General features: G+C 39.4%; 3 protein-coding genes across 10 annotated transcripts; all 3 read left to right on the top strand.

Moving 5' to 3' along the window:
• Window positions 1–11461: 11461 nt before the first annotated feature.
• On the top strand, window positions 11462–60270 carry STYK1 (serine/threonine/tyrosine kinase 1). 5 transcript variants are annotated; one of them, XM_081250268.1, is made up of 10 exons: window positions 11462–11559; window positions 42896–43050; window positions 43462–43596; window positions 46567–46833; window positions 47555–47736; window positions 49501–49584; window positions 54269–54477; window positions 56245–56285; window positions 56948–57044; window positions 59236–60270. In XM_081250268.1, exons 2-10 carry the CDS (start codon window positions 42987–42989, stop codon window positions 59438–59440), a joined length of 1284 nt encoding a protein of 427 aa, XP_081106394.1. In that variant the 5' UTR covers window positions 11462–11559; window positions 42896–42986; the 3' UTR covers window positions 59441–60270. The 5 variants fall into 5 exon arrangements, with proteins under 5 accessions (XP_081106394.1, XP_081106391.1, XP_081106393.1 ...); XM_081250265.1 differs by lacking the exon at window positions 11462–11559 and adding an exon at window positions 22023–22057; XM_081250267.1 differs by lacking the exon at window positions 11462–11559 and adding an exon at window positions 41341–41429.
• Window positions 60271–67375: 7105 nt separating this feature from the next.
• On the top strand, window positions 67376–75304 carry LOC308625628 (protein mago nashi homolog 2). 2 transcript variants are annotated; one of them, XM_081250068.1, is made up of 5 exons: window positions 67376–67550; window positions 69709–69767; window positions 70446–70556; window positions 72864–72946; window positions 74731–75304. In XM_081250068.1, the coding sequence occupies exons 1-5, from the start codon at window positions 67457–67459 to the stop codon at window positions 74828–74830; spliced, it is 447 nt and encodes a 148-aa protein (XP_081106194.1). In that variant the 5' UTR covers window positions 67376–67456; the 3' UTR covers window positions 74831–75304. The 2 variants fall into 2 exon arrangements, with proteins under 2 accessions (XP_081106194.1, XP_081106195.1); XM_081250069.1 differs by lacking the exon at window positions 67376–67550 and adding an exon at window positions 67918–68162.
• Window positions 75305–83945: 8641 nt separating this feature from the next.
• LOC308625293 (killer cell lectin-like receptor 2) lies at window positions 83946–112998 on the top strand. 3 transcript variants are annotated; one of them, XR_014017077.1, is made up of 10 exons: window positions 83946–84077; window positions 85841–85955; window positions 87863–87952; window positions 89396–89638; window positions 92159–92301; window positions 94185–94291; window positions 96945–97090; window positions 106830–106922; window positions 110986–111078; window positions 112751–112998. XR_014017077.1 is itself a non-coding variant. In XM_081249306.1 (8 exons), exons 1-7 carry the CDS (start codon window positions 84063–84065, stop codon window positions 97072–97074), a joined length of 843 nt encoding a protein of 280 aa, XP_081105432.1. In that variant the 5' UTR covers window positions 83946–84062; the 3' UTR covers window positions 97075–97090; window positions 97175–98746. The 3 variants fall into 3 exon arrangements, 1 of the variants encoding a protein (XP_081105432.1); XR_014017076.1 differs by lacking the exon at window positions 96945–97090; XM_081249306.1 differs by lacking the exons at window positions 106830–106922; window positions 110986–111078; window positions 112751–112998 and adding an exon at window positions 97175–98746.
• Window positions 112999–113624: the final 626 nt, after the last annotated feature.

The following is a 113624-nucleotide window of genomic DNA, read 5'->3' as shown; positions in this document are numbered from 1 at the left end:
GTTCTAATATCCTTGAACTTCTAACCACAGGGGTTTTCAGCACCAACTGCTGTGTCGTGCTTATATATGTGTGTCTTTCAGAAAAGAGGAAGGGGGCCTCTTTGCAACCGCACTACAAATTTCTTCCCCCAGGGAGTAGATGGTGCCCCTAGGTTGAGAGACACTACAGTATATGTCAATTCTGTTGAGTTAGTTCTCAGATCCAGTGCACCTTTCAAATTATTTATTCCCTAAATCAAGTACATACTTGAACCTAGGTTTGCGCAAAGCACTGTTCGAGTGGCACAAACCCACAAAAGACCCGAGTCCCGCTGAGTTTGCGTTTTAATGAGTGAATATAGAGAATCAACAAATATGTAAACAAATGTGAAATTTAATATCAGATGGCAATATATGTTATAAAGAAAAGTAAAACATGGTAAGGGGCAGAGATTGGCATAATTGTGGGAGGTATGTTTATTTTAAAGGGAGGTGTCTTTCCTATAAGGTAAGAGGATACATAAATGGAGTCCTGTGGTGAGAGATGGATAACCATTTGACTGTCTGGAGAGAAGAACATACCAGGCAGAGGGAGAAGATGCAGAGACTAAGCAGGGAGTGTACGTGGCTTGTTTGAGAAATCACAAGCTGGAGAAAGTGGATTGCTCAAGAACCTCGTATTGCTTTGCAAGTTAAAAAAAATCAAAATTGGTAATATGCACAAGGCAAAAATGTTCAAAGGTATAAAAAATTATTTGATGAAATAAGTCTCCCAGCTCAGTCCTGGTTCCCTCGAGGCAACCGGTTAGCATGTTTTAAAAACATATCTCTTTCAGATATGTTTTGTGCGTGAGTCTGTGTGCATGTGTGTGTCTGACCAACTAATGTGAATTCGGGGAGATGGGGTCTTAACTGTCTCTAATGAGACTTATACATCTGTTGTTACAATTCTGTAGGTAACTTTACTGCCCAGCTGTTTGCTCTCTTTTCTAACTTTCCCCGTTTCCCTGCTCATTTTAAAGCAATTTTATTATTATGGAGTATTTCCAACATACTTTTTTAAATGTTTTTTTTAAAAAATGTACCATATACATTTGGGCCCTGAGATTTTTTTCCACCTAATATCTTTCCTCTTGTTCCATCATCAGTGTATGTAGAGTCCTCTTATCCTTTGTACTGGCTCCATAACTTTGCATTGCATAGTTCTCCATACCTTTGTCAGTCTTCTATTATTGGGTATTGAAGGTTTTTCAACATGCAATTATAAACACTTTGTCATTCCAACACCCTTACCTCTAAATACCACCATCCATCAGGGTTACAGCTATTCTATTTCTAGAGGAAAAAATGTAGCAATGAGTGCAAAGAGTTGGGGAAAAAAAGTCTTAACTTTGGTAATGTATATAATTACAACCCTAAAACACACTGGTTGGAGCTACAGGAGAAAATACAAATTGGATGTGATATGAGGCTGGGCCTGAAGTAAGTTCTTTTACAGCACAAAATCAGGGACTTGAATTACTTTACCAAGAGACACACAGTCCCTGGGTGGGAGCACAGCTATAGAGATTAACTAGAGCCTGTCATACCGTGATTACACATTAGCTGTGATCGCTATTCATTTGAAGCTCTGGAGTTTTGCGTATTGGCAACAGCACCTATTGGGAAAGTAGCCCTATGCAACTCAGAATGATAGAGTGCCTGCCTGCTGTGTACCAGGGGATGCTGGGTGTTTTCAATTGCTATCAGCATTATCAGGATTCCTGCGTTTATTGCAGAGGCAATTTTCGGAAGTACTTTTGCCCTTAGTGGATTGAAGAAATGTGTTTATAAAGGCTAATACTTCGAGATTTTGAAGTAATAAAGTTCTTTGAATCTTAGAACCGACACATTAAATCCAAGAGCTCGTACTTGGTTTCAGCTGAAAAGAGGAAAAAAATCTTTCGACTTTTAGAGGAATAATTGTATATATTATAGCATGAATGTCTGATTTAATAGGAAAAGTCTAGAAAGGAAGCAGGTGCTGATAGAAGTCTCTGAAAATTAGGTGATCTTGTCAGTGGCAGTGGTAAAGACTTCATCAGCTTTGTGACTTTCTCAGGGTGAAAACATTTCATCTTAACTGATAAGCTAGTTCCAGAGCCACCCAGATTCTCAGAATGGGGATGGGAAGCTGTAATGGAATTGAAACCACACTGATAATGTAATATTTTCCCCAGCCCCTGTAGTTTGGGCAGTATTCCGTTAAGAAGGGTATAGAGTGGAACCGTGTGAGAAATGAGAAATTGCTACTTTGTTACTGCCATAGTATCATCCTTTCATGCACTGATCTTCTCACTGTTTAATTCATGGAGGATTTCACCTGCGGAGTTCTGAGTGACTCCTATACCTGCTACATTGACATGGCACCACTGGGAACAGAATTTACCGAGCAATAAAAACATGGGGAATTGGGTGTGTGTGTGTGTATTTTATTTAAGAAATTCCTAAACTATTTACCAGAATTGTTGTTAGGGGCTGAATTGTGTTCCAAATTCTTACCTTGAAGCCCTAACTCCCATTGCCTCAGAATATAACCATATCTGGAGATAGGTTAATGAGGCCATTAGGGTGGGGCTCAATTCTATAGGATTGGTGCCCTTATAAGACGAGGAAGAGACACCAGGGGCTCGCATGTGCTGAAGGATGACCATGTGAAGGGGCAGGCAATAGGGCAGCTATCTGCAAGCTGAGATGCCTCAGGAGAAACCAAACCAGCCAGCACCTTGATCTTGGACTTCCAGCTCCAGGACTCTTGAGAAAATAAATTGTTTAAACCATCCAGTCTGTGGTGTGTTTTCGTGGCAGCCCTAGCAATCTAATACAGTGGCTGTATCATTTTACATTCATAGCAGCCATGTATGAGAGTTCTTATCTGCATTTGGTATTGTCACTTTTTAAAATTTAGCTCTTCTGTGAATAATGTGTGTGGTGATATTTATTGTGATTTTAATTTGCATTTCCCTAGTGGCTAATAATGTTGAATATATTTTCATGTGCTCATCTATTGTGTGTATATTCTCTGGTGAAACGTCTATTCATGTCTTTTACAATTTTTTTTTTTTTTTTTTTTTTAAGCTGGCTATGAGTGGCTGAGTCCTTTGGCTCAGCCAATCTTTTCAGCCTCAGGATCTAGAAGGGACCATTGGAGGAACAGACCCTGGTCCCTGCTTCTTTGTCCTGGTGGCTGGGCTGAACAGGGCCCTTGCTCTTGAAGTCCGGGACTGGGCATTGACCTTGTGGGAGCACCCTGAATTTGAAGTGCTGGGAAGATTTTTAAGGGCCAGGGATGGATCTTTTCTAAATGTTATTACTTGTAAATAGAGTCTATTTTTCTCCCTTGGTGGGAAAATTTATTAAAAAAAGACAACAGTTCTTTATGTTTTATAATTTAGATATGAGTCCTTTGTCAAATATGTGGTTTGTAAATATTTTTCTTCCAGTTAGTGGCTTGTCTTTTCACCCTCTTAACGGTGTCTTTTGTTAGAGCAAAAGTTTTTGATTTCGATAAAGTCCAATTTATTGATTTGTTTCCTCTGTGAATTGTGCTTTTGGTGTCATGTCGAAGAACTTTTCACCTAGCCTAGGTCTTGAAGGTTTTCTTCTATGTTTTCCTCTGAGATAATTTTTGTATAGGGTGTGAGATATAGGTTGAGGTTCATTTTTTTGCCTACGAATATCCGATCATCCCAGCACCATTTCTTGAAAAGACTATCCTTCCTTGGCTGCGCTGCTTATGCCTCTGCCAAAATCCAGTTGGCCCTGCTCATGTGGGTTTATTTATGGGGTCTCTATTCTGTTCCATTGGTCTAGCTTGTCTGCCCCTCTGCCAACAACACGTTGTCTTGATTACTGTAAATCTTAAAATATAGAAATACAATAGATTTTTATATGTTGACCATGTATTCTATAAATTCACTGAATTCATTTATCAGTTCTAGGAATTTTTTTTTTTTGGTAAATTGGGATTTTTCTGTAGTTAGAAAACAGGATTTTTATCATATTATCTGAATATAGGGACAGTTTTATCCTTTTTTTTCCAGTCTGTGTGCCTTTTATTTCCTCTCCTTGCCTCATTTTGCTGGTTGGCTAGGACTTCTGTTTTTATTTCATTGATTTCTGCCCATTATTATTTCCTTTGGGTTTATTTTGCTCTTCAGTTTCTGGTTTTTTTAAGATGGGAGCTTAGTTTATTGACTTGAGACTTTTCTCCTATTCTAAGGTAAGCATTTTAATGCTATAAATGTCCCTCTCAGCACTGCTTTACCTGTGCCCCACAAATTTCAAATGTTGTATTTACATTTTCATACAGTTTAATGTATTTTAAAATTTCTCTTGAGACTTTCTCATTCACCCATTTAGAAGTGTGGTGCTTAATTTCCAAGTGTTTAGTGATTTTTCTGTTATCTTTCTGATGTTAATTTCTAATTTTATTCCCTTTTTGTCAGAGAACGTGCTGAATAATTTTACTTCCTTAAAATTTGTTGAGTATTATTTTGGTTTTATGGCTCATGATATGGTCTATCATATAGCATGTTCTATGAGCTCTTATAAATATTTCTGCTCTTGTTGGGTGGACTGTTCTATAAATGTCAACAAGATTCTGTTGATTGATGTTGTTGTCAAGTTTTCCTATATTCTTGCACCAACAGACCATCTATCCATCTAGACCCACTGGTTTCTCCTCCATCAACATGTAGTGCTGAGTTTTGGGGGAGACAAAGGAAATCTTCAAAGCTATATACTGACTGAGTTTATCAAAAGATGTGGTTTCAAATAGGGAGATTGGGATTGACATATATACACTAATATGTATAAAATAGATAACTAATAAGAACCTGTTGTATAAAAAAATAAATAAAATAAAATTCAGAAATTAAAAAAAAAAGATGTGGTTTCAGCCAGACTGAGTGAAGAAGGGGCAAGATCTTAGCACCTTCCCCACTTTGAAACTTGTCTTGTGAACTCATGTAGACCTAAGCTAAACCTATCTTAACTCCTTCAAAAATTTAAGAAACTGGTTTAGGCAAATTAAATATGATAAAAATTGTATGGAAAAAAAGTAAAGAAATATGGTATTATTAGCTTAGGGACTTTTTAATCTTTAAGGTTTCTTGCATACATGAAAAATACATTAAGTGCCAATGTTCTCAGCATTGTTTTAAACCTTCACGGCAATCCTGGCTAGTAGCTTTTGTTGCTATTTAGGAAATGAGAAAGTTGTGGATCCAGGTCACACAGATTCACTAGGAGGCTCAAACCCACGGAAATGGAGGAGACAGAAAGAGTCTGGGAATCAGAAGATCTGGGTTTAGATTCAAAGTTCTCAGCATCTTTAAGCTCAAGCCACTCACTCAGCAGCAGGGTTTTCATGTCTGGCTGAAATGAAAAGCGTTGTGTGGATCAGTGGTTTTCAACTGGGGGTCAGGGTGAAGTAATTGCAGAGTTTTCCCCGGCTCTCCCTCAACTTTAGTATGCCATTATCCTTTTGTAAGTGCCTCTGTCAAGATCACTTCTAGGGATGGCACCAAAGAACTATATTTCACTGGCTGATATCCGTAATCTGTGTCTGCACATAATTGTAGGGGAAATGATAGCAGAGGCAACAGCCAATGTAGAGTGTTCCAAGCGTGTGGCAACAAACAGGAACAGGCAACGGAGATGCTGAATGAGGATTGGACAATTTGCTCACTTAGTGTCAGTTTAGAAGTGTGTTTAGGAACTTCCCTGGTGGTGCAGTGGTTAAAACTCTGCCTGCCAATGCAGGGGACACGGGTTCGAGCCTTGGTCTGGGAAGATCCCACATGCCCCGGAACAGCTAAGCCCGTGCACCACAACTACTGAGCCCGCGTGCCACAACTACTGAAGCCCACGCACATAGAGTCCGTGCTCCGCAACAAGAGAAGACACCACAGTGAGAAGCCCGCGCACCACAACGAAGGGTAGCCCCCGATTGCCACAACTAGAGGGAGCCCGTGCGCAGCAACGAAGACCCAACACAGCCAAAAATAAATAAATAACTTCATTTAAAAAAAAAAGGAAAAAAAGAAGTGTGTTTAAACTGTGATATGAGACCATTTTTGACAAGTATACTTTGAGATAACTCTAAAGTTGATGAAGTTAAAATGTACTAGTGACGGTTAAGAACTACTGAAGTCATTTTCTTGACGGACTCTGAACTTTTCTTTTTTCCTCCACTTTTCCTTTGCTTAGTCCTTCCGCTCCTCTTCCTTCTTTTAAGACATTCATTTTAAGGTTCAGTTACTGCTGGTGTCACATCCTTTACAAATATGACCGTAGTTGGGAGATTGCAGATGAACCACGGGAAGAGTTTTCCAATGCTTTCAATCTGGATTCCCTTTCCAGTCTTATTCATCACAATGTCCCAGTTTGTGTGCTTATAACTTAGAGTGGTCAGAGGTTTGTTTGTTTGTTTCCCTGCCACAACCCTCAGGGATAAATTTCCTGATGTTAATAAAGAAATAAGAAAAGACTCAGTTGTACAGTTTTTCTCATGATACTATGCTAGTGGTTTCAAATGAAGTTTTTTAACTTTCAGATACTATAGGTACCATTGAGAATAGTTGTCTCTGTTCTTTTAGTCATTCAGTCTAATTTAAAAAATGGATTTAAGTCAATTTTTAAAAATGAGTATGCAAGTCACTTTACAGTACATCTGAAACTAACACATTGTAAATCAACTGAACTTCAATTAAAACTAAATAAATAAAAATGAGTGTGCATCCCAATGCATGCATTTTTTAATACAAAAACTCTGTGTATGTATTTGTATGTACTTAGAGTACCTGTTATAAAGCATAAAAAAAATTAAAAATGAAAGACAAGATAGCATGCAGAAAATGTTTATTAATGTAACAAACTTCTTACTATGATATTTTAATTATAACTAGTAAAGTGATTTAAATTGTTTTATTATTTGTAAAAGTATTGGCTTAATATTTTGTGATATGTGATTTGAAAATATGTTTTATATGTTCACTTCGACCTGATAGTCGATGTCAGTGGCTGTAGGTAATAGCTGAAAAAAATGTATGGGTCCAAATGGAAGAAAAGCATTTTGCTTCTATCATGATATATTTCAATTCCATCTACCAACTATTTAAATGTTCTGTTGGAATTTGCATAGAAAATTTTCATCTATCTGGTATCAAAACAGTTATGTAAACTAGTTAGAAATTGTTACATAATAATTGCTTTCAAAGTGGGAACTATTCATTTATATAATTTTTAGAGGTTAGAAATTTTAAAAAGTTTTAGAAATATGTAAATATGAGAGAATTCAGAGGTGAAAAATATATCATTTCAGCAACAAAAAAATACAAGATGATGAATAATAACATCTCCCAAAACCCATTTTCAAACCCCATAGCAAGGGTTCTTTTCAAAAAAGTTCAATTTTTACACATTGTGAAAATATCACTTTTACCTTGAAGGTGTTCATCTTTTCTACGACTATCTGCTAGCATACTCCTGTCAGTCACTGAACACAGAAAAAATAGCAAATCTAGGAGACCTGCCTTCATATAAAAGAAAAGTGGATAATATTTTAAATGTGACAATTCTCTTAAGTATACAGATGCATCTATATAGGACAATTTAAATTATTACTTCTCATTTCAAGGTATTGCCAGGATTATACTGTTTAATAGTTTTGATTTTACAAAATAAACCACATCGATATCATTATAGATTGCATTATGTTAAACATGTATAAACAAATGTAAGTTATCACCCCCTTTTTTCATGTAATTGCAATTCTTTTCTCAGGATACCTCATCCTCCATACGTGTCACGTGACCCTCTGACATGCAGATTCAGTGAGTATTCCATTGTCACTCTTTTATATAAAAATACAGTGAATTTTAGTGAGAAAGCTTACTTTCATATGCTTCAAGTTAAAAACATAAGCAAATCTTCGTATTTTCCTCACAGTTTACATATATCTCACTAATGTATCCTATGTACTGAGCACTATATAGATTATCTTTTACCTTTACTGCAAGACTTTTTATTTCCCTTTTATTTATGTGGAGAACAGTGGCTCTGAAAAAGTGGTATGCCTGCATTTCTCAGGGTAATTAATTCTAACTGCTGTAACAAACCATCGTAAAATTCAGTGGCTTACTATAATACATTTTTTCTTATGGACGCTTTTGGTTCAGTGGTTCCCATGGGCACTTTTCCTCCCAGTGGCTTCTTAGGAATAAAATCTCTTTCCATGCTATGGGTCTGTTGTTGTCTTTAATACATGGTTTCAGCTTGTCCTGCTGTTATCCAGCCAGTAGATGGGGAAATGAGAAGATGTCTCCTGGGCTATGGTCCTCACTGCTCTGAAGAGGTAGGGGGAAATGTCGGTATATATAAGATTAGTGAAGGGGGCACGTGCAGTCAAGCTCACATTTTGGCAAAGGGTTACTGCTAGTCACAAGGAACAGATGCCTCCGTGAGTGATTTTAGTGCTTTTCCATATATCAGAAGATGCAAGAAATTGGGTTCATAAACTCTCCTCCTGAAAATATCTAACTATCTGAATGCCTGTTCTGCCAGTTTTTCCCAGAACACAGAGTGCCTCATTCCTGATCTCCACCCTGAGCCCCTTTTAAGGTGTGTTGAAGGTCAGGGATTGCTGTGGCTAGTGACTTCATCCTTGTAGAATCAGATGGCGAGTGACAATTTTTAGTTGGCAATATCTACTGTTCTTTCAATTCCTGAGATGCCCCATTTAGGTTGGGGACATTGCTGCAGCGAGTCTATTGCTGACTCTGTTCACAGCTTGCATCATTGTTCTGTTTCCATGTGCCATGCAAACCTTCTTTGTAAGCTTCGGGGCCTGTGAAGCTGTGTATGGTCCCCTGCTGCCCTCCTATGGTGAAGTTGGATTGTTTTCAGAGAAAGTTGGAAGAATCCATTTGCCTGGCTTTTGTGTTAACTTCCTTTGAAACAGTTCCAAAGCAATGCTACCCAAAGTCTATCATAGTTTTTTGGCTTTGTTTTGTTTTTCTGTTTTGTGAAATAACTCTCCCAGTTGTACTTACGGTTGCCTTTCCTGAGGCTCAGTTACGTCATGAGGTCTAGGCCAAAGGACTTTAAGAGACAGACACAATGCTGAACATCATTCTATTCTTGTCATTGGGCAAAGCCTTCTTGCTCTGACTCTTTCCTTATAATTAACAATTTTCTAGGGCTTTCTCCATGCCTCACGTAAACAGATTTCAGGAGGGTCCGCCCAGTCTTCAAGCTGGAATTCCTCCTCACATTTGTAGAATCCAACAGAATACACTAAATACCACAGGAACGAGTGTTGTTGTAGGAATTTAGAGGATCTGGTAGAGGCGTGTATGGACTAAACTGCAGAATGAAGAGGTCCCCAGTATATATTTCAGAGTGACCTCTTGCTGTTCAGTACTTAATGTTGGCAGAGCGGAAAATGGACATTCAATAAATGCTGATTGAATGAATGGCGAAGCAGAAATAGCCATCTGGCAGGGAAGGATGGACTGAAGCATTGCTGAAAATGAGTAAGAGGGACAGAGGTAATAATTGAAATTATAAGGGAATGAACACTTGGAGAGAAAAGAGAAATAAGGGATATCTAGACACCTTATTCATGCATATATGTGTGGGACCAGTGATACCTAAATGCCTCCTGTTTATATCTTCTGTTTAAGATTCTCTATCTAGCATGTATGTAGGTGTTTCTGTGTGCAGTTATTTCCAGAGTTTTCTCTATCTCAGAAATTTTAAAAATTCATCATTTATTTGAATTGTTTATTAAAATTGGAGAATAAACTTTTGAATCCCCCTTTGTTCTATCTGTATATATTTTTTAAAATTTCTAGGCCCTAGAGGTTATTACTTCTATGACTGTAGTGGGTCCTTTACAAAAACTAGATTTTTAAACACAATTCTGTTCATCAGAATGGGTATCTAGCAGTATGTTGAATGCTGCAGGAATTACAAAAATGAGTAAGCCATGGTCTCTGCCTTCAAGGAGATCAGGGTTCTTGGGGAAGTAGAGTAGGAGATTACATAATATAAAGCTCAGATCAGTTCATGTGTCTTTTATTCATCAATTATGACATGAAGGACATGAAGGATGGGAAGAAAATTTGACTGATGAGACTTCATCCATTCTTTTTTAAAAATTGAGGTAAAATTCCCATAACAGAATTAACCATCAACCATTCTTAAATGTACAATTCAGTGGCATTCAGTACAGTTCATCCTATTTTAAAAGAGATCTGAAGGAAATAAAACTGTCAATAGCAAAGACTAGAGAACTGAAGTACCTCAGTCTCTAAATGTGTCACATCACATTGCACCCAAATTCTTTCTGTTCTAATGATGCCCAATTTCTGCTTAGTTTGTTAACCATGCTGAGCAAACTGGTCATCTATTCAATCTATGACCTATATTTCTTGAATAGAGCGTGTATTAGGTGTTAGTATCTAATTTGGAATTCTCCCAGCTGTGTATTTTCTTCAGTGTCTCTTATGATTGTAAAATGCATGTGGGGGGACTTCCCTGGTGGCGCAAAGGTTAAGAATCCGCCTGCCAATGCAGGGAACACGGGTTCGAGACCTGGAAAGATCCCACATGCCGCAGAGCAGCTAAGCCCATGGACCACAACTACTGAGCCCGCATTCCACAAATAATACTGGAGCCCGTGTGCCTAGAGCCTGTGCTCCGCAACAAGAGAGGCCACCACAATGAGAAGCCCGCGCACGGAAACGAAGAACAGCCCCTGCTCGCTGCAACTAGAGAAAGCCCAGGCGCAGCAACAAAGACCCAACGCAGCCATAAATAAATAGATAGATAGATAGATAAATAAATTTTTTAAAAAGTTAACATAAATTCCATATGGGCCAGTAACCTAACTAGTTGTTCATCACTATATCCCTAGAGGAGAACCGAGCGCACAGATTATGTAAAAAGCATTTGTGAATGATTGATTACCTACTCCTGGGATTTTTATTTTCACTTGTCCCATATCTATTGCCTCATGTCATAGCAGTGGTCAGTATAATCTGGTGCAACCAGTAAAGACTTGGGGTTGCGATTGTCCCTGGAGCTAACGCCAAATCCTGACCATTCTGAGAACCAATGAAGGCAGCTGTTATTGGGTCTCACAGGAGGTGGCGCTGTTGCGCTTTATCATGACTATAATTTCACCTGGACAGGCGTCTCCTTTATACCGGTCTAGCAATCGCTAGTGAAGGAAATGAATAAGTTGATCAGCAACAAGTCCAGCTTTTACAGTTTCGGCAGAGGTTTCCTGCTGGTTCATGTGTGGTGAGTCCCGGAAACCTCAGTGCCCGCAGAGTTTCCTTTGTGGGGAACCCGCCCAAACTCCATCCTTTGCTGGCAGCCACGCCCCACAGTGGGAAGGAGGGACTGAAAAGCATTTCCTTGAGGACGGCACAGCTTGCCCTACCCAAAACAGTCTTTTTTTGTTTTGTTTTGTTTTTCCTGGCTGGGCCCGTTTCATCTGAAATACAGAGTGACCGGAGGAAGGACACGGTAGTAAAAAGGGTTTGGGGGTACTAAGGGTGGGAGGGGGATGGCAGTGATGCAGCTATGGGTGGACTTTGATGTTTGGGAAGAAAAAAAGGGAGGCGGCCGAAAGTGGGATGGTTGCGAGTGGACGTTTCTATTTTATGTAAACAGCGATCACCAGGTGAATGAATCTGTGTTTCTTTGGAACAAGCATCTCGTGGGTTTTGGCTTCTGTCTTTTTTTAAGGAGAGGCTAAACTTGCCTCAGCAATTTTGGCAAGGACAGAGGCAGCCAGAAAGCGCAGTGATGAGGCGTCTCTGTGTACTACTGGAGAGGAAGCCATCAGGAGAGGGGAGATATATAGAAACAAGCATGTACAGGAATTACAGTACTTGTCACAGGACAATACAGTCGTTCAGACGTGCCGCCTTGGGCTCCCTGCTGTCAGCTTCAGTTCCTCATCTCTTATGCATAATTAAGAACGTAATTACCTCACGGGGTTGTTGTGATATTTAAATGAGATGAGATAATATCTGTAATCACGCTTAAATATCGTGCAGTCTGATAATGCTGTTCTTCGTTTACCGAATTTCAGTTTCCTTCTTAATTTGTCTTCTTTTTCTTTTTTATTGAAGTACAGTTGATTTACAATATTATTAGTTTCAGGTGTACAGCATAGTGATTCAGTATTTTTATAAATTTTACTGTTAAAAGTTATTACAAAATAATGGCTATAATACTCTGGTTTCTCTTCATATCGAATAAATCTTTCAAAAAAAAATAATGGCTATTATTCCCTATGCAGTGCAATATATCCTTGTTGCTTATGTATTTTATACAAAGTAGTTTGTATCTCTTAATCCCATACCCTTATCTCGCTCCTTCCCCCTTCTCTCTCCCCACTGGTAACTACCACTTTGTTTTCTATATCTGTGGGTCTGTTCTGTTTTGCTATATACATTCATTTGTTTTATTTTTTATATTCCACAAGCAAGTGTGAATACAGTATTTGTCTTTCTCTGTCTGACTTATTTTACTATGCATGCTGTTCTCTAGGTGCATCCATGTTGCTGCAAATGGCAGAATTTCATTCTTTTTTATGGCTGAGTAATATTCCAATATATATACATATATCATGTATATGTGTCTTTTTTATCCATTTGTCTGTTGATGGCCACTTGGGTTGCTTCCATATTTTGGCTATTATAAATAATGCTGTTTTGAACAGTGGTGTGCATGTATCTTTTCAAATAAGTGTTTTCATGTTTCCAGATATACACCCAGGAGTGGATTTTCTGGGTCATATGGTAATCCTATGTTTAATTTTTTGAGGAACATCCATACTGTTTTCCATAGCAACTGCACCAATTTACATTTTCACCATTAGTGTATGAGAGTTCCCTTATCTCTACATCCCTTCCAACATTTGTTATTTAAAGCTATTCTCACAGGTGTGAGATGATATCTCATTGTGGTTTTGATTTGCATTTCCTTGCTGATTAGTGATGTTGAGCATCTTTTCATTTGCCTGTTAGCCATCTGTATGTCTTCTTTGGAAAAATGTCTATTCAGGTCTTCTGACCATTTTTTTGATTGGGTTTTTTGTGTTTTTTTTAATATTGAATTGGATGAGCTGTTTGTGTATTTCGTATATTAAGCCCTTGTTGGTTGTGTCATTTGCAAGCACTTTCTCCCATTCCATAGGCTGTCTTTTTGTTTTGTTGGTGGTTTCCTTTGCTGTGCAAAAGCATTTAAGTTTAATTAGGTCCCATTTGGTTACTTTTGCTTTTATTTCTTTTGCCTTAGGAGACAGATCCAAGAAAATATTGCTATGATTTATGTCAAAGAGTGTTCTGCCTATGTTCTTTTTTAGGAATTTTGTGGTTTTAGGTCTTACATTTAGATCCTTTAACCATTTTGAGTTTATTCTTGTATATGGTGTAAAGAAATGTTCTAATCTCATTGTTTTATGTAGCTGTCCAGTTTTCCCAGCACCACTTGTTGAAGAGACTGTCTTTTCTCTGTTGCATATTCTCGCTTCCTTTGTTGTAGATTAATTGCCCATAAGTGCGTGGGTTTATTTCTGCTTTCTATTCTGTTCTATTGATCTATGTGTATGTTTTTTGTGCCAGTACTGTGCTATTTTGATTACTGTAGCTTTGTAGTCTAGTCTGAAGTCAGGGAGAGTGCTTCCTCTAGCTGTGCTCTTCTTTCTCAAGATTGTTTTGGTTATTTGGAGTCTTTTGTGTTTCCATACAACTTTCTTAAGTATTTGTTCTAGTTCTGTGAAAAATACCATTGATATTTTAATAGAGATTGCATTGAATCTGTAGGTTGCCTTGGGTAGCATGGTAATTTTAACAATATTAATTCTTCCAATCCAGGAACAGGATATATCTTTCCATCTGTTTGTGTCATCTTCAATTTCTTTCATCAGTGTCTTATAGTTTTCAGAGTACAGTTCTTCTGCCTCCTTAGGTAGGTTTAATCCTAGGTATTTTATTGTTTTTGAAGTGTTTATAAATGAGTTTTGATCCCCTTCCCTCTGTCTTCTCCTTCGATAACCCCTTTAATGCAAATATTGGTGCACTTAATGTTATCCCAGAGATCTCTTAGATTGATTTCATTTATTAAAATTTGTTTTTCTTTTTGCTGTTATGGTTGGGTGATTTCCATTATTCTATCTTCCAGATCACGTATGTGTTCTTCTGTATCACTTAGTCTGCTATTCATTCTTTCTAGTGTGTTTTTTATTTGTTATTGAGTTCGTCATTTTTGATTGAGTTTTTAAAAATATATTCTAGTTCTTTGTTAAAATTCCCACGGTGTTCATCTATTCTTTTCCTTAATTTAGTTAACATCCTTATTACTAATGCTTTGAATTCTTTACCTGGTAATTGTTTATTTCTGTTTGTTATTTATTTTTTTCAGGGTTTTTTTTTTTTTTTGGCTTAACTTTCTCTGACTGTATTGACTTTGTGAACAGTTACCTCTTGCAGTCTTGAAGGGGTGTTCTTGTGTAGGAGCATGCCTATACAGACTATGTGTGCCCAGTGCCTTTGGTGGGAGAGCTGGATTTACTGTGTATGCAATCATGTCTTTCCTCAGGGTGTGCTGGCAGCTATCATCTTTGTAGGAGGTGGGGATGGACATGGAGGGGCTGGAGCTGGAGCTGGTGTGAGGCAGGACTTCCCCTCTTCTCAGTGGCCATCACTACCCTATTGGGGGTGGGGTATGACCCCAAGTTGCTGGAGCAGAAGCCCTGAGTGTTGGGCCAAGCTGGCTCTGTTTCCTTTAAGTGTGTGTTTTCCCCTCCCTCTGTTCTGGGACCCTTGTCTGAATTGTCTCTGATGTGCTGCATGTGCAGATGCCTGCAATTGTTTCCCTTGCTCTGCTCAGAAGTAGCCTTGGGTCCAAGTCCCTTTTGCCCCTCACAGCTGATCACTGCCCCACCCAGGTCACCTCTGCATTGCACAGCTGAGCTTTCTTCCTGGCCGTGCCCACCCCAGATCCAGTGTCACACTAAGACCCAGAGTAAGTGGGGTTGGAAAGTTCCCTCTGCTTGGGCTGGGGCACATGCCGAGGCTGTCTCGGGAAACCTGGCAGCCACTGGAGTAGTCCTCACTCCATTCTCTCCACTTTGCCTCAGGGGCAAGCCAGCACATGTGCGCTCCTCATGAGTGAGTCCAGGCTCCCCACAGCTCTCCTGTTAGCCCCAGTGGTCTTCCCACAAGGCAAGGGAGCTCATCTCCCCTGTGTAGGACCCCAGAACTGGGTTGCCCAATATGTGGCTTGAACTGCTCACTCCCCAACATGGGTCTTCACCTGTGTAATCTTCCTTTTCCCCTGAGTCCCCTTCCAGGGGCACAGGTCCTAACCTGATCACTTCTCTTCCCTTCTTATCCAGTTATGTGTGGATCTTGCTTATAGCCTTGGTTGTACAGGAGTCTTTCTGCCAGTCGCTAGTTAGTTTTCAGCGAGAATTGTTCCATATGTAAGTGTATTTTTGATGTGTTTGTCGGGGGGAGGTGAGCTCCACCTCCTCCTATGACACCATCTTGATTGATCCCATCTCTGTCTTCTTTTTTCTTAATTTGTTTTTCCTTTCTATCAGTCCCTCAACCTCATTCCCATGTTGTCTCCTATCTTTCCCTGTTATTTCTGTGATTGTGGACTCCTTCTGATATGAATCCTCTCCCCATTTGAGTTGCTCTACGTTTCAGACCAAGCTTTCTTCCCACTACTTACTTGCAGCCATCGGTAGTTATGGTGATAAAGGCATTAAGCTACTGTAATGTGTAACACACCCACACTGAAAAGCACCCGGAAGAAGCCCTGTTACCAAGTGCTAGGGGTACAGCCAGGAAGAAAATAGCCAAAGTCCCCAAATTCTTGTTCTCGTGAAGGCTTTCATGCTTTCTCTTCTAACTCCCCACCAGGCTACTGCTCTGTGTCTGCTTCTCAGCTGTGCTAATAAAAGGATGTAAAGAAAACTGAGTATGCCCTCAAGGAAATTACTGTCTGGTTAGAAAGAAACAGATAATCATAGGCAAACTGATTAAGTACTGAATAAGTAGGTTGGGTATTCAATGCTCTATATTAGCATATCATTTCTTGGATACAGTTTCTAACTGGGGAAAGTACAAGTAGAAGGGAATAAATGTACAGAAAGAAAAAGGAGATATTATAGAGATAGTGTAAAGTGCAAAGAGTCCTGTCCTGAGTCCAAGGATCTGAAATCTGTTTTAAGCTCTGGTACTCTTTTTGTGAGCAAAGAACAAGGTACTTACCTCAGTGTGCTTAGTTGTTTTATTATTATTATTATTTTTCTATTTTAGAAAATAAAGGGTTGAGGTAGACTGGCAAATCTTGGGAATTCTTCCAGATTAAAAAACTGAGTCTTTTATTGTGGAATTTCTCATAATTTTTCTGAGTTTCCTAATCAGAATGATCATGAGGAGGTAGGTTAGAATTTAGCTGAGGAGACAGTCAACTCTGGATAAGGAAAGGAAAATGGGGGTGAAGTGAGAGGGTTCCTATCCATGCCTTGGCTTCAACCTCATTTCCTAAAGTTAGTCTTACCCCCCTCAGCTCAGGTGGCCTTCTCCACAACTTTCCCCTGCCTACAACGCTAGCTGAATTGGGCGGTGTAGACTCCAGCTATATAACACCACGAGGCCCCTTCCTAAGCGAGAGATTTCAGGGAACAGCAGGATTTTCTGATCTTTATAATTTTTTCCTTCTACTAACTTTGGATTTTTGTTTGTTCTTTCTTTTCTAGTTCCATTAGTTGCAAGGTTAGGATGTTTATTTGAGATTTTTCTTGTTTCCTGAGGTAGGCTTATATTGCTATAAACTTCCCTCATAGAACTATGTTTTCTGTTTCCCATTGATTTTGGACATTGTGTTTCTGTTTTAATTTATTCTCAGGTATTTTTTGATTTCCTCTTTGATTTCCTCAGTGACCCATTTGTTGTTTAATAGCATGTTTTGTAGCCTCCATGTGTTGTGGCTTGTGCAGTTTTTTTTCTTGTAGTTGACTCTAGTCCCATACTGTTGTAGTTGGAAAAGATGCTTGATATGGTTCAATCTTCAAAAATTTATTGAGACTTGTTTTTTATCCTGCCATGTGATCTATCCTGGAGAATGTTCCACATGCACTTGAAAAGAATGTATATTCTGCTGCTTTTGAATGGAATGTTCTGTATATATAAAGTCTATCTGATCCAATCTATCATTTAAGCCAGTGTTTCCTTATTGATTTTCTGTCTGGATGATCTATCCATTGACGTAAGCAAGGTGTTAAATTTCCCCTACTATTATTGTGTTATTGTCAACTTCTCCCTTTATGTTTGTTAATATTTGCTTTGTGCATTTAGGTGCTCCTATGTTAGGTGCATCTATATATACAACTGTTGTATATTCTTGTTGGATTGATCTCTTGATCAATCTTTGTCTCTTGTTACAGTCTTTTGTTTTAAAGTCTATTTTGTCTGATATAAGTATTGCTACCCCAGCTTTCTTTTGGTTTTAATTTTCATGGAATTCCTTTTTCCATCCCCTTGCTTTCAGTCTGTACGTGCCTCTAGATCTGAAGTGAGTCTCTTGTAGACAGCATATATATTGGTCTTGTTTTTTTTTAGTCCATTCAGCCACTCGTTGTCTTTTGATTGGAGCATTTAGTCCATTTACATTTAAAGTAATTATCGATAGGTATGTACTTTTTGCCATTTTGTTAATTGTTTTTGGATTGTTTTTGTTCTTTTTTGTTCCTTCTTCATTTGCTCTCTTCCCTTGCGATTTGATGACTATCTTTAGTGCTGTATTTGGATTTCTTTCTTTTGTGTATGTGTGTGTATCTATTTTAGATTTTTGATTTGTGGTTACCATGAAGTTTAAATACAGCAACCTAAATATTTACATGATTATTTAAGTTGACGATCTCAAGTTCAAATGTATTCTAACAACCCTGCAGTTAACACCCTCCCCCCACACACACTGCATGTTATTTACACCATATTTTACATCTTTTTGTTTTGTATATTCCTTAACTACTTTTGTGGATATAGATGCTTTTACTAATTTCATCTTTTAAGCTTTCTACTAGGTTTGTAAGTGGTTGATCTACTATCTTTACTGTATATTTGCCTTTACCAATGAGAATTTTCCTTTCATAATTTTTATATTTCTAGTTGTGTTTTTTTCTTTTCTGCTTAGAGAAGTCCCTTAAACATTTCTTGAAAAGCTGGTTTAGTGGTGCTGAACTCTTTTAGATTTTGTTTGTCTGTAAACCTCTTTATCTCCTTTTCAGATCTGAACGATAATCTTGTCAGGAAGAGTATTCTTGGTTGTAGGTTATTTTCTTTCATCACTTTAAATATATGTTGCCACTCCCATCTGGCCTGCAAAGTTTCTGCTGAAAAGTTAGCTGATAGTCTAATTGGAGTTCCCTTGTACATAGTAGTTGCTTTTCCTTTGCTGCTTTTAAGATTATCTCTTTAAGTATTGCCATTTTCATTACAGTGTATCATGGTGTGAAACTCTATGGGTTCATCTTGTTTAGGATGCTCTGTGATTCCTGGACCTGGATGTCTTTTTTTTTCCATATTACAGAAGTTTTCAGCTTTTTTTCTTCAAATAACTTATCTGCCCCTTACCTTCTTTTCTCTTTCTGGGACCCATAAAATGTGAATGTTAGTACACTTGAAGTTGTCCAGAAGGCCTCTTAAATTATCCTCATTTTGAAGAATTATTTTTTCCTTTTTCTGTTCGGTTTGGGTGATTTCCACTACTCCGTCTTCTAGTTTGCTGATCCATTCCCTGTATAATCTAATCTCCTGTTACTCTTTCTAGTGTATATTTTTTATTTTAGTTATTGTATTTTTCAGTTCTTTTTGGATCTTCTTTTAATTTTCTGTTTGTTAAACTTCTCACTGTTCATCCATTCTTCTCCTTAGTTCATTGAGCATCTTTATGATTATTACCCTAAACTCTTTTTTTTTTTTTTTTTTTTTTTTTTTTTTTGCGGTACGCGGGCCTCTCACTGTTGTGGCCTCTCCCGTTGCGGAGCACAGGCTCTGGACGCACAGGCTCAGCGGCCATGGCTCACGGGCCCAGCCGCTCCACGGCATGTGGGATCTTCCCGGACTGGAGCACAAACCCTCATCCCCTGCATTGGCAGGCGGACTCTCAACCACTGCGCCACCAGGGAAGCCCGACCCTAAACTCTTTATTGGGTAGATTGCTTATCTCCACTTAGCTTAATTCTTCTTCTGGGGTTTTACCTTGTTCCTTTATTTGGAGTGTATTCCTCTGTCACCTCATTTTCCCTAACTCTCTCTCTCTCTCTCTCTCTCTCTCTCTCTCTCTCTCTCTACATATATATATACATATATATATATATATACATATATATATATATATATATATAGGTTGGTTATACATCCCGATCTTGGAGAAGTGGCTTATATAGGAGACATCCTATAGGGCCCATCATCACACTCTCCTCTGGCCACCAGAGCCATATGCTCTAAGGGTACCCCCTATGTGGGCTGCATGGATCCTTCTGTTGTGGTGAGCTGACTACTGTAGGTGTGCTGGTAGGCGGGGCTTGCCCCCAGCCAGTGGCTCTCAGGCCCTGCCTCATGTGAAGGATGCTGGCCCACTGGAGGGTGGAACTGGGTCCTTGGGTGACTGCTTGTGGGGTTTGAGCTGGGGGTGTTCCCAGGGCTGGTTCCCCCCATGTGGCTGGTTTCTCGGCCTGTGGGGTCCTAGGACTGGTGCCTAATGGCTGGTGGGCAGGTAAGCCCCTGGTGCTAATAGGCTAGAGGGACGATTCCAAAACGATGCTTGCCAGTGTTACCGAAAGCTCGGCCTCTCTGTACACGGGTGCCGAATCAAATCCTGGAGACAGAGTGTTGGGTGAAGTAGAAAAGGATAGCTTTATTATTCAATACTCTGCCAGGCAAAGGGAGACACACTGGGCTTCTGCCTCGAAAAACTGTGTCTCAACCCCAGAGGATTTGATGAAGGGTTTTACAGCAGTGGTTCAAAGGTGGGGTCTCTGACAAGATTAACGTGTGAGCAGGGCTTGCTCTCCCTTAATCTCATCTCAGGTGGTGATCTCTTAATCTTGATGAGCTTCTCTGGTCCTTTTAATCTTTCCTCAGGTGGTTTCTTGGCTGCTTCTCCCTAGATTAGCAACTGTTCAAATCCGCCCTTTGGAACTCAGGGAAGGTCATGGAGTCTGGAGTCTTGCTTATAAGAAGTGGTGGACAAAAGGAGGCCTCCGTGCCTGCCCCACTAGGTTTCACCAGCACCAGTGTTCTTGTAGTAGAATGAGTTCCCAAAATGGCTTCTGTCAGCATCTATGTCCCCAGAGGGAACCCCAGTTGCTTCCTGCCTCTCTGGGAGGCTCTCCAAGATCAGCACATGAGCTTAACCCAGGCTCCTTTAAAATTACTACCTCTTCACTGGGGCTTGGAGCTTGTGAGATTTTCTGTGAGCCCTTTAAGAGTGAGTCTGTTTTTCCAAGGCAGCTCTCCCTATGCAACTCGCCCTATGCAAGCCCTACTGACCTGCAAAGCCAGGCATTCTAGGGGCTCAACTTCCTGGTGCAGGAACTCCAGGCTTGGGAGCCCAATGTGGGACTCAGAACCTCACCCATTGGTGAGAACCTCTGCAGCTGTTATTAACCTCCAGTCTGTGGGTCACCCAGCTGCAGGTGTGGGGCTTGACTAGACCATTCTCCTCATTCTCCTCACCTCCTACTCATCTCATTGTGGTTCCTTCTTTGTATCTTTAATTGTGAAAACTCCTCTCTGCTAGTCTTCAGGTCATTCTCATCTATAGTTGCTCTGTAAATAGTTGTAATTTTGGTGTGCTGGTGGGCAGAGGTGAGCTCAGGGTCTTTTACTCCACCCTCTTGGCCACTCCACCTCAATAAAACCAATTCTTGACAATTGCATGATCAGAGCAACTTGAAGATAGTGGTTGAAGTTTTTGGACCTATACTTTTGTACTTTCATGGACTAAATTACTGGCAGGAATGATAAATGAAAGGGGAACCCGCTTCAGTTTTTTTCTTGTGCAGCTGTTAACATCTTATACCTTCAGTCATAGTAAACTGCCCCATCTTTGTATAGTTAACAGTGGTTCTTAAAGTTGTCAGGTGACAAAATACATAGAAATATGGTGCTGTTTCTAGAACATTGAGCTAAATTAAAATTATTATATATATATAATTCTAGGCTATGTTAGAATTCTACTAAGAATAAATTGTAGCAGATGCTAAAGTTTAAGAAAAAAATGTGTTTCGAAGTGTACGTTGTAGCCATAGAAAAATCTCAATAATACATATATAATACTCATATGTTAAGCCAGTTAGTTTCCTGGAGAAGAGTTCAAAATTATTAGTTTTCATCTGATCATCGTTTTGAATGATTTAACCAAATGTACTGTTTTGTTGGATAAACGTGGGGTGTTGGGTTGAACAACTCTGGGAGACACCATTTATGTTACATTCATATTATGCTATCACCTGAATGAGGAAAAATATTTGCCAAAGATGATAATTTGGAGCTTAGAGAAGATGATCTTAAGTGTTTTTTTTTTCTGACAATAATCAGTTTTCAAGACCAATTGTAGACCCAGCCACCCCTAGTTTGTGCCGTTAGGATCAACTTCTCCAAAGTCCCTTTTAAGTCAGATGGGGTTAGCTTAGCGCAGACAAGGAAATCGCCTGCTGACCCTTGCCAACATGCTGTACGATGCCCCTCCAGCTGAGACCCAAAGTCAGTGCTGCCTCTGGCTAGTTAGAGGCTACAGCAGCAGGAAAGGATTTGTTTATCTGAGTAGAAGTGACAAGCTTGGCTTGTGGTTCAAGGAAGGGGGAGGGGAGCTGAGGGAATGCTGAAAATCTGTCTTGACTGCCTTGTTTTCTACCGGACTTATAAGCAGGTTCCACAAATCCAACGAGTCTGGTCTAAAGCTGCCCTGCCTCCTACCTCCGTGGTCTTTCCCGGTAGGTCCCAATGCCTCACCCCTTGAGTGTTCCTTGGGGCTGATATCTTAGTATGAATCAAAATGAGTTTTGGGGGAGGGGTAAATAAGCAGAATATTCACAAGAATATTCTTAAAGCCCTGCAGTGCCAGCAAGGAAAATACAACTGGAATGTAAAGTCTCTAAAACCTTGGAAACGTATGGGGTAGATTTCCAGAGGTTAATCCAGATGCATATACAACCCAAAGGCCTGGCAGGCAGAAGAAACTATGAAACTATAGACACGTTATGAATTCTAAGAACTAGGGTCTTCCTTCTTATCCTCGTCTGTACAAAACTTAAAGAAGAGATCAAATGTCCAGTCAGCCTTTTGAAGGGTGGAAAATTACAGTAAAAGAGCACCAGATGGACATTCAAGGCACACAAAGCTAGTCTTAGCTTAAGTTCTAATTAGCTGTTGGAAGACACCTAAATCCTGTGCCTCCGTTTCCTCATCAGCTACTTATGGAGGTTAGGGCTTTTTTGGTTGCTTTCAAAGGGCTCTTCTGGTTGTACATGTTTAGAATGCATTTGTGGAGCTCATGTTGCATCTCACAGTGTACCTGTAAAGCAGAATAAGAAATGGAAGGCAGGGTTGCTATTTTTATAGTTTCTTTAGCAGGGAAGCTGTGTCTGTAGTGGCACAGGAGATACAGTGGTGGTTTATGGTGTGGGAGTAGAATGGCTTTTTGACACTGAAAGTTGAACCTGCTGCATTTGCGTCCCTTCTTGAAGCCCAAATAGCTCCCTTAACACCAAGTGACCTTGATTTCATGCCCTGTCTTTCTTGTCCTCACCCATGTTCCACTCTTAAGATGGTCTAATAATGGATTCATGATCAGAAGGTCCCACATCTGATTAGATCTCTGATTTATTTTCTGACCCTAGGCGAGTCACCTTTTCACTTAGATCTTAGTTTCCACATGCAGGATGAAGTCCTTAAAACAGCCGTGGGTTATTCTGAATGGCTTGCTATCATAAAAATGAAGATAACTTAAGGGACTTCCCTGGCAGTCCAGTGGTTAAAACTCCACACTTCCACAGCAGGGGGCAATGGATTCAATCCCTGGTCAGGGAACTAAGATCCTACATGCTGCATGGCCAAAAATAAATAAATAAATAACTTTGAAGAACACTCCAAGTTTTTAGGATTGGAAAAAAAAGACATGTAGATGAACCAAACGCTATTTTGCCATTATCTGTAAAGCACCTCCCCTTCATCACCACCACCTTTATCTTTCTAGGTCTGCTTTTCTTGGGCTGATATTAAAATTGATTATTTTTAATTCACTGAGTTAATGCACTGGGAACTAGAGGCAAACTGACTTACAGATAAAAGTATGAGCTTAGGTTATCTACAAACAGATGGGCAATAAACACTTGATAGTACCAGCAAGCCCACAAATTGTGGGCTTATAGAGAGCTAGATAGTGTGTGAGATCAGTCGCTCAGCAAAAGTTCACTGAACCTTGGGATAAAACTCTGTGCTAGATGGAAATCCCCATATCTTCGTACCTGAGTTTAACAGCTGTATTGGAGGCCGCACCTCTGTGGCTCCTATTTCAACCTTAATCAAACAAATGTTGGGTGCCCAGGGAACGGATTTCTTTGTAGGTTAGGTTTATAGAAACATTTATGTTGCTAACAATTTAGAGATGTGACTCTTTTGTTACAGTCTCTAGTCCTGCCAATTCATGGCAACCTAAGAAACTGAGACCAACTCAGGAGGTCAAAGAAAAGAAACTGGTTTCTGACACTGAGAGCTACAGAATGTGGTGCCCTATAGTCTGTGGACTTACCCAGATATGAGAAAGATCAGCAGTGGGCTTCTATTATCTTATATAAGGCATGTCTGGTCAGCTTCTAGGAGACATGTACTGTGCAGCCTGTTTTAGAACTGATTTTCTCAGACACAGAACATTCTGTGGTATCACCAAACCATACACAAATTCTGATTTAACCTTTAGAGGCCATGGACCTGCAAATGCTAACAATAGATGAGACTTGTATACTGAAAACTACAAAATATCATTGAAAGAAATGAAAGAACTGAATCAGTAGAAAGACATCCTGTAGGAAGTAGGAAGACTTAATATTAAGACAGCAGTCCTCCCAAGTTGATGGACACGGTCAATGCCGTCTCTGCCAAAATTCCAGATTTTTTTTTCAGAAATGGTCAAGCTGATTCTAAAATTCATGTAAGAGGGAACACAAGGGACTTAGAGTATCCAAAACAATCTTCAAAAAGAGAACAAAGTTGTAGGACTCAGACTTAATAATTTTAATTTTGTTTTTTTTTTTTTTGGCCACATTACACGGCTTGTGGGATCTTAGTTCCTCGACCAGGGATTGAATTGAACCCAGGTCCTCAGAAGTGAAAGCGCTGAGTCCTAACCACTGGACTGCCGGGGAATTTCCCCAGACTTATTAATTTTAAAACGTACTACACAGCTGCAGTAATTAAGACATGCGTTATTGGCATAAGGAGAAATATGGGCTTCAGACTCTGGGACCCCTGTTTTCAGGCCTCCAGCCTCAGATTGAATTATAGCCCCAGATTTCCTGGTTCTCCAGCTTGCAGATGGCAGATTGTGGGACTTCTTGGCCTCCATAGCCTTGTGAGCCAATTCCTATAATAAATCTCCTCTTATGTACGTCTTTCTCTATATATCCTGCTGGTTCTGTTTCTCAGAGAACCCTCACTAATACAATGGATGAAACTTGAAAACTTGCTAAGTGAAAGAAGCCAGACACAGAAGGTCACAAACTGTATGATTCAATTTTTACGAAATATCCCAAATAGGCGCACCTTTAAAGATAGAAAATAGATTAGTGATTGCCCAGGGACTTGGAGCAGGGAGGTGGGCATTGGGGAGTGACTGCTACCAGTACAGGGTTTTTTTTTTGTTGGGGGGGGGATTAAAATAGTCTAGCAGTGTGGTTGCACAACCTTCTGAAAATGCTAAAGAGCACTGAATGGTATACTTTAAAAGGATGAATTTTATGGTATGCGAATTATATCTCAATTAAAAAAAAAACCGGAAGCAATATTAAAGGTAATTTTTAAAAATATAAACTCATTTATTTATTTATTTTTGGCTGCATTGGGTCTTCGTTGCTGCATGCAGGCTTTCTCTACTTGCGGCGAGCGGGGGCTACTCTTCGTTGTGGAGCGCGGGCTTCTCATCGCGGTGGCTTCTCTTGTTGCGAAGCATGGGCTCTAGGCGCACGAGCTTCAGTAGTTGTAGCATGCGGGCTCGGTAGTTGCGGCTCGAGGGCTCTACAGCACAGGCTCAGTAGTTGTGGCACAGGCTTAGTTGCTCCGCGGCATGTGGGATCTTCCCGGACCAGGGCTTGAACCCGTGTCCCCTGCATTGGCAGGCGGATTCTTAGCCGATGCGCCACCAGGGAAATCCCTAAAGGTAATTTTAATTTTCAAAAGAAAAAAGTTTTTGAGAATCTGCTATGGAAGCAGTATATAGTATAATGTAAAAACACAGATGCTAAAGCCACACAACCTGGGTTGAAGTTCGAAATCCCTGCTTACTAGCTGTGTGATCTAGAGCAAGTTACTTAACCTCTCTGTGACACAGTTTCTTTATCTATATGTAAAGTGCTTAGAACAGTACCAAATACATGGTGAGCACTGTATAAGTGTTTGTCATTTTAACTATATGCCATAAAATGTACTAAGCAGTAGCGGGAAGCAAAAACCAGTATCGAGGAAGCTGTGCTGAGCATAAATATCAGTTAAGGGTGGAGTCCAAAGCAGATTGCTTCACTTGGTTTATTGTTTGAACTCTGCTCCATGCTCTCTCGTGAAAAGAGCCTGGGTTTAGTGGAAAAGGAAGGAAAGATAATGTGGGTCCAAGGATACAACACCTGAATTTAATCTTGCTACCTGGGTCCTGGTAAAAGGTCCAAAATATGTTAGGAGAGATATATAGAGAAAAAACAGAGCAAGGGATGGTGAACAGTACTTAATATATTTTTGTTGTTCAGTTGAATGTGTTAGGCAGCAATTCTGAGGGTTTTCCTCTGGAATTTAGACACTAACCTCATGATCTTTGTTCCCTTGTCCTGTCTTTGTTGGGATCTTTTTTGCTCTTTCATTTCAAAATGTAAGATCAAGCAAACCTTTAAAGTTCATGTCCCTGCCACATTTTTATTCCCAGGACAAATCAAGAACCCAGGAGGGTGGCAGGCATTTCAGGCAATATTTGCATCCCTTTGCTTTAAACTGCTTTCTGCATCTTTGTAGGGGTGCATTTACAGTTACTGATTTTTCTGTAGATCTCAATCTGTTGACAGACACCAAATAAAGATTCTAGAAGAAGGACTGGACTGCATACCCATTTTGAGGGAATGATATAAGGTATTAAATTCCCTACTTAGAAGGATAGAGAAAAACCCTGTTGTCTACCTTTCTCTGGTTTTACACTTCTGAATTCTCTTCTACTATGTAAATATATTTTATGCATAGTTGGTTTCATCATAGTTCTGCTTTCTTGAATATTCTCCATTGGATATCAATAAATCATTATAATGCCTTGTATTTTTACTATTTACATATTATTTCTTGGTCCTTCACATACAACCCTTTGACAAAGAGATGTTAATTGACTTGTTTAAGGTCACACGCAAGAACTTGCTGACCCAGAATTATTACTTAGATCTCATGACTCCTTTGCCTGTATTAGGAGAGGTTTCTTCCCTTTTACTGTACGTTTCTCCTAGAACTTTCTATTGAGAAATAATCTGGGTGAGGAAAATATGGTGAATTCCAGGGCAGAAGGCAGCCGAAGCCTGAAGATTAATGCCAGGGCCTCATTATACTGGCATCCACGCTGGTACAGATATAGCATTATTTAAAATTCATTTGATATCAGATTTTTCTCCTAGGTGAATCTCATATCACCTTTTTTGAGGTGCATTAAACTTTGTCTCCCTAAAGATTATTAGTAGTGATATATGAGAAAAAGTATGACTAATAAATGATAGGGCAATGGACAGAGTTGGCTTGAAGTTCTCTGGAATACCTTAACAAAGCTTAACAGATCCCCAAGTTATTACTGTAGGAAAGCTTTACGTGTGGGAAGCAAGGGTACTTCAGAAGAGATGGCAGTGGGCGTGGTGTGTGTGTGTGTGTGTGTGTGTGTGTGTGTGTGTGTGTTGGGTGTGGGGGGGTGGAACATGATTCTGAAATCCTTTTATTCTAAAACTGTAAATGTCCTCTCATATGTTTTATGTCGTTTGTCAGAATGTCTCTGGTTAGGTAGTGCAAGGATGACAATACATTATGTTATAGATTAGGAATTAAAACCCAGGGGAATGATAATATTTGGCCAAAGAGAGAGAAAGAGAGAGTACTAAAACATAGTTGCCAATTTAGAGCCTTATCTATTCAGGGTGATCAGCTTGGTGCTTTGTGATGACCTAGAGTGGTTGGATAGGGAAGGTGGGAGGGAAGTTCAAGAGGGAAGGGATATGGGGATACATGTACACACATAGCTGATTCACTTTGTTGTACAGCAGAAGCTAATACAACATTGTAAAGCAATTATACTCCAATAAAGATGAAAAAATAAAAAGAACCATATGTATATTTTAAAATAAATATATATTTTTCATTTTTGGCTGCGTTGGGTCTTCGTTGCTGCACACGAGCTTTCTCTAGTTGTGGTGCGTGGGCTACTCATTGTGGTGGCTTCTCTTGTTGTGGAGCACGGGCTCTAGGCGTGCGGGCTTCAGTAGTTGTGGCTCGTGGGCTCTAGAGCGCAGGCTCAGTAGTTGTGGCGCATGGCCCTAGTTGCTCCGCGGCATGTGGGATCTTCCCGGACCAGGGCTCGAACCTGTGTGCCCTGCACTGGCAGGGAGATTCTTAACTACTGTGCCACCAGGGAAGTCCCAGAACCTTATCTATTAAATTAGAGTCTGGTGAATTTCCTCTGTATTAAGTAAGAAAGGAAGGTAATGCGGGTTTAAGGCAGAGTTCCCAGACTTGGTTGCATACTGGAATTAACCTTCACAGCTTTAGCAGATCCCACTACTTTGTTCCCATTCCCAGAGACTCTGATTCTGACTTAATTGATGCATCTTGGGCGTTGAAACTTTTAAAAAGCTCCTTCAGCCACACTGGTTTAACTCTGGGAGGGGGTTAGAGTCCGGGAAAGGAAATCTACAATCAGTTTTATCTACTTTTATTGTAAATATATGATGTTTTAAATTTAAAAACTATGAAGCAATTTATAAAAAAGAACACGAAAGTAGAAAATTTAAGATTAAAAAAAATCAGGTACTTCACAGAAGGAAGGTGAGAAAATTGTAGTAGAAGCTTGATAATATTTACTATAAGAATACATTAAATTTAGATTTCAGGAAATAATTTTCTTATTCCTGTGATACACAGACATATGAGTATTCTAATTGTGTTATTATGTCATGATACTGGTATGAAATCTTATCCAAAAGGAGAGGTCATTTGAAGATATCATAATTTGAATAATAATAATAATAGTTATTATTATAGGAATATTTTTATTTCTATAATTATTATAGGAATAATTAATAATAGCTACTGTTTGCTATGTGCTAGGTATTGTTCTAAGGATCCTTTAATTCTTACAGCGACTCTTGGAGTTAGATAATACTGTAAACCCAGTTTAACAGATGAAAAAAAATGAAGCTTAAGAGAAATTAAGTAATTTGCTCAAGAGTACACAGCTAATTAGTAGCAGAAATGGGTATATTGGGTTTCAGAAATGCATTGGGCTATACTTTTGAGACTTGTAATAAAAACTGAAAGGTAGCTGAAGCCTGGGAGTATGCCTTTTTGGCCTTTGTTGTGGAAGATATAAAAGACCTCAAGGAAGGAAGCATCTAAAAATAAAAACAAAGCATCTTCCTCATGCATATAAGTTCAGAGCAGGAAAGAAAGGGACAAAGGCAGATGGCTGAGATGGGGCCAGCTGTTGGGCTGCACTGGGGCTATATTAAGACAACAGGCCAGCTATAGAAGAATCGCTCACTTCTATTTAAGAAGATACATGCCTACACATCCTACTCACCCACACCCACATTCGCCATATTCGTGTGCGCACATGCAGTGGTTCTGCATTTTTTTGCTCACTGAATTTATTTTCCAACTATTCTCCTTTAACATTTAGCAAGTCTTTTGGCACTTTCATTATGTTGTGCCTATGTTAAGAAGAAAGGGACTTTATGCACATTTATGCCAGTGCTTTGAAGGAAAGCCACACTCTCTTGAGATCATCATGGTGGGCCAGTAGTAATCAGAGTTAGAGACCGTCAAGTAGAGTATATTATTCAGGAACGGTACATTGGACCCCTTGGTCTGAAAAGTAATTATGCTACACACATGAATTTTTGTTAGAAGAGGAACTTATAACTACTACCATTGAAGAACACTTTTACAATCTTATTAATTCTCACTAGAATCCTCGGAGCTAAGTGGTCATGTGATCTCAGTTGTAAAAATTAGAAAACCAAAGCTTTACAAGATTGAGATAAATCCATTCTGCATCTCCATCTCTGGTGCCTGTGTTCTTTCTACTATACCACAGTTTGATGAAGATGATATATTAACTTTGTTCCCGAAAGTTCCAACTTGGCTGTTTCCCAGATAGGAAAGATAATGCCTCCAGCAAGCAATAAGAAAGGACTTGATAAACTTCAGAGCCTCACCTTGACTTTAGGCTAAGAGAGCCCTCTTTGAAGCCATAAATCTTGACTTAGTGATTCTACCTTATCTTTAATTCTGATCATTAGTTAAGAAGAAGATTTTAGAGAAGAGTTTTTCTTCTGTCTTTTCTGTCGCCCTCAGCCAGTTTTCTTTTGATGTCTCTCTTTCAAATTTTTCTGCCTTCCAGACTTTCTTCCTTTTCATTTTTTTATTATAAAATAATGAAGGTTTAATTCAGACTATCTGAAAAATAAAAAATGGAGGAAAAAAATCAATCTTACTGTCACCATTGTCACTGTAACATTCTGATATATTTCTCTTTTGGGTTCCCCTGTATGGGTGTTTCCCTCTAACCAGTACTGGTGTGGTCTTCGCTTATATATTTATATTTTAAAAATCTGCTTTTATCATTTAATGTGCTACCATTAAAATTCCCCATTTATTAAAAATTTTCATGAACATAAAGTTAATGTATTTATAGTTTTCCACTCTATAGCTATATAAAAATTTAACATCCCTCTTTGTATTAGTTAGCATTCTCCAGAGAAATAGAATCAGCAAGAAGTATGTGTGTGTGTGTGTGTGTGTGTGTGTGTGTGTGTGTGTGTATTTATCTAGCTATCAGTCATCAATCTATCTACCTATCCAATCTATCAAGATATATGAAATCCACGGATACTTGGCAAGTTCAAAATCTTCAGGGTAGGTGAAGACCCAGGGAAGAGTTGCCGTTTCAATCCAAAGGTAGTCTGCTGGCAGAATTCCCTCTTGTTCTGGGCAGGTCAGTCTTTTTCTATTAAGACTTTCAGCTGATTTGATGAAGCCCACCCACATTATGGATGGTAATCTATTTTACTCAAAGTTCACTGAGTTAAATGTTAATCTCATTTTAAAAATTCCTTCACAGAAACATTTAGAATAATGTTTGACCAAATATCTTGGTAGCATGGCCTAGCCAAGTTGACACAAAAAATAACCATTACACTCTTTTTGATGACAATTTGTGTATATTTTTATCTTTTTTATTGTAGAAAATTTCAAATCTATACAAAAACAGAAAAAAGTATGTAGGATGGGAAGATGGCTACCGATGTATTAATCACCCAAATTCAACCCTTTTCAACACATGGTCAATCTTGTTTTTTTTACATCTCCACCCACTCTCCTTCAAGTCCTGGGATTATTTTGAAGTAAATGTATATTTTTGCTTTCAAGAGAAATAGATGACAGTACAGTAAAAATGTTTGTCTGTGTTCAGAAACATCTTCCATTTAAAAAAGATCTTCTGGGACTTCCCTGGTGGTGCAGTGGTTAAGAATCAGCCTCCCAATGCAGGAGACATGGGTTCGAACCCTCGTCCAGAAAGATCCCACATGCTGCAGAGCAACAAAGTCCGTGTGCCACAACTACCGAGCCCATGCTCTAGAGCCCACGTGCCTAGAGCCCGTGCTCTGCAACAAGAGAAGCCACCACAATGAGAAGCCCGCACACGGCAACGAAGAGTAGCCCCCGCTCGCCCAACTAGAGAAAGTCCACGTGCAGCAATGGAGACCCCAAAATAAATAAATAAATATTTAAAAATAAAAAAGATCTTCTTATAATTGACTCCTAGGAGAGAAATTATTGGGTCAAAATTATAAATGTCATTAAGGCTCTTCATTTACATATTGCCAAATTTGTTTCTGTAAATGTTGAAATTTTGATAACCTGTCAAAAAAAAAGAGTGACTTTTTTTTTTTAAACCCTCTTGCACTGTTGGTGGGAATGTAAATTGGTGCAGCCACTACGGAGAACAGTATGGAGGTTCCTTAAAACACTAAAAAAGAGTGAGCTTTTTAATAAGTCTCCTCAGTGCATCAAAGTTCTTTCTTTCATTTTTTCCTCAAGTGGATAAGCAAAAAAAAATTGCATCTTGTTTTTATTTTAATGTGTATTATTTAATTACTAGTTAAATTGAATATCTTTAATCTTACTCCCTCGTGGTTCCATATTTGTTAAACATTTTGGTTTGATGAATTTGTTTTCTTCAGTTTTTCATTTTCCATGGCCACTTATTTATTGGCATCTTAATGATTTTCTTATTTATTGCTATAAAATTTCTATGCTTTTATTTGTTCATTGGTTGATCTCTTTTTTTTTTCTGTTGGAAAGAATCTTTTCTTTAAAATTTAGCAAGTCCTTGCCAATCCAATATAACTTATACTGTTATTTTTTATGTTTCTTAAAACCTACAGTCATTTTTCCAACTAAAATTTATTTTTACATAGGGATGAAGCAAGGATCTAAAGTATTTTTGCCAAATGAGTAACTCATAATATGCATATTATGCATAATTCATATAATGCGTAATTTATCTCAGTACTTCTCAATACCAGGTATAGTTTAGTATCTCCTGGGAAACATGGAGATACTCTTCCTTTTTTCAATGCTGATAGGTGAAAGCATAATCTACTGGATTCATAATCATCATAATCTCTTCCAGGGTTGGGGGGTGGTGAGCTCCAGCACTAGTACTAGTATTTTTTTAGAAGCTCACTAAAAATTCTAATGTACAGCCCAAGTTTGAGAATCTGCTTGTTTTTTTCATGCTGACTTCTTTATATTAAATTTCTAAATATACGTTTTATTTATAGGATATTTACGTGTTCTATTAATCTTTCTCTCTATTTTTCAGTGTCATTGTGTGTGAGTGTGTCTGGGTAGGGGTGTGTGTGTGTATGTGTGTGTTAGGCTTTGTCATATATTCAGGCTTAGAACATGCCTCTCGGGCTCAAAGTTTGATTTGTTTTGTTTTGTTTTTAGAATAAAATATTACCTCATGCTGGGATGTTGCTAGTTCCCTTCCTCATCTTGCTGGAGCCCTAAGTTTCCAAACAAACCACCTATAAGAGCTCTCCCTGAACTCCTTATCTTAGCCTTCTCATTCATAGCTAAACATCTTAGAAGAGATGTTTAAACATCTTTTTAAACACATTTTCTCCACATCCTCACTTTCTATTTATTCCCTGAACCACACCACTCTCTGGCTCTGCTGCTGCCCTGACACTACTCTTTCTATGGCCAAGAGTGATCTCCATGTTGCCTGTATCCATTGGTGACTTTTTTCTCTTAATTTTCATCAGCTTTACGACCAATCGCCTGAGCAAGAGATGTGAGATAAACTAACTAGGTTGCAGAGGTAGACGGTAGGTAAAGATGAACAGTTCAGTTATAGAGTCAAATGCAGGCAAAAATAAGCAACTTGGGTTTTTGGTGGCGTGAACAGAACACAGGGGCAAGAGGTCCCGGGGTGTGTGGGTAGACATGAAATAGAGCAGTGATGGGGTGATGGCCATGATTCAGGCTCTAGACCGGCAGGGGTGTTTATCTGGGGGGAGATGTCTTCCCATTTGTAGCAGAACCTCAGTAACCAGGGTATAGAGCAAAGTTCTAATCTCATGAGGGAGGATTGATTTAGGCAGAGAGGACAGTAAGACCCTATCCACCCATGAGGATGGATTCAGGATGGGACCCCAGATTTGAGAGTGCTTGGATCCAAAGCACGGGTAACCAGACATGCCTTGTGAAAATGGATCGAGGTTTTGTCCTCTCAAACTGGGGAGGATGGTGAGAGGAAGGGGAGAAAGGAACTGACACTACTGATCACTATTGATCTCCTTACTGCCTCTGTCAAGATGGGTTTAGGACCTGGGTGAAGACTGAGCCAGCAGATAGGTGGTATCAATGGAACCAGCTAGAAGGAGTTGAGGAATTTAGAGACAGAGGTTAATTAGTTAACTAATTAATTATATCACTATTTATTATAGCATTCTATCTGTTTTTGTACCTTTGTTCACAGCATTGTGCTCTTTGATCCACCATGTTTAAATCTCCCTTCCTCAACATGATTATTTTTTCTTTTTTTTTAGATTTATTTATTTATTTTATTTATTTAGTTTTGGTGGTGTTGGGTCTTTGTTGCTACACACTGGCTTTCTCTGGTTGCGGTGAGCGGGGGCTACTCTTCCATCCGGTGCGTGGGCTTTCTCTGGTTGTGGTGCGTGGGCTTCCCACTGCGGTGGCTTCTCTTGTTGTGGAACACGGGCTCTAGGCGTGCAGGCTTCAGTAGTTGTGGCTTGCAGGCTCCAGAGCGCAGGCTCAGTAGTTGTGGCACACAGGCTTAGTTGCTCCATGGCATGTGGGATCTTCCCAGACCAGGGCTCAAACCTGTGTCCCCTGCACTGGCAGGCGGATTCGTAACCACTGTGCCACCAGGGAAGTCCAACATGATTGTTAAATTCAGACACCTCCTAGCAGGTGTAATACTTAGGCTGTCAAATCACACCTTGTTGGTGTATGCAGATTTTTTAAAAAATATTTATTTATTTATTTGGTTGCAGTGGGTCTTAGTTGTGGCAGGTGGGCTCCTTAGTTGTGGCTCACAGGCTACTTAGTTGTGGCATGGGAACTCTTAGTTGAGGCATACATGTAGGATCTAGTTCCCTGAGCAGGGATCGAACCTGGGCGCCCTGAACTGGGAGCTTGGAGCCTTATCCACTTCACCACCAGGGAAGTCCCTGTATGCAGATTTTTAAAACCCACATTAATTTGTGATTACTTTAACTCACGCTTCAAACACAGGACTACATATACTTAGATCCACAAATATTATAAATATTTTGATAATGGTTTTTTTGTTTTGTTTTTTTATTTGTAGTTATATATGCTTACCTGATTGGTACAGCTGTGTGACTACCTCCCAACCTGGAAAACAGGTGAAGAAGGGAGAGACTAATATACTGTATATGGATTGCCTGTAATGGACCTGGCACGACACCAGGTATTTTACGTAAATTATCCCATATACTTTTCAACAGCCTTGGAAGGTAGATATTATTGTCTCCACTTTACAGGTGGAAAAACAGAGGCTCAGAAAGTTAGGATAACTTATACACAGTCATGGTGAATAGTAGAACTGAGATTCAAATAGAAGCCCTACTCCAGAGCTCCTTCTCTTATTATTACCCCCAAAGAAATTACAGGCAGGGGAGGGATAGGAATGAAAACTTGTGAGGTTCTGGGGCTGCCATGATGTGGGTAGGAAGATGCAGGTCCAAGGGAGCCTTCAGAACTTGAGAGAGGCGAGGGGGAATTACTGTTGTGGGGACTTCTTGGCTGGCCTGCCCCTTTTCTGGTGTCATTCATTTCCTGCAGCTCTCTGTAGTTCTTTACTACCCTCAGGAGAGAAGCAGGTGTCTTGGTCCCGAAATTAGGAAGAGAAGGAATGACAAGGTCAAGTGATATGCTCAGTGAATCACCTACGAACCCAGAACTAGAACTTCAAACCTCTGCTCTGTAATCCTAGCACCAGGTCAGCGCTGATGCTACTTCCCAGGACTCCAGACCGCTCAGCTCGGAAGCACGCTGGCCCACTCCTGGGGCGGGGAGTCTACTGTTTGCTCCTGACGGTATATAGACGGTGCAGAATGAGGTGGTGATGTGTTCCCACCGGTGCTTTTTTCATCTTTGCTATTGTTTACCTGGAATTACCTTCTGTGTATAGAGCCCTTACAAGGGCACACCCTGTTTGACAAAGCACTGAGGTGAACAGCAGCTGAGCTGATTTCCTGATTGTGGAGTCTCCTGTCTATTTGTCTCTCTGCCTGCCTGCATCTGGGACTCATTTATCAGAGAACGAGAAAGTGTGTGTGTGTGTGTGTGTGTGTGTGTTTCCCGCAATCTTTTGGAGACTGTCTTCCTTCTTTCTTTCTTTTTTTTTTTTAACTGTGAACTGTTTGTCATATTAGCATCTCCTGATTGGCAAGCTTATAAACATATTCCACAACCTCTACAAATACACATTTTCTCATTGCATAACTTCTTTCAATGTGGTATAAGGTGTTTGTCCAGTGAACAGAAACATCTTCAGTTTTTCTCTAATAAGAAGATAAAGTAGTGAAATGTAGACGTGTTCAGCAATTAATCAGACTGTCTTCTTTCCGCCCTCCTCTCTGCAGAGGGCTGTGTGTTAGAAAAGGCTGGAGGCGTGGCACGACAACAAAATACATCTCCTCGCTTATAGGGGAAATGGTCAAAAGATTTTTAAAGTACCAGAAGCTCCCCCTTAGAAGGAAAAGCCAAGCGGGGTGAACCACAAAGATGGGGACTGATCCTGGAAATGCAGTGTGACTGACTACAGTAAAAACAAAAGTATTTGAAACAAGCCCCAAGCAGCACATACAGGCATCTTTGCTGTGTCCATCAGGTAGGAGAGAATAAATGGATCAGAGGCAACTCTGTTTTCAGAGCAGGTGTTGGTTGTATGTTTTTGGCCTTTCCATTTTTTTTTTTTGTAATAACCCACAGTGCCCAGCATGTCACTGATATTCAATGAATGAATAAGGGAGTGGACCGCGCCTTGCAGGGAGTTAATGTTGGGAGGCAGCAAAGGAGCTAAAAAGCCATTGACCTTTCCTTCCTATCCATAATCTTTATTATGGGCTTGGGAAATTACTGTTGGTTAGGAATCCCAGGAAGAGAAAATAGCCAGCAAGAGAGAATATAATTATATATATATATATATATATATATATATATATATATATATATATATATATATATAATTTCCGGGCTTTAGGGGTTTGCACGAGGTGGATGGAGGGTTATGGAATCGGGAATGTGATAAGTAAAATGATCATTATAATAAAAATAAAATGTCTCGAATTTGTATAACACCTCAAAGGACATAAAATGTGTTCATGTCTGTAATGATATTTAACATCTGATGCTGTTTGTGATGTGAGCACTGCACCTCATGCCTAGGAATCCTGGGGCTGCCTATCTTGCATTCCATGTCCTCCCCTTCGGAACAAGCTTTTCAGGAGAAGCCAAGATACAATTTAGGCTTCCTCATCTCTACTGTATATCACGTATATTTCAGGAATTCTCAAAGAGGTAAACATTCCTGACAGGTAAAAATAAGCAAGAAGAGCTGATGACGCTGTGTCTTGTTGTCAAAAGATTTTGTTTAAACATGGTCAGGACTCCCAGGCAGCATGGCAGGGCCTCTTTTTTTATGGTTCAAAGTGCATTTCAAGCCTTAGGTCTCTAGGAAGGTGGAAGAGGGTGGAGATCAGCACAGTCACAATCCTTCCATATCTGAGAAGAACGGGAGGACGAGGGGTTCTCTCTGGCTACCTCCTCTCCTCTCCGCCTTATCTGCACCAGGAGATATCACTGGGCATAAGGTGAGTTATCTGTGCAAGTCTGATTCTCTGGGTTTAGAGAGCAAGCCCTTTCATCTACTTGTCCTCTCACGAGTGTGCTGCAGGAGAAAGGTAGAGCCTGAGGCGCTCTGAGACCCGGCAGACCAACTCTAATGATCAGGCCAGTGCTGTGTCCCCTGGGGGTTCTGGCCCCTTCCTGATCCTCAGGCTTTCAGTGGAAGATAGCTAGTCCTGGGAACCAGGCCCTTTTCCCCAAAATGGAAGATAGAAATAGGCTTAGGCTCAGATCCAGGAAAATGAACAGGCAAAGAAAATGATCCTGGATTCCATCATCTGGTGAGTACTGGAAACCATTTCTGATTCGACACTTATATTCAGAATGCATTTTGAAGACAGACATGCAGATGTGCCCCTAGGTGACCTTGGAGAACACACAGACAGATACTACTCACCTGTTCTTTCCAATTTATGGTATATTTGTTGGTGAAATTTAGTTTCAGCACTGTGGTTTCCATGATTGTTTTGGATTCTGACATAATTCCTTCTTGACACTATGTGTCTTGTCCATTTGAATGGCAAGGACATACATGTAATGAAGTAGTTTATTTATTTATTTATTTATTTATTTGGCTGCATTGGATTTTCATTGCTGCGCGCCGGCTTTCCCTAGTTGCGGCGAGCAGAGGCTACACTTCATTGCGGTGCACGGGCTTCTCATTGCGTTGGCTTCTCTTGTTGAATGGGCTCTAGGCATGCGGGCTTCCGTAGTTGTGGCTCACAGGCTTAGTAGTTGTGGCTCATGAGCTTAGTTGCTCCGCGGCGTGTGGGATCTTCCTGGACCAGGGCTTGAACCCATGTCCCCTGCATTGGCAGGCGGATTCTTAACCACTGCGTCTCCAGGGAAGTCCCAATGAAGTAGTTTAAAGAACATTGGGTTTGTAGTTAAAAGACTGAGGTATGGGAAATTACCTGGTGCTCCAGTGGTTAGGACTCTGCACTTTCACTGCTGAGGGTGCGGGTTCAATCCCTGGTTGGGAAATTAAGATCCCGCAAACTGCACGGCCAAAAGAAAGAAAAAAGACTGGGGTATGAAACCTTTCTCTGACATTTATTTACTTGCCTTTTGTTTTTTTTTAAACCCTAATTCAGAACTTAATCTCTCTGAGCCTCAGTTTCCTCCTGTGTGTGAAAGTGGCTAGCCTAGCATGATACATGCACACTGCAGTTCATCAATATATGTTTATTGGATCTGAAAACAGGAAGGACAGCTCGGTTTTCAGAATGTTGGAGATAAGTAATTCTGGAATCCTCTAGATCTGAGCAGTTCTTTTCTATCTTGCTTCCAACTTAACGTTGTCACTCCATTAAGTGAGTTTTTTGGCTAGACAGCTCAGGGGTAAGGATGATGGGGGAAGAGAAGGGAAGGCTGAGTGACAGAGCCAGAAGGCAGACGGTCTCCGTCTCGGGGTGACATCTCCATATATTTTATATTCCTCACTTTGGGTCTTTGTGTCCTCTGCCCCATAGCCCACAGCTACTAATAACCCCCTTGACCCAGTACAGTGCCCAGCTAGGCAACGGGGCACTTGTCTGTATGAAGAGAACATGGCTGGCAGATCCACTTGTGCAGAGATGCAGGTGGTAAGATTGAGGGTGAGGCAGGCATAACAGATTTAATCACACCTTATGGGAACGGGACCATGTGTCATACAGTCTTTTGAGGAAGTTCTCACAACACATAGGCAGACAGAGTACAGGAGAATGCATCTAAATTTTTTTTTTTTTTTTTTTTTGGCCTCACCCTGGGGCATGCAGGATCTTAGTTCCCCGACCAGGGATGGAACACCTGCCCCCTGCAGTGGAAGCTTGGAGTCTTAACCACTGGACCACCAGGGAAGTCCCTGCATCTAATTTTTAAAGTTCTATTTGTAGATGAATTTTGGTAAGAAGAGTTTCTTCTGGACACTCACGAGTAAATCGCTGTTTATGTCCGGGACATTATTATGCTAACTGAACAGAAATGTCACTCATCAGAGTTGTGTTATTATTGCAAACAGAACTGTCTTTCTTTGTGTATAATAAAACAGATGCAAAGATGCAGTGTGCATTGTACTTACATTGTAAATATGTGTAAGAATTTGGAGAGCTAATATGAATACTTAGTTCAATTCCAGTTGTGATCAATCACTTCTATGGTCTCTAGACTGCAGTCTTGAAAAAATTTGGGGTGGATTTCGCTTCCGATTTTATTCTCATTCTCTCCCTATTTGTATCTCCTTCATAGTGCTCTGTGTCCCTCTAGATTCTCGATTTGGGGGGCGGGGGAACTAAATCTTTTAATATGCTAACAGAAAGTCAGGAGCAAATGAAAAGAGAAAAAATAAGGAAGGATAACCACAAATGAGGCAATAATATTGTTTTAATTACAGCCCTGCCTGAGAGATTTGGCACCATACATATGTGTAAACTTTAGGCAAGCTATGTACATATTTTCCACTGTCAAATATAGTTATCAGAATTAACAGTTTCACAACCTCACTTGGACCCTTGATTCCAATGCCCTGCGCATAATAATACATGGCACTAAAGAGAGAACTTGAAATCTGCCAACTCTTTATTCGCTGTCTGAATTAGCTTTGTATAAAAATGAAATTAAATGTTTTGTTTAGAAAATAAGTGAGACACATAGAAAATTAGACCTGCTTAACGACCATAGGGGAGGTAGACTTTTCCCACATAACCCACGGACCACACTTGTTCAGACAGGTGCTGTGAACATTTACTTGAGCCCTGGAGCAGGGGTCTCGGGTGGGAGCGGAGCCTTTAAAAATAGTTTGAGAAACAATGCCATGAAAGGATAAGGCATATAGGGTTGTGTTTTACATACTTAAGGACGTTACACTCCAATTAAGAGACGAAGCAGTAGCAAACATATTTTTTTCTTTTAACCCAGTGAGATATAGTTGAAGGGAACAGAGTACTGGTCATATTGTACAGAAATGCTGGTCAGGTACATTCTTCTAATAATCAGATGGGTTAGAATCAAACGCATAAGAACGGCCACCCCAGAAGGTTTTTTCATCTAGCCATGGCTTTTCTTAGCTTGACACAGAGTGGGCAGGCCAAGTCATGTGGTAATTGAATGTTAGTATTCAACTAATTGCAGAGAGAAAAATGATGTGGAGAGAAATACTGTTCTTACAAGTGATTATAAGAATTCTGTGACCTAAGTGCTTTGGAGGGCTTTGTGTGGTAAGTTTCCTGTGTAGGCGTTCATGGATATAGGCGTATACCTGGCGTGTATTCCTTAAAAATTCTACATTCATTTGGTATATTATAGATGCCTCTAGCCAAAGTGTAATCTTCGGAAAGGCCTTATTATACAAACATCTGGAAAGCAATTTATTGAGTGGGCCTCGCCACGTTATAGGTTTATTTTCTTGCTTCAGCATCCAGTTTCGTCGGGCCGCTACATGTTGTTAAGCTCAGTCTCTATAAACTGTCTAAGCACAATTACAACTGATGGTGAGAACCTTGCTCAGGAAATGCAATAGAAGGTCACGTTGTATCCCAAGGTGGGGGCTCTTTAGTAAGTGTGATACCCAGGTGAAAGGGGATAGGCATGGACTTGGGTCCTTGGCCACAGGTATGTTTGGCCATGTGCTGTCATTGTGGGTGGCCACCTGAGCAGCTCTACGTTGGGGACATGTGCACAGGGCTTTACATTTCGTGCTCAAGTATGCGTCAGCATGTGTGTAGTTTGGTTTCTGGGCAGAGCTCACAAGTTGGAGCTGGCTGCTGCCCGACCCTTTTTTCCTCTTGTACTGTGGTAAGGGAGATTATACTCCCAGAACCAACTCGCCAGAGATCCAAACTCGTTTAACTGGCTGCTCCCTGAACGAAAATAATTACATCTGATAATGCACCGAAAAGGAAGTAAGAGGAAAGGAAAATAAGAATCAGAATGACATTTGCAAATTATGTTTGAATTCTCCTGGCTGAGCTAATGTTTTATTTTTAGGACCTTCTTCGCTCTGCCCTCTCAAGGCTCTCTGTTTCTTGCCCTTTTACAAGTGTTTGCCCTTTCATGCAGTCTTGTGGAATTGTGGGAACCTTCACCTTGCCTTTAGGCTTACAAACTCGATGAGATGGACTTTGCTATCTTACCATTCATTGGCTTCATAGATCCCTCCCTATGCGCAAGCCCACAGATAAGAATTTCCCTTTCTCTCTGTGATGTTCCTTCTCCTGGCTACTCCTCTGTTTACTTAGGTTTCTGTCAACCAGCCACACACCTGTCTCTCTTCTGAGCTGTAAGGGGATTGTTTAACTCTCATCCCCTCAGACAAACTCATGCAACTCCAGGAATAGTGAAAAGAAGACTCAGCTGGCTGGGAGGTTTCTTTACATATGTGTTTCCGGCACTGAGATACTCTGCCTTGATAAGGTATTAGAGGTTATTAGTATTAATAATAAAACACAACATGTAATGTAACAGACGGGACCATAATATGGCTAATGTCACATGTGTACAATATAGTATAATATCGTATAAGCTACAGTTATGATTTTCTAAAATTTACCTTGTTATTAAATCACTACAGAACTGGATCACATATTCAGAGTTACCTAGGCAGTGAAAAATCACCATATTTGTTTCAGATCAATCAGAATGAAAGAAGCTGGCTTTGCTGGCCATGGAATCAAGTTAACCAAGGGCAAAATAAAGTTTTTATACACATGGAAGAGTGGTGACCACCAGTTCTCTTCAGAAAGAAAGAATTGGGTTTTTGGAAATATATGCTGATTATATAGAATTCTATAGAAATATATGCTGATGATATAGAATATAATCATGTAAAGAATCTCTGGCCAGGTAAGCAAGAAACTCGCAACTATAGTCTACTTGGAGGAGAATTGGGAACTGGACAGATGGAGAAGGATGGGGTGGGGAAACGATTTTCATGGTATACAATTTTATATTTTTATTTTTGGATCATATGAACATATTTCCTTTTTGTTAAAAAAAAGAGAGGAAGAGAAGACAGCTTAGTACTGACACTTGCTTTCATCCAAATATTGGTAAGAATGAGTGTCTGTGTCTATCTGTATATGATGGGCAGGGAAAGCTCTGAGAGTTGCAGAATTAAATAGTTTTATTGATAACTGCTATCTGCTCACTGGGAGTGAGAATGCGGTAGAGGGATGTTTCAGAGAAGGAAAGCAAATGCATAACTCATCTCTCTTGAAATCTGCCAACTATGGATTCATTGTCTGAATTAGTTTTGTATAAAAATGAAATTGTGTTTTGCTTAAAAATTAGGGGATACACAGAAAAAGAAAATTAGACCTTCTTAACGACTGTAAGAGAGATAGATCTTGGGCTTCCCTGGTGGCACAGTGGTTGAGAGTCTGCCTGCTGATGCAGGGGACACGGGTTCGTGCCCCGGTCCGGGAGGATCCCACATGCCGCGGAGCGGCTGGGCCCATGAACCATGGCTGCTGAGCCTGCACATCCGGAGCCTGTGCTCCGCAGTGGGAGAGGCCACAGCAGTGAGAGGCTCACATACCGCAAAAAAAAAAAAAAAAAGAGAGAGATAGATCTTTCCCACATAGCTCATGGACCACAGTTGTGCACCATTCGTGAACTTGACCAGTGGAACAGCAGTCTAGGGTGGGAGGGGAGCCTTTAAAATAATTTGAGAAACAATGGCATGAAAGGATAACACCAGATCAGGGCTGGATTAGCTGTATAAGAAAAATGGCAGGAAAAAAAAGTTCTCCCAGTTTGAATGTCAGATAGTTGGATAGAGATGAATTGGTGGCTTGGAGCATTCCAGGTACCTGTGTACTTAATAACTCGTTATTTGGAGAGGTGTTTTAAAATTCTCTGTGTGCTCCATTTTATTTTAGTTTTTCAGAACAACTCAATCCTTGGGGATTATTCTCTAGTGCTCTTTGCATCCTCTGGGGGTCAAGCGCTGAACTGGACTGCAGTGTGGCAATGGGAGATGAGAGGCGCATGACGCGGATGCTGTTGGAATGCAGTCTCAGTGACAAGTTGTGTAGTAAGTACAGATGATATAGAGATCTGCCCTCTGAGTTTAGGATGATGGAGATTAAGATCTGAATAGATTCTGGAAGGAAGATCATTTGATTTCTAATAGAAATGAAGACAATGGTGAGAACTGAATTGGCACTAGTGGCTTTGGGCGGAGGGGGGAGAGTGGCAATCATAGATCCAGATGTGCTGCATCCTCCATCTCAGTGGGAAAAATGAGAGACGAGGCGCATAGCATACTTCATGGGCTAAGAGACAGGGACATTGGGATTTCAGAGTAGGGAGTTGATCCCAATTGTGGTAGAGGGATCAGAAGGAAGAGATGATCGTGTGGGGTGAGCTGAAGACTGATGGGTAGGGGAAGTCAGGTTAGGCTGCTTCTTCAATCTCTTCTCTACTTGCTTGATTTCCGACCTAGTTGTCCGGGAGCAGCAGTATGAAATCATCATCATCCCAACCCTTCTGGTTGGGATCTTCCTCATTCTCCTTGGGGTCATCCTGTGGCTTTTCATCAGAGAACAAAGAGAGCAACAGCAGCCTCCTGGACTACGAGGTAAAGTTCAAACCGGGGCTGGGCAGTGGCTTGGGGAAGATGGAGATTATAGAAAATAAGGCACAAGCCTCAATGAGCCCAAGTCTAGAGGACCCTGCAATGAGATAGTGGGTATGGGTCCCCTCCTGTGTAGTTGAGAGGGGGGTGAGCTCTTCTCAAGGACATGTAATATATGCTTGTTAGCTGAAAGAAGAGTAGGCAAGAGAGGCCTCCTGTAACCTGTTTCTGTCTTCTTCGTCCTATTGCACTATCAAATCTTTGGCCATGTGAGTGTCTAAGGACTGGGGAGCAAGGCTTGGATAAAGCCCAAGGCTTTGTAACCAGCTTTGAAGGATGACATTTTACTCTAAAATGCATTACAGCCCTACCCTGTGCTTCTGGAATTTACAATGTGAAGAGGTAGCCTTCATAATAGTCTTTGAAGCATTAGGTAGGAGGTGATAATGTGCTATTCTGGAGTACCACTGAGCATATAATGGAAGAGAATCAGCTCATACAGGAAACTCAGAGAAAAAAGAAGGAAAAAAAGATCCTGACAGTAAATGAAGCTCTACAGTGGCTGATCCCTAATCCTTCTCTAAATTGTATCCCAATTCTCTTATAACTCACTCTTACAAAAAACTTCTCAAGGGCTTCCCTGGTGGCGCAGTGGTTGAGAGTCCGCCTGCCGATGCGGGGGACACGGGTTCATGCCTCGGTCCGGGAAGATCCCACATGCCGCGGAGCGGCTGGGCCCGTGAGCCATGGCTGCTGAGCCTGCGCGTCCGGAGCCTGTGCTCTGCAACGGGAGAGGCCACAACAGTGAGAGGCCCGCGTACAGAAAAACAAACAAACAAAACCCCCAAAAAACACGTCTCAAAGAACTTCTCTAAACTCACTCTCACTACTTCTACTTGTCACATTCTCTTCTGAACATACTAAAACAAGGTTTTCCACCCCCCCAATCCACCAGAAGAACTCTTTCCAAGATCACCAGTGTCAGCTCTGTTGGGTCTTCATCCTACTTGACCTGTCAAAAGCATTTGACACTATTTTGCCCTTCCTCCTTCTTGAAACACTTTTTTCTTTCCTTTTAAATCTACAGTCACTTCGTAAATGATCTCATTTTCAGTCTTATGGATTCAATTACTTTCTCGATTCTGACTATAGTCCCCTTGAACTCAGATTTTTATACTAAACCACCTACTTTGCAGTTTGGACCTAGTACACACCTAATACGTAATGTGTGTAAAACGAAGGTCCTGAAATTCCCTCACAATTTCCTCTCCCAACAGCCTTCCCTATCTTAGTAAATGGCAAGCCCAGCTCCCTATATGTTCAGTCTAAAATCTTGAAGATGTCCTTGACCCCTCTTTCTGTCACACTCCATCTCTAATCCATTAGCAAATCCTGTTAACTATGTCTTCAAAATAGACTCAAGCCACCCTCACCTCCCATAGATAATTGTAATACACTCTTAAATGGTTTCCCAGCTTCTGCCTGTATCCTTTTATGCTCTATTGTCCCAGAGCAGCAGAATGATTCTTTTAAGGCATAAGTCAGTCCTGTCAATTCTCTGCACGAAACCCCCAGTTGCTTCTCAACTTAGAATGAAAAAAGACAAAATTCTTTTTTAAAAAAATTAATTAATTAATTAATTTTTGGGGCTGTGTTGGGTCTTTGTTGCTGCACGCGGGCTGTCTCTAGTTGCGGTGAGCTGGGGCTACTCTTCGTTGTGGTGTGCAGGCTTCTCACTGCAGTGGCTTCTCTTGTTGCAGAGCACGGGCTCTAGGTACGCGGGCTTCAGTAGTTGTGGCTCGTGGGCTCTAGAGCGCAGGCTCAGTAGTTGTGGCGCACGGGGTTAGTTGCTCCGCGGCATGTGGGATCTTCTTGGACCAGGGCTCGAACCTGTGTGCCCTGCATGGGCAGGCGGATTCTTAACCACTCCACCACCAGAGAAGTACAAGACAAATTTCTTTTAATGGCCTTACATGATCTGGGCCCTCTCTGGCCTCATCTCCTGTAACCCTCCAGTTGTCCCCTTGGTTCCAGGGGCACTGATTTCATTACTCTTCCTCAAATATGTCAAGAATGCTCCTTCCTCAACCTCTGCACTTCTTCCTGATACCAGTATGGTTTGCTCTCAAATTGCTTCTATTTCTCAAAAGTCATCTTCTCAGAAAGACCTTTCCTGACCTTCAAACATAAAATTGCATAACTGATGCTTCTTATTCCCCTCTTTTCCTCCATAACACTCCTTACCTAGTATATTATTATCTGCTTCCTCTCTCCTACCACTAGATGGTAATCTTCATGAGAATCTGGACTTTGACTATTCCTATCCCCTAGAACAGTGCCTGGCACGGAGGAGGTGATATTTGTTGAATAAATGGATGAATTAATGAATGAATAAAGATTTAATAAAAAGAATGAATCTCTCTTCTCTAATGGAGAAACGCTGGTTTAGAAAGGGGGAAAGTACCAAAAGAATTTTTTGATTGAGACTCTTGGAAATATGGAATAATTTAATTGTGGGGACCACTTGAGGGAGGAATAACTTTAACTTAAAGCTGAGTAGTTATCCATACCTACCCTCCACCTTGGGAAGCCATTTGATTGACTTTAATGATAGTCTCCACTGGCAGTTACCACCACATTTAGGTGTCTGTTGTTTGAATACCTATTCAGTAACTTCCTTAATTGTCTTCATACTATACTCATACTGAACTGTAATCCTGAGGAAGACTGAGATGAAATGTCATTACCCATTTTCAGAGGTCCATCTTCAGTTGTCTTAGAAGTAATGGGATTATTACATAAATTCTACAAGGTTTGTATTGATGCTGGTTCATAGAGAAGCATCAGAAGGTATCCTCACATTGGCCAGAGAGAAAATTGCTGAAGGGACTCCTTGCTGGTTTGTTCCAGGTTCTGCTTTCTTGGAGTCCCTAGGCTAGGAAAAAGCTTGTTGGTGCCACCTCTTTGTTTTAGGTGTTGCCCACGTGCCTCCATCTAGGGGCCTAAGCTGGGAATCAGCAAGACCTGAAGGAAGTGTGTTTGTACCACTTAAGGAGACATCGGTGGAAAGCCTTCTACGAACTTCCACACATGCCCTGGCTAAGCTGCAGTTGCCCCGGGAGCACCTCTCTGAAGTTCTGGAGCAAATCCACAATGGTAGTTTTGGGACCATCTACCGAACCAAGATATATACTGGGGACCCTGGTGAGCCCAAGAGTGTTGTCCTCAAGGCTTTAAAAGGTAAAAGGAGAAGTGTTGGACTTCCTTTCCTCTTTTAACTATTTTTTACTGTGAGCCCTCAACAGTGAATGCTAACAGGCTTTGCAGACATTAAGATGTTAATCAACAGATAGTTGTGGTCACAATTGGGCACAGAATAAGAAGGGAATAGAAAGTAAAAACTCACAACAGAAAGGTTCTTCTTTGGGTCTTTCCCTAGCTCCCTAGCTTTGGGTCTTTGCCTATCAAGGCTGTTAAAACTGATTTTTCCATATTAGATATTACTTGGATGAGGATTTTGTGGTTGTTTCTTCACTGTTTTGATATCTTTTCCAGTTACTGCATTTTTCTTCTTTTTGCTGATACTCATGATATGGACCAGTAATGATGGATACATAAAACAGAACAAGGATAGGATTAGCAAGAATATTAATCCAAAGGTCTAGAAGTGGTAATATTTTAATGTGTGATAATATTTTAATGTGAACAGAACACTTGTCTATTAGGCAGAGGAAAGCCCATCCAGTTCTAAAGACCTACGGTTCTATGTTACCTTTGACAAAAGATCAGTGACATTGAAGATCATCTTCTAATTGATTCTCTGTCTTTTTACTTTTTGTCTGCACTCACTCCCCTTTGGAGCCTTGAAATTTATCATCTGAGGTTGCTTCCTGACTTGAACCCCCATTTTATTGGTGATACTCTGACTGCTCACTCCCCATGGTTCTTCTGTCCTCCACAGAACCAGCTGGGCTCCAAGAGGTGCAGGAGTTCTTAGGGCAAATCCAGTTCTATCAGTACCTGGGGAAGCACAAGAACCTGGTACAGCTGGAAGGCTGCTGCACAGAAGGGCTGCCGCTCTATATGGTGTTGGAGGATGTGGCCCAGGGGGACCTGCTCAGCTTTCTCTGGACCTGTCGCCGGGTAAGTGGTAGGGTAGAGGTGTTGGGAAGGAAAAGCTTGACCTGGCTTATTAGCTGTTCACTTGTCAATTAGCCTGATAAATGACAAATTAGAGAGACATTATAATAGCGTAACAGAGAGTGATTATCACCAACCAATAGAATTTTTAGTGATGATGGAATATCTGCTCTGTCCAATATGGTAGCCACTAATCACATGTGGCTACAGAACCCTTGAAATGAGGCTGATATGATTAAGAAACTGAATTTTCAAATTTATTTAATTTTAAATAATATACGTTCAAGTAGGCATATGTGGGTAATGGCTACCATATTGGTCAGTGCAGATTTAGAGAGTGGACTTTGGGCTCCATCTCCTACAAGCTATGTGACTTTGGGCAAATCACCTCTCTGAGTCTGAGTTTTCGGAATCTGTAAAGTGGGAGTAATAATAAATACTTATTAAAATTCAAGGAAATTATGTCTGTAAAAACAGTGATTGGAACATATTAAGCACTCAAAATGGTAGCTGTTTTAATGATAATTGCATAACAACCTAACTACTGTTAGTAATAATTTTGTTGTTAGTGTCAAGTATATTTTCCATTCTGTATCATCACCCTAGTGTGCTGAGGCTGAGTTAAGGAGAAATTCAGCCTGAAAGTTTGTATATCTCCAATTCGTATTAAAAAAATTTTAAATGTTCAGAAATTTCCAGGCTAAAGTGCAAGTCCTATTCCTTACAATTTCACCACTTCTCTATCTACTCCTCTTTTTGAAGTGCTCCATGTTTTCCTAGTTAGCTCGTCACTTGCTGATGAACAAAGTTCAATATTAATCAAGCCTGCTAGGTAGGCTGATCATTGTATTACTAAATGTGTATGAAAAAGAGACCTTGTTGACTTCTTCCATCCAGTGATGCAAATAGGACAATGTGCACATCATGAGATTTTAAACTTTTTAAGAGGTTATCCATCAGTCACTTGGTCTGTGCCCTAACCTCACTTGTTTCTTTTTATTTTTCAGACTGCGTGCCTCTCTATTTCAGATTGTTTTCACATGCTTTTCTCATTACACCAGACTTCTCCCTTTCCCTTCTTTGTAGGGTCAGTGGCCACTCACTCTTCGGATCTTGTCAAGAGCTTTCCTTGCTTCTCCAACTGAATGAGCTCTCTTTCCTCACAATCATATGACCTCTTTTACATTTCTTTCATGGCACTTATAGATATGTAACCATGTATTTATGTATGATTATTTTATTTTGATTCACATGTGTTTGCCACAGTATAAGCTCCGGAAGGCAGTAGACATATTTATTTTGCTCACTTTTGTATTCTGAGTTCCTAAAATGAATCTGGCACATAGTAGGCATTCAGTCAAGATGTGTTGAGTTAATGTGCTTAATTAATCTCTCTCTCTCTCTCTCTCTCTCTCTCTCTCTCTCACACACACACACACACACACACACATTCTGCCCTAGGAAAATTGCTGCTTTATCCAATGGATAGTCTTATATATACTTGTCTTTCTTACCTGCTATTCTGTTCTTCCTTCATTCTGCTATGCATCTACATTCTTTACTGTTTTCCTGGTCCAATAAATCATGGTACTTCTCTGCATATCTGAGAATCTCTCATATCATCTGTCCTTGAATCTTAGAGTCCTTATATTTTTGTGTATTTTCCTTAGCTTTGATAACTGCATTTAAGAATATCTCTGCCCCTATTTTTTCTTTCAGATCTGTTCATGTCATTTTGATATACTGCTCTTTTCTCTATCTATTTAGGATGTGATGACCATGGATGGCCTTCCGTATGACCTCACAGAAAAACAAATATATCACATAGGGAAGCAGGTCCTTTTGGCTGTGGTAAGGCTTGGAGAAATGACAACAGATGGCAGTGATTTTTCTTGTTAGCTTGGTATTTAATGTCATGTTTCTCAGTTATGCTCTCAAATGGGGTATATATTATAAAGGAAAGAAGATGGAAGTCAGGGGATGGAAACTCAAGCACCAATAAATTGTTTTCAATTCTTTCATGAAATTATTTAGATAATATAATTCAGGATTGGTAATTCTAGGAAGAAAGTAGTCAGTTTAAAGTGGTGTTTTAAAATATTTATTTATTTGGTTGCATCGGGTCTTAGTTGTGGCAGGCGGGCTCCTTAGTTGTAGCTCACTGGCTTCTTAGTTGCATTACGTGGGCTTCTTTTTTTTTTTTAAGAAGATGTTGGGGGCAGGAGTTTATTAATTAATTTATTTATTTTTGCTGTGTTGTGTCTTCGTTTCTGTGTGAGGACTTTCTCTAGTCGTGGCAAGCGGGGGCCACTCTTCATCGCGGTGCATGGGCCTCTCACTATCGCAGACTCTCTTGTTGCGGAGCACAGGCTCCAGACGCACAGGCTCAGCAGTTGTGGCTCATGGGCCTAGTTGCTCTGCGGCATGTGGGATCCTCCCAGACCAGGGCTCGAACCTGTGTCCCCTGCATTAGCAGGCAGATTCTCAACCACTGCACCACCAGGGAAGCCCTGGGCTTCTTCATTGCAGCAGGTGAGCTCCTTAGTTGCAGCTCGCCAGCACCTTAGTTGTGGCATGCGAGCTCTTAGTTGTGGCATGCATGTGGGATCTAGTTCCTGGACTAGGGATCAAACCCAGGCCCCCTGCATTGGGAGCACAGAGTCTCAACCACTGTGCCACCAGGGAAGTCCCAATTTAGGGTTTTTAGAAGGAACAGGGGGGTTTCCCTGGTGGCGCAGTGGTTGAGAATCCACTTGCCAATGCAGGGGACACAGGTTCGAGCCCTGGGAAGATCCCACATGCCACGGAGCAACTAAGCCCGTGTGCCACAATTACCGAGCCTGTGCTCCAGAGCCCATGAGCCACATCTACTGAGCCTGCATGCCACAACTACTGAAGCCCGTGCGCCTCGAGCCTGTGCTCCCCAACACGAGATGCCACCGCGATGAGAGGCCTGTGCATCACAATGAAGAGTAGCCCCTGCTTGCAGCAACTAGAGAAAGCCCAGGTGCAACAATGAAGACCCAACGCAAGCAAAAATAAATAAATAAATAATTTTTTTTTTTTTAAAAAAAGAAGGAACAGGAAGGGTTTTAAAAGGTTTCTCAGTCTTAAGTGTAAAAAGCCAGGGCTAAGAGCTGTATGTCCACATACTTCCAGATATATACTAATGTTAACAGATGTAAAAGGGGAAAGGGGAAGCAAGTTGGGAGAAGAAATGGGAATAGAAACTGAATGGGTGAAAGGCTACAGAACCAGAAGGAAGCTTATAATTTATACCTGTAAAACAAGAAATACTAGTTCAGAACATGTTAGGTTGTAGATTTGCTTCGATACTGAATGTGATAGGAGTTACAGATACTTTAAAAAGAACAAGGAACAAGTGGAAGAGGAGGAATAAGAAGGGGCAAAGGTGAGAGCATTTCTTTATTTTAAACTAACCTAAATAAACAGGGAAGAGAAAGAACTCAAGGTTTAAGAAAAAAAAAGTTACCTTTACCAGAATTACTCAGGAAATTTAGGTGACTATTCCTATGAAATTATTTAGATAATTGTGTTTAAAATTAGTTACGGAAAATCGGGGCTCTGTGAAGCTACTATTTTAGTATTTGATATATCTTGCCACCTTGAGGTATGAAATATACAAGGGATATAAATGGAATCAGAGAAAGCTTAGGAAAAAAGAGGTGATGAAGTGAGAAAAAGTTAGTTGAAGTTCTCATGGAGCGAGGGAGAGAGCACATCATACAAATAAATGTTAACTGTGGTGTTTGGATGGCCTAGTTGGTATATTTCCTTGATAAAGTTAGGGTATCCTGATACCCTAACCACTGGTGGAGCAGTGGTTGAGAGTCCGCCTGCCGATGCAGGGGACACGGGTCCGTGCCCCGGTCCAGGAGGATCCCACATGCCATGGAGCAGCTGGGCCCGTGAGCCATGGCCGCTGAGCCTGCGCGTCCGGAGCCTGTGCTCCGCAACGGGAGAGGCCACGGCAGTGAGAGGCCCGCGTACCGGAAAAAAAAAAAAAAGTTGGGGTATCAGGACAAATGAAATATTTAAAAAAACAGAAATAGACTCACAGCATTGAAAACAAACTTATGATTACCAGAGGGGAAAGGGGAGAGGAGGGATAAGTGAGGAGTTTGGGATTAACAGATACACACTACTATATATAAAACAGATAAACAACAAGGACCTACTGTATACCACAGGGAACTATATTCAATATCTTGTAATAACCTATAATGGAAAAGAATCTGAAAAAGAATATATATATGTATATATGTATAAATATATAATATATATATACATATATATCTGAATCACTTTGCTGTACATCTGAAACTAACACAACACTGTAAATCAACTATACTTCAATAAAAAGTTAGGGTATCAGGACAGAGCTTACCTTGTATTCTGAACCATAATTGCAGGGGTGCCCCATAGAGATGCAGTGATCACACTGCAGCATTCCTCAGAGCCCAAGATTACCAGTTATAAGGCAACATCATACTATTTTTTCTAACTTTTAACAACCTCAAGATCAGTATATTCTTCAGTTCTTCTCATCAGAGTATAATATCTTTGTTCTGAGACCTCACCTGAGACAAAAAACCAAAAAACCAAAAAACAAAAAAATCCCTGCTTGTCACTGTTTGCTTCACCATCAATGACTGGAAATTACCACCTTCACCTTTTATTTTTTCACACCATTCTTGTTTAGTAATCATAGACCTCAGTCTCTAGCGCTTCAGTCATGTATAGGTTTTCAGCATCTCTGTATGCCTTGAACACCTTGATGTTGGGGGAAATGATTTCAACACATTGGTGTCATTCGGGTGCAGTGGTTCTCAAATGTCTTCTTGGCTGTGCTATAATCATTTTGATACTTCTTAAAAATATAGATTATCAGGTCCCTCTTCCTAGATTTTGGTTAAGTAAATCCGGAGAGAAAACCTTATGAATTTATAAATCTCTCGAGCAATTCTGATTTGCAGCCTGGCCTGAAAAGTATTAGTAGAATCTGTAGTACTTCCTATGAATTAGAATACTGGGTTCTGGTCACTACCACTTAGTACCAGTGTGACCTTATATAATCATTTAGATTTATCTGAAAGTTACTTCCCTAACTCACCTCATCTAGTTATTTTAGGGACAAAATGAGATGATGTAAAACTGTATATAAATTTATTATTATGACACTAAATTTTGCTATGTATATATTACCCTGTTTGGAAGACTGCTGCTAGAAACTTGAAACCTACTCTCCTTCCCCTTGTCTAGCTGGGTCCTATCTGAGAGGAAAACAGGCCAGGGTCAGGGTCAGAGTAGGAGATTATAATTTCCAAACCCAGTACAAATGTTATTTGGATTATCTGCTCAGTTTGCTAAGCTTTATTTGTTTGTTTTAAAGCAAAGCTAGTGTATTTACTAATAAATGTGTCTTCAAAAATATAAGGGTAGGGCTTCCCTGGTGGCGCAGTGGTTGAGAGTCCGCCTGCCAATGCAGGGGACACGGGTTCGTGCCCCGGTCCTGGAAGATCCCACATGCCGCGGAGCGGCTGGGCCCGTGAGCCATGGCTGCTGAGCCTGCATGTCCAGAGCCTGTGCTCCGTGACGGGAGAGGCCACAACAGTAAGAGGCCCACGTACAGAAAAAAAAAAAAAAAAAAAAAAAAAAATATATATATATATATATATATATAAGGGTATATCAGTGTATCCAAAATGTGTAAATCATTTGTCAAACCCCAGAGAATGTACAATGTGAAAAGTGAACCCTGAAGTAAACTCTGGACTTCAGTTGAAAATAGTGTATCAGTATCAGTTCATCAGTTGTAACAAATGTATCACACTGATGCTAGTTGTTAATAGTAGAGGAAACTATGAAGTGGGAGGGAAGGGATGTCAGAGTGCTCTGGATTTTCCACTCAATTTTGCTGTCAACCTAAGACAACTCTTAAAAAAATAAAGTCTTTTAATTTTTTTAAAAAAGGAATGAAGTATAGGTATCAGTTTGCTAATCTTAAACACAATGCAAACATGTCTGATTCATTATAAATACTTGGAAGCCGGACTTCCCTGGTGGCGCAGTGGTTAGGAATCTGTCTGCCAATGCAGGTGACACAGGTTCCATCCCTGGTCCAGGAAGATCCCACATGCTGTGGAGGAACTAAGCCCACGTGCCACAACTACTGAGCCCACGTGCCACAACTACTGAAGCCTGCATGCCTAGATCCCGTGCTCTGCAACAAGAGAAGCCACAACAATAAGCCCCTGCTCGCTGCAACTAGAGAAAGTCCGCGTGTAGCAACTAGAGAAAGTCCGCGTGTAGCAACAGAGATCCAACACAGCCAAAAATAAATAAATAAAAATTAATTAAAAAATTAATAAATACTTGGAAGCGATATGTCATTATTAATGAGGCTTGTTCAGAGTAGAAAATATACTTGTCTTTTCAAGGATTTGTTTCTCTTTATCTGTGAGCTAAGCCATGACCTCAGAAAGCTGATCCGTCTTTGATCTCACGTTGACAGGAATTTCTCCAGGATAAGCATCTGTTCCATGGGGATGTGGCAGCCAGGAATATCCTGATCCAGTGTGATCTCACTGCTAAACTCTGCGGACTGGGCCTGGCTTATGAAGTCCACTCCCGAGGGGCCATCTCGTCTACTCGCATCGTACCTCTCAAGTGGCTCGCCCCAGAACGGCTTCTGCTGAGACCAGCTGGCATCAAAGGAGACATGTATGGTTTGTTCCTGCCCTGTGGATTTCTCCCTTTCTTGACCCAGGTGTCCTCCAGCTCATGAACATGACTGGGTCTATTGTCAATTATGTCTCCACATGAAATCTCTACTGAGAAGTCAGACTCTCAAGCAAAAATGTGTGTTATGTGGCAGAGCTCATACTTGGCATCTGCCTGCAATCCTTTTTAGTGCCTTTTGAAGTATTCCCTCCGTGTGAGATTAGAAACCTTAATTAGGAGAGAAAAAAAATGAATAGATTATTCATGCTAGTATCTGAGGACTTAATCTGATGGAGTTTTATCTGTTTATCTAGTTTTATCTGAAAAAGGTAGGTCCGCTTAATCAAAAGTTTAGTTAAACTAGGACTTATTAAAATAAATACATATGTGTGTGTATACTCAATTTATTTTAGCTTAAAACATATAAATAGATATTTAATTATCAATCTTTTGGAGGAGGGCCAAGGGGATAGACCTGCTATGCTAAATGAAGTTACGTGTTGTGTTTCTTGTATAAATAGCATCCATAATGAATTATTTTTGAGTTTCAGTTTGGGATGACTCTAAATAGAGTGAGAAACTTGAAAACAATTGTGACGCAATTTGACTACAGGCATTTATTGTTAATTTTTCCCCAGTTTTCTACAGTTGTCTCACCACAATTTGACAACACTTTCTTTTTAGCAGCTTGGTTTTATAGAATATTTTCAAAGCATTCAATCTAGTTTTCAGGGAGCTAATGCTTTTGGCATGTATATTTAATCAGCTTACATAATATTTAATTGATTACATAATTACAGTTACATGTAGGATTGGCATAAACAGGATTGTAAAGAACTGCGATTGACCTTTGGTAGCCATACAACTCAACTGCTCGGAGGAGCACATAAACGCAATATAGAACATCTTACTAGCCATGAATGTTATGAGTTGTGGGGGAAATTTAGAACATCAGTTGATGTGGTGAGTCAATTAAGAGACTGCTTTTTTATTTTATTTATTTATTTTTTGGCTGTGCTGCACGGCATGTGGGAGCTTAGTTCCCCGACCAGGGATCGAACCCATGCCCCCCTGCAGTGGAAGTGCAGAGTCTTAACCACTGGGCCTCCAGGGAAGTCCCCAGAAGACTACTTTTTTATTTCATTGCTGTTTCGCTGACATCTCCTTTTGAATAGAGGTCTGGGAATAATAAGCTTAACTGGGAAATATTGCTCATTTAATGATGATATTATAGAATAGTGAAATATACATCTCTTGAATCATATTGTTTAGGCAAATGCCTACTCCAGTTATGTATAAAACTTGTTCATATTTTTCCTAGGTTTGGGCAATTAGATCTACTGAGGAAATAGTAGATAAATGATAAAACTTGCTTGGCCTTGAGCTAAGAATAAAGGCTAGAATTTCAGCAGGGAGAAATGGGAAGGATGAAAAAGACGCAGAGGGGAATTTCTGTATGTTTGGGTGAATATGTTTGCATGTTTGCACAAACACTCACAATTTAGCAAATAATGGTAAATATCTATTAATGTGTAATATAGAAACAAGGAGACCTAAATTCAGTACTCAAGTAGATTAGATTCTAAGGGAATTGGACAGAAGTGCTTTCTAATGGCACTACCTCATTGCTTACTGTATCAGTCACCCTTGATTCCCTTTCACTGCCTTTGTAATGGGGTTCTTACTGAAGGCCTCTGGTACTTAAGTGAGCGGTCTTTACGAAAGGCAGAAATAGAAATTAAATCCATGGCCTTGTTTCTTTTACAGCTGGTCTTTTGGGATACTGCTCTACGAGATGGTGACTCTAGGTAAGGAGGATCCCCAAAGCAGTGTGCACCTCTACAAAAATATATAAGGGTGTTTATTTGGGTGGTGGACACTTGCTATGAGAAGGGGTTTCGGTACAATCTCTGAAGGTTGAACTGAGTTGACATAGAACCCTGATTTTTGAGATAGTCTTGTAATGTCTTGATTCCCTCCCTCTCTCTCTCCTTCCCTCTTCTGTTTTTAACTTTCTTTTGCTTTCTTTCTCTTTCTTTCCCTCAAGACTTTACCAATTCCATGGGATGTTTTAAAATCCAAGGATGATTCCAAGGATGATCTTGCATAAACATAAAAATATTGTCTTTAGATTTATTAATCCACTTGATGGAGAAACTAGAGCACCTTCTCATGTTTGGGAAGTAGAGGGCAGATCTTATCTCTCACTTTGCTTTATTTTGTAACTTTCCTAAAGACTCAACGTTCTGCTAAGTTATCAGTACCCACCCCCATCTCTTTTTTTCCAAAATTCTCTAAGCTATATCCTTACTTGATCACCAGGGAGCAATTATATTATATCTATTATTTTTCCTATTGCTATGCTTTTGCAGGTAATTAGCCCAGGTGGATGGAGAGTAGTGTTAGTTATACTTTATATTCTGAGGACCCTTAAGTTCTCTTACTACTCTCATTCTTTCCATACCAACAGGGGCACCTCCATATCCTGAAATCCCCCCTACCAGCATCCTACAGCATCTCCAAAGAAGGAAAATCATGAAGAGACCCAGTAGCTGCACACACACCATGTAAATGGTTTTTAAAATCTTTTTTTGCTCTTCATCAGTCATGCCCCTTTCAGAGTGGCTCAGATGACCCTCAGCTGTCCTTTATGTGCTAATGTACAACACTAAACCAAACCTCTGCAGTAAAACACATCTGCTCACATATACGATGTACATGTATATGTATATCATATGTATGTGTGTATACATACACACACACAAAATATTGAGGCAACCACTGAGTACTATATTAGAAATTTAAGTTCGCTAATGTTGTTAAAGCTTAGTTCTTCTGGAAGCTTTTAAAATAGACCAAATCCAATGCAAATACAGTAGTGTTTTATCTATTTAAATGTCAGTCTCAGTTAGAGACTACTAGCTTCAGTTCTAACATAGTTGTCATAAAATCCATTGCACTACAGTTACTCACTGGTTCCTATTTAATATTTAACTTAAAAACGTATTGATTATCTGTTTTCCCAGTTCTACGCATGTTGGAAGCCAACCAAAGTGGGGGTGAGAAGAAATGAGGCAGGAGAAGGAGGATATCAAATTGTCAGCAGAAAGGGACAGTTGGTGAACTAACGTAGAGGCAGAAAATGGAAAAATTAAAAATTACACTCAGAATTTTATAACCAATAAAGTACAAAAAAGGTTGTTATAGAACATAAGGAAAGGTAAATTATTTTTAAGAAGACAGGAGTTAATATATTAGTATACATTTCTATTAAAGTTGTTGCTATTTTGTAAATTTTTCAGCACTGAAAGGGTAAATTTCCAGCACCTGGGTTTCCCAACATGAAACAGTTACAGCATCAAGCATGTTAAAAATGTTAAATATCATAACTGTTGATATATATTTTTATGTGTATATACACACACATACACACAGTATAGTGATACTGGCTGGGTATACTAGAATGAAGTTGTTGACAAATATTTCTGATAGGCTTTATGTGTATAAAAGGCTGTCCTTGATACTGGGGAGAGACATTTAACTGATAAAGTACCTGGTCTTGAAGAAGGATATCAGAAACAACATGAAAATCAACATCAAGTTTGAGGCGATAAGTAGAATGGTTAAAAGCTCAGATTCATCTCATAGAGTCAAAAAGACACACGTTCAGTCCTAGTCCTACTACTTTACTGTGCGTTGTTTACTTATCTTAAAATAGGTATAATGATAATCCTACCTCAAAATTATTTTGAGGCTACAATGAAATAATGCATGTTAAGTTTCCCTACCATGCCTTTTGTAATAAATAAGTTCGTGGTAAAACGTTAGCAGTATTATTGAAGTAGCATCTTATACAAAGTCTCATTGTACAACATTAGAGAGTGTGGGAAACACAGTGCATGCTGAGGTTTATAAGGAAAGGAATTGAGACTTAAACTTGTAGGAAAGGATAACCATGGTGAGGATATTCAAGGAATTAGGCAGAGCATGAGCAAAGACAGAGTTGGGTGTTACTAACCACATCTAGGGTATAGCAAGACACTGACTTGCCAGGAGGAGAGGGCTTCAGTTAGGCAAGAACTATGTGCTAAGAAGCTGGGGGGTGGGATGTTGACTTTATATGGTGAGCAGTGGTAAATCACTGTAGGTTCCTGGGCAGGAATGAGACCTGATGAAGAGTGTTTGAAAACAGGCCATGTTGTAAATTCTCTAGACACTGGATTGAAGCAAAGACAGATTAAAGGTGGTAAGTACTTCTATCTCGATTAAGGCAATTTCCTGGAGAAGCTAAGTAATAAAGGGGGGAAATGACCTGGATTAAAGGAAGGAACCATCTAATTACATTATCTGAAATTAGTATGAATCGTATTATTCCATACCTTCTTATTTTCCTTGCTGTAATGTAGCTCATACTGGTAGATAAGTTATAGCAATGGTTTGGAATGATGCAAATGAATAACATGTAAGATGAAAACACTTCAGAGTTTTTGGTAATCTAATGGGAAAAAAAACTGTTCTGTCATACTGATTGTAGTTTAGGAAATATTTAGTCATTCCTTTGATAAAAAGGGTCCTGTCGAGAAGATGATATTAAGAGACTTAGCATTAGGAAGATGAGAAGGAACAGTATTCTCTGGGAAGCATATGGGACACAGCAGTGAGAAGTAGGTTAAAGACTCATAGGTTTCCTTTGTTAAGGTTTGTTAGGAGAGGAGACAGTTTCTCTTGTTTCTCTTGTTTCTCTTGTTTTCCTTTCAGGTACGGTCTCATGAAGTCCTGCTGGCGTTGGAGTGAGGACAGCCGCCCCTCACTTAGAGAGCTACACTCACGCCTAGAAACTGCTGCTCGAACTGCAAATGACAAGGCTGTGTTGCAAGTACCAGAATTGGTGGTGCCTGAATTGTACGCAGCTGTGGCAGGCGTCAGCGTGGAGAGTCTCTCCTATAGCTATAGCATCCTTTGAAGATCCTGGGGCAACACGCATTTTTGGGAGATCATATACTCTTGGAACCAATTCCTCCAAGAACAGAGAAAAGACTTTCTAGTGGGACATAAAGGGAGGAATGGGACATGGATCCTGCATCTTCCCCTACACATTTCCCTAGAAACCTGAAGTGATGCTAGATGAGGCTGCACACAGCATATACCCTCAAGACTGAGAAGTACAGTTTCATTTCTGTTATCCCAGTCCTGAAGATGCAGGGTAGATGGGATGGACCGTGTCAGATGCAAGGGAGGTTTTACAAGTCTGCGGTGTTTGTCGCAGCATGGCACAGATAAGCTGGTCCCTCCCAACACAGGCTGGTTTCCTTTGAAACATGCTTTTATCTAGACTATTATAAGGTCCAGAAAATTGGAATCAAATGAGGGAAGAGAAAGCTGATAAAGAAGTTGATGAGAAGAAAATTGAAGATTCTACTTGCTCAGGAGTACAGATGAGGACCAAGGTCATCCTTCAGAGAGAAGGGGGAGGAAGGACATACAGGACTTCATTCCTGGTCCGTTCATGCAGGGCTGAAGGAGAACCATTAAGGAAGCCTTCTGAGCTCCCCCTAAGGTGTATATAGGAGAAATATGGTCCCCTTTGATCTAAGTCTGAGGTAGGTGAACCATGTTGGTACTATTTGAACTAGAAGCTGGAGGGGTCATTTCATGATTAAGAACATTCAACATGTACTTTTCAACAGTCTGGCTTCCTGGCCCCTATGCGACTAGGGAGACTGAGCCCAGAGGGTCAATTGGGTCGATGATGAATACACTGTGTATTTAATAAATGGGAAATATGGAAATCAAGCAAGAGTGCTTAGTAGGCAAGGACATCTTTAACAAGGGCTAGAAAAGGATGTAACCTGAGATGGAAGGAGGATAGGTTCCCATTTTCAATCATCCAATGATCTACTGTGAAACTTACTTCATTAAATTCATATTTATTGAGTGAAAGTAGGCTTTTCAGGTTATACAGTTGCCAAAATCTCTCCAATAGGGAGGATAACAGTAGATAAATGAAAGCGAATGTCAACAGCAAAATTCAAGAGGCAATCTACGTTGTCAGAAAAGGGATTCCTCATGCGTGAAAAGGGGATACTGCCTACCTCACAGGGTTGTCATGAGGATTGAATGAGAGTATATATTTGTACCGTATCTGGCACATACTATGTGCTCAATAAATGTTAATTTCCTTACTCTCATCCTTACTAGCCTAGAATCTTTCATATCTTTTTCACTTAACACCTACGGTGGCCAAGAAGAGGACCTCGGTCTGTCAGTCACACTGCAAGGGAGGACATGCTTAAAGATGATGGTATGGTACAAATACCACTTGACTAAAAAGAGGAAGTCATAATTTTTGTGTGAGCGCCTGGATGATGACAGTCACCTCCTACTAGTTCAAAATACTGGAAATATCATGATAATGACAGTTCAGTTGAACATGTGGTCTGTGATTTTAAACAATACCTTGGATACTCTAGAAGGGACATCCAAGGCTGCTATAGGAAAATGACTGGCAGTTGAAAAACTTGCAGAAGTTAGAATCCTGATGGAGTCATGATGAGTCGCCCAACTGAATAATGATTCTTGCACCTCTAGGAATACCACAATGACTAGACAGAATTTAAATGCGTGGAAGGCAGCAATAGAGAGAAGGGAGGAAGAATGGCTCAGCACAAAATGATGAAGTCCTATGGAATCTCATTGTTCTCAGCTGTTCATTTAAGTCAAATTTACAAAATATTTATTTATTTATTCAACTATTTTCAAAGAATAGAGTGTTAAGGCCAACTGTGCCAGACACTGTGCTAGGTGTTGGATAAAAAGAAACGGAGAGCTTTGGCTTACAGTCTAGAAAGCAAGAGACACTATATACACATTTATGTGGGTCTTTGTTAATTACAATTGTGATACGTGCTGTGAAGAAAAAGTATAGGGTAGTAGAGGGAGTATAAAATGGGGACCTCCCTGAAAAGATGGCATTTAGACTGAGACCTTAGGGATGGGTGAGTAAGCCTGACAGTGAGAAGAGACTTCCAGTTGAAGGATTATGTATGTGAAAACTCTGAGGCAAGAAAAAATTCAGTTTGAGGAACTTCAAGGAGGCTAGTGGAGGGAGGTATAGTGAAGCGGGAGGAGAGTGGTGCATGATGAAATGGAGCATTGCTCTTTCACGCTGTATTTATTTTTTTTGCAAGGGAAATAATGAATTCACCTTTACCAATGATATTCAAAGTAGCACTCGACACTCATCCATCAGGGGTAAATTAGTAATAATAAAAATCAACTCTACCAACAGTCTGGGAATAGATCAGATGATCCAAGAGGGAATACTTCTCAAAATCCCCACCATGTACAAAAATAGACTCAATGGAAAAGAGTAGCTTTTAAAATACGTAAGAGGAAAAATATTAATTCTACAAATAGTTATTCATTGTATACCACATACAAAGCTCAAAGTTAGCTTCTATGGAAGAAATAAAGACAAATCCTGAATGACTCAAGCCCTCAAGTTACTTATTTGGTAGTAAATTGGTGCCCCTCATTTTTTTTTTTTTTTCTGCCGTACACGGGCCTCTCACTGTTGTGGCCTCTCCCGTTGCGGAGCACAGGCTCCGGACACGCAGGCTCAGCGGCCATGGCTCACGGGCCCAGCCGCTCCGCGGCACGTGGGATCTTCCCGGACCGGGGCACGAACCCGTGTCCCCTACATCGGCAGGCGGACTCCCAACCACTGCGCCACCAGGGAAGCCCCCCTCATTTTTTTATTACATATCTTTATTAGGAAAAATATTTTGAGCACTCAACCCTAATAAAATTATATAATTTATATATAGATGTAAAATATACACAGTATAAAATAAATGCAATATAAATTAAAATTGGTAAAGATTATTTTTTAATTTTATTGGAATATAGTTGCTTGAAATAAATCTTATTTTAAAAATATTTTGCTAATTGTCTCACATTGTATGTTAATCTTTGTTTTGGTAGGAGGCAAAGAAGCAGACAATTGCCATTTTAAACTTTGTTTTTCTGGATATAGGTCTGGAACATTGGATACAGTAATTGTTTATTCAGAGGAAACTGGGTCTTTCCCTCACTTGGCCAGGCTTTTTCCAAGGGAGAATTATATTTCTGGCATCTTTGACTTATCAGCCATACCAGGTATTCCCAAGCTAATGAATGGAAAAAAGAATGAAAATATTTACCATTTAATCAAGTTGAATCTGGGTTAGGGTTTGTTTTATTGTTTTGATTCCCTCCTCTCCCAGTCTTGCTTTTCCAATTTATGCTTTATGGTTTAAAAAAATTGCAAAATAGCTAGGAACTGAGCAAATGCCCACCTGGAAACCATGTCTCATTGAAACTTGACAATGTAATTCAACTTAGAATAGTCTGAACCAGTAGTTCTCAAATCATGTTCATGCACAACACTAGTTTTAGGTATTTTCTATTAAAATTGAATAATAATATTTTTCATCATGCTAAAGAAAAAGTTAGTGAATAGAATCTTCTAAATCTTAACCTTGCTGTAACAACTGTTGTTAAATTTTTGCTCTACCATGACTCATTTAAACAAATAAATGTGTATCAAATACAGTAGAAGACTGGGAGAATCACCTATTATGTTTAATTTAGCAGACTGGTTTTACGTATATTGGAAATAAGAATTAGTGGTTATGCTATGTGTTAGAAGCATATAATATTGTCATATGCTCGATAACTTATTAGTTTGAATAATGGAATTGAATATATCATGTCGTAATAATCTAGCAGTAGCTTCAAGTGCTCACCATATATGAACATATTTGAGAAACAATGTTGTGGAAGTTTTGGTGTTTCTGCATGATGGTGGTTTTCTCATTAAAAAAAGTAACTCCACTGAGTAGTTTAAAACAGCGGTCCCCAACCCCTGGCGGGGGGGCGGTTCCTGTTAAGAACCAGGCCGCACAGCAGGAGGTGAGCAAGCGAAGCTTCATCTGCCGCTCCCCATCGCTCCACACTGCTAGCATTACCGCCTGACCATCCCCCTAACCCTGCATCTGTGCAAAAGCTGTCTTCCACAAAACCTGTCCGTGGTGCCAGGAAGGTTGGGGACCACTGGTTTAAAAGACATATATGGTTAAAACAGAGAAGTCTGCTACAGAAGGGAAGAGAGAAAGGTGGGTGGATGGAATGAAGACTGAAATAGACCATAGTCATTCTGACATTTAAAAACATTTCAATTACCTTAGAATATTTTGTTAGACATATAATATTCTTGATTTACTACTCTGATCCATTTAATGTAATGAGCTAGCCCTAACAGTTTTTGTCTGTAAATACAAAATCAAAACTATTCAAAAGCTACTGATAAAATAATGAAAACAACAACTATCTTTGGGCTTGCCTGGTGGTGCAGTGGTTAAGAATCCGCCTGCCAATGTAGGGGACACAGGTTTGTGCCCCGGTCCGGGAGGGTCCCACATGCCGCGGAGTGGCTGGGCCCGTGAGCCATGGCCGCTGAGACTGCTCGTCCGGAGCCTGTACTCTGCAACGGGAGAGGCCACAACAGTGAGAGGCCCGCGTACTACAAAAAAAAAAAAAAAACAAAACTCCGCCTGCCAATGCAGGGGACACGGGTTCGAACGCTGGTCCGGGAAGATCCCACATGCCGCGGAACAACTAAGCCCGTGCGCCACAGCTACTGAGGCTGCACTCTAGAGCCCGCGAGCCCCAACTACTGAGCCTACGTGCCACGACAACTGAAGCCCGTGCGCCTAGAGCCTGTGCTCCGCAACAAGAGAAGTCACCACAATGAGAAGCCCGTTCACTGCAACGAAGAGTAGCCCCTGCTCGCCGCAACTAGAGAAAGCCTGTGCACAGCAACGAAGACCCAAAGCAGCCAAATAAATAAATAAATAAAAATTAAACAACAAAACAAAACTATCTTCTCTAATTACCGCAAGAAAATCAGAACATATTTCTGGAAATTGTAAGTAGGAATGATTTGATAATTTTAAATAGTGGAGCAAAAGGCAAAAGAGGTGTGAGGACAGAGCAGACCTGAGAGATCAAAGGAAGAGAGAATTTTAGACACAGGAAACATCAAAATATTTTAAAAGATGAAATTAACACTTAGAAGAAATAATCATCTCTGACCCTAGCCCTCTGACTTGATTCGTCATCATGAAGTTGAAAGCAATAAACTTAAAAACTTTAATGGGAAATCATTATTTTATCAATGAATAAATGTGTATTTGATTAAATCATTAAGGCTTCATTTCAGCTGGAGTTGGGAAATGAAATGTTTATTTCTTAATTACTTCACAAGGGTTTTTGAAACTAACCATAGAGAGATTGCATTAGCAAAGGCAGAAATAGTTCTTCGTTTGGCTTCATTTAAGCAGCCCAAACATTTATTTTTATAAATAAACTATGCTGTTACCAGTAAGTATGTCCTAATTTGAAGCCTACAGCCATTGAGATTGAGATTTCTCAATGTTCCAAAAATATTTTCTCTGTTTCCAGCCCATGTAAAAGCATATAAAATGGTTCTTATATAACTTTATTGTCCAAAATGATAGCCACTAGACATGTCTGGCTATTTAAATATTAAGTTCACACAAATTAAATAATATTTAAAAATAAAAATTCACTTCCCCAGTCTCGCTAGCCACATTTCAAGTGCTCAATAGCCATTCAGAAAGTTTCCATAGCTCTGGTGTATAACATCCAAGAAGACCACAATACACAAATGCTTTATCACTTTCCAATCTTTACGGTGACACAAGAGATGTACAGTTTGGCTTTTTTTTTTCTTTTTTCTTTTTTTTTTGCTAATTATAGGAAGGATTAAGTAAGTATATTTTCACATTTCATCTTAAAAACAGGGTTAGAGAGGATTAGTCTTGAGCTCAGATGTCTTTTTAGGGGATAAAGACAGTAATTGGCTACAGATAAAAATCTTAACCCTGTGCATTTCATAAGCTCTATTTACACAGTCACAGACCTGGTACCTGTAGCTCTACTTAGGTAAGCGTGAACACTTGGCACATTTGACAAAAATGGGAAGGAAATGCATTAGGAAATCCAAAGATTGCATTAGGCTCCCTACAAAAAACAAATGGATTACTGCCTATATTTTCAGAGATATTATGGAATATTATGATCAAGTTTCTGTGGATTGTTTTTGTGGTAAGTACAGTGACTGACGTATCCCAGTTTGCCTGGGAAGTTCCAGGTTTTAAGAATGAAAGTCCCACATCCCAGGGAACTCCTTGGTCCTGGGCAAACTGGAATGGTTCATCACCCTAGTGATGAGGGATGGTGCTTTATGTTTCTTGTATATTTTCCATAATGGCAGCCTATATTGGAACTGAATAATTTTTCTATATTAACATTTATACAATGGTTAATATAGTTTTCTATATTGACAGTTATACAATTGCTAATGCAGACTCAACATAACCTGCCCAGTCTGCTTTTCTGGTTATTCCACTTCCATGAACTTTGTGTTCTAATTATACTGAAATTCTTGGCTTTCCCAAGGCATGCATTGTAACACGACTGCACCTTTGCTCAGGCTATTTGCTTTTCCATCCCTCTGAACATATACTGAATTTATTCAACAAGGTCCAATTCAAATAGCACATCTTGTCATAAGCCTTCCCTGGTACTTCCCCTTTCTTCAACTTCCCCAGTAAAGTGACTTGTGTCCTCTGCTGTATTACCAGCATTAAAAAGACTTTTTTTTTTCCTTATAGCATTTGCTTCCTTGGGCTAATATGTGTCTACATGTTTGTTTTCTAGACTACAAGTGCAAAGGGCTCTTTTTTAATTACCAGTGCCCAACTATTTCTGGCATGTAGGAAATGCCCATTATAACTCATTATATAATGTTTTATAAATTCTAAATCTTATTTTACATGCATTATCTCATCTGATCTTTTCAACAATTCTTTGAGCTTGACAAAGTTTATTGTAGTCTATTCATTTGGCTGACAAATAAACAGGCTTAGAGATAGCGTCTTAACCACGGTTAGGTAGAGATACGTGATGGGAACGAATCTCAGGTCTTCTGACTGCCACTCTTTCTACCAAATCCCACTGAAGGTTAAAGATTATCCAACAGGCAGGATTAGTCTGTGTGTTGGTAAAAGAAAGGTAATGAATAATATCTGAACAATAGGCTTTGTGTAAAGCTCACCTTGCCTTTCCCCATCCTTCAAAACCTATCGTAGATGAGCACTCCTTCCTTTCCCCGTGTAATTCTATCTGGTAAGAAACGCGGGCTAAACCATTTGATCTGAAGTCAAGTTGCCAAAACTCCAGAGGCCACTAGAGAGTAACCCTTACTGAATAAGTTTTACTATTAAAAGGAATTCTTTTATATCATGACTGCCAGATTTTTCAGTTTCAACGTGCCTTTCAAAATTTCAGACCTCCTGTCTGATGAATTCTTTTTACTTTGTCTCTACTACTGGCTTCTAGGTGTCGGATAACTAGCCATCATTGTCCGAAGGGGAAAGGCCCGTGTTAGGAATCTAGCAGGAGAAAGGTTTGTATTCCCGATGTGCCATTCTGATTCTGGGCTTTCCCTTTACTCACTCCACGAATCAGGGGAATAAGGCCACACCCACCTCACGGATGCCGCGAGAATTAGAGACCCGACAAGTCAGAGCGACTAGCAAACCTTAGTTCCAAGCCCATAACAAATGCTTTCATATTTTCACACTTCTGTGCTTTCCTAATAGAATATGATCTACTGAATTTTGAAAATAATATGCTTCCAACCTAGTAAAGGAAAGTTCAGATCGCTGCCTCCCCGCGCGCCTCCCCGCGCGCCTTCCAGGGCTCTCACTCGAGTCTCCGCCCTCCCGCTTTCCTCTGGGCTCGCGGGAGGCAGAAAGGCCGCAGTGACGCGTTTATCCTGGGCGACTGACGTCACTGCCAGGCGTCCGGCGGCACGTCGGCTGGGCCTTCGGCGGGCTTTTCAGGGATAAGGATGGCTATGGCTAGCGATTTCTACCTGCGCTACTATGTAGGGCACAAGGGCAAGTTTGGACACGAGTTTCTGGAATTTGAGTTTCGGCCGGACGGTGAGCAGAAAAGCGGCCGCGGCAACGAAGCGCGGTGCTGAGCAGGGGGAAGCGAGGTGGAGAGGCCGCGGCGGAGCTGGGGTGGGTGGGCGCGGCTCCGCGGACTCGCGAGTGTGCAGTAGGGCCGAGGAGCTTAAGGAAAATAAGAAGCGTACATTGGCTTTATGAATAAAAGAGTAAATTGGTGTCAGTTAATTAAGAAAAGCCGATCCTGCCAGATAGTAAAGTTCAGAATCCTAGCATCAGTTCACCGGAAGGGACCTTAAAGGCCGTCTAGTTTATCTACCTAATACTTGAACGTTTGTGAGAACATCTCCACCACGCGGTGGACGCATGGATGCTTAAAATCTTCCGGTGAACAGTAAATTTCGGACTGCCCATTCATCTTTTTTATTCATTCAGGCGCTGTATGGAAGGCAAAAATGTCGAGAAAAACGAATGAGGCCTGCTGTGAAGCGGGGAGCCCCACGTTTAGAAAAATGAGTGTAATGACGTGTTTGGGGTGCCTAAATACAGTTGTCCCCTATAGGATGCATTAAGACTATAAAGAAGGGGCGTGGTTAGTTCTACATAAAAGAGTCGGCAGTCTTTTTAGAGAAGGTGACAGTTGAGGTGAGTCTTGAAACGAGAGTAGATTTTTTTTCTTGGTCTCTGAGGGGGAAAAAAGAGTCAGACTGCTGAGAGCCCTATGAGGTGAAACTGCCTGCTGCCCAAGGAAAGTGCAGCAAATTCTGGCTTTGGACAGCTCTGATTCTCTTTAGATGGTTGTACTGTATATTGAATTCTTATTGTAACAAGGACAGTCCAACTGCGTAGACTTTTCTTTTTTGAATGCATATTATGTGCTGGGCAACGTGTAAAAACAAAAATTGAAGGGACGGTAGTGCATAAGACTCTTTAATTCCCCTCAAGGAGTTATACCTTGGTGGGTGACGTAGACATGAAACTAACCGTAAGGCAGTATAGATATTAAGTGCTGTGTTCATGCTTTGGACAAACTTCTGTGAAGGCATGAAAGAAAAATTAGGGGAGGATGACATATTAGGAAAGGTGATTTCATGTAGGAGTCAGGGTAACTTCGGCTCTGCAATTATTTAGAAACCTTAATCACCTTACTCTCCCTGGTTCTCCCCAAGTCTTTTCTAAATTTAGCTAAGGAGCCAAATTTACCTGAATTCTCCATCTGTTCTTTCTTTGTGTGATACTGTTTTCAGGGCCTTTGCCTGTGAACAACTTTTAGCTTGTCTGTATCACTTTTAGCCAGTCACATAAATAAAGTAGTCTAAGCTTATCAGGGAAATTTCCTTCCAGAACGCTGGTTCTCATCTGCCACCACACCATTCCACAACCTTTCCATAAGTAACGATGAGTCCCAAAGACAGTGATTCCTAAGGGGTTCTCCTCCTTAGGATAACCTGTCATTTTAGAGGATCAGGATCACATTACATCTGTATCTGGGCAACTAACTAGCCGTGAGGAGAAGCATACATTAGGGAATACATCAAAATTAAATGTAGATCAGGTAACAAACTGGTCAATTTTTATTCAGAAGATATCGTTTGTGTGCTTCTTAATTACAATTCTAAAACAGTATCATTGCCATAATACATTCATTTGAAGGAAAATAATTAAAAGAACATTTTGGAGTAGTCGGGAAAGCATGTGTATTGGAAGAAGGTAGATCTAGGTCTGAATCTTCTGTGACCCTGGGCAAGTCACTTAACTCTGTTTTTTCAACTATGAATAGGTGAGAGAATAAAACATACTTTTTAGGGTTGTTTTACAGATTAGATTAAATGTTCTGCATAACTCAGCACCAATAAGACATGTAGTGTAAACTTTAGAAGAAATGTTAGTTCCTTTTTCAGATTCCCCGTCTAGATCATGACGTAGCTTAAGAAAATGGGCCTTGAAAATGACCCTCCCATTATATGGAATTGTATTGAAGGCATGGAGTTTAAAAAGTTGACTGGCTTCAACTTCAGCCAACTTAACAGCAAATACATGTTCAGCATTGATCTTATGCCAGGAGGGAGGAAATATTAATAAAAGTAGTAGTATAAAATGGTTTTTACCTTCAAAATTGCTTACGATGTCATTTCTTTATATTTTAGCAGTTTTTGCTGTTATAGATTGAATTTTTTTCTACTTCCCACAGGAAAACTTAGATATGCTAACAACAGCAATTATAAAAATGATGTCATGATCAGAAAGGAGGTAAGTTTTTTACAGATGTGTAATTTTTTATATTAAGCCTTTTTCCCTCATGTCTATGTTTTTATTTACATATTTAAAGTACATCTAAGGCTGTAAAGAAGAAGCCGATGTATAGACTGAAAAAGGCTTCTAATTGTAGCATCGATAACAACAAAAGAAGCAATCTGAATATATTAAGTTGTCCCACATTCGAGTGTATCATTTAATTCATTTTATAATTAACTTTGTCTTTTTACTCTATTCATTATTTAAAACTAATTGATAATTATATTTTAAACACAGTATGAATTTTAAATGAAAGTCTCAAAAGTTAGGTATAAGAAAAAGTTCAAAGCACTACCTGTGATGTGTATTTGTATTTGTCACTTGTTCACCTCATAGATTTTGTGTTGACCACTCAGAGGTATCTGAGTCCTATGTTTCAAAGGCAGAATACAAGGTTTTAAGATGGGGCTGGTGTTGAGAAGAGGGAAAAATATGTTTTAAAGGAAAGGGCAAGAGAGAAGAAAAATCATAAGGAAGAATGATTCTTTCCCATCTTGTACTTTTAGAATCAGAATTAAATTTTTCTTTAATATTCTATTTGAATACTCAGGGTTTGTAACTCTGTTTTATTATTGCCTTCTGAGTTGTGTCGAGAAATAGAGAGACACTGAAATTTTTATAACTTGTTTTCAGGCTTATGTACACAAGAGTGTAATGGAAGAACTGAAGAGAATTATTGATGACAGTGAAATTACAAAAGAAGATGATGCTTTGTGGCCTCCCCCTGACAGGGTTGGCCGGCAGGTTTGTATTTAATAATTCTTTAAATGCATAAATACTAGAAGTTGTGAATATAATTGTTATGTTTCTCCTTGTTTATTTAGAATGGCTCCTCATTGAGTCTTGGGTTTTCCATTTAGTAGGCACCTGGTAAATACTTTATAGTTTTATTTCACTTTGCATCATTTTCTGTGCTACCGCCTAGTAGTAAAGGCGTCAGTTTAGACATGTTTCTGAACAGTCTTCTCTGCAGCCACCCCTGCTAAAGTTAAGATGTTTTCACAGTGTTATGAATGATTGCTATTATTGGTTAATTACTTTTATTAGGAAATAAAAATAGATAGGAAAAAACACAAGTGTTTGTTAAATTTGAGAATTAGAATTCTCATTGACTACGTAAAATTCACTTTCGCCAGATTTATAACTTTGAAAGTTCTTACTTGCATCTTTATGCCCCAGAGAGTGATTTGATTGGTTTCTTTGTTCCAACTGACCGTTGCCTTTGCCTCTCATATTCCCTTCAGAAAAATCGATGGGCTGCTGAAGAGCTCTGAAGGCCTAATTTCACTCTGTAGAAAGCCAGTTTGATTTCTGAATTGGGTCTTTTCACCTGTTGGAGAAATGAGATATGACCCCAGGAGGAAGAAACATTTAATTTCGCTTTTGTATATTCCCGAGGATTATACTGTATAACAACTTCTTTGACTAGAAGAAAATGTGGCGAAATCTAATAGATGCTGACTCTCTGTAGCAGTAACTTAACACTTCTCTTTAAAGAAATATTATTTAGGAAAGCAAAGGTAATAGTTAACAGTATTTATTTTATGCACTGCAGACACTTTTAAGAAGTAAATTTAGATCTGTTTGTTTTATACATATATACGTTTGCATTAAAAACAGCAACAAACCTTTTATTATCTCTCTTAGACTCAGGGAGAGAACAGTGTTTTCATCTACCCACTTGATGATGTGTTCATGTGTTTTGGTTAATGGGGAGGATTACTCATGCTCCAGAAATTGTCTGTTGCATCTTTAAGTCAAAGATTTTACGATTGTTTGAGAGTCTTATTTAATTCTCCATTTTGTGTGTGCCATAAACTGTGCATAATCAGATTTTCTGCTCAAATACATAGCTAGGAGTGTCTTTAAGGTCATCTGTTAATTTAAACTGAAAAATCACTACAGACATAGCCTCTTACTTTTTCATTTTAGATTTGCAGATAAAATATGGAGAAAAATTTATACTTAATTTTGGCACACTAGAAATGTCTATATTATGTTATATTTGTTTTACTAGTTCTTGATTTTAATTGTTTTGTGAAGTCAAAAGAGTATGAATCTCTCAGTCTTAAAATCCAGGATTCAAATATTAGTACCATTACTTACTAGTGGTTCTACATCAACAGTTTTTTTCCTCTGTTTTATGAGTCTTGGATTTCACATTTGTAAAATTAGGCAAATAAAGCTGACCTGAGAAGGGTAGGCTTTATTAGTCCAATTTTAGGGATTACAGAGAATGTTTGCAAAGTCCCTAGCACCAGGCCTGACACATAGTGGGTGCTAAGTAGTGCTGTTATTAATATTATGCAGTTTACTTGTAGAGCCTGGTAGAAAGGGTAAATGTGTTTGTATTTATTATATTAAAAATAGACTTATACCCATATTACTAGTTTTACTCACATTATAAGAAACATTTCTGTGTCACTCGTAAGTATATCATTCATTTGATAGCATCATCTTTTTGAGATCTCTGGAAAGCAATTCTTTTTTTTCTCTTTTTTTCGTTATTTCTTTTTTTTTAACATCTACATTTCTTTCTATTTATTTATTTATGGCTGCGCTGGGTCTTCGTTGCTGCGCATGGGCTTTCTCTAGTTGTGGCAAGCAGGGGCTACTTTTCGTTGTGGTTCACGGGCTTCATATTGCTGTGGCTTCTCTTGTTGCAGAGCATGGGCTCTGAGTGCGCGGGCTTCAGTAGTTGTGGCACACGGGCTTAGTTGCTCCACGGCATGTGGGATCTTCCTGGACCAGGGCTCGAACCTGTGTCCCCTGCATTGGCAGGCGGATTCTTAACCACTGCGCCACCAGAGAAGTCCCTGGAAAGCAATTCTTGATTCATCTTAATATTGGGGACACCTGAGGAGCTGATGAGGTTTTTATTTTACATAGTTTGTAGCTAACAGGTCGTTTTGTTTTTGTTTTTGTTTTCCCCTCCTCTATGATGGCTAGAAAACTTGCAGCTAAGATTGGGACTCCTTGGTAGCAAGAATACATATATCTTGTGGGATGGATTTTTATATTAACTACATTTCTCTGTTTTATTTTTTTCAGGAGCTTGAAATTGTAATTGGAGATGAGCACATTTCTTTTACCACATCAAAAATAGGTTCTCTTATTGATGTTAATCAGTCAAAGTGAGTATGTTAAAGCATTTTGACTAAATTGACATAATTTATTAGAGGGGCTCATTTTAGAACTATAGCCAGTTTGGTAAGATTATTTTAATTGCAACCTGTATCAGTTCATTATGTATATGTAATCCTCATTTTTATAGTAGTGAAGACTTGTTATCAAAGAAGCTAGCGGAATATTTTACTGATTGCCAAAAATAATCTTAATCTGGACACAGCGTCACAAAATTTAAAAGAAATCCTTATTGGATTTATCAGCCTTATTAGTCCCATATAATATCATTCTCCTCCTTGGATTTAATACTTGAAAGAAATGGAACAAGCTCCAGTATAGCTTAAGTATGGCTTTAGCTACCTGTGTCTTCCCAAGCTCTGTAAGTGCGGTACCACGTACCGTTGTCTGAAAAATCTCTTTGCCTCCAATTATTTCTTTCCACTCTTTCCCCTCAAACTGTTCTTACAGTGTCTTTTTCCTATCCCCCTAAATTGTAATAACTTACTTGTTTGCTTAACTGGCTTCAGTGTAAGCTCCCTGAGAACCTTGCCATATCTCAAAGTTAGTGCAATGCCTGGCACACAATAGGTGCTTTATAATTTACAGAGGAAAGGAGAAAGGAATTAATGCATACCTACTGGATACAAAAGACTACGCTCATATACGAAGACTGGCGAGATACTTTTAAACTATCACATCTGTTTTCCCATAGTTGGTGAGGATGTGGCATTTGTATCCTACTGGGATTGTAAATTGATACAGTGTTTTTTAGAAAGCAAGTTGATAATATGCATCAAAAGCTGTTACTCTTTCTCATTTATCTTTGTCCAGCTAATTTCCTTTCTGACCATCCATCTATCCTGGGAAGTACTCCGAAATAATGAAAAAGCTTTATTATTCATAAAGATACTCATTAAAACCTTCGTGATAATAGGAAAAAAATCCAAATGCTCACAAGGAGAGAATTGCTAAATTAATTAAAAATTATTTGTGAATTTTTTTTAATGTAATGGAAAAAGTAATGTTTAAAAGGCCACAGTAAAGGATTTTTTTTAATTTAATTTTTATTTTTTTATGTACATTTTTTGGCTGCGTTGGGTCTTTGTTGCTGCGCGCGGGCTTTCTCTAGCTGTGGCGAGCGGGGGCCACTCTGTTGCGGTGCGCGGGCTTCTCATTGAGGTGGCTTCTCTTGTTGCAGAGCACGGCCTCTAGGCGCGTGGGCTGCAGTACTTGTGGCTCACGGGCTCTAGAGCACAGGCTCAGTAGTTGTGGCGCACGGGCTTAGTTGCTCCGCAGCATGTGGGACCTTCCCCGACCAGGGCTGGGAACCCATGTCCCCTACATTGGCAGGTGGATTCTTAACCACTGTGCCACCAGGGAAGCCCTAAATGATTTTAATTATGAAAAATGTTAGAGAAATACCAAAATATTTATAATTATTCCATGAGGAATGACATTATATAGTATTGAGTTTCTTTTTTCTATCTTTATAATTTTATTTGCCTTAAACATTTTTGTGATGCATAAATATTTTTTATAAGGAAATAAACACTTTAAATATGAAATGAATACTGATGAAGAAATTTATGTATTTTTTTCTTACAGAAAAGGTAGAGATGGCAGTTGTTCAAGTTATCCATTTTAGTTATCAGAAAATGCTTCCTTTCTCAAAATTCCTTTAACGTAATTGTTGTAGGTTTTTGGTCTTTGTTTTGTTTTAGGAATTAATTTGTACTATTATGTTGTTTCATTTTAGGAAGAAAAAAGTAACTTTTATCTTTTTAAATTTTAGGGATCCTGAAGGCCTTCGAGTATTTTACTATTTGGTACAGGACCTGAAATGTTTAGTTTTTAGTCTTATTGGATTACATTTCAAGATTAAACCAATCTAAATTGTATGTTTTTTGAAGCTGTGTTTATATTTAATTAAGGGATGGGTATGGGAGGGTTCGTCATCTATGATATTGGGGTTTTTATGAATGTGAAGCAAGCTTTTTTTTTTTTTGCGGTACGCGGGCCTCTCACTGTTGTGGCCTCTCCCGTTGCGGAGCACAGGCTCCGGACGCGCAGGCTCAGCGGCCATGGCTCACGGGCCCAGCCGCTCCGCGGCACGTGGGATCTTCCCGGACCGGGGCACGAACCCGTGTCCCCTGCATTGGCAGGCGGACTCTCAACCACTGTGCCACCAGGGAAGCCTGTGAAGCAAGCTTTTTTTGTATGCAAATTGAAAATAAGAAAATACATAAACAGGCTTAATGGTTATCTTCACTTGGGTCCAAGTGGATTGGACAGTCCCCACACACATTAAATTCTGTAAATAAAAGCCACCTTTATTGAAATTTTGCAATAAAACATATCAAAGCCTGGATGGAGAGTGAATTTTTTCCTTCAGGAGACTGTATCTCTGATTCATTTTAAAGATAAAAATTGTTCTAGTAGGTGCATTGTATGGCAGAGGGTCTTTCACGTAGAAACATGTAGCCAGATTCCCATCCATTTAAAGGCAATTGTAGATCTTCCCTTGTTTCTACCATACCTGATGGGATTTAATACTTTGGTGCTTATAGAAGTTGTTTAGAGAAGGTTTTGGATTTTTTACATTTGTCACAAACCCCTCGGGTCATTCACATTTAAATGTTTTTGTATAGGCTGTGATTTCCTCAAGGTTACGAAGGTAAAGTCATTACCCCAAATTAAACACATCTTTTATTATGCCCCTGTTTCTATTATTTCACAATGTATATATTTTGTATATCTGTGGGAAGTAAATGAGTTCTCAGCTCTAAAAATTATTTAAAATTTAGACTTACATATATATGTGTGTGTGTGTGTATTTATATCCTAACTCCTAATGAACACAGATCCCAGTCATATTTCTCAGTTCCCTTCAACCCCTTTCTGATAGACTTGATTACTTCTCCTGTTACTAGCTAATGCCCTGATATTCTGTTACTTTTCCATCTGAACCTTCACTCTAAAAGTATGCAGTCCTGTTAGTCATCATCCACTTTGCCCAGGGACCTTAGTGTGGAAGAATTGGTGTCTGAAGGCTCACCGGGCTCCTGAGCAGCTAGACTAGAGCAGCTATGTCCAGTAAAGTGTGGGATAATAGAGATGTTCTGTATCTGAGCAGTCCAATAGGGTAGCCGCTGGATACTGAATGTGGCTAATGAGTACTTGAGATGTGGCTAATATAACAATTTATAGTCCTATTTAATTAAAAGTAATATTTTCCACCATTTTATTATGAAAAATTTCAAACAGAAAACTTGAAAGAATTGTAAAGTGAACACCCATATGCCAATCTAGATTCAATAATTAACATTTTTCATTTACTGTAATAAGTCTATTATAAGTCATATAGTTGATTTCTCACTTATGGGTGGAATAACTGGTATAATTGGTGTCAATAGACTTATTTTTTTATAAATTTATTTATTATTTTTGGCTGCATTGGGTCTTTGTTGCTGCATGCAAGCTTTCTCTAGTTGCGGTGAGCGGGGGCTACTCTTTGTTATGGCTCGCGGGCTCTGGAGCGCAGGCTCAGGAGTTGTGGTGCATCGGCTTAGTTGCTCCATGGCATGTGAGATCTTCCCGGACCAGGGCTCGAACCCATGTCCCCTGCACTGGTAGGTGGATTCTTAACCACTGCACCACCAGGGAAGTCCCCAGTAGACTATTTTTTAAAGTGCTATTTAATTTTTATTAAATTTAGATAGCCAAATGAGGTTTGTGGCTACCCTTTGGACAGTGTAGCTCTAGAGCATGGCTTGGTAGCTTGTTTACCTTGGAATGCTTCTGGTCCTTTGCATTGCATTAAAATGCGTGGCCATCCTCTTCGGGTTTGCCATGGAAAGTCACCTCATCTCCAGATGGCCACTGTGCAAGACTGTTGTCACCCTCTTGAGGTCTCTCTTTTTTTTTTTTGGTGGTACGCGGGCCCCTCACTGTTGTGGCCTCTCCCGTTGTGGAGCACAGACTCCGGACGTGCAGGCTCAGCGACCATGGCTCACAGGCCCAGCCACTCCGTGGCATGTGGGATCCTCCCGGACTGGGGCACAAACCCGTGTCCCCTGCATCGGCAGGCGGACTCTCAACCACTGTGCCACCAGGGAAGCCCTCTTTTTCTTTTTTAGTAAATTTATTTACTTATTTATTTTTGGCTGAGTTGGGTCTTTGTTGCTGTGCACATGCTTTCTCTAGTTGCTGGGAGTGGGGGCTACTCTTCGTTGCAGCGCGAGGGCTTCTCATTGTGGTGGCTTTTCTTGTTGCGGAGCATGGGCTTTAGGCACGTGAGCTTCAGTAGTTGTGGCTCTTGGGCTTCAGTAGTTGTGGCATGCGGGCTCAGTAGTTGTGGCTCATGGGCTCTAGAGCGCAGGCTCAGTAGTTGTGACGCATGGGCGTAGTTGGGCTTAGTTGCTCTGCGGCATGTGGGATCTTCCCGGACCAGGGCTCGAACCCATGTCCCCTCCATTGGCAGGTGGATTCTTAACCACTGCATCACTAGGGAAGCCCTAAATTTACTTTTCAAGTGTTGATTTTGTGCCTCATCCCTTTATTTGCCCCTTCATGGGATGGAGTGTCACTACCCAACATCTAACACAGTCTTTTCTGTATAGTAGGCGCTTTGTAAACATTTTTTCAGCATTTTATTGTCTTTTATATATACTGCCTTCAGATTATTTGTCTTTGTAACTTAGTCTGAGGTGTAAGAGATTCATTTCTGTTGCTATGGATACCTTACATTACCATGAATTTTTCAAATGCGCATACTCATACCACAGAGTTGTATACTCGAACACATTGGATAAGGATGTGTCTTTTGGATGTGGCCCAACTGTGATCCGAAGTTCTATGTATAGTCTGAGTTCCTCAATCAAAGCAACCAATACAGCACAGCAAAGAGGACCGGTGAGAATCAGGATGATCCGCCAGGCTCTACCGTTCTATTTTATTTATATATATATATATATAATTTGTTTGTTTACAAAATATACTTTATTTTTTAAATTATAGATTTACAAAAAATTGAAAAGATAGCACAAAGAATTCCCATTTGCCCCCCACCCAGTTTCCCCCATGCCCCTCTTTTACATGAATGTAATAAAAACTATGCATTATTATATTTCTCTTTTCCTATTGTGCCTACATGTGCCTATTCCTACTGTGCCCCAATAATTATTGTAGATAGAGAAATAGATATTTAATATTATAAATTGGGGAGTGGAAATCTGTAGTATTGCCCTAGTAACACCATCTTAACTTTGCTTGAGGTCAAGAAAGCCTTTGAGTGACATAACCCATGGAAAGCTGAAAGCTGATTAACCTCTGGTGGAATTTGACCTGGGGAGGACTACCAGTTGGGTAAATGGTGGTATCTCTGCCATGAAACCAACGCTAAATCTGGAACTTTTTCTAAGGGTCAGGGGTAGCGGGGCATGGTGGAAAGAGTTGCTTAATGTTGTCAAATGTTTAAACCTCTGGTCTTTGAAGTAAAGTGTTGTGCTAAATAATCTTTAATGTTTCCTCTTAGCCATAGTAACGTATGAGGCAGAGATTTTTTAAAAAGTGCTTTATATGAAAGAAAAACCAGGTTTTGTGCCTCTTCTTACTGTTAAAAGTACAAGTAGATATTTCGTTGATATCGGGCTGAGTCTATTCATGTGGGCATTTAAAATGTGAATATACATGAGATTATTTTATATATCCTATTGTTAGACTACTTTGTTTTCATTTGAAATGTGTGAGACCTGTGAACATGGGTTGTGCTGCAAGTTCAACGACTGATCCATACGATTTAAAAAAAAAAACTTTTAGAGCAGTTTTAGGTTCACAGCAAAATTGAGAGGGAAGTACAGAGATTTCCTGTGTATTCCCTGCCCCCCCCCACATGCATAGCTTCCCCATTATCAACATCTCCCACCAGAGTGGTACATTCGTTACAACTGATGAACCTACATTATTAGGTTTCACTCTTGGCCATGTATATTCTGTAGGTTTGGAAAAAATGTATAATGATGTATCCATTATTATGGCATCATAGAGTGTATTTTCACTACCCTAAAAATCCTCTGTCTGTTCATTTCTATCCTCAACAGCTGGCAACTTCTAATCTATTTACTGGCTCCATAGTTTTGCCTTTTCCATAAAGTCATATAGTTGGAATCATACAGTCTGTAGCCTTTTCAGACTGCCTTCTTTCACTCAGTAATACACATTTAAGATTCCTCCATGTCTTTTCATGGCTTGATAGCTCATTTCTTTTTAAGACTGAATAATATTCCATTGTCTAGATGTACCACAGTTTGTATATCCATTCACCTACTGAAGGACATCTTGGTTGCTTCCAAGTTTTGGCCATCCTAAATAAAGCTGCTATAAACGTGTGTTCAGGTTTTTGTGTGGACCTTATGTTTTTTGATTATTTTAATAATTGGTTTCCTAGCATTATATGGCAATGAGCTATATTGAAAATCCAAAAAAATTAATAAAAATAACAAAGGTAAATGAATGATTTGAGGATGAGCTTAGAGTCCAAATCATGTGCTACAGTGGCAAGAACACTGAAGAACTGAAATTCTTCATTATGGCACTACTTCACAGAACTATTTTCCCTTTCGACCTGTGAATAGGCTTTATCCCTTAGTGGCACAGTCTGAATAGTTATCCAAAATCCTTTTTTTTTTTTTTTTTTTTTTTGCCATTATTTTTTCATGCCTTCTTATTTCCTCAGGTGTTCTCATTTAGTTAGAAGTTGGAGGAAGGATGCTTCCTGTTTGATTGACTGCTGGAGACCAGCTAGGACAATAGAGAAATTGTCTAGACCATTAGAATAGCTTTTATCGGCAAGAGATGGACAGGGCTTCCCTGGTGGCGCAGTGGTTGAGAATCTGCCTGCTAATGCAGGGGACACGGATTCGAGCCCTGGTCTGGGAGGAGCCCACATGCCGCGGAGCAACTAGGCCTGTGAGCCACAACTACTGAGCCTGTGCGTCTAGAGCCTGTGCTCCGCAACAAGAGAGGCCGCGATAGTGAGAAACCCACGCACCGCGATAGTGAGAAACCCACGCACCGCGATGAGGAGTGGCCCCCGCTCGCCGCAACTAGAGAAAGCGCTCGCACAGAAACGAAGACCCAACACAGCAAAAATAAATAAATTGATTAATAGACTCCTACCCCCAACATCTTCTTTAAAACAACAACAACAACAAAAAAAAGAAGGACAAAGTAGTTAATTAGGGAAACAGGAAACCTCAAACAAGGTGTTCTTTTGAGTTTTTACTGTAAGAGCCAGGAAATTTCATATGGCTCAGTGGCATAAAGGTTAGGCATTAGGACAAATAGCCATGGAGGGGGGAACCTGGCCAGGTAAGGTTACTCCTCCCGATAAGAGGGATAAAGACCATCTTCCCCTGGGATCTGGTGGTTATTCTTGAAGCCTTCACTTCAGGCTGGGACAGGAAGAACAGCCTGCTGCCGTGAAATGATAAGCCATTGAGGTTTGAAGGTGTGACTAGGAGCTGTGTGCTAAGCTTCTAGCTGACGAAGTTAATATCAGCAGGAAGGGACGGGTAAAAGGTGTGGTTTCCTAAATGAAGAACGCCTTTAAGCAGCCAGGAAGTAAATGAATGCTTTATGTATTCATGTTGTGTATGTGTTATCTGTGTTTTGCACAAAAGTGAATTTGGAAGACAATGTACAAGAACATTCAAAACATTCTTCAAATTATTCATCTTTCTGTTTTCTTAAGGAGTGGGTGTGATAGATGAAGTTTAGTGCTTCCATTTTGTGCTTCTTTGACCAAATGACAATGCTAGGAGTTTCAATTAGTCCTGTCTGAAGTTACTGCTGTTATCTTCTGATGCTGATTTGTCATTTAAGAAGGAATTTGCCTTTCCCAGAAATCAGAGCTTAGTAATAAAAAGAAACTAGAGCTTAGAGGGAGCAGCTACACAATTTGGCTTTCCCATTATTAATCTCATGATGTCTCTCTACGAAACTGAAAAATATAGATTTTGTAGTCAGTTCTTACCTATAACCACCTTGTTCATCAAGGGCACATGTAGGCCTCATATCTCTTCTATGTGCTACAGTTAGAATAATGAATGGGACCGATGTTCTCACGGTATGGAATTTATACAGAGGAAACAGATGACTATGTAAGTGTAAAAATATGTTCTGCCCCTGTCTCAGCCTCCATCATGAGAGCTATCCACCCTCTTACCAGCTATGAGCATGTTAAAAGAAAAAATGTTCAACATCACCAATATCTCCATGGGCCGGTAAGACATAAAATAACCAGATCTGAGGTCATGGAATGCCTTTTTCTATAGAGGCAGTGGGATGCTGCCATGTCTCCCAGCTCCTAAATTGTGTTAATATGCACTGCCTCCATCCCCCGGTCCCCCTGCCCAGCCCTGCTTCCTTGTAAGCATCTGCGCTCCTGGCTCAGTGTGTCAGCATTTCTGGATTGCAGTCCTGGCTCTTTCACTATTTATAGACCCCTCGAAGAAAGAGAAAAAAATGAATACTTATTTTTGAAGTCTAAGAAATCCTAGCTGTAGTGCTAATCTAATTGAATTCTTCCAGATATATAAAGTGAGTGACATTCTTATTGAACGTGTGAAGAAACAGGCTTGAAGATTTGGAGTGACGAGTTCAAATTTTTACAGCTAGAAAGGATTTGAATCTGGGACTTCAAATAATAGTATTTAACGTTTAATGAACGTTAGCATTAGGTCTGGTTAGCGCTTTATATACCCTACAATCTTGGGAAGCAAAAGCACTATTTTACTTTCGTTGAATCTGAGGTTTAAAGAAGTGAAGTGACTTGCCTCAAGTCACACATAGAAGTGAGGGCTGGTATTTCAAGCCAGATCTGCCCGGTTCCAGAATTCATGCTTGGTAGCAAGAGATTAGTTGAAAATCCAGGCTCTTCTGAATCCAAAGCCCATCTGTGCTCTATGTATTCAATCAGGCCTGATTTTAAACATGGGTCGAGAATTAGCAATAATGTGTTCTTTGGTAAGTCAAAATTACCTTCTTAACATTAGTTTCTTCATTTGTAAGAGGGGAATGATAATAAATAGCTGTCAGCATTGGGAGGTTTCAGTATGGTTATACACACAGCAGTCCTCCAGCAAATGATGGCATCTCTCTCTGCCACCTTTTGACAACCATTACTATTTCTCCCACCCCTACTCCCTACGTTCTCTCAGCAGACTTCATTCATTCATTTCTGGCATTGGGATTGAGGGCTCGGGATCCTTCTGTTTTGAGATTGACAAAGTCAATCCAGGATGAGGGTAAAGAGAGAAGAAAATGCACAGCAGTCAGTGTTCCTGAAGTGTCCAGACTCCACTCATGAAACTTTGTGTGATGGAATTAAATTAGTCTCTGGGAGGTAATTCAGCTGACTGCCTGCCCATGATTACAAGTGGCAGACTCAATGGTGATTCTGAGATTAAGAATTGCATCGGAGGATAGGAGTGGGTCAGCTGACAGACAACAGGCAACAACCTAGTGTGTGTGTGGGGGGGGTCCTAGTGGTCAGAACATTCAGTAGACTGTGTTTGTAAAGTAGATTGGAAGAGATGTGGGAGGTGAAGAATGGGGATGCCTTCTAAAGGGTGATGGTTAGTTGTGGCTGGAGGTTGGTAAGGGAAGAAAAGAATAAGCAAGGAATGTGGTTAGAACATGGTGAAATAGGGCTGGGTTTGTCTCTGCATAATCAATTTCACCTATGTTTCCCACCTCACTCCTCTTCCCCCACAGGGTCTGGTTCGTAGAAACAGACTTATAGAAATGAATTTCTTTTCACTGGAAGATTATGGGTCTTCATGTGAGGTAAGATTCGTGGATGAAACTCAAGTATAAGAATAATTCACCAGTATTTCTTAAAAATATCAAATGTGAACACTTTCACACTAGTGTTGTATAAATGGGAACAACTTTTCTGGAGGGCATTTGGTAATATGTATCAAAGTTCTTTAATGTATATATCCCTTGGCCCCATAATTTCTTGTTTAAAATTTTTTTCCTAAGGAAATATTTGAAAGTACAGGACAATTTTTTTTTATATTCACAAAAAATTGGAAACAACCTAAATGTCCAGCAGTATGGGATTGCCTAAATACATTATGGTATAATCTATATGGATAAAAACTATACATTGTTTTTAAAATAACATTTTAGATGATTTTTTTTTTTTTTTTTGCGGTACGTGGGCCTCTCACTGTTGTGGCCTCTCCCGTTGCAGAGCACAGGCTCCGGACACGCAGGCTCAGCGACCATGGCTCACAGGCCCAGCCGCTCCACGGCATGTGGGATCTTCCCGGACCGGGACATGAACCCGTGTCCCCCGCAGCGGCAGGCGGACTCTCAACCACTGCGCCACCAGCGAAGCCCTAGATGAATATTTTTAAATGAAGAAACACTTAGAAAATAACAGATCAAAAGCATTGTGTGTGGAATGACACCATCTTTGATAGTAAACATATGGTTAAAAAACTAGAAACATACACACCCAAATTTTATAGTGGAATTATGGATGTTTTAAAATACTTTCTAAAATACATTTATCTGCATTAAACATCAATAGGAAAAGAAAATTTTTTTTTCAAATAGCAATCTATAAGAGAAAGTTTCTAAGAGACAGGTTATTTGTTTAGTCATAATGTTTCTTGTGTATATGTCTCTATGTTTATGCATATACATTTTAACCAGTTGTTTTTGCTAGTAGTTTCTTTCAAGTATGCTAGTTTTTGTTAAAGATCTTACTTCTTGTTTCTGCCAAAGCTGTGTTCCTTTATTTTTTCAGTCCTCCAAAGTAGATTTCAAATGTTATTCTGCAGAGTACCCAAGTGGTTGGTTGGTTGAAAAGGAGGAAGATATAGCTCATGACCAGTTTTCCTTTCTCGTCAGCATCAGCTTTTGTCATACAATTTCCTTTTATCACTTTGGTCAAGAGGAGGGGCAGAAAATTTTGAGTTGGAGTATCATTCAGAGACAGTTCATGTCTGCCTTCCATCTTCCAGCCACTTACGCACCCAAGGGATCTGGAGTTGGAAAGGCCAACTTCTCTCACCTAATTTTTGGGTCAGCTTTCTCTGCCTGCCTCGCTGCATGGCACAAATACAGGTAACATTTGCTCTTATTCCCTCAGATCTTTGTACCTGAATATATCATTTGTCTGACTTATAAAGAAAAGATTCTAGGGAAAAAAGATTCTAGGAATATGGCATTTTATTATAAATGACTTGGCATGAATATGGGATGGATAGGAAAGCATCCTTTATTGATTGGGTTAGAACTGCATTAACTCTAAAGGATGTGAAAAATTGTTCAGCATTCATGGAAAGTTATTTTCTTTTTTTAAAATATGTTATGATTTTTGCTTTGTGTTATCAAAATAAAGCAGAGGGATTTGGGGGATTAATTACTTTTTATTCGGGTCTCATGATTTACATATTATCTCATCAATTGTAGAGGGTTCTATAATAGAAAAGACTCATTTTCCTTAGGAAATTGGGGAAAATGTGAATAATCAAGTTTAGGAACTTTTAGAAATTAAAAAAAATTAAAGAATATAGTTATATGTGCCATTTGTTTTCCATATTTCCTGTTTCTTGGATAACACCTTTTCATACTGATTAATATAAGAAGCAAGGTATATTTAAAATATCTACTATTTAATAATTTTTTATATTGATATCTACTAATAGATTGAACCCTTTATGGATATTAACTAAAGACTACCTACTGACAAATTTTATTTTCACATAGGCTTCTCTGGCAACTAGAAGATTATTTCTAAACTTTTAATATACACATAATCATTGGGGATTAAAAATACAGGTGACTGGGATCTAACCTGAGAGATTTTTACTCAGTACGTCTCCCACGAGACATTGGAATCTGAAATGTTAACAAATTTTCAGTGTTAAGCCTCAGTAATTTTTTTGCAGATGGTGTATGGGATACACTTTGGGGAACACTGTGGCAGAGTCATGTTATAGTTGAAAAGAACAATGCAATGTATTTATCTATTCGGGTCAAAAAATAATTATCTCAAACTGACATTGACTTACTATTCAAATCCTTGTAAGAACTTTTTTTTTTTTTTTTTTTTTTTTTTGTGGTACGCGGGCCTCTCACTGTTGTGGCCTCTCCCGTTGCGGAGCACAGCCTCCGGACGCACAGGCTCAGCGGCCCGGGCTCTTGGGCCCAGCTGCTCCGCGGCATGTGGGATCTTCCCGGACCGGGGCGTGAACCCGTGTCCCCCGCATCGGCAGGTGGACTCTCAACCACTACGCCACCAGGCAAGCCCCCTTGTAAGAACTTTTTACTACTGATATGTAGTCCTGAATACACATATATATATGTATATATGTGTATATATATATATATATATATATGTTTTAAGCCAAGATATTTATATTTTTCAGAATCCCCCAAAATAGAATTTTTGTTTTTTGAATTAATAGTTTTAAAAGTGTCTCAGTAATTTGGGGTGGTATCACTTTGTCTAACGTGTGTATTTGTACGTTGAACATTTTGAGCTGAACTGAATAGGACCCAGCCTATTTAATCTATTGGTAAATTAAAAAAAATTCTTTCCTTATTTTCTAATAATCATGGCTGTAGTTACTAGGAGTACAAATGACTTTAGCAAAAATACTGAAAGGTTTTCATTTCTTATACAAATCAGGCTCAGTCTACATGCTTTAGGCACTTGAAGGAGTTAATAAACAGATGTCCACACACGCACACGGACACACACACATACATCTTAATCCTGGTGTGTTGCTATAGACTAACCTTTTAATTTTTCTTTGGATAGAAATCATTCTGTTACAAAGTTTTAATGCAAAACACATACCTCACCTCTTTTTACTTTATAGATGAGTGAACAAGAAGTGACTTATTCCATCCTGAGATTTCTTCAGTCACCTTCGGAGTCACAAAATAGATCAAGGCCTGGTAGTACTCAAAGCCCTGGCAAGACTGAAGGAAAAGGTAGATGTTTGAAGCGTCTAGATTCACCCATTGCTTATGACTTGTCAAACTTCTGAATTAGAAATAATAAGTTCCTATCTATATTCTAGGTTCTCGGTAATATGAAACCATAATGGTCTTTAATACCTTTTTTGTTTTTAATTTTGTGAGAATGGAGAAATTAATTCTTTTAAATTTGAGAAGGTAATAGAATTTATTTAAAAAATAAATTTATTTATTTTTGGCTATGTTGGGTCTTCGTTGCTGTGTGCAATCTTTCTCTAGTTTCAGCGAGCGGGGGCTACTCTTTGTTGCGGTGCGAGGGCTTCTCATTGCGGTGGCTTCTCTTGTTGCAGAGCACGGGATCTAGGCACGTGGGCTTCAGTAGTTGTGGCTCTTGGGCTTCAGTAGTTGTGGCTCGCGGGCTCTAGAGTGCAGGCTCAGTAGTTGTGGCGCACGAGCTTAGTTGCTCCACGGCATGTGGGATCTTCCCGGACCAGGGCTCGAACCCGTGTCCCCTGCATTGGCAGGTGGATTCTTAACCACTGCGCCACCAGGGAAGTCCCAGTAGAATGTTTTCATTCAAATTTGGTCAAGAGAAATTTATGAGGACTTTTTTTTTTTTTTTTTTTTGGCCGGACCAAAAGGCTTGCTGGACCTTAGTTCCCCGACCAGGGATGGAACCTGGGCCCCCAGCAGTGGAAACGTGGAGTCCTAACCACTGGACCGCCAGGGAATTCCCTCATGAGGATTTTAAAAGTAAAGGACAGACTAGAGTCTCAAGAAACATTGCAGGGGCTTCCCGGGTGGCGCAGTGGTTGAGAACCCACCTGCCAGTGCAGGGGACACAGGTTCGAGCCCTGGTCCGGGAGGATCCCACATGCCGCAGAGCAACTGGGCATATGCGCCACAGCTGCTGGGCCTGCGCTCTGGAGCCTGTGAGCCACAACTCCTGAAGCCTGGGCGCCTGGAGCCCGTGCTCTGCAAAGAGAGAGGCCACCGCAGTGAGAAGCCCGCGCACCGCAAGGAGGAATAGTTCCCGCTTGCTGCAACTGGAGAGAGCCCATACAGACTAAATAAATTAATTAATTTCAAAAAAAAACCTTAAAAAAAAAAAAGAAAACTTTGCAGATCCTAGAGAAATAAAAGTCTTACGGAATGTTGGAGAAATGAAAAATATGCGTTAGAAACAATGTTTTTATTTAGACAAAAGGTATTTCAGGTGTCTTAAATATTTACCAAAACTTAATGGAATGAAGAAACAAAAATGTTCAAATCAAAAGGGGCATTCTAATGTTTCCGTTCTCTCTCTGTACCTTCAAATAGTGTCACAAACTCTAAACTGAGAATAATTTTTTACTGTTTTAATGTAGTGTCCATCAGAGATACAATTTTCAGATATAGAGGACCTTAAAAGTAGGAGGAAAAATGGGGCACTGCTAGAGAAAAAAAAAAAAAAATTGAAGAGAAAGAAGGAAAAGTCGATTTCTAGAAAGTTCTTTAGGGATAGGCCCCAGTCACATTTGCAGCTTCAGAATACCCACTATTGGCTACCAGTTTCTCAAGAATATTGACTGCTTTTTCCTTCCTCTTCATTATTGGTTGTGATCATAGCAAGAAGTATGCATGTCAGTGTGGATTCTCACACATGTGTATTGTGTTTATTGCCATCTGTGCTTTTGTAAGGAATGCATTTTAAAAATCCTACAAGACTGTTCTTGTGTGTAGGATTTCTAAAATGGGTGACTGTAAGTCAGAAATCTGAAACTTTATAATTACTAGATTGCAAATTAAAACAGTTTGTACAATGTACTTTTGTAAAATTTTCAGAGACGATTGTTTCTGTGTTTCACATGGTGTCCAGGTTAAGATGAGTAGTGGGTCAGGCTCTAACCCTAATGATCATTTTCTTCCTTCTTTATTTAAAGAGTCTTCAGTGCCCTGGTGTGGCATTGCAGTGACGCTTGGGACCCTCTGTTTACTTCTATTGATGACAACCACAGTGTTGGGGATAAAGAGTAAGTAATTGAAATACATCCTTCAAGTCTTAGTCATAGAAATAACCACTAACTGAGTAGGTATTAACCATGCTCCATCAGTTATTCCATGGCTATAATCAGGGAATGTTCCAGGTGGTTCTTTCTTAGTGATTTTTCCCCAGACACAATCACAGTGTCATTTTCATTTTATTTACCTATTCCAATATCTCTGAAGCTGTAATGAGCTGTCCCAGTCTGTATGAGACATGGCAACATTCCTTCTGATACAGCACTTAGTACAGTAGACCCCCTTTTCCACGGGAGATACTTTCTGAGACCCCCAGTGGATGCCTGAAATTGCAGATAGCACTGAACCCTGTATATACTATATATATATACTATGTTTTTTCCTATTCATACATACCCATGATAAAGTTTAATTTATAATTTAGTAAGAGAATATCTGAATTGCCAGCATCACTACTCTTGTGCTTTTGGACCATTATTAAGTGAAATAAGGGTTACTCGAGTACAAGCATTGCATACCTCGAGAGTCATCTGATAATGGCTACTAAGTGACTGACAAGGGCAGGATACGCTCGACAAAGGAATGATTCCCTTTCCTGGGGAGGACAAGAGGGATGGCACGAGATTTCATCACACTACTCAGAATGGCATGCATTTAAAACTTACGAATTCCTTATTTCTGGAATTTTCCATTGAATATTTTCAGATTGCGGTTGACAGGGTAACTAAAACTGTGGAAAGTGAAACCACGGATAAGGGGGAACTACTATTATATTCCACCTTCTAAGTTTAGATCCCTGTGAATCTCAGATACACATTCTTTGAGAAACAACTGTTCAAAAGAAATTATGACTTACTCTTAATTTTTTCTAAATATACAATAAGGAAATGATTTAGTAAAAGGAGTGATTCTATGCATGGATGTTAGATGATCTTGAATTCAACCTTTTATCTTTTATTTGAGTTCCTTGACATCTTTAGGGAAAATTACCAACCTGTTGCACTCAGACAAAATTACTAATTTGGATCTTCCTCACTTTTCTCCTATGGATATTCCATCTGCTCCAATGATAATGGTGCTTTTCTTCATGTTGTTTGGTGCAGATTTTCATACTCAGATGTGTTGCTAAATGTTGACTGATTTGTCCTTTGGTACCTATTTGTAAATGTTGTGCTAACTTAGAAACTGAACTGAATGGTTAGATTTTACCCTCATAATTTTATTCAGAAATCATACTTTATTTATTCTACACTTAGGTGGCTTATAGTGAGAAATTTGATGTTTCAATTTATATGGTCAAGTTATTGAGGTGTTACTTTCTAAATGTAAAACTACTAATTAAAGGAATGAAATGGGTTGGTTGTCAAAGTGAGATTTTTTTTTCTCCTGTCCTAAAGTTCAACATTTAAGCATTATGAGTACTTTAAAAATTGTGTCTATACTGTTAATTTTAGTTTTTCAGTATATTCAAGAAAAACATCAACAGGAGGAAATTCTACGGAACCTCAGTCAGAAGTACCATGTTATGCAAAATGAGAGCTACTTAAAGGAGCAACTTTTGATAAATAAGAGTTTAGAATATGATACTCTAAAAACTAAAACCCTTCAGCAAGAAAAGGGACTGGACTTACTCGCTACAAGAAAGAAGGGATGTCATAAACGAGAGGAGATCTTTTCAACGTTTTGGCGAAATATAGGTATGTATGGAGGAAATCTTGAATGAAAGATGGAACAATTTTCCATTACTTTTTCCCTTTCCAAAAGCTTTGAGGCTTAATACAGGGTTGTGTTATATGCTAGGGATCCAGGTCTGCTAGATAACTTTTAATTTGTGCCTCTTAGGTGTAGTGTGGGTATTTGGGTTTGCTTATTTCAAACATAGGATTGAGAACCCAGGAGTCATGTTTGGATTAGTAGAGCCCTGTATTTCCCAAAAGTCAATGGCAGTTCTTGCTTTCTTTCTGCTCCCAGAAGGTGAAATAGTATATTAGTGCCCCTGAAAATTTGGATTGTTTTGGACCTGTGGGAAAATCAGGCTCTCCAGCTTTGTTGCTGACATAAAATATGGAGACTATCAGTAAAAATATACTTAGGCTAAAATGGGCACAAGGCCTTTCATTTGGATGCTGTTGTAAAGATAACTGTATGTGTGTGTGTTTCCATTCTGCATTGACTTCAGATATTTGGTCTATTTGTGATCAATATATACTCCCTCCAATACATCAGCAAGATCTGCCGGAGTGTTGATGTTTGTACGACTCTGTGTGATGATACTATTAAAAACATCCAAGGGGGGCTTCCCTGGTGGCGCAGTGGTTGAGAGTCCGCCTGCCGATGCAGGGGACATGGGTTCGTGCACCGGTCTGGGTAGATCCCACATGCCACGGAGCGGCTGGGCCCGTGAGCCATGGCCGCTGAGCCTGCGCGTCCGGAGCCTGTGCTCCGCGACGGGAGAGGCCACAGCAGTGAGAAGCCTGCGTACCGCAAAAAAAAAAAAAAAAAAAAAAAAAAAAAAACAAGAGATAATAATATTAAATCTCATACAGTAAACTCTGTTATCATGCATAAGATGCAATGAATCACCCTGGTTAATCAACAACTACTAAATATGTATTTAGCGTTTACAAAGAGACTTTGCTTATTTGATATCATTTAGGTGTGGTAGTTACTAGAAATGTACTGTCTCTATTATTGAAGAATTAATAATATTTTATTGTTTTGTTTCTTTAGCTTTACTTTTCGCTACCTGTAAAAAAATTGGTTATCATACTGCAGAAAGGTTCACATCTTGTTTTTTTCACTTCTGTGGCCATTTTTCCATAGTCTTAAACACTCCTCACAAACAGGTCTGTTAGTGGTTGTGTTATTGCATTATATTTGTAACAATTTAAATGCTTTCTTTATTAGAGACTGTTTTCAATTTTTCTTTTCTATAAATAATCATAAGCAGGGACTTCCCTGGTGGTACAGTGGTTAAGAATCCTCCTGCCAATGCAGGGGACATGGGTTCGAGCCCTGGTCTGGGAAGATCCCACATGCCGCAGAGCAACTAAGCCCGCATGCCGCAACTACTGAGCCTGTGCTCTAGAGCCCGCCAACCACAACTACTGAGCCTGCGTGCCACAACTACTGAAGCCTGTACACCTGGAGCCCGTGCTCCGCAACAAGAGAAGCCACCACAGTGAGAAGCCCACGCACTGCAATGAAGAGTAGCCTCCGCTCGCTGCAACTAGAGAAAACCCAAGTGTAGCAACGAAGGCCCAACACAGCCAAAAATAAATAAATTTATTTTAAAAAATCGTAAACATACTTTGAAGGATTAATAATATTTTAATTTGGTATATTATGTATGAGGAAAAGAAAAAATTCCAAAGAATAATTTTAATTTTATCTAGAAGGCATTCCAGAATCCTAAAAAGTTTTTTAATTTAATTTTATTATTTTAAAAACAGTTCTATTGAGGTATTATTAATATGCAAAAAGCTGCATGTAATTAGTGTATACAATTTGATGAGTTGAGACATATGTATATATGAGTAAAACCATCCACAATTAGGGTAATAGATATATCCATCACCTCCAAAAGTTTTCTTATGTCCCTTTTTTCTTTGTGGTAAGAACACTTAGCGTGAGGTCTACCCTTTTAACAAGTTTTTAAGTGTACCATTCAGTATCGTTGACTATAAGCACTCTGGTGTACAGCAGATGTCTAGAATTTATTCGTCTTGTATAACTGAAACTGTGTACCCATTGAACAACAACCCATTTCCCCTCCCCCAGCTACTGCTTTTCTACTTTCTGTTTCTCTGAGTTTGACTACTTTTTATATCTCATATAGGTGGAATCATGCAGTATTTGCCCTTTGTCATTGGCTTATTTCACTGAGCATAATTATCTTCAAGTTTCATCCATGCTGTTACCCATGGCAGGATTTCCTTCTTAAGGCTGAGTAATATTGCCTCGTAGGAATAGACCACATTTTCTTCATCCATCGATGGACATCTGTGTTGTTTCCATTTCTCGACTATTGTGACTAGTGCTGCGATGAATATGGGAATGCAGATATCTCTTGGCATTCCCGACTTCTGGTGAACCTCACATTATCATTAGTGATAGCTGTTAAGATTTTTTAGTTATGGAGAGTTGATAAGTATCTCGCTCTACTTAACAAAATACCAGATGAAAAGACATTTAATGTTTCACCTTGTATATTATAGGCAAACTCAATGAAGGCCACTGGCGCTGTCCAGGAGTAAACTGTTATTACTTTACCACTGAAAGTAAAGACTGGAAGGGATGTAAACAGACTTGCCAAAGTTACAATTCATCTCTTCTGAAGATAGATGATGAAGACGAACTGGTATCATGGACAGTTACACGTACTTTTATTCTCTTGGCCTCTGCCTCTCACCCTTGGGCCCAAGATACTGAGGAAATGGGGGAGTTTAGAAAGAGGAACCTTCAGTTATTCTTTGAGTTATGTCTGCTGAGTGAACAAAAATTGTATAGTTAAGAGTCTCAAAAAAAAATAAGTTTTTCCTGGTGAAATATCTTTGGTCTTTCCTTCTGTTAAGCTAAGTACTTAAAAGTAAGAACCAAAGAACATGAAGACTGTAATACAGGGAGCCCTGTCCTGGGGGTGTGGGAGTGGGAATTGCTTCTTGAAGACTGAAATTGAAGGGCTAAGTATGACTTCATCAAAATCCCTAGTAAATATTCCCCTCTTGGTGAATGCTATTCTCAAACACCTTCCTGTTTTCTATAGAATCAAAGATAAAAAAAATTTTTTTAAAGTCTCCCAGGAGACCTTGCCTGCTAATAGGCATGTGATCTTGCTATTTACTAAGCATTCAATACATATTATCTATCATGATGAACATTGTTATTTCCGATATGGAAACCCCCTTGAAGATGCAGTGGGGGTCTTTGCAATCATCTCCTTTTCTTAGGACTCTACAGGAGAACCCCTCACATAGAAGTATGCCTTTCTTTTGATGAAGTACTTAACCCTTTGGTAAATTGCAGCCTGGAACCAGCAGTTATTTTTTCCTATAAGGCGATAACTAAGAACCCAAAGGCAACGTAGTCTAGTAGTTACTATTAGGAATCCAGGAGCCAAACTGCCTGGGACCGAATTCATTTCTGCCACTTACTTGCTGGGTGACCTTGGGCAAATTACTTAACCTCTCTGGGCCTCGGTTTTCCCATTTGCAAAATGTAGATAATAATGAGGAACATAAAAGTGGTAACGGTTTTACAAATTAGCTTCATGGTGATTTTCATTGCATCTGTAGGTAACATTTACTTGATTAATTTTTGTATTTATTGTATCAAGATGTATATCTTTCAAAAAGAATTATAAAAAAGAAAATACAGTGACAATAATATTGAAATTATCTTTTAAATTTATTACTAATAAAAACTATCCATACACACAAAATGTGTTTTTACAGAGAAATGTTTGCAATGATCAGCCTGAAATCTCTACTTATCATTTAGAAAAACAACACAAAATTTATATGCAAATCTAGTAGATGTTTTAAATTGTAACATAAAATAATTTATGATGTCAAGTCATAAAATAATTTTTTATGTTTGTTGCAGTAAAACACAGTTAAATTTAAACCTATATTTAAAAATATATTCAGTCATTTAATCAGACATTATGTACTATGTCACTTTGATATATTACATTTTTGGACATAGTAAATATCTCCAAATACTTCCCTGTTTCCCTTTTCCCCTTCCTACTACTGAACAACAGCAAGTCTTTCTCTTATGAAGCTGAAGGCTCTAATGCACACGTCCCTACAAACATTTGTTATTTTAATAAATGTGTTTAGAAGATTCCTTCTTTCACTTGGAATATGTAATGATTATTTTTCTTTACCTTTAAATTTTTTCTGGAGCATGACTTTGAATGGTTTCATAAAGTGTCATACATTATTAACAACTCCTATTGTTAAATATTTAGATTTAAAATTTTTCCACATTTTAAATAATCTATGAGACTGGCAGCCATTTGTAACATAAATGAATAAGCTACTAGAAGAAAATTACTTTGGAAAATGAAAATACAGGGGTTGAGGGGAGAGCGTTTTTTTTAGGAAGGAGGGATGAAGGATCATGTAGAAAGAGGCAGACTACTGGTCATAGAAACAGCTGGGTCTTTTATCTGTCCTTATTTTCATTCATCTAACAGATGGGAATTTAGTCCCATGATATGTTTTATTTCCTTTTTAGACCTTCCTTCAATCCCAGACTTGTCGAAGTTCCTACTGGATTGGATTATCATTTAATGAAAGGGAAAGTAAGTGGAAATGGATTGACAATGGCATATCTTCTGGACTGTAAGTTTACAGGATGCATTCAAATTCTAATATTGGTGTTGGGTTGGAAGGATTGTTCCTAAAAAGAATCTTGCTTCACAGGGCTTAACTCATTTTCAGGTAGAGGTCATTAGTAAGAATAAGGAGAATGATTAAAGAAATGTTTCAGGAAGTACAGTTAAAAAGGACAAGAAGTGTCATACAGAGTTATTAATAATAAAATTATGATGCTAAACACATGATCAGAAGTATGTGTTATGAGGTACACAAAATAAAATAAAATCATGAAGTAAGGTGATATGATGTGATTGGACCATTCTGACTTAGTCATGGTGATCTCTCCCACAACCGTGAATGTTTTGAGTATCCCCGAAATTCATTTGAAACTCCTTTATATTAGTAGTTTATATTAATTATAAATATATATAAATGCAGATTCAAACATACACACATGCGTGCGTACCCACACACACACCTCACTCTAGTCCTTCTGTTAAGTGCAGTATTTTGTAAACTCTTGGGTTTACATTTAGTTGTAATCTGCTGTTGAACTATTCAATGATTTTTAAAAAAATCTTAACTGTTACATTTTTTATTTCTAAGAATTCTCTTACATTTTCAAATCTTCTTGCTAGTTACTCATATATTCAAGCTGTCTTTTATTTCTTGAAAGATATTAATCACACTACTTTTATATTTGGTATCTGATAATTTTAATATTTGAAGTTTTGTGGGTCTAACCTATCACTTCTACTGACTTTTGTTCATGATGCCGTTTCCTTTGTAGTGTTTAGTGATTTTTTTTTTTTGAGCTGCTGTGGAAATTATTTGAGGACTTAGATGAAGGTGGCTTCCTCAAGAAAGAATTTGCTTTTGTTGGATGCCTTGGAGCATTGTGAATCTAAGCCATTTTTCATTCTAAATTTGGACCCTGCCAGTAATGTAGTTCTGGGCCACAAACCTACAAGAGATGTCATGCAGGAAATAACCTTGATGTAATTGTAGCCTGTGAGTACACTTTCAGGCGAACACTTTCAGGGCTAAAATAAGATGCTCAAATTGCACAGTTAATTAAATCCATTTTAAGCACATAGCGCTATGCAGGGGGAAAGACACGGGATAGCTTATCATACTTGGATGGGATGGGATAGGTTGTCACACTTAGGATGAGGGGCAAGTGGGTTAAAAGGATCACCTGGATCCTGAGTTATTCTCTCTTCATATGGCCTGGCTCTGTGCCATCACAGTTCCCTGACAATGGTGTAAGGTTTCTAGGACCAGACTTGGGGTTTGAGTAAAGGGGACCCAACAGACAGAAGGTTCTTGTGGCCAGCACACACGTTTTCTCTATTGGGCGGATACAGGAGCATGTAAGCCTGGTTAGAGTTGCAGCTTTCCAATTAGCCTGATGAGCAGCTATGGATTTTACTTGCGTTTCTTAGGCAGAGGGCCAGAATGAGTGTCACCAGTGGTTGACTAACTTAAGACCTCATGAATGTTGAGTATCTATGTGCATCATGTATATTTCATGTACGATATTTTGTATCTATTTGATTCTTTCCTCCTTTTCTATGTTCAGCACACATGGGCTCTACTTACTGTATCTATACCTAACATGTCACATAGGTTACTAGCTTACTTATCTGTATTTAAACCATCTCCTACTTTCTGCCTATGCCTCACAAGCTACTTAGTTTCATTTATCTTCCTTAATTGTTCCTCTTTTTACCTATAGCAGATTCAAATATTCCTAAGTAATACAGCAGATGCAGATTACATGAGGGGTGGTTTGTGATTCTGGATTGTTAGGTAGGATTATTCTTTTTCTTTTCTACTTAAATCCAATGTTCAAGACAGTTCTAAGGTGGTTTATACTGGAGATATATCCCTTTGGTCTCAACACTTTGTAGCTTATTTTCTGTTTAGAATCCCCATCCGGGGTTGAATTCATTATTCAGCCTGCTACATCAGTTAAGGGAAAAACTGGCTTCAGTGCCTCACTTACCCTTCTGGGTTTCCATCTTTACTTAACCCTCAGCCTGAGTGTGAATCTGCTTTTTGCCAGTTCATTAACTTATTCAAGAGGTTTTAAAATTTGTTTTTATTCAGGATTTTAAATTATTTTCAATAGGAAGGTTGTTCTCACCTAATCCACCACTTCGCTGAAATAGAGGTCCTGCTTTAGATGTTTTTCAGTGAATTTTCATGTTTTAGTGATAGGGTGGGGAAGGAAAAGAAATAAAACACATAAAAACATAAATTAAACAACTTCATCTCTGACTATATTCCAATTCTACTTTTTTCTCCTTAAAGTGTATGCACATGAGACCTTGTTATCTGTGTCACAGAAATTTAGTTCCTCTCCTTTTAGATCTCTCATTTTTATTGAAATAATTAACATAGGAAAGCAGGTTGCTGTATCATGATCCCAACATAGCAATATTGCTCTCTGATCAAAAATTCCCAATGTGGAACAAAATAGGAGATTATGGGTGTGATCAAGAGGATGTTATTCTATTCAGTGGGCTAAGAGAAGTAAAAAATCTTTTAGTGATGAAGTTATGTTTAATAATTCCATATTCCAGATCTTTAGGCAACAGACTTAAAAATACGATTTATGTTATTGTAAGCTTCAGAATTAAACAGTTGGCCATACATGTTTTCTGTTCTACAGTAATTTGGCAATAATGACTTCTTCTGGGAGTGGAGAATGTGCATTTTTAGCCTCAACAAGGATAGCAAATATCGATTGCTCTAACACCTATAATTGTATCTGTGAGAAGAGAATTGATTGCTTCAAATAGACACTAAGGAGAAAAGGTGAAATAGAATTTTGTCTTTTTTTGTTGTTGTTGGTTTCCTGTAGTAATTTTGTTTTTGACTGCAGAACTTTGTCCACTGTAGAAACACAGATGAGATGGAGGAGGAGGAAAATGCTCTTTTGGACTATGGTTGAAGACATCAGATGCCATCTGTTTTCTTGGGGAAGAGAGAATCATTTTGTCTTTGGAGAGCAGTTACCCCTCTCTTTAATGGCCTTGAGGAATTACTCTCTCTTTCCCTGAAACACCCGCAGGATCAATTAAAGAACTCTAATAAATAGCCTGGGTCATTTCCTTATCAATAGGATAAATCATTTCAATAGACTCTGGCTTTGAGAGATCACAGTTAATAACTAAAATGTAGTTAGCTTCCCTCCCACCCCATCTAGATACTTGGCTCTCATTAAAAAAAATAATTTCAAACTTACTGAATAGTTGAAACAAGAGTACAAGGAACCTTCATATAACCTTTACCCATAGTTACCATTTGTTTATATTTTACTCTGTGTGCACTTTATAGTTTTTTTTTCTCTCTGTCTCTCTCCTTGCTGATTCATTTGATAATAAATTCAGGATATTACATCTATTTGTGTAAATATTTCACAAGAACAAGGACTTTGTCTTCTATAACCATAGTACAATTGTCAAAATCAGGAAATTTAGCACTGATACAGTACTATGATTTCATCTATAGCCCATATTCGAATTTTCTCAACTGTACTCTAATGTCATTTATACCTGTTTTTCCTCTTTGTTCAGGATCATGTGATACATTTAGTTGGGAGGTCTCTTTAGTCTCCTTTAATCTGGGACACTTCTTCAGGATTTATTTGTCTTTCTTGACCTTGACATTTTAAAAATCAACTCTACTGAGTTGTATTTTCATGCAATAAAATGCATTCATTTTAAGTCATGAGGTCAACGGGTTTTAAACAAATATATACACCTCTCAAACACCATCAAATCAAGGCACAGAACATTCCCATCACCTCCAGAAGTTCCTTTCTCCCTCTCACCACCCACCTGGTCTCAGGCAACCAGTGATATGCTTTCTGTGACTATAATTTAATTTTGTCTGCTTTGTTACAGAATTTTGTACATCATTTATACCTTTGTATCTGGCTTGGTTTTGCTCAGCATGTTTTTGACATAATCCATGTTCTTTCATGTATCAGTAGTTCATTCTTTCAGTTACTGAGTAGTATTCCATTGTATAGATATACCACAGTTTGTTCATCCACATTTGGACATTTGATGTGTTTCCAGTTTTTGGCTATTATGAATAAACCTGCTATGAGCGTTTATGTGCAAGCCTCTGTGTGAACGCATGTTTTCATTTCTTTTTTATTAAATGCTTAGGAGTTTGATTGCTGAGTCCTATGGTAAGTGCATTTTTTTTTTTTTTTGCGGTATGTGGGCCTCTCACTGTTGTGGCCTCTCCCATTGTGGAGCACAGGCTCCGGATGCACAGGCTCAATGGCCATGGCTCACAGGCCTAGCCGCTCTGCGGCACGTGGGATCTTCCCAGACCGGGGCACGAACCCGTGTCCCCTGCATCAGCAGGCGGACTCTCAACCACTGCGCCACCAGGGAAGCCCGGTAAGTGCATATTTAATAAGAAACTTCTAAATTGTTTTCCAATGTGGTTGTATCATTTTACTTTCTCATTAGCAACATATGAGAGTTCCATATCCCTTGCATTGGCAGGCAGATTCTTAACCACTGTGCCACCAAGGAAACCCAGGACACCAGTCATATTGTGTTAGGGCCCACTCTACTGACCTCATCTTAACTCGATTACATCTACAAAGACCCTATTTCCAAATAAGGTCACATTTATAGGTGCAGGAGTTAGGACTTAAACATATCATTGTGGAGGACACAGTTCAACCCATAACAATAATATTCCCTTATTATCTGTTTCCTGTTTGTAGGATCTGTAATGATGTCCTTTCTTTTATGATATTGTTTGTATTTCTGATATTGAATCTGTGTTTTTCTTTCTTGACCAGTCTAGCTAGAGATTTATATCAATTTTATTAATCTTATCGATGAAATCAGCTTTTTGTTTCATTGAAGTTTTAAAAGTTTGCCCACTTTCCATCTTATTTATCTTTTATTTTTATCTTGATTATTTCCTCTCTTCTACTTATTTTGAATTTAACTTCTTTTATTGTCCTGGCTTCTTAAACAAGGGCTTGTATATCCTTTTGTCAAACTTAGGTCTTACCTGTGTTAGATCAAAGTTAAATCTAGAACATTTGTAAAGCTTTTAATATAAAGATTCAAGCATCTCCCATCACAGGGCAACATACTGGACCTAGCTTACGTGCTTCTCCTGATCTCTCAGTCCCATCTATCTCACTCTCTTGGATGCTTGCCTAGCTTCCTAGCCAAAGCAGCCCCAGCAATGCTTGTTTTCTACCTATGGTTGTAAAAATAGGTTATCATTATGTGTACGCCAGATTGTGGCGTGACCTCCATCATGTCTACAGTGGCAAGAGCCATAGCAGATCCAGTGCTCAGACCCCTCAGAAGCTGTGGCTTTCCAGAGGTTGCTTGAAGCCTTCAGCTAACACAATCCAGAAATGCAGGAATATAGAGGCCCTATATGGCAAATTTTCACCAGAAAAAAGATAGGAAAGAGGCTGCCGGTGAGTTGATAGCCACGTCCTTCAACCTGATGGACTGTTTGGAGATGCAGGGTTTGTGTAACAACTCCTAAAAAATTATTTCTTGTGCACCTGTGGCCAGCCTGAAACTGTGCCATCTTGTACTTCCTTTTCTTTGTTCCCTGACTCATCTCCCTTTCCTTTGGCCTCTCTGTCTTGCTTCCTTTAGATTTTACCTCTTCTCGCCATTGGGTCTTGTGGCACTAGGTGTTGAGCTTTTTGCCTCAGGCTCTGTTTTCCAAGGAACTCTGGGCTAAGATGGTGCCATCTAATGAAAGGAAGGATTGTATCCATCCTAATATAAGGCAACTATCTGCTATACCAAGAAAGAGGGTCTCACCCTGTCCACAAAAGGAGAGACACAAAGCCTCATTAATCAGGTCTACCTCAAATAACAGGCTTCCAACTGATACACAGTCCTCCCCCCTCAGCTCTAGATGTGGCCCCTCATAGTTTGGAAGACTGAATTACAATGATAAATTCCACCATCACTTTTTATATTGACACAAAGTGGCAGTGGAAAAGGAAGAAGAAAAAAGATATCATTGCTTCTCCTATAGACATAACTATAAAAAATATAGCTATAAAAATACCTGTAAAAAATAGCTACCAATAGCCTCACCTCTGTAATAGGTCATGAAGCCATAGTTCATATTTATCACTTTCTACTTCTACCACTCATTTTTCTCATGAAGCTAACGCCTCAGCTAGTTGGGATCCCTTATCTAGTGTAATGACCCCTTCCAACTGTTCCTTTCTTACTTTACATACAAGTTTTATTTAATTAGACTATCTTCCTTATGTCCTCCTTTACCTCAGGATCTCTGGACTATTGCACTTATTTAACTCCCCATTAATGAATCCTGCCATACTAGGCATATAAGAGAGCTAAGACTCAACTGCATTGAGGGACATCCCCCATTACAGATGCTCAGACTCTGCATAACTCCTCTTGTGCTTCACGACCTATTAGAGAAGTGAGGAGCCTCATATTAGGTGGAAGCATGAAGTTGTTACATAAAATTTAAATATGAATATAAAGATGGCAATGAACAATGAGGTTAGAATATGCCCCTCTGGGCCTGTTTGTGCTCAGATGTCTGCTCTTCCCTTGCTCAGCTTTATACTGAGGGAAGCTCACCCCTCCAAGCTGCATTTCCCAGTGTCTTTAACCAAACAAAGCCTGAGGCAAAACTTAAGTGATATAGATGCTTTACAGGGCAGTGAAACTGAGGGAAAGGGGAAGTGAGGTGAAGGAGGATGGGAAATAAATACAACATGATGCATAACTGAGATGACCACTGCTCCACAAAGAGACAAAACTGGTCACTTGACCATGGAGAATGTGACTCTAAAGAAACACTGGAAGTGTAAACAGTCAAGGGAAGGGAGAAGAGAACAAAAAATTTATGTGTCAACTTCTTTCTATCTCTTGCTTCCCAATGGTTATAGTACATCCCAAACAAAAAACAAATAAGCTGCACTCCTAACGTGGACAGCTTCTCATATCCTGCTCTCGTACCCTGTGGTTTGGTGCTTATGAGTCTGGAAACAGTGTTGCAAGCTGGACACATCAGTTGTAGACTTCAGACAGTAGAAACATGAAGTCTCACCTGTCCATGATCATTGCAGGGACCACTGTGTAAAAGCAAGTGGTTAAGAACTGAGAGGCGTGTTAAGCTGAGGCTGAGAATCTGAGAAGGTGCATAAGATGTGTTCCGTACAACCGGGCTCCTGGATTCTAGGTGGGTTTTGTCAATAAGAGATGCTGATAGGAAATTGGAGGATGAGAGGTAGGGAGAAGCCAGGGTAGTTTTTTTTTTTTTTTTTTTTTTTTTTTTTTCGCGGTACGCGGGCCTCTCACTGATGTGGCCTCTCCCGTTGTGGAGCACAGGCTCCGGACGCGCAGGCTCAGCGGCCATGGCTCACGGGCCCAGCCGCTCCGCGGCATGTGGGATCCTTCCGGACGGGGGCACGAACCCGTGTCCCCTGCATCGGCAGGCGGACTCTCAACCACTGCGCCACCAGGGAAGCCCTACCAGCCAGGGTAGTTTTAACCCCTCTCTGCTTTAGGTTGTATCTCTAGTAACAGCTACATTACTCCTATGTTCCTACCTCTCATTGGACAGATCTACATGGTTCTAGCCTCTGCCAGTGAATCCTGACTCCAGGAAATCACCTCTTTCCTTTTTCTTTTTTTTGGTGGTATGCGGGCCTCTCACTGCTGTGGCCTTTCCTGTGGTGGAGCACAGGCTCCGGACGCGCAGGCTCAGCGGCCATGGCTCACGGGCCCAGCCGGTCCGCGGCATGTGGGATCTTCCCAGACCGGGGCACGAACCCATGTCCCCTGCATCGGCAGGCAGACTCTCAACCACTGCGCTACCAGGGAAGCCCCACCTCTTTCTTTTAACCCTAGTTTAGGGGGTAGTAGAAGCTTCTCGGTATTACTAAACTCTGAGTTTCCTTATTGATTCTTAAGTAGTTTCTTAGCATCTTAGTCACCTTCTCAATCAGCTCCTTGAATAAAATTCCCTCTGTTTTAAACACTCAGAGAGGTTTGTTTCCCTTGCTGGACTCTGGTTGATACACATATATTTTCTCACTTTCTCATTATAACCATCCTGTGAGATGATACAGGCACACCTCTGAGACATTGCAGTCTTGGTTCCAGAACACTGCAATCAAGTCAGAATTGCAATAAAGTGAATGTTGCCATAAAGGGAGGCACACACTTGTTTTCGTATCCGGGGGCATATAAAAGTTATGTTTACACTCTGCTGTAGTCTATTAAGTGTGCGATAGTATTATGTATAAAAAACAATGTGCATACCTTAGTTTAAAATGCTTCATTGCTAAAAAATGCTAACCATCATATGAGCGTCCAGTGAGTTGTAATCGTTTTGCTGCTGGAGGGTCTTACCTCGATATTTGATGACAGCTGTTGACTGATCAGGGTCATGGTTGCTGAAGGTTGGGGTGGCAGTGGCCGTTTCTTAAACTAAGACAGCAGTGAAGTGTGCCGCATCAATTGATTCTTCCTTTCAGGAATTAGTTCTCTGTAGCATGCAGTGCCGTTGGATAGCATTTTCCCCATGGTAGAACTTCTTTCAAAATTGGAGTCAATCTTCTCAAATCTTTCTGCTGCTTTATCAACTAAGTTTATGTAATATTCTAAATCCTTCGTTGTCATTTCAGTAATCGTCACCGCATCTTCACCAGGAGTAGATTCCATCTCAGGCAACCACTTCCTTCGCTCATCTCTAAGAAGCAACTCCTCATCCATTCAAGTTTTAACAGGAGATGGCAGCAATTCAGTCACATCTTCAGGCTCCACTTCTAATTCTAGCTCTCTTGCTGTTTCCACCACATCTGCCATTACTTCCTCCACTGAACTCTTGAACCCCTCAAAGTCATCCATGAGGCTTGAGATCAACTTCTTCCAAATTCCTATGTATGTTGATATTTTGACCTGTTCTCATGAATCACAAATGTTCTTAATGGCACTTAGAATGGTGAATCTTGTCCAGAAGATTTTCCCCTCTCTCTTTTCTTTAATCCCTTCCTTTCTTTCACTGTCTACTCATCCATGGTATTATTTTTTCCCCTCCATTTATCAATCAAAACTCTTTACTTCATAGGTACTTATTTTTGGCTTGCATGCTCTAGGTGAAGAGAGAAGCCAGGGTCCTTTAAAAAATGTGAACGTATGTAAGAATTCTGACAAGAACCGAAACTTTCAGAATGTCTCTAAAATGTCAAGGTCTCCTGTTCCACTGCTGAGAGTATTTTCAGTTGTTCTGGACATCAGATCTTTTCCTCCTGTTCAGGCTTTAGAAGGGAAAGTGAACCCCTCTTAACTCTATTTCTGACCAAACTGTGGAACTTTCTGGTAAGGTCAAAGGTGTCATCAACTTCTGTTTCTGGAGATTTTGTTAACATCCTTAATTCTATCTGATGGGGATTGATATTTGAAATTCAAGAACACTAGAGTAAACTCAGAGTAATGAAACCTTAGGGAAGGGGAGTGAATCCCCTGAATTATACTATTTTCAATTAGAATTATATTGAATTAAAAGGAGGTCTTTTGAGTGAAAGAATTTCCATTCTGGTAATGAAATAATGCTGGGCCCTCCAAAGTTTTTCTCTTTTCATTTTTTTTTTAAGAACTGAATAAAGTGCATTGTGAAGACTGAGAAAAGTAGAGAAGATATAAGTTTACCTTTCTTGGTTTTTTAGAAATAGTATTTTTGTGAATGTTTTGTATCATCCTTTTAGTTAGCTTTTACTCTTAGTTATAAACTATAATAATCTAGATAGGGAATATTTTGTTTTCAGGAAGTATATGAACAAATGACTATATGAGATTTTTTTTCCTTATAAGTTGAACATTTTTTGAAGATAACCACTTTGTATTTAAGTTTAGAGACAAAGCCATTCAAGGATATCAAATTGTTCTGTCATAGATACTTTTTAAAAAAAACATCTTTATTGGAGTATAATTGCTTTACAATGGTGTGTTAGTTTCTTCCATATAACAAAGTGAATCAGCTATACATATACATATATCCCCATATCCCCTCGCTCTTGTGTCTCCCTCCCACCCTCCCTATCCCACCCCTCTAGGTGGTCACAAAGTACTGAGCTGATCTCCCTGTGCTATGTGCCTGCTTCTCACTAGCTATCTATTTTACATTTGGTAGTGTATATATGTCCATGGCACCCTCTCACTTCATCTCAGCTTACCCTTCCCTCTCCCCGTGTCCTCAAGTCCATTTTCTACATCTGCATCTTTATTCCTGTCCTGCCCCTAGGTTTTTCAGAACCATAGATACTTTAAAAGAGAATTAATGGCTCTTTCTTATTAGTTTTCCCTGTTCATAATTGTCTCCCTCAGTAGAGCGTTCATTTGTTCCTTTATCCATCTGTTCAACAATTGTTTATTTAACACTTACTATGTCCAAGGCATTATATTTGGTACTGAAATTTTAAAGGTAATTAAAGTCACAGACCCTTCTCCTTGAAGCTCAAGCTTCAGGAGACAGAAATATCTATAAATAATCAAAATGCAATGTGAAAACATAAGTAATTGGGTCATAATTAAGATGCTCTGAGAACCCATAGGAAGGATGGAGTAACTCTGCTCAGGCACAGGGAAGACTTTTCAAAGAAATGCATTCAGCTTGGTTTGGAGAAAGAGTATATATTTTGCCCGTTGGACAAAATGAAGAACGGCATTGCATTCAAGGTGATTGTAGCCCAGATGCGTCACTTTCCATAGAATATTAGTGCTAATGCAAGGTAGGATACTGGGCGTTGCTAGAGGAGCTGTGAAAGCAGACAACCAGCATAGTGTTTAGCCAGAGCAGGCAGATGAAGAGCAGTTGTTTAAAGAATCAGTGAAAGAATGAATATTGTACAGAGATCAAAAAGTACCTGAAGATTTCTGTTCAGTCCCAAACTATTTTTCTTTTCTTTGATTGCAGATCCCTGCTGGGACTCATCCCTCTTTTCTTCTCCATATAAAGTTGTTACTACTTATGGAATCCCTTAGTATCACTAACCCAGACACATCCTTTGGGTGGAATCTTTCTAACTCAACCTTTTGTATTTCCTCAAAGGCAAAAATTATTCAGATTCCTCTGCTGTTAAGTTCTTATTTTTTTTATACAAGTAATTGCAATAGGTAAACTAGCAGAGAATAACAATACCAAACAAGTAATGTAGTAAAAGATTTTTAATATTCACTATATACTGTGATATATATATGTATATATAGCCCCTATTTTCTTTTCTGAGAATTAAAATGCCCTTTTAGATTCATCACTTGTACATTAATTTGGAGGTATAAGTAGTAAGTCATCAAAAATTTGTTGATGTCAATTAAATCTTGTGTTAGCCCTAGCCTACAGTGCGCCAAAGACTGTTGAGCAATCCATGAGCCCTTCTGAATCATCTTTTCTCTTGGTCTTCACACAAGTTACTCACTTTCCCAGCTCCCCTTGTAGCCAGAATGGCCATGTGGCCCACCTTTGGCCATTGAAACTTAAGACAAATTTGGCCAGAGGATTTCTGGTATATGGCTTGCATTGCCTCTACTCTCTTTTTGTTGTCTTGGATACTGACAAGTTACCTGGAGCTGTGGCAACTATGTTGTGGCCATGAGGTTGTCAACATGCCCAAGAGCAGATCTGAAAGCTTTAGAGAGCCAGTGGCATGATGATGATGTTGCTGAGCTGTTGGACCAGTCCTTTGCCTCTTGATCTCTGGATTTTTTGTTATGTATGTCCAGATATATCTCTAAGAACCACTTACTCATGGTTGCTGTCAATTTCAATGGGTTCCTCATCACACAGAGGAAGGAACTCACACTGAATTAAAAATATAAGCAGGTTGTTTGACAAATGAGGATGGACTTAGGAAAAACAAGATGGAGAAATCAGAATAATGGAGAAATCAGAATAATTCTGGATTTATTATCACTGTAGCTATAAATTGTGTTCTTATAATCTAGCATTACAGTATATAGAGGATGTGCTATGCTACAAAACAAGATCGCTTAAGATTAAAACAAGACAAAACAAAACAGGAAACCCTTGTGATTTGTGGTTTAAAAATAAAAGGGTCTTAAATCTCTCAGGCAGCCAAAGCTGCAGCTTCTCAGCCTGCCTTTTTCCTGACAGCTCTGCTTTTATGCATTCTGACCTATTACTTTAATCTGTTTCAGCATAGTAGGAAAGCCTCTTCAAAATGATACTTTGTTTTTTGTCTGAATACCTTATAGTTTTGCTCTTTGCCCCCCAATTCTCCATTCCTCATTGGCACAGCAGCCTCCCTCAAACCTACAAAAGACCACAAATGGTGGGAAATTCCAATATACACTTAATTTAGCCCTTCAGAGGAATTGCCCTAAAAGAGGAAGAAAATCTCCTCAAACATAATTGTTATAGAGAACGATTTCTTAAACGCTGTATGGGAAGTGTGAACTGTAATGATTTTTTTCTTGAACTTATGGAGAAAGTTCTCTTTCAACCACAAATTATCTCCATATGTTTCTCTACTATCCAGAAATGACGAAGAAGGATATTTACACAGAGGTGAAATCTCCCGACAAAAGGAAGAAAACACAGTCCAGAACTTCTGACAGGAAACATGATTATGGTAAGCATCTAGATTCACAGAATCGTAAGTCATAGGTTTCAACAAGATCTTATATGTACAAAAATCCACTGAATTTGTAAATTTCTCTCTATAACTTGCCTGCCAAGTGGTTAAACTGCGTTTGAACACCTCCTTGGAAATGGAACTCATTTTCCCCCAAGGTAGTCAATTACAGACTTTAACTGCTCCTAGGATATTTTTCTTTACTCTGAATCAGAATATTTCTTCTTGCATCCCATATACACAAACACTACTTAGAAGCCTTTTCATAGAGACGAAGTAATTCTCATAACAAGCCTAATGACTTCTAACAAACACTGAGTCCAACATCTCAATGCAACAGTTCATCATTTCTTCCTGTGGGTCCATGAATTAATTACAGTGCAAAAAACATGGCAAGATCATCTTGTTTTATTAGATGTATAGTCAATGTATGTTTGCTATTTAAGAGTCTTTTGTTTTTAAGGAGATAAATACTAATGTTAGGAATTGTGTATATGCATTATACACTAATATTTGGGTCCTTATCACCAATTTTTAATGGTTTTCTTCTGACTGACCCTGTCAATAATTCAAGTGAAAAAAAAATAATTCAAGTGAATACTCTGTGCTGGGCTTTATTTCCACAGATGGCCATACCAGTGGAAGAAGTGAAAGAAAATGTCTTGGTCTTTATGGCTTCGAACAGCTTCTGCAAACTCCATATATAAAAACCTGACTTGTAATTATTTTTGCTCTTGTAGTTATAGCAGTTGTAAAAAAAATCAAAGAAAAGAAAAACATATGCTGTAATTTGTTGTGAGTGGCATTAGGAAAGGGGGCTTAGGACAAACATCAATTCTATCATTCTGCTTTAATGATTTATTAAATGTTAAAATTCTGCATTTTAGCCATTTATTCTTAGATACTGTAGGAAGTCATTATTTGGCTTCCTTTTTTTTTTTTTGATGTGGACCATTTTTAAAGTCTTTATTGAATTTGTTACAATATTGCTTCTGTTTTATGTTTTGGTTGCGAGGCATGTGGGATCTTAGCTCCCATCTCGGGGATCGAACCCGCACCCCCTGCATTGGATGGCAAAGTCTTAACCACTACACCACCAAGGAAGTCCCTCATTATTTGCTGATATATATTTACACATATAAAAACTAAGGGCAGACATGCACTCTAAGCAGCTTGAGGCAAGACAGCAGCACAAGCATGGCAGGTTTCTGTGAAGTTTTTTTTCCTTTTTTAAGAATGGATCTTTATTGATTTATTGACCACATCGCAGCATGTGGGATCTTAGTTCCCCAACCAGGGACTGAACCTATGCCCCATGTAGTGGAAGTGCAGAGTCCTAACCACTGGACTGCCAGGGAATTCCCGTCCATGAAGATTTTCTTAAACTCGTCTTTTTCAGTATCTTTTATAGGACAGTATTCCCCATCACGCTGCAGCCATCTCCAATAGTTTCATGCTTCTGTAATCTTCTTTTGACCTAGATAAGTAATATTAGTTTTGTTTGAACACTGTTGCAATAATACTTTTAACTTATATATTAATTACTTTCATCTGGTTTATCATTCCAATCTGCTCGTACTTTAATCACAGTTGTTTACTGCAGGCCAGCCACATTCCGGGTGTTGTGCTGGGTGCCAGTGATACCAAGGAGATATTGTGTTTTTGTTGTTGCTGTTTATTGCAACGCTTTCTCCCGCTAGACTAAAAAGATCCTCCAGAATGGAAATTATGATCAAATACCTATTCTGGTGCATTTGAAACCTCAGAGGAGGGCAGTGTGGGAGGAGATTTCAGCTAGAGGGGAGGATGACGGAGAAGAGGAAGCACCGGGGCTCTTTGAGATTTAGCTGATTTCATGTCTTTTTTTTTTTTTTTTCAGTTAACTCTTTTTTTATTGGAGTATAAATGCTTTACACTGTTGTGTTAGTTTCTGCTGTACAATGAAGTGAAACAACTATATGTATACATATATCCCCTCCTTCCTCCCCCATTCCACCCATCTAGGCCACCACAGAGCACCGAGCTGAGCTCCCTGTGCTATACAGCAGGTTCCCACTAGCTATCTATTTTACACATGGTAGTATATATATGTCAAACGGGAAAAATTAAGTTTGGAGCAGGGATATCTTATTGTTATCAGCAAATAAAGAAACTTTGAAGACAAAGTACATTGACATTTTGGAAAAGGCAAAAGTACGAAGGCAGTAAAAAGGTCAGGGGTGGTGGGTGGAGAGAGGAAGAGGCGGAGCACATAGGATTTTTAGGGCAATGAAAATACTCTTTATGACATTATGATGGATATATGTCATCTGACATTTGTCCAAACCCGTAGAACGTGTAACACCAAAAGTGAAGCCTGAGGTAAACTATGGACTGTGTCAATGTAGGTAATTAATTATAACAAGTGCACCCCTCTGGCGGGGGATGTTGATACAGGGGAAGCTATGCACGTGTCGGGGCAGGGGGTTTATGAGAAATCTCTGTACCTTCCCCTCAATATTGCTGTGATCCAAAACTCTCAAAAAATTAAGTCTTAAAATTTTTGTAAAGAAGACAAAGTACATAGATGTCAGCTTCAAGGAGGTTTTTTGGGGGCAGGTTGTGACACTTTGAGCATCAATGGTAATAATAAATAAATATATAAATCAATAAAGATTGATTAACTTTTACAAGGCCATGTGTTCATAATGATAATTAAAAGAAAAGTTTGTAGGCATAGGTAGTTGCAATCTGAAAGGAGGAATCTAATAGATTGTTTCAGAAATGTATTTCAATGAGTTAATGATTTCATTATGTGTGTTAATACAGCTAAATGATTTTGTTTACTCTTTTATAATATATGTGTTTATGAAGTATAGAAAGGTATTTGTTTTAACTGTGTAAGTAAAGAAGGGAAATGTTGGAAACTGTAAGTGAAATAGTCCAGAAAAAGCAGAACCAAAAACAGGATAGTCATACATAATAAAAAAGTAGAAAGAGGAAAAGAGTTCAGTATTGTGTTTTAAAATGATGATTTAGCCAAATGTTTTGAAAAGGGAGTTAACTGCAAGACTTGATTCCTCTTTTCCTAGGATTTAGAATTTCTAAATGGCCCTAAAACTTAAATGCTACAAGAAAGCATACACAATGTGTAACAGTGCTAACAGATAATAGCAATATATTAAAAGGATAGGATAATACATAATGAAATGTTAGCTAAGTGAGACTTAAAACATACATCATTTATAATGGAGATACTAGGTTATAAAAATCTGAAACCTATGTGAAAAGTGAGAGTTTCAAATGTCCTATTTTTGTAATAAATGAAGTTTAAAACAAGAGCTAACTTAATGGCCTGCAGCTTGAGTTCAATCACTGTGGGAAAAGCGAACAGGTTCCAAACTCAGCCTAAAAACCAGTTGTTTGATAAACCATTTCCTGAAATATTTTGCTTTTTTTGGTCCAGGGAGATTACTGCAAACTAGGAAGGTATCAAAGGATCTAATAATGCAACTATTGGAAAGTACCAGTACAATTATAACCTTAGAGAAGTATAAAAAATTATAGGGATAACACACACAATAAAGTTTAAAAACTACTGTTATATTTTAGAATAGGTTTAAGTACAAGAATAGCAATAGGTTTTATAATAATTTTACTTGTTATATTTGCTACTTAAGGTGTTTGAGGTGTTTAAAAGAGTTAGCTAGACTCTTTAATTGAAGGTTAAATTTTTTATAGCACTTAATTGAGTACTTAAGTTGAAATTAATGTTGAAATGTTTCAATAGGTTCCAATTCTCTTTATTAGGGAACTAGCTATTTCTGTGTAATAAATTACCCTACAACTTATCTCACACGTCTTGTGGGTCAGCAGCAAGGCATGGATAAGCTGGGTGACTTTGACTCAGGGTTTCTCACGAAGCTGCCCTCAGGGTGTGGGTCAGTGCTGGGGCCTCGGATCAAGGCTTGACTAGGGGGCTAACACTTCCAAGCTCACTCACGTGGCTGTTGGCTGGTCTCAGGTCCTCATTGGCTATTGACTGGAGGCTCATTTCCTTGCCATGTGGGCATTTTCATAGGGCACATCACAGCAGCCTGTTTCCCCTGGGGGTGGAGAGAGAGAGAGAGAGATGGAGAGGGGATCACACTCCTGGGATAAGGATTCCACAAAGGTATGAATACGAGGGGGTGGGGAATGATGATTGGGTGTCATTTTAGGGGCTGCTTACACAATGAGATATTACGTATTTTATAAAACAAGAATGATTCAAATATACAAATATTAATAAATATTATTTTCCATTTGCAAAAGCCTTTGGTCAGGTTTGTAATGATCAGTTTGCTTTTGTGTATCCTCATTAAACTATAAACCCGTTGAGGTCACACGCTGTGACTCATACCTGTCTTCGGCACGCGATAGACTAGTCACAGTGTGGAAAGTGCTCCAGAAATCCAGGTTGAATAAGATGAATTAATAAGCATATCATTTGAAACAGTTTGGAAGCCTTATTTGTTTTTGTTTTTTTTTTGTGGCACGCGGGCCTCTCACTGCTGTGGCCTCTCCCGTTGTGGAGCACAGGCTCCGGACGCGCAGGCTCAGCGGCCATGGCTCACGGGCCCAGCCGCTCCGCGGCATGTGGGATCTTCCCGGACCCGGGCACGAACCCGTGTCCCCTGCATCGGCAGGCGGACTCTCAACCACTGCGCCACCAGGGAAGCCCTGGAAGCCTTATTTGATATGGTTGCTGAGGATGATTAGAAATCCAAATAGCAAGAGTGCTTTTTGAAAACTTATCTATAATAGTTGCCGCCTCTTTTTTTTTTTTGAATGCTTATAGCCTATTTATTTATTTATTTAACATCTTTATTGGAGTATAATTGCTTTACAATGGTGTGTTAGTTTCTGCTGTATAACAAAGTGAATCAGCTATACATATACATATATCCCCATATCTCTTCCCTCTTGCGTCTCCCTCCCACCCTCCCTCTCCCACCCTCCCTATCCCATCCCTCTAGGTGGTCACAAAGCACCGAGCTGATCTCCCTGTGCTATGTGGCAGCTTCCCACTAGCTATCTATTTTACCTTTGGTTGTGTGTATATGTTCATGACACTGTCTCACTTCGTGCCGCCTCTTTATACATTTAATTTTGCTTATTAGTTTTCAACGGGTCTTTTCTACGTCTGTTTTTGTAATTTTGTACTGTGGCCACCAGATGGCATCATCACACAAATCAAGCTCTGAAATTAAGGTTCTTAAATTTGAAAATGTCTTGCTCATAAGAATAAAGTAATAAATATGTTCTTATAGGCTGCTACTAGGAAGGTTAGTAGACCATTACTGCAAATAGCTTTAGCAAAATATATCTGTAGTTTTAAAAATGGTGGTGCTTTTTGAGCTAATGATTCTACTCTATAGATCTACCTTCAAGAAATAATACATGTGAACAAGATGCTACACACTTAGATTTTTACCTCAGCATTATTTGACTTGCCAAATATTAGCGAAAATCTTGTATCCAACAATAGGAGAAGGGTTAAATATATATAATATTACCATACAATTGAAAAAATACGAAAATTTAAAAATTATTTTTATGAAGTATTCAATGATATAAGGAATGCTTCTGACATAATGTTAATTGAAAAAACTGGATTGTAAACTAATGTGTAATTCCTCCTATGCACAAAATATACATAGAAAATATGGAAAGGAAACATATTGGCATAATTTTATAAGGAGATTTTAAGGATTTTTTCTTCATATTTTCCTTGCCCCAATTTTCATCAATGACTAGCTGGAAATAACATCATTTTTTTTTTTTTTTTTTTTTTTTTTTTGCAGTACGCGGGCCTCTCACTGTTGTGGCCTCTCCCGTCGCGGAACACAGGCTCCGGACGCGCAGGCTCAGCAGCCATGGCTCACGGCCCAGCCGCTCCGCGGCATGTGGGATCTTCCCGGACCGGGGCACGAACCCGTGTCCCCTGCATCGGCAGGCAAACTCTCAACCACTGCGCCACCAGGGAAGCCCCATCATATATTTTTTAGTAGGCAGAAATCAAGTGTGAGAACAACAAAGCAGGGGAATAAAACCTTTCTGTGCTTTATCATCATTAAAAATTCTCTGTCCTCTACTATGTTAAACCATAAAAATATCCATTTATTTAATAGTTATCTAGTGTTTTCTATATGCCAGACATCTCAGTGGGTGATGGTTACATGAAAGTAAATAAGACACATTTTCTGTCTTTACTGAACATGTGGTCAACTTGAAGAGAGAGATATATAAACAGATATTTTGTAAGGTAATATGACAGATGCAATGATAAAGACTAATAACGGTATGATACGTTTACTTTATCCCATTTGATAGTCTCAATTCTCCCTCTTTGGTTTTTTTTTGTTTTGTATTGTTTTCGGGTTTTTTTGGCCTCATCGCACGAGGCTTGTGGGATCCTAGTTCCTAGAACAGGGATGGATTGAACCCGGGCCCTCGGCAGTGAAAGCGTGGAGTCCTATCCACTGGACTGCTAGGGAATTCCCTTAATTCTTCCACTTTGAACTCTCCAATATTTGATTTGTGACTGTGATTTACTGAACGTTGTACATAGTTTTCATTGTTTAAGAATTTCCAAGAGCAAACGTGATACATGAGTAAATAATATTTGCATTATCTATGCAGTGGTTACAAGTATTATTCTGTTAGAAAAGATATTAT

Source organism: Mesoplodon bidens (assembly GCF_964165515.1).
Source record: "Mesoplodon bidens genome assembly, chromosome: 11".
Lineage (NCBI taxonomy): Eukaryota > Metazoa > Chordata > Mammalia > Artiodactyla > Ziphiidae > Mesoplodon > Mesoplodon bidens.
This window is presented reverse-complemented; position numbering and strand designations above follow the sequence as displayed.

Coding starts and splice junctions, on each gene's coding strand:
- LOC308625293 (XM_081249306.1), top strand. Junction 85,956..87,862: donor TGGCAAGACTGAAGGAAAAG/GTAGATGTTTGA, acceptor CTTTATTTAAAG/AGTCTTCAGTGCCCTGGTGT. Junction 92,302..94,184: donor TAGATGATGAAGACGAACTG/GTATCATGGACA, acceptor TTTCCTTTTTAG/ACCTTCCTTCAATCCCAGAC.
- STYK1 (XM_081250268.1), top strand. CDS start 42,987: ATGGGAGATGAGAGGCGCATGACGCGGATGCTGTTGGAATGCAGTCTC. Junction 43,051..43,461: donor TCTCAGTGACAAGTTGTGTA/GTAAGTACAGAT, acceptor TTTCCGACCTAG/TTGTCCGGGAGCAGCAGTAT. Junction 54,478..56,244: donor GCTGGCATCAAAGGAGACAT/GTATGGTTTGTT, acceptor TTTCTTTTACAG/CTGGTCTTTTGGGATACTGC.
- LOC308625628 (XM_081250068.1), top strand. CDS start 67,457: ATGGCTATGGCTAGCGATTTCTACCTGCGCTACTATGTAGGGCACAAG. Junction 67,551..69,708: donor ATTTGAGTTTCGGCCGGACG/GTGAGCAGAAAA, acceptor TACTTCCCACAG/GAAAACTTAGATATGCTAAC. Junction 69,768..70,445: donor ATGTCATGATCAGAAAGGAG/GTAAGTTTTTTA, acceptor ACTTGTTTTCAG/GCTTATGTACACAAGAGTGT.